The sequence below is a fragment of the Oryzias latipes genome, chromosome 5 (assembly GCF_053564925.1).
Source record: "Oryzias latipes strain Hd-rR chromosome 5, Olatipes_Hd-rR_3.1".
Lineage (NCBI taxonomy): Eukaryota > Metazoa > Chordata > Actinopteri > Beloniformes > Adrianichthyidae > Oryzias > Oryzias latipes.
In genome coordinates this window covers 953,697-1,097,875 of record NC_136241.1, presented here as the reverse complement: position 1 = coordinate 1,097,875, position 144,179 = coordinate 953,697, and the positions used below count along the sequence as shown (strand labels likewise).

General features: G+C 43.0%; 1 protein-coding gene across 8 annotated transcripts; it reads left to right on the top strand.

Annotated features, from left to right (window-relative positions):
* Window positions 1-27,178: 27,178 nt before the first annotated feature.
* On the top strand, window positions 27,179-132,431 carry cfap20dc (CFAP20 domain containing). Of its 8 annotated transcripts, none has more exons than XR_013655863.1 (16): window positions 27,179-27,341; window positions 27,442-27,531; window positions 27,927-28,020; window positions 28,130-28,202; window positions 32,148-32,262; window positions 32,363-32,510; window positions 32,713-32,859; window positions 58,195-58,305; window positions 58,428-58,571; window positions 59,879-60,159; window positions 86,982-87,323; window positions 97,865-97,951; window positions 98,757-98,904; window positions 108,905-108,966; window positions 130,070-130,164; window positions 130,997-131,179. XR_013655863.1 is itself a non-coding variant. In XM_078946732.1 (16 exons), the coding sequence occupies exons 1-16, from the start codon at window positions 27,306-27,308 to the stop codon at window positions 131,113-131,115; spliced, it is 2,190 nt and encodes a 729-aa protein (XP_078802858.1). In that variant the 5' UTR covers window positions 27,179-27,305; the 3' UTR covers window positions 131,116-132,431. The 8 variants fall into 8 exon arrangements, 7 of the variants coding, with proteins under 7 accessions (XP_078802858.1, XP_078802859.1, XP_078802860.1 ...); XM_078946732.1 differs by having other exon boundaries at window positions 98,757-99,002; window positions 130,997-132,431; XM_078946733.1 differs by lacking the exons at window positions 130,070-130,164; window positions 130,997-131,179 and adding exons at window positions 110,699-110,780; window positions 110,919-111,153.
* The last annotated feature ends 11,748 nt before the right edge of the window (window positions 132,432-144,179 follow it).

Here is a 144,179-nt window from a genome sequence, read left to right as displayed (position 1 = left end):
CTGCGAGCTGCAAGACAATGGCAAAACTATTTTTTTTTGACCAGCCTGCCTGAGCCAGTGTTTTTCTTGTGGGGATCTTTTCTGCCAGGGCTTGTCAGCTTGGTCAGTGGATGTTGCTGCAGTTGTCTCCCTTGCTGGGACAGCTGGAGTTAAACACAGCAGCTCACGGCTCTGAAGTGGACCCCGTTGCTGTCCCAGTCTGGATGGGCACTGTGGCGATGTTCCAATGGCCAGGCTGGCTCCTGGTATAAAGAGATTCCCAAATACCATTTCCTAACCGCAGAGCCAAGGATGTGTTTACATGTTTAGGTCAAAAATGTGATGGACAGCTTCATGTTGTCTAAACATGCCACCCTGTTATTAATCCAGTTGATATGGTTCTCCATCTGTGTCTAGGTGATAGAAAAGCATTTTTTTTTATATTTAGAGCTCTAAGCAAACAAACAGTTGTCTATATAAAAGAGCTTATACAATTGTGCACTTTTAGCAGGTCTCTGAGTTCATGTGACCAATGTATGGTGGCTTTTCACAGACCTTGTTTAAAACTGAAGGTGAGAGAGACTTAGAGAAATGGCTTCATTGTTCTGGAGTTCTTTGTTTCATCCACAGAAGAGTAGAATTGGTGATTGATTTTGAAAAGCTGCTGAAAAAAGTATCTTTTTCAAATTGCAATTTCTAACTTGGGTTTTACATTTTGTGTTCCATTTTTTGTGCTTTAATTGGGAAGCATTTGTTATTTGTTTGGTGTTTTTAAGGTTCTGCAAATATACACATCATTTTTTAGAGACATTTGTTATCAGTTGTGTTTGTTGATTTGTAGTTTAATTTCATTGGATGTATAGATGTCGTGTGGGGGGGAGGCTCGAGAGCAGGTAGGACCCAGGCGCAGAGACGGGAGGCAAACGGGTTCAGGGCAAGTGGGTTTATTTAACTAACAAAAAGCGCTGCAGAGCAGGATGACAAAACTAAAAACAAAAACTTACTGTGGCATGGCAAGGGACATGGACGCCAGACAAGAAGACGTGATCAACATGAGCAGAAGTTAATGGACCAGCACAGGAGGAAGGCAGAGACAAGACTTATATACAGACAGGGCAGACAAGACACAGGTGAACACGATTAGGGCAGATGGGGACCAAAGGAAGTAAAACTCAAGAAACATGACAAGACAGGAAACCTTTCAAAATAAAACAGGAAACAGAACCAAACAAGACAGAACAAGAACTAAAGCGAAAAACAAGACAACAAACTGAAACCATGACAATAGAAAGGAAAAGAAGTTCAAACATTGATTATAAAAAAGGATATAAGAGATAAAAAAAAAGAAAAAGGAAAAGAAAAAAGATAAAATATTGATTTAATTGCATTTTGAATGAATAAAAAACAATGATTAATAGAATCAGAATCAGAATCAGAAATCAGAAAAAGTTTTATTGCCAGGTTCAGTAGAGCGCACTTTACAAAACGAGGAATTTGACTTGGTGTATAGTGCAATTAAGAATAAGTTAAAAATTAAGTTAACAACAACAACACACTATATACAGTAGAGTAAGGTGAATTAAAGTGGGAGCACAGATGGGCTGGGATGGTGGGGCCTGTAAGTGGCACCGACAGTCCTTTGGTGGGCGGGGGGGGGAGGGGGGTCACCTGGGGGAGTTGGGGTTCTGTTCAGCAGGCTGGCTGCAGTGGGGAAGAAGCTGTTCTTGTGGCGCGAGGTCCTGGTCCTGATGGACCGGAGCCTCTTGCCAAAAGGGAGGGGCCGAAAGAGATTATGTCCTGGATGAGAGGGGTTGGCTACAATCCTGGCTGCCCGCCTCCAGGTCCTGGAGATGTGCAGCTCCTGGAGAGACGGGAGGTGGCAGCCGATCACCTTCTCTGCTGAGTGGATGACGCGTTGCAGCTTGGCCTTGTCTCTGGCCGTGGCCGCAGCGAACCAGACTGTGATGGAGGACGTGAGGGTGGATTCGATGATGGCGGTGTAAAAGTCTACCAGCATCTTTTCAGGGAGGTGAAACTTCTTCAGCTGCCTCAGGAAGTACATCCTCTGCTGGACCTTCTTAGTGATGGAGCTGATGTTCTGCTCCCACTTGAGGTCCTGGCTGATGATGGTTCCCAGGAAGCAGAAGGACTCCACAGAGGTCACCGGGGAGTCACAGAGGATGACAGGGGGGAGGGGGGCTGGGGCCTTCCTGAAGTCCACTGTCATCTCCACTGTCTTCAGAGCATTAAGCTCCAGGTTGTTAGCGCTGCACTATGACACCAGCCTGGCTATTTCACTCCTGTAGGCCGACTCATCTCCGTCAGAGATGAGGCCGATGAGTGTGGTGTCGTCAGCAAACTTCAGGAGTTTGACAGACAGGTGACCAGCTGTGCAGCTGTTTGTGTACAGGGAGAGTAACAGGGGTGAAAGGACACAGCCCTGGGGGGATCCGGTGCTTGTGGTCCGAGTATCTGAGACGAGCTTCCCCAGCCTCACATACTGCTGTCTGTCCGTCAGGAAGTCTGTGATCCACCTGCAGGTGGAGTCAGGCACATTCATCTTGGAGAGTTTTTAATACTAAAGATGTATGAAAGACATACCGAAAAAATATGTCTTTCAGTGTTTAACTGGCTGTCTTTGGATTATGCATGCCTGAGTAATGACCATTCTTACTCCTCATCTCTCTGTTCACTGCTTGCTAATTTACATAGCAGGGGTCCCAGCAGGAGGGGGCGGGGTTGTAACACGACTCCTTGAGCAGAGCCAGGCTGAGAGAGGCTTTGACATGTAAGATGTTAGATGTTAGAATGCCAGATGTTAGAATGACCAGTTCATTTTATATCTATGAAAATATTCAGGGAGCTATGGGACATGTTCAGCTTTAGGTCTGTGAAAATTGGTGTCGATTGTTGAAACATAAGTTACCATAAAAAAATGTTTGTTTGGAGTCTAGACAGATTTAACACAGGTTTTTGGATGAAAAGGATTTTTTATAAATCATCTGTTACACTTTTAAGTCTGAAAAAAATATGGAAGGCAGCAAACACAGATCCCTACCGTTTTTAATTTTTTTGTGCTGATATTTGAAAGATAAGTTATGCAAAAAAATAGGTGTTTGCAGTTTTGCCTAAAAAGACGTTTTCGGACCTTTTTGGATGTAACGCTCTCTAAGATGTCACCTGTAACTTCAATCATTCTGAATTTTTTTAGGAAGCAGTAGCACATAAATGCCTATGAAAGTTGAATTCTTGGTGCTGATAACCTAAACAGAATTTATGCTAAAAATCTTTGTTCAGTCCAAAATTTCATTAAAAAAATCAAGTGATGAAGTTTCTCGTAGACCCTATTGTGTTACATATCAAAGCTGGAGGTTATTAAAGGCATCTAATTCTGAAATCTCAGCTTCCTGAGACAAACGGCTGATTTATAATAAATTTCTATTATTTGGGTGCACATAATCGACCACTTCCTGTTACGCAGGCACCGTCAGGTGTACACCCATGAAACTTTACATGATGAGAGAAGACCCTTCTGAGTATCTCCAGTTTTAATTTCATGCACATCGGACAAAGCAAAGAGAAAATACAGGGCAGAATGTGCCCCATGCAATAACTAGGTGGCGCTACAGAGCTCGTCCAAGATTGTCATATCCATGGGTTCAGAATAGAAGCTTCATCATATCCATTGAATTTCAGTGAGATTGGACAAGGAATGTGCACGTGAGAGCAACTTTTGTGTGCATGGCGAGATGCCCAACTTTGCCGTTCTGTCACGACCACACCCCCGCATTGAAAGTTATGGTTTTTTGTCAGAGTAAACTTCAATGGCTTTTCAACAGGTGGACGTCATTTTCAGGTGTGTCGGCTCATCCTACTCGGAGCAGTGATGCTCCAAGTAAAACATGTCATTTCCTCTTGCCAGCAGGTGGCGCTACACTTTTTCCAGATTTTTTCACTGCAGATGTGTTCAGAGTCAGACTACAATCATGCACATCAATTTTGGATCAGATTGGATTATGCATGGCTGAGTAATGGCCATTTTTCTTTTCATGGCGTGTTTTCGAAACGACCTCCAATTTTGACGCGCCGCCATGGTCACAAACATCCATAAAAACTTAAAAGCTTTGCAATTTAACATCGGACATGTGTTTAGTTTACAAAACCAAAGTTTGGAGTCATTATTCATAAATCTCTAGGAGGAGTTCGTTCTAGAAGGAGGCCTACAAATGTCCAAAATAGAGCAAAAATGACATATTGACACCAATATAGCAGACTTCCTGTGCGACTGACAGCTTGGTACCAAGAGACTTTTTTGTAGGTTTCCATCTGATGAACATGTCCTGAAAAAAATCAAGCTTGTATGTCAAAGCATATGCGGGGGCTCGGGACAAATGTCACTGTAGGTGGCGCTGTCGAGCCGTTTTTGTGCGCCCATGCCAATCTTCTGTAAAATACGAAATTTTTCGCGACTCCTGATGTGTGTGCCAAATTTGGTGAGTTTTGGGGTATGTTAAAGGCCTCAAAAAGGCGACTCTTCCGTCGGAAGAAAAAGAATAATAATTAAAGCTACAAGTAGCATTTAGCGGGCCCGAGCACGTGCGACCGCACGGCACGAGCGACCGCCCCGTGAGCAACGCCCTGCTCGAGCCATTCTCGTCGTTTTTTCTTGTCCATTCTGGAGCTCCAAGCTATTGTTAATACGACAGCAGCCTGGGGGGGGGGGGCTGTAATCTGTTGCCTTAAGGGACAAAGACTTTTGCATATAGCATGAAAAAAATTCAAGCAATGATGATAATTGCTATCACTGTCCCTAAGGATGAGAACAATAGAACTCATTCAATTTCCACTACAATGTCTAGATGAGTGTCAGCTATGTCTGATAACTTGGCCAATTAGCTGGACCGGGATCTTGCAAAGTGCAGGTGGTTAACGTCCAGTGTGATGAGTCTGTGGACGGCAACAGTACAGCATAGCTTTTGGTTTCCACAAGAGAAGAACTCCTGACACATCTGCCCTAACAGACAACTACAAGAGGAGTTGAAATGTATAACACGGTGAAGGAGTTTTTGTGCAGAAAAAGGTACAATTAGAAAAGCTGGTAGCAGTGACTGCAGATGGGACTCCTGCTATGATCAATAGACAAACAGGTTTCATCACTCACTGTAAAGCTGACCCAGACTTTCCAAAATGTCTGCATTACTGCTGCGTCATTCACCAGCAGGCCTTATGTGCAGAAGTGATTGGCTCTGGACATATAATGACTCTTATTCTGAAAATCGTAAACAACCTCAGCTGCAAAGCAAAACAGCACAGGATTTTTAAGGTGCTATTGGAGGAGATGTCTGTTGAATATGGTGAATATGAACATTGTGAATCTGAACTTGCATTCTTGACTGACATTACTGGAAAACTAAACCACTTGATCTGCGAGCTGCAAGACAATGGCAAAACTATTTTTTTTTTTGACCAGCCTGCCTTAGCCAGTGTTTTTCTTGTGGGGATCTTTTCTGCCAGGGCTTGTCAGCTTGGTCAGTGGATGTTGCTGCAGTTGTCTCCCTTGCTGGGACAGCTGGAGTTAAACACAGCAGCTCACGGCTCTGAAGTGGACCCCGTTGCTGTCCCAGTCTGGATGGGCACTGTGGCGATGTTCCAATGGCCAGGCTGGCTCCTGGTATAAAGAGATTCCCAAATACCATTTCCTAACCGCAGAGCCAAGGATGTGTTTACATGTTTAGGTCAAAAATGTGATGGACAGCTTCATGTTGTCTAAACATGCCACCCTGTTATTAATCCAGTTGATATGGTTCTCCATCTGTGTCTAGGTGATAGAAAAGCATTTTTTTTATATTTAGAGCTCTAAGCAAACAAACAGTTGTCTATATAAAAGAGCTTTTACAATTGTGCACTTTTAGCAGGTCTCTGAGTTCATGTGACCAATGTATGGTGGATTTTCACAGACCTTGTTTAAAACTGAAGGTGAGAGAGACTTAGAGAAATGGCTTCATTGTTCTGGAGTTCTTTGTTTCATCCACAGAAGAGTAGAATTGGTGATTGATTTTGAAAAGCTGCTGAAAAAAGTATCTTTTTCAAATTGCAATTTCTAACTTGGGTTTTACATTTTGTGTTCCATTTTTTGTGCTTTAATTGGGAAGCATTTGTTATTTGTTTGGTGTTTTTAAGGTTCTGCAAATATACACATCATTTTTTAGAGACATTTGTTATCAGTTGTGTTTGTTGATTTGTAGTTTAATTTCATTGGATGTATAGATGTCGTGTGGGGGGAGGCTCGAGAGCAGGTAGGACCCAGGCGCAGAGACGGGAGGCAAACGGGTTCAGGGCAAGTGGGTTTATTTAACTAACAAAAAGTGCTGCAGAGCAGGATGACAAAACTAAAAACAAAAACTTACTGTGGCATGGCAAGGGACATGGACGCCAGACAAGAAGACGTGATCAACATGAGCAGAAGTTAATGGACCAGCACAGGAGGAAGGCAGAGACAAGACTTATATACAGACAGGGCAGACAAGACACAGGTGAACACGATTAGGGCAGATGGGGACCAAAGGAAGTAAAACTCAAGAAACATGACAAGACAGGAAACCTTTCAAAATAAAACAGGAAACAGAACCAAACAAGACAGAACAAGAACTAAAGCGAAAAAAAAAGACAACAAACTGAAACCATGACAATAGAAAGGAAAAGAAGTTCAAACATTGATTATAAAAAAGGATATAAGAGATAAAAAAAAAGGAAAAGAAAAAAGATAAAATATTGATTTAATTGCATTTTGAATGAATAAAAAACAATGATTAATAGAATCAGAAATCAGAAAAAGTTTTATTGCCAGGTTCAGTAGAGCGCACTTTACAAAACGAGGAATTTGACTTGGTGTATAGTGCAATTAAGAATAAGTTAAAAATTAAGTTAACAACAACAACACACTATATACAGTAGAGTAAGGTGAATTAAAGTGGGAGCACAGATGGGCTGGGATGGTGGGGCCTGTAAGTGGCACCGACAGTCCTTTGGTGGGCGGGGTGGGGGTGGGGGAGGGGGGGTCACCTGGGGGAGTTGGGGTACTGTTCAGCAGGCTGACTGCAGTGGGGAAGAAGCTGTTCTTGTGGCGCGAGGTCCTGGTCCTGATGGACCGGAGCCTCTTGCCAGGAGGAAGGGGCCGAAAGAGATTATGTCCTGGATGAGAGGGGTTGGCTACAATCCTGGCTGCCCGCCTCCAGGTCCTGGAGATGTGCAGCTCCTGGAGAGACGGGAGGTGGCAGCCGATCACCTTCTCTGCTGAGTGGATGACGCGTTGCAGCTTGGCCTTGTCTCTGGCCGTGGCCACAGCGAACCAGACTGTGATGGAGGACGTGAGGGTGGATTCGATGATGGCGGTGTAAAAGTCTACCAGCATCTTTTCAGGGAGGTGAAACTTCTTCAGCTGCCTCAGGAAGTACATCCTCTGCTGGACCTTCTTAGTGATGGAGCTGATGTTCTGCTCCCACTTGAGGTCCTGGCTGATGATGGTTCCCAGGAAGCAGAAGGACTCCACAGAGGTCACCGGGGAGTCACAGAGGATGACAGGGGGGAGGGGGGCTGGGGCCTTCCTGAAGTCCACTGTCATCTCCACTGTCTTCAGAGCATTAAGCTCCAGGTTGTTAGCGCTGCACTATGACACCAGCCTGGCTATTTCACTCCTGTAGGCCGACTCATCTCCGTCAGAGATGAGGCCGATGAGTGTGGTGTCGTCAGCAAACTTCAGGAGTTTGACAGACAGGTGACCAGCTGTGCAGCTGTTTGTGTACAGGGAGAGTAACAGGGGTGAAAGGACACAGCCCTGGGGGGATCCGGTGCTTGTGGTCCGAGTATCTGAGACGAGCTTCCCCAGCCTCACATACTGCTGTCTGTCCGTCAGGAAGTCTGTGATCCACCTGCAGGTGGAGTCAGGCACATTCATCTTGGAGAGTTTTTAATACTAAGTCTAGACAGATTTAACACAGGTTTTTGGATGAAAAAGGATTTTTTATAAATCATCTGTTACACTTTTAAGTCTGAAAAAAATATGGAAGGCAGCAAACACAGATCCCTACCGTTTTTAATTTTTTTGTGCTGATATTTGAAAGATAAGTTATGCAAAAAAATAGGTGTTTGCAGTTTTGCCTAAAAAGACGTTTTCGGACCTTTTTGGATCAAATGTTGTCTAAAAGTTCACCTGTAACTTCAATCATTCTGAATTTTTTTAGGAAAACTAAACCACTTCAACTGTGATCTGCAAGGCAATGGTAAAACTATATTTTTTATGGAACAGCCTGCAGTGTTTCTTGTGGGGATCTTTTCTGCCAGGGCTTGCCGGCTTGGTCGGTGGTTGTTGCTGTTACCAATCCAGTTGATATGGTTCTCCATCTGTGTCTAAGTGATATAATCAGAATCAGAATCGTTTATTGTCATTGTACATGGGGATACAATGAAATTGCAGCAGCCTTGGAGTGAAGGAGTTACTAAAAATAAAAATAGAATAGAAAAAGAAATACTGTATTTACAACTCTTAACAAAAAATGAACAATATGGACAGAAACTGTTAAATATTAAATATTTGTGAATAAAATAGAATGGAATTACATGAGTTGCTGTGAGCACAGCTTAATAAATATCAAGTTATTGCACAGTGACCCGGTTAGACAGTCAGGATATTGCACGCATTGTAGTAAAATTAGAGTGAGGTGTGGTTGGTGGACGTATGTGCATTCCGTATGATAATTGCCTGTGGAAAAAAGCTGTTTCTTAGTCTGTTTGTCCTGGTTCTGATGGACCTGTACCTCCTTCCAGAGGGCAGCAGTTCAAACAGAGGGAAAGCAGAATGGGTGGAGTTAGTGGTGATGCTAGTCACTCTGCTGAGGCAGCGAGACTGGTAAATGTCCTTCAGTGAGGGGAGGGGGCAGCCGATGATCCTCTGCGCTGTCTTTACCACTCTCTGGAGACTCTGCCGTTCTGCTTCAGTGCAGTGGGAAAACCACACTGTGATGCCATAGGACAGAATGCTCTCAATGGTTGAGCGGTAGAACGTTACCAGCAGCTCCTGGCTGACGTCGTTCCTCCTAAGTTTTCTCAGGAAGTGCAGGCGTTGCTGGGCCTTCCTGATGACAGTCATGGTGTTGTTAGACCATGTGAGGTCAGCAGAGATGGTGGTGCCCAGGAGGGTGAAGCTGTGGACCCTCTCCACACAGTTTCCATCGATGTAGAGTGGGGGTGGATCTGTTCTGTTTTTTCTGAAGTCCAGGATGATCTCCTTGGTCTTGGTGGTGTTCAGGATGAGGTTATTAGCCTGACACCACCTTGAGAGTTTCAGGACTTCGTCTCTGTAGGCCGTCTCGTCGTCCCCAGAGATCAGCCCCACCACAGTAGTGTCGTCTGCAAACTTCACCACGGTGTTGCTGGTGTGGGCTGGTCTGCAGTCTGCTGTGTACAGTGTATACAGCAGAGGACTCAGCACACATCCCTGTGTGGAGCCTGTGCTCAGCGTCCGGGTGGAGGAGAGGTGGGGGTCAAGTTTGACTGTCTGTGGTCTGTTTGTCAGGAAGTCCTTGATCCACGAGCAGGTGAGTGGGTGGAGTCCTAGTTCAGACAGATTGTTGACCAGAATGTCAGGAATGATTGTGTTAAAGGCTGAGCTATAGTCCACAAAGAGCATCCTGGCGTAGGTGTCTCTGTGTTCCAGGTGGCTCAGCGCAGTGTGGAGGGTGATGGAAATGGCATCATCCGTTGATCTGTTTGCTTTGTAAGCAAACTGGTGGGGGACGAAGATTGGAGGGAGGGAGTCTTTGATGTGTCCCAGGAGCAGCCGCTCCAGACACTTTGTGATGACAGCAGTGAGTGCAACTGGGCGGAAGTCCGTGAGGAAGGCTGTGGATGAGGACTTTTTGGGTATCGGGATGATAGTGGATGACTTCAGGCAAGCAGGGATGAAAGCCTGAGCTAGCGACAGGTTGAAGATTTTTGTGAAGACCTGGGAGAGCTGATCGGCGCAGGCCCGCAGAACCTTTCCGGGAACTCCATCAGGTCCCGCCGCTTTCCTGGGGTTTACCCTGCTGAACATCCGTGCCATCCGTGCCACGTCCATAAAGGCATTGTTTTTATATTTAGAGCTCTAAGCAACCAAACAGTTGTCTATATAAAAGAGCTTTTACAATTGTGCACTTTTAGCAGGCTGAAAAAATTATCTTTTTAAAATTGCCATTTCAAATTTGGGTTTTAAATTTTGTGTTCCATTTTTCTGTGCTTGTATTGGAAGGATTTGTTATTATTTTGTTTAAAAGTGCTACATATTGTATATACACATAATTTATTTAGAGAAATTTGCTATACGTTGTGTTTTTTGGTTTTGTAGTTTAATTTCATTGGATTTATATTAAGGAAAAGAAGTTGCAGCATTGATTAAAAAAGGATAAAAGAGACATTTACTGTCTAAGTCTTATGTTACATCTGTAGAACTGTACTGAGAGTTGGGTTTTGTTTTGGAGCACATTCATATGTTTTGTTTGTAAAAAAAAAAGATAAAATATTAGGTTAATTGCATTTTACATGACTAGAAAAGCAATGATTATTCATAAAAATCTATGAAAGACATACAAAACAAATGAAAAAGTAGTCTGCCCTCCCTCTTGTGTCTAAACTCTTGTCACCTCACTTCTGGGTTAGTTAGCATATGAACTGGCAGCTGGTGTGTGTGTGTGTGGGGGGGGGAGGGGGGGGTGAAATTTGACTCCAGCAACAGGGATGATTGAGGAGCAGGCTGCAGCATGAGGAAAAGACTTAAGCATGTAAGAGGAAATGACATCCTACAGTTGACCAGTTCATTTTATATCTGTAAAGAATATTCAAGAAGCATTTAGACATGTTCAGCTATATGCGTGTGAAACTTGGTGTGGATATTTGAAGCATAAGTAATTTTAAAACACACTTGTTTGGAGTCCAGACGGAAAAAGCACAGGTTTTGGGATGAATCAGGATTTTTTTAAAATCATCTGTTTCACCTGGACTTCTGAAAAAAATATGGAAGGCAGCAAACACAGATCCCTACATTTAAAAAAATAAATGGTGTTGATATATGATGATTAAGTTATGAAAAAAAATAGGTGTTTGTAGTTTTGCCTAAAAAGACGTTTTCGGACCTTTTTGGATGTAATGCTCTCTAAGATGTCACCTGTAACTTCAATCATTCTGAATTTTTTTAGGAAGCAGTAGCACATAAATGCCTATGAAAGTTGAATTCTTGGTGCTGATAACCTAAACAGAATTTATGCTAAAAATCTTTGTTCAGTCCAAAATTTCATTAAAAAAATCAAGTGATGAAGTTTCTCGTAGACCCTATAGTGTTACATATCAAAGCTGGAGGTTATTAAAGGCATCTAATTCTGAAATCTCAGCTTCCTGAGACAAACGGCTGATTTATAATAAATTTCTATTATTTGGGTGCACATAATCGACCACTTCCTGTTACGCAGGCACCGTCAGGTGTACACCCATGAAACTTTACATGATGAGAGAGGACCCTTCTGAGTATCTCCAGTTTTAATTTCATGCACATCGGACAAAGCAAAGAGAAAATACAGGGCAGAATGTGCCCAATGCAATAACTAGGTGGCGCTATAGAGCTCGTCCAAGATTGTCATATCCATGGGTTCAGAATAGAAGCTTCATCATATCCATTGAATTTCAGTGAGATTGGACAAGGAATGTGCACGTGAGAGCAACTTTTGTGTGCATAGCGAGATGCCCAACTTTGCCGCTCTGTCACGACCACACCCCCGCATTGAAAGTTATGGTTTTTTGTCAGAGTAAACTTCAATGGCTTTTCAACAGGTGGACGTCATTTTCAGGTGTGTCGGCTCATCCTACTCGGAGTAGTGATGCTCCAAGTAAAACATGTCATTTCCTCTTGCCAGCAGGTGGCGCTATACTTTTTCCGGATTCTTTCACTGCAGATGTGTTCAAAGTCAGACTACAATCATGCATATCAACTTTGGATCAGATTGGATTTTGCATGGCTGAGTAATGGCCATTTTTCTTTTCATGGCGTGTTTTCGAAATGACCTCCAAGTTCGACGCGCCGCCACGGTCACAAACATCCGTAATACCTTTAAAGCTTCGCAATTTAACATCGGACATGTGTTTAGTTTACAAAACCAAAGTTTGGAGTCATTATTCATAAATCTCTAGGAGGAGTTCGTTCTAGAAGGAGGCCTACAAATGTCCAAAATAGAGCAAAAATGACATATTGACACCAATATAGCAGACTTCCTGTGCGACTGACAGCTTGGTACCAAGAGACTTTTTTGTAGGTTTCCGTCTGATGAACATGTCCTGAAAAAATCAAGCTTGTATGTCAAAGCATATGCGGGGGCTCGGGACAAATGTCACTGTAGGTGGCGCTGTCGAGCCGTTTTTGTGCGCCCATGCCAATCTCCTGTAAAATACGAAATTTTTCGCGACTCCTGATGTGTGTGCCAAATTTGGTGAGTTTTGGGGTATGTTAAAGGCCTCAAAAAGGTGACTCTTCCGTCGGAAGAAAAAGAATAATAATAATAACTCTTACAGATACAATAGGGTCCTTGCACTCCGTGCTCGGGCCCTAATAATAATAACTCTTACAGATACAATAGGGTCCTTGCACTCCGTGCTCGGGCCCTAATAATAATAAACATTCGAATTACAATAGGGTCCTTGCACTCCGTGCTCGGGCCCTAATAATAAACATTCGAATTACAATAGGGTCCTTGCACTCCGTGCTCGGGCCCTAATAATAATAATAATAATTAAAGCTACAAGTAGCATTTAGCGGGCCCGAGCACGTGCGACCGCATGGCACGAGCGACCGCCCCGTGAGCAACGCCCTGCTCGAGCCATTCTCGTCGTTTTTTCTTGTCCATTCTGGAGCTCCAAGCTAATGTTAATACGACAGCAGCCTGGGGGGGGGGGGGGGGGGGGGGGGGCTGTAATCTGTTGCCTTAAGGGACAAAGACTTTTGCATATAGCATGAAAAAAATTCAAGCAATGATGATAATTGCTATCACTGTCCCTAAGGATGAGAACAATAGAACTCATTCAATTTCCACTACAATGTCTAGATGAGTGTCAGCTATGTCTGATAACTTGGCCAATTAGCTGGACCGGGATCTTGCAAAGTGCAGGTGGTTAACGTCCAGTGTGATGAGTCTGTGGACGGCAACAGTACAGCATAGCTTTTGGTTTCCACAAGAGAAGAACTCCTGACACATCTGCCCTTACAGACAACTACAAGAGGAGTTGAAATGTATAACACGGTGAAGGAGTTTTTGTGCAGAAAAAGGTACAATTAGAAAAGCTGGTAGCAGTGACTGCAGATGTAAGTTTAAACCTAATGCATTACTGCTGCGTCATTCACCAGCAGGCCTTATGTGCAGAAGTGATTGGCTCTGGACATATAATGACTCTTATTCTGAAAATCGTAAACAACCTCAGCTGCAAAGCAAAACAGCACAGGATTTTTAAGGTGCTATTGGAGGAGATGTCTGTTGAATATGGTGAATATGAACATTGTGAATCTGAACTTGCATTCTTGACTGACATTACTGGAAAACTAAACCACTTGATCTGCGAGCTGCAAGACATTGGTAAAACTATATTTTTTTATTGACCAGCCTGCCTGAGCCAGTGTTTTTCTTGTGGGGATCTTTTCTGCCAGGGCTTGCCAGCTTGGTCAGTGGATGTTGCTGCAGTTGTCTCCCTTGCTGGGACAGCTGGAGTTAAACATAGCAGCCTCACAGCTGTGAAGTGGACCCCGTTGCTGTCCCAGTCTGGATGGGCACTGTGGTGATGTTCCAATGTTCAGGCTGGCTCCTGGTATGAAGAGATTCCCAATTACCATTTCCTAACCGCAGAGCCAAGGATGTGTTTACATGTTTAGGTCAAAAATGTGATGAACAGCTTCATGTTGTCTATTGATGTAAGTTTAAACCTAAACATGTTTCCCTGTTACTAATCCAGTTGATATGGTTCTCCATCTGTGTCTAGGTGATAGAAAAGCATTTTTTTATATTTAGAGCTCTAAGCAAACAAACAGTTGTCTATATAAGAGCTTTTACAATTGTGGACTTTTAGCAGGTCTCTGAATACATGTGACCAATGTATGGTGGATTTTCACAGACTTTGTGTAAAACTGAAGGTGACAGAGACTTTGGAGAAGTGGCTACATTGCTCTGGACTTCTTTGTTTCATCCACAGAAGAGTAAAATATGTGATTGATTTTGAAAAGCTGCTGAAAAATGTATCTTTTTAAAATTGCAATTTCTAATTTGGGTTTTACATTTTGTGTTCCATTTTTTGTGATTGTATTAGAAAGATTTGTTATTTATTTGGTGTTTAAAGGTGGTACATAATGTATATACACAATCTTCTTAGAGACATTTGCTATATGTTGTGTTTGTTGTCGTTGTAGTTTAATTTCTTTGGATGTATTGAAAGGAAATGAAAAGAAGTTGCAGCATTGATTAAAAAAGCATAAAAGAGACATTTACTGTCTGATGTTACATCTGTAGGAGTGTACTGAGACTGGGTTTTGTTTTGGAGCACATTCATATATTTTGTTTGTAAAAAAAAAGATAAAATATAAAGTTAATTGTATTTTGGATGAATAAAAAAGCAATGATTAGTGCTAAGGATGTATAAAAGACAAACAAAACAAAGGAAATTGCTGTATTTTAGTGTTGAACTAGGCTTTCTAACTGTTCTACTTTCTGTCTGCCACTCCTGGCTAATTTACATGTGAGCACACAGCCGGGGGGGGGGGGGGGGGGGGGGGGGCTAACTCCACTCCTGCAGCAGGGGAGACTGATGAAAAGCTTGAGGATGTAAGATTGAATAAATAAAATCCTAGAGTTGACCAATATTTTTTATTTTGGTGCTGATAAACTAAACAGATGTTATGATAAAAATATTTACTTGAGTCAAAATGTCCAAAATTTGCTTTCAGCACAATAGGGTGATTAAGGTGGTTAAATGTTTCTCGTACGTATAGTGCTGCTTTTCAAACGTGGAGCTTTGTAAGACGCATCTAATTCTGAAATCTCAGCTTCCTGAGACAAACGGCTGATTTCCTATGAAGCTTGATTATATGATCATGCTTCATGATCATTTATGAACATATATAGCTCGTCCAAAATTGTCATATCCATGGGTTCAGAATGGAAGTTTCATCAAATCTATTTAATTTCAGTGAGATCAGACAAGGAATGTGAACGTGAGAGCAACATTTGTGCATGGCGAGATACCCAACTTCGCCGCTCTGTCACGACCACACCCCCGCGTTGAAAGATTTGTTTTTCATCAGAGTAAACTTCAGTGGTTTTTCAACAGGTGGACGTCATTTTGAGGTGTGTTTGCTCATCCTACTTGGAGCAGTGATGCTCCAAGTAAAACATGTCATTTCCTGTTGCCAACAGGTGGCGCTACACCTGTTTCGGATTTTTCCACTGCAGATGTGTTCAAAGTCAGACTACAATCATGCACAACAAATTTGGATCAGATTAGATTATTTATGGCTGAGTAATGGCCATTTTTCTTTTCATGGCGTGATTTCGAAACGACCTCAAATTTTGACGCGCCGCCACGGTCACAAACAACCGTAAAAACTTAAAAGCTTCGCAATTTAAGATCGGACATGTGTTTAGTTTACAAAACCAAAGTTTGGAGTCATTGTTCAAAAATCTCTAGGAGGAGTTCGTTATAGAACGAGGCCTGCAAAGGACCAAAATAGAGCAAAACTGACATATTGACATCAATATAGCAGACTTCCTGTGCGACTGACAGCTTGGTCCCAAGAGACTTTTTTGTAGGTTTCCATCTGATGCACATGTCCTGTAAATATCAAGCTTGTATGTTAAAGAACATGGCGGGGCTCTCAAAAACAAACATGGTAGGTGGCGCTATTGAGCCGTTTTTTGTTCACCCATGCAAGTGCTGTGTATCTAAGTTGGAGATATGTAAGAGGCCTCTCATTCTGAAATCTCAGCCTCGTGATACAAACGGCTGATTTTTTATGAATTTTTAATTATCTGACTGCAACGCAATCAACCACTTCCTGTTTGGTGGTGGCTTGCGCAGGCACCGTCAGGTGTACACCCATGAAACTTTAGACGATGAGAGAAGACCCTTATGAGTATCTCCTGTTGTAATTTTATGAATGTCGGACAAAGCACAGAGAAAAGATAGGTGAGAATGTGACATAAAATGTATTTGTCAATATCTAGGTGGCGCTATGGAGCTCGTCCAAGATTGTCATATCCATTGGTTCAGAATGGAAGCCTCATCACCTCTATTGAATTTCAGTGAGATTGGACAAGGAATGTGCACGTGAGAGCAACTTTTGTGTGCATGGCGAGACGCCCAACTTCGCCGCTCTGTCACGACCACACCCCCGCATTGAAAGTTATGGCTTTTTATCAGAGTAAACATCAATGGCTTTTCAACAGGTGGACATCATTTTGAGGTGTGTCGGCTCATCCTACTTGGAGCAGTGATGCTCCAAGTAAAACATGTCATTTCCTTTTACCAGCAGGTGGCGCTACACCTATTCCAGATTCTTCCACTGCAGATGTGTTCAAAGTCAGACTACAATCATGCATATCAACTTTGGATCATATTGGATTTTGCATGGCTGAGTAATGGCCATTTTTCTTTTCATGGCGTGTTTTCAAAATGACCTCCATTTTCGACGCGCCGCCACGGTCACAAACATCCGTAAAAACTTAAAAGCTTCGCAATTTAACATCGGACATGTGTCTAGTTTACAAAACCAAAGTTTGGAGTCATTATTCACAAATCTCTAGGAGGAGTTCGCTCTAGAGTGAGGCCTGCAAATGTCCAAAATGAAGCAAAAATGACATATTGACCTCAATATATCAGACTTCCTGTGCGAGTGACAGGTGGGTCCTTTCAGACTTTTTTGTAGGTCTCCATCTGAAGAACATGCCCTGTAAAAATCAAGCTTGTACGTTAAAGCGTATGCGGGGCGTCGGGACAAAAGTCACTGTAGGTGGCGCTGTCGAGCCATTTTTGCGCACCCATGCCAATTTCCAATAAAATACGAAATTTTTCGCGACTCCTGATGTGTGTGCCAAATTTGGTGAGTTTTGGGGTATGTTAAAGGCCTCAAAAAGGCGACTCTTCCGGTAGAATAATAATAATAATAATAATTAAAGCTACAAGTAGCATTTAGCGGGCCCGAGCACGTGCGACCGCACGGCACGAGCGACCGCCCCGTGAGCAACGCCCTGCTCGAGCCATTCTCGTCGTTTTTTCTTGTCCATTCTGGAGCTCCAAGCTATTGTTAATACGACAGCAGCCTGGGGGGGGGGGGGGGGGGGCTGTAATCTGTTGCCTTAAGGGACAAAGACTTTTGCATATAGCATGAAAAAAATTCAAGCAATGATGATAATTGCTATCACTGTCCCTAAGGATGAGAACAATAGAACTCATTCAATTTCCACTACAATGTCTAGATGAGTGTCAGCTATGTCTGATAACTTGGCCAATTAGCTGGACCGGGATCTTGCAAAGTGCAGGTGGTTAACGTCCAGTGTGATGAGTCTGTGGACGGCAACAGTACAGCATAGCTTTTGGTTTCCACAAGAGAAGAACTCCTGACACATCTGCCCTAACAGACAACTACAAGAGGAGTTGAAATGTATAACACGGTGAAGGACTTTTTGTGCAGAAAAAGGTACAATTAGAAAAGCTGGTAGCAGTGACTGCAGATGGGACTCCTGCTATGATCAATAGACAAACAGGTTTCATCACTCACTGTAAAGCTGACCCAGACTTTCCAAAATGTCTGCATTACTGCTGCGTCATTCACCAGCAGGCCTTATGTGCAGAAGTGATTGGGTCTGGACATATAATGACTCTTATTCTGAAAATCGTAAACAACCTCAGCTGCAAAGCAAAACAGCACAGGATTTTTAAGGTGCTATTGGAGGAGATGTCTGTTGAATATGGTGAATATGAACATTGTGAATCTGAACTTGCATTCTTGACTGACATTACTGGAAAACTAAACCACTTGATCTGCGAGCTGCAAGACAATGGCAAAACTATTTTTTTTTTGACCAGCCTGCCTTAGCCAGTGTTTTTCTTGTGGGGATCTTTTCTGCCAGGGCTTGTCAGCTTGGTCAGTGGATGTTGCTGCAGTTGTCTCCCTTGCTGGGACAGCTGGAGTTAAACACAGCAGCTCACGGCTCTGAAGTGGACCCCGTTGCTGTCCCAGTCTGGATGGGCACTGTGGCGATGTTCCAATGGCCAGGCTGGCTCCTGGTATAAAGAGATTCCCAAATACCATTTCCTAACCGCAGAGCCAAGGATGTGTTTACATGTTTAGGTCAAAAATGTGATGGACAGCTTCATGTTGTCTAAACATGCCACCCTGTTATTAATCCAGTTGATATGGTTCTCCATCTGTGTCTAGGTGATAGAAAAGCATTTTTTTTATATTTAGAGCTCTAAGCAAACAAACAGTTGTCTATATAAAAGAGCTTTTACAATTGTGCACTTTTAGCAGGTCTCTGAGTTCATGTGACCAATGTATGGTGGATTTTCACAGACCTTGTTTAAAACTGAAGGTGAGAGAGACTTAGAGAAATGGCTTCATTGTTCTGGAGTTCTTTGTTTCATCCACAGAAGAGTAGAATTGGTGATTGATTTTGAAAAGCTGCTGAAAAAAGTATCTTTTTCAAATTGCAATTTCTAACTTGGGTTTTACATTTTGTGTTCCATTTTTTGTGCTTTAATTGGGAAGCATTTGTTATTTGTTTGGTGTTTTTAAGGTTCTGCAAATATACACATCATTTTTTAGAGACATTTGTTATCAGTTGTGTTTGTTGATTTGTAGTTTAATTTCATTGGATGTATAGATGTCGTGTGGGGGGGAGGCTCGAGAGCAGGTAGGACCCAGGCGCAGAGACGGGAGGCAAACGGGTTCAGGGCAAGTGGGTTTATTTAACTAACAAAAAGTGCTGCAGAGCAGGATGACAAAACTAAAAACAAAAACTTACTGTGGCATGGCAAGGGACATGGACGCCAGACAAGAAGACGTGATCAACATGAGCAGAAGTTAATGGACCAGCACAGGAGGAAGGCAGAGACAAGACTTATATACAGACAGGGCAGACAAGACACAGGTGAACACGATTAGGGCAGATGGGGACCAAAGGAAGTAAAACTCAAGAAACATGACAAGACAGGAAACCTTTCAAAATAAAACAGGAAACAGAACCAAACAAGACAGAACAAGAACTAAAGCGAAAAAAAAAGACAACAAACTGAAACCATGACAATAGAAAGGAAAAGAAGTTCAAACATTGATTATAAAAAAGGATATAAGAGATAAAAAAAAAAGAAAAAGGAAAAGAAAAAAGATAAAATATTGATTTAATTGCATTTTGAATGAATAAAAAACAATGATTAATAGAATCAGAAATCAGAAAAAGTTTTATTGCCAGGTTCAGTAGAGCGCACTTTACAAAACGAGGAATTTGACTTGGTGTATAGTGCAATTAAGAATAAGTTAAAAATTAAGTTAACAACAACAACACACTATATACAGTAGAGTAAGGTGAATTAAAGTGGGAGCACAGATGGGCTGGGATGGTGGGGCCTGTAAGTGGCACCGACAGTCCTTTGGTGGGCGGGGTGGGGGTGGGGGAGGGGGGGTCACCTGGGGGAGTTGGGGTACTGTTCAGCAGGCTGACTGCAGTGGGGAAGAAGCTGTTCTTGTGGCGCGAGGTCCTGGTCCTGATGGACCGGAGCCTCTTGCCAGGAGGGAGGGGCCGAAAGAGATTATGTCCTGGATGAGAGGGGTTGGCTACAATCCTGGCTGCCCGCCTCCAGGTCCTGGAGATGTGCAGCTCCTGGAGAGACGGGAGGTGGCAGCCGATCACCTTCTCTGCTGAGTGGATGACGCGTTGCAGCTTGGCCTTGTCTCTGGCCGTGGCCGCAGCGAACCAGACTGTGATGGAGGACGTGAGGGTGGATTCGATGATGGCGGTGTAAAAGTCTACCAACATCTTTTCAGGGAGGTGAAACTTCTTCAGCTGCCTCAGGAAGTACATCCTCTGCTGGACCTTCTTAGTGATGGAGCTGATGTTCTGCTCCCACTTGAGGTCCTGGCTGATGATGGTTCCCAGGAAGCAGAAGGACTCCACAGAGGTCACCGGGGAGTCACAGAGGATGACAGGGGGGAGGGGGGCTGGGGCCTTCCTGAAGTCCACTGTCATCTCCACTGTCTTCAGAGCATTAAGCTCCAGGTTGTTAGCGCTGCACTATGACACCAGCCTGGCTATTTCACTCCTGTAGGCCGACTCATCTCCGTCAGAGATGAGGCCGATGAGTGTGGTGTCGTCAGCAAACTTCAGGAGTTTGACAGACAGGTGACCAGCTGTGCAGCTGTTTGTGTACAGGGAGAGTAACAGGGGTGAAAGGACACAGCCCTGGGGGGATCCGGTGCTTGTGGTCCGAGTATCTGAGACGAGCTTCCCCAGCCTCACATACTGCTGTCTGTCCGTCAGGAAGTCTGTGATCCACCTGCAGGTGGAGTCAGGCACATTCATCTTGGAGAGTTTTTAATACTAAGTCTAGACAGATTTAACACAGGTTTTTGGATGAAAAAGGATTTTTTATAAATCATCTGTTACACTTTTAAGTCTGAAAAAAATATGGAAGGCAGCAAACACAGATCCCTACCGTTTTTAATTTTTTTGTGCTGATATTTGAAAGATAAGTTATGCAAAAAAATAGGTGTTTGCAGTTTTGCCTAAAAAGACGTTTTCGGACCTTTTTGGATCAAATGTTGTCTAAAAGTTCACCTGTAACTTCAATCATTCTGAATTTTTTTAGGAAAACTAAACCACTTCAACTGTGATCTGCAAGGCAATGGTAAAACTATATTTTTTATGGAACAGCCTGCAGTGTTTCTTGTGGGGATCTTTTCTGCCAGGGCTTGCCGGCTTGGTCGGTGGTTGTTGCTGTTACCAATCCAGTTGATATGGTTCTCCATCTGTGTCTAAGTGATATAATCAGAATCAGAATCGTTTATTGTCATTGTACATGGGGATACAATGAAATTGCAGCAGCCTTGGAGTGAAGGAGTTACATAAAATAAAAATAAAAATAGAATAGAAAAAGAAATACTGTATTTACAACTCTTAACAAAAAATGAACAATATGGACAGAAACTGTTAAATATTAAATATTTGTGAATAAAATAGAATGGAATTACATGAGTTGCTGTGAGCACAGCTTAATAAATATCAAGTTATTGCACAGTGACCCGGTTAGACAGTCAGGATATTGCACGCATTGTAGTAAAATTAGAGTGAGGTGTGGTTGGTGGACGTATGTGCATTCCGTATGATAATTGCCTGTGGAAAAAAGCTGTTTCTTAGTCTGTTTGTCCTGGTTCTGATGGACCTGTACCTCCTTCCAGAGGGCAGCAGTTCAAACAGAGGGAAAGCAGAATGGGTGGAGTTAGTGGTGATGCTAGTCACTCTGCTGAGGCAGCGAGACTGGTAAATGTCCTTCAGTGAGGGGAGGGGGCAGCCGATGATCCTCTGCGCTGTCTTTACCACTCTCTGGAGACTCTGCCGTTCTGCTTCAGTGCAGTGGGAAAACCACACTGTGATGCCATAGGACAGAATGCTCTCAATGGTTGAGCGGTAGAACGTTACCAGCAGCTCCTGGCTGACGTCGTTCCTCCTAAGTTTTCTCAGGAAGTGCAGGCGTTGCTGGGCCTTCCTGATGACAGTCATGGTGTTGTTAGACCATGTGAGGTCAGCAGAGATGGTGGTGCCCAGGAGGGTGAAGCTGTGGACCCTCTCCACACAGTTTCCATCGATGTAGAGTGGGGGTGGATCTGTTCTGTTTTTTCTGAAGTCCAGGATGATCTCCTTGGTCTTGGTGGTGTTCAGGATGAGGTTATTAGCCTGACACCACCTTGAGAGTTTCAGGACTTCGTCTCTGTAGGCCGTCTCGTCGTCCCCAGAGATCAGCCCCACCACAGTAGTGTCGTCTGCAAACTTCACCACGGTGTTGCTGGTGTGGGCTGGTCTGCAGTCTGCTGTGTACAGTGTGTACAGCAGAGGACTCAGCACACATCCCTGTGTGGAGCCTGTGCTCAGCGTCCGGGTGGAGGAGAGGTGGGGGTCAAGTTTGACTGTCTGTGGTCTGTTTGTCAGGAAGTCCTTGATCCACGAGCAGGTGAGTGGGTGGAGTCCTAGTTCAGACAGTTTGTTGACCAGAATGTCAGGAATGATTGTGTTAAAGGCTGAGCTATAGTCCACAAAGAGCATCCTGGCGTAGGTGTCTCTGTGTTCCAGGTGGCTCAGCGCAGTGTGGAGGGTGATGGAAATGGCATCATCCGTTGATCTGTTTGCTTTGTAAGCAAACTGGTGGGGGACGAAGATTGGAGGGAGGGAGTCTTTGATGTGTCCCAGGAGCAGCCGCTCCAGACACTTTGTGATGACAGCAGTGAGTGCAACTGGGCGGAAGTCCGTGAGGAAGGCTGTGGATGAGGACTTTTTGGGTATCGGGATGATAGTGGATGACTTCAGGCAAGCAGGGATGAAAGCCTGAGCTAGCGACAGGTTGAAGATTTTTGTGAAGACCTGGGAGAGTTGATCGGCGCAGGCCCGCAGAACCTTTCCGGGAACTCCATCAGGTCCCGCCGCTTTCCTGGGGTTTACCCTGCTGAACATCCGTGCCATCCGTGCCACGTCCATAAAGGCATTGTTTTTATATTTAGAGCTCTAAGCAACCAAACAGTTGTCTATATAAAAGAGCTTTTACAATTGTGCACTTTTAGCAGGCTGAAAAAATTATCTTTTTAAAATTGCCATTTCAAATTTGGGTTTTAAATTTTGTGTTCCATTTTTCTGTGCTTGTATTGGAAGGATTTGTTATTATTTTGTTTAAAAGTGCTACATATTGTATATACACATAATTTATTTAGAGAAATTTGCTATACGTTGTGTTTTTTGGTTTTGTAGTTTAATTTCATTGGATTTATATTAAGGAAAAGAAGTTGCAGCATTGATTAAAAAAGGATAAAAGAGACATTTACTGTCTAAGTCTTATGTTACATCTGTAGAACTGTACTGAGAGTTGGGTTTTGTTTTGGAGCACATTCATATGTTTTGTTTGTAAAAAAAAAAGATAAAATATTAGGTTAATTGCATTTTACATGACTAGAAAAGCAATGATTATTCATAAAAATCTATGAAAGACATACAAAACAAATGAAAAAGCAGTCTGCCCTCCCTCTTGTGTCTAAACTCTTGTCACCTCACTTCTGGGTTAGTTAGCATATGAACTGGCAGCTGGTGTGTGTGTGTGGGGGGGTGGGGGTGGGGTGAAATTTGACTCCAGCAACAGGGATGATTGAGGAGCAGGCTGCAGCATGAGGAAAAGACTTAAGCATGTAAGAGGAAATGACATCCTACAGTTGACCAGTTCATTTTATATCTGTAAAGAATATTCAAGAAGCATTTAGACATGTTCAGCTATATGCGTGTGAAACTTGGTGTGGATATTTGAAGCATAAGTAATTTTAAAACACACTTGTTTGGAGTCCAGACGGAAAAAGCACAGGTTTTGGGATGAATCAGGATTTTTTTAAAATCATCTGTTTCACCTGGACTTCTGAAAAAAATATGGAAGGCAGCAAACACAGATCCCTACATTTAAAAAAATAAATGGTGTTGATATATGATGATTAAGTTATGAAAAAAAATAGGTGTTTGTAGTTTTGCCTAAAAAGACGTTTTCGGACCTTTTTGGATGTAATGCTCTCTAAGATGTCACCTGTAACTTCAATCATTCTGAATTTTTTTAGGAAGCAGTAGCACATAAATGCCTATGAAAGTTGAATTCTTGGTGCTGATAACCTAAACAGAATTTATGCTAAAAATCTTTGTTCAGTCCAAAATTTCATTAAAAAAATCAAGTGATGAAGTTTCTCGTAGACCCTATAGTGTTACATATCAAAGCTGGAGGTTATTAAAGGCATCTAATTCTGAAATCTCAGCTTCCTGAGACAAACGGCTGATTTATAATAAATTTCTATTATTTGGGTGCACATAATCGACCACTTCCTGTTACGCAGGCACCGTCAGGTGTACACCCATGAAACTTCAGATTATGAGAGAGGACCCTTCTGAGTATCTCCAGTTTTAATTTCATGCACATCGGACAAAGCAAAGAGAAAATACAGGGCAGAATGTGCCCAATGCAATAACTAGGTGGCGCTATAGAGCTCGTCCAAGATTGTCATATCCATGGGTTCAGAATAGAAGCTTCATCATATCCATTGAATTTCAGTGAGATTGGACAAGGAATGTGCACGTGAGAGCAACTTTTGTGTGCATGGCGAGATGCCCAACTTTGCCGCTCTGTCACGACCACACCCCCGCATTGAAAGTTATGGTTTTTTGTCAGAGTAAACTTCAATGGCTTTTCAACAGGTGGATGTCATTTTCAGGTGTGTCGGCTCATCCTACTCAGAGCAGTGATGCTCCAAGTAAAACATGTCATTTCATCTTGCCAGCAGGTGGCGCTACACTTTTTCCAGATTCTTTCACTGCAGATGTGTTCAGAGTCAGACTACAATCATGCATATCAATTTTGGATCAGATTGGAATATGCATGGCTGAGTTATGGCCATTTTTCTTTTCATGGCGTGTTTTCGAAACAACGTCAAATTTCTACGCGCCGCCACGACCACAAACTTCTGTAAAAACTTAAAAGCTTTGCAATTTAACATCGGACATGTGTTTAGTTTACAAAACCAAAGTTTGGAGTCATTATTCACAAATCTCTAGGAGGAGTTCGTTCTAGAAGGAGGCCTGCAAATGTCCAAAATACAGCAAAAATGACATATTGACCTCAATATATCAGACTTCCTGTGCGAGTGACAGGTGGGTCCTTTCAGACTTTTTTGTAGGTCTCCATCTGAAGAACATGCCCTGTAAAAATCAAGCTTGTACGTTAAAGCGTATGCGGGGCGTCGGGACAAAAGTCACTGTAGGTGGCGCTGTCGAGCCATTTTTGCGCACCCATGCCAATTTCCCATAAAATACGAAATTTTTCGCGACTCCTGATGTGTGTGCCAAATTTGGTGAGTTTTGGGGTATGTTAAAGGCCTCAAAAATGCGATTCTTCCGGCAGAAGAAAAATAATAATAATAATAATAAACCTAACAGATACAATAGGGTCCTTGCACTCCGTGCTCGGGCCCTAATAATAATAAACATTCGAATTACAATAGGGTCCTTGCACTCCGTGCTCGGGCCCTAATAATAAACATTCGAATTACAATAGGGTCCTTGCACTCCGTGCTCGGGCCCTAAAAAAGGACACTGTCTACGAAACTCAGAGATCAGGTCAGAGATGATAAAAAAGCTTTAGATGTTGAATCACAAATTGTAGCGTTTAGAATACATTGGTTAAAAGACTGTATCTCTCAGCCTCATTCTATGTGGTATCATGTCCCAAACATACTCTTTGAGAGGGTCAGGGGACTAGAATTTTTGGTGAAATATGATCTGTCAAAAATACCATTGAAACTGTCAAACTTTTACAAGCAAGCATTAGAAATTGGGAAGATCCTTTTTACCCAAAACTTCTCCCTCCACAATAATGTTTTCTGGAACAACAGAATTATAACTGTAAACAAAAAATCCTTGTTTATATCTGAGTGCTATGATAACAGTGTGTTTTGTTTATGACTTGATGCTGATGGAATGCTGTTATCATACGAGTATGGAACCAAATAATGGATTCTAGGAACTGTTAAAACAAAGTCTGTAAAGCAATTCCCATACCTTTACTTAATGTTATTCATAATATATTACAATACAATGCAATCAAACCAAACTTCCCAGAGCTGACAGTTAATGATATCTCCATAAAAGATTAAAAAAAGCAACAATAAATTAGTAACTCTAACCTTTAAAAGTTTTCCTGCAACTTTAGTACAAACAATAGATGCGACCTAGAAACCACCCTGATAGACAAACCACTTTCTACCCGCTTGCACCTAAAATGAAAAACACATTTAAAAAGAATATCAAAATTTTACCCGGTTAGAGATTTTTTACATAAAAGATATAAATTTCAATCCATTCATTTCTGTTATAGTTGCAACCAGATAGAAATATTCTGGACTGATATTCATAATTGGTTGTCACTCAAAGTTTTTAAATTAAACTAAAAGTTAAATTAAATCACACTATATGTGTGATTTAATTTGTTCTCCACATTTGACCCATCCCCTAGAGTAGCGGTGGGCTGCAGACACAGCCGCACTCAGGAAGCATTTGGTGGTTCAACCCCCCAATCCAACCCCTTAATGCTGAGTAAAGGGAGGTATTGTCTTTGGTATGACTTGGCCTGAGTTTGAACCCACGACCTTCCAGTCTCAGATATATATTAATATATATATATATTCCCCCTTTCTGTTTGCCTGATGTTCTCGTCTTTATGGAAAACCTGGAAGTTTCTGATGTCATCAATCTTGTTATAATAGGTGCAAACACTTCATTCATTTATGACCTTTGTTTAGTATCTTTTTTATTTATTTTTCTGATTATTTAAAGTGTCTTAAATGCATTTCAAACAAAAACAAGAAAACTACAGAATTGTATCAAAGTATTTCAAAACTAATGTTTTAAATTGTTGCCTTGTCCTTACCTACTTTGCATTTGATTTTTGCTTTTCTTTCTTTGTATGGACATTTTAAATGTTTGCTCACCTTAACTTGGTTTGTATGTGAATAAAAACATTTGAATAAAAATAAAATTAAGATAAGTAAGAACATGTTTTAATGATGTAGTAGAGTTTTAGTTTTGGCTCCTTGGAGCTTTCTTGGGGGGGGGGGGGGGGGGGGGCTGTCCAGTTCTAAATACATATTTTGAAAGTGTTATTAAAAAAGTCAAAAATAAATCAAAATCAAAACAATAATCAGTAATAACTACAGATTCATTGAATTATTTACTTGATAAAAGTTCAGTGTGTATCTCAGTGTTTTTGTAACCCATGAAACATGAAAGTGCAGAAGAATCTCAAAGCGGGGGGGGGGTGTAAGGGCGCGACACCTGTTCCGGTTTTGGCCTCTGGTTACTATAGCAACCACGTGACATGACTTTGTTATTCGTTTCAGAAAACAAACACGTCGCTCCGCTGCTTTGACGGTGAAACGACAATAACTAGCTCCAAAAAAAAAAAACACCAACTCGGACTGTCGACGTTTGATGACGTTTTCCCATATGTTCCGCAATAGTTATCAGGTGAGTTGAGGCCAAACAAAAAACTTTTCTGACATCAGAAAATGCCCTCGTTTTGGTCTGAACCGAGCTCCAACACCGAGGCTGAGCGTGTGTGTTGCAGGGTGGAGCCGTGTTCGAGGTCTTCAGCGGGCAGGGGAAGGACCCGGCGGCCCGGTGGAGGCTCTGCGGAGGACCGGCGGCGGTTCATAAGGTCAGTCTAACGGGACTCGACAGTCCTAACGGTTTATTTCTGTTAGCTAACCTCCAGGCAGAGGGGGACACTATCAGGCATGCAGCATCACGGACGTCATGCATCATTGAGCCTCCGATTTACACAATAACACAGCTATGGCGCCATCCCGTAGATCAGACTGTTGCTATGGTGACATCCCATAGATCACATCAGACGGTTGCTGGCTGAATTAGTGCAGACCAAGCATACTGCCAGCTAAACATGTTTCCAGCTGCAGCTGATCTGGACACAGACTTTATGGCTGAAACTGCATCTTTGTGCTTCCATAAGGAGCATTTGTCATCTGTGTGGACGTTTACGCTGCAGGGTTACCAGTCAGAGCCGTGCTTCCTCTGACTTATGTCCTCTCTTAGGAGTATAATAAAGAAGTTAAAGGGTTTGTTTACTGTCTGGACGGCAGCAGCCACACTGTCAAGATGCAAATCCCACAGGATGGAAAAATGTCTCGTAAGTCACAAATTCATTTCATCCATCTGGGCTTTTGATTTTTGGAGGGGTGAATAAATATTATTTTTTATTTACATAAAAGTATTATTATTATTTCTTTTTTCCACAGTTGGGCTCTTCCAAAGATTCCTGGTGCTTCAGGTGAATGTTCCCATTGACCGTGACTTTTCCATTGAGCTTGTGTACGTACAACAGTTAATAATTCATTCAATTGTTTTTGAGTTTGTACATGTTTACATAAATAGTCTGCCCTTTTTTTCCCAAAGTAAAAGATAAATTAATACAAAGAAAACCATCTTAGATAATACTGTAATTGCTAATTTTGCACATTTAAATGGTTTGCTTTTAGTCAGGAGCAGAATGTTGGAGATGCTCAGAACATGTATGGGAGCGTATATATAGAATGTATATATAAGGTATATAGAGCGTATGTATAGAGTGCTGAGATGTTCTATAGGTGTGACAGAGGTGGAGGTTGGACTGCACAAGGCTCAGCTTTAAGCTCCTTCCTGTTTCAGTGGTGAGGGACAGATGAGGTTAGGTAGGAATCTCTGAGGATCATGATGTTTGCAGACGACACTGTGGTCTGTATTGACAGTAGGGGGCAGATGAAGGAACATATAGATAGGCAGAGGTTTGCTCTGAAATGGAGAGGAATAAAGGTCAGCTGCAGCAGGACAGAGTATCTGTGGGTAAAAGAGAGGAACTCCAGGTAAACGGTTAGCTTACAGCAGGGGTGTCAAACTCATTTTAACCAAGGGCCACATCAGCATAGTGGTTGTCCTCAAAGGGCCAGATATAACTTATACATGTAACTAAATGTAATGAAAAATAACTGTAACTAGCCCTTAATGTTAAATAACTCATTTATTTATTGATTTATTATAGCTTTTTGAAGTGACAATTACAGTTGCATAGAAACACATGTTTGCTTGTTAGTCTAGCATAAATCCTTTTCCATTTGATTCTGTCAGGTTAGGTTATGTGGACAGTGTTTAAATCCTAATGTTTAGTTGCCAAATCCAAAAATTCAATTTCAATTCCCCCTAGATGAGAATAAATATACAACATTTTTTATCTTAAGAAATTAAAAACTTTTATGCTCTCGAGACATCTTCTCAGAATATTATATATTGCCCAGTAATAAACAGACTGCAGACACTGTCACCTTTCTGGTAGCCATGAAGCCTGACACCCATGAAGAACGTGGGGCAGGAGGCTCCGCCTTTGTTTATACAGACACGTAACGTTGCGCTGCACAAAATACTACCCAAACAAAACATGTAGTGACATTCATGTTTGGTGTTACAGAGTGACTGAGAACAGTAATAAACCCCCCCAACACAAAATCCTCCGGCAGGCGGCCGTGTTGCGCACTTAAGAACGCACACAGCTTGTAACGGAAATGAATACAAATGGAATTTAATTATGAGAACGCAGTAAATTTGTTGTATTTCCTCACGAGAGGAAACTTCTGTTGTAGAATGAGGATGTGTGCTTCTGAAAGCGCGCGCCTGTGTGTGTAAGGGAGCCGCGTGCCACGTGCAGCAGAGGCAGTGAGAGCGCGTGACGACGAGAGAGAGTGACAGGCGCGGTGGGAGAGGAGAGAACAGTCTGAAAGAAAGAAGGAAAGTCTGAACACAGGACTAGCAGAAAAAAAGAATTAGCAGCAAAGATGAACGCGTTTAATGAGTTTATTATAGTTCCAATCACGCACCATATGCTGAACTTTCAAAAAAAAAACTAAAAAAAAACAAACTGCGGTGATGAGGTCATCGTCACAGCCTTACTCGCAGGCCACATAAAATGACATGGCGGGCCACATTTCACCCGCGGACCTTGAGTTTGACACATGTGGCTTACAGCAAGCAGAGGGGAAGAAGGCTGATCACTTAAAGTGGTCCAGTGAAGATGTTGAGGGTCTTTTTGGGATGGACCGGATCAAGAAAGCCAGACTGAGATAGTTTGGCGGCATCCGGAGAAGGGTCAGTAAATATGTCTGTAGAAGGATGCTGAGGCTGGAGCTACTAGAAAAGAGGTCTACAACAGTGTTTTTCAACCGGTGTGCCGCGGCACACTAGTGTCCTGTGGAAGATGGTCATGTGTACTGTGGGAAATCACCCATTTTCACTGATCTAAAAACATTTCCCATCTCCAGGATATCAGCTCTTTGATCATCCAAAAAGGCCCTGATAAAACACTGAGTAGTTAGGAATATGAAAGATCATAAAATACTTTTTCTTTGTGTTTATTTGATTCTATTAAAGACATTTTGATTACAATGGCGGTACTGCAATTTAGCCACAGCTTCGGCATAAATAACATAAATATTATTATAGTTTTTTTGTGTAAAATCTATCAAACATGTTGTGATTATACAATTATCCAAAAATTACAGTTTCCTTTGCACCACCATTGAAATAAATATAAAAAAATAAATCACTATTTTAAAAGAATATACTGTAATTTCCAGACTATAAACTGCTACTTTTGTCACTAACTTTCAACCCTGCGGCTTATTCAATGATGCGGCCAATTTGTGCTTTTATTTAATGGTCGCCAGTAGCGATCTCGCAGTGTCAGAAGGGACCTGCCTGCATAATTCTATCTCCAACAACACGCGTGAATGCCTTGTCCCACACTCTATCAGCCAAACAGCGTAGACCTGACTTCAGTTGTTAGACACTTAAGTCATGGTGCAATAAAAGAAACACCCATGCCCAGCCGCATCCCACAATCCTTTGGTGCCATTAGACCCAACGTGTACGTGACCGCCACTGCAATGTGACGCAGCTTTCAATTTAAAAGCAATCGTTAAAAACAGTGTGAAAAAATCCACCATCACCAACAGGTTTGGAAAAGCCGGTCTGCTGTGTGACAGAAGTTTCCTTCACTGTTGTGGAAGGAAACCTTCGCGCGCGCATTCCTCGGCGCAAAGCCGCGTAGAGCACGCATAGGCGCGTGCCGCGCGCGCTTATAAGTCACCGTGTTCTCTTTTACTGGTATGTTTTTTTAACCAGCCCTGTTATTTCCACATTGCTGCTGTGTTACTGCCGGAAGGAGGGGAGAGCTGCTCTCGTGTTCCGCTGCAGCTTCCTGCTCCTTCTTAAACACGCATGCGGTTTCAGCACATATACATCCTCAAGCTACAACACAGTAGCCCCGCCTTAAACCCCTAAGACTCATGGGAAGTGGGGAATCCCGGTGTGAATTTCCACACCATAAGCGAGGGAGCTGTTAACTGAAGTGAGGTCCATGCTGTTTGGCAGATGTGGGCGTGATCAAATAAACAGACTAAACTACTATTTACTCCTCCTTGTCTGGGTCTACCGTGGTCTCAGTGACGTGCCCTCTGAATTGCCAGAACATGTGGCTTTTATACAAGTGCAGCTTGTGTATGTAAGAAGTGGTTACTCCTCATTAATTTGGGTGGGTGCGGCTTGCAATCAGGTGCGCTCTATAACCTGGCAATTATTGGATATGTTTTTTCTATGTGAGATTACATGAAATTGAATGTTAATAAACTGAAAGGAAAAACAATTACATGGTAACATTTTGAAAAATTAGTTGAAAATTATTACGGCAAACTAACTTAACTTTTATTACATCTTTTAGAAAAAAAAGCTGCAACTTCCAGCATTTTCTGCCACAATTCTCACAAAATGCATGTGAGATTGCAGAGGAACTGTACATCAATACAGACTATGAGTTTCTCCTTTATTAATTTTTGGATGCTGGTGTGCTGCAGGATTTTTGTCAAGGAGAAAGTGTGCCGTGGCTCAAAAAAGGTTGAAAAACACTGGTCTAGAGGAAGACCAAAGAGGAGGTTCATGGAAGTAGATGGTGGGAGTAAAGGAGATGCGGTTCTTCTGCACCACCGGTCCCGCTCACAACTTGGAGGCCAATTTCTAATAAACTCCTGCAATTCTGCAGAAACTAAGTCCTAAAGAGGGACACAGGTTTTTTTAGATTTGTATTCTTGTTATAATCTTTACTAAATGGAACTGCTGTAATAAAACACATATTTCAAAGCACAAACATCTGAAATGTTTGAATGTTACAGTTTTTCTCTTTATGTTATGATGTGCATGATGATGTTTGGTGTTTGTACCGTGTTTTCTTTATAGGATAACAGACTCAGACCACCAAAAAAGAAGACTTCACATATCAACGGTCCACAGACAGCTGTCTGCTTCAGTTTGGCATGCTAGGATTCCATTCATCGGACTAAAACGCAACATTGTAAGCGTGTAATTCCTCTTTAATGCATTTTGGTGATGCTTGACTTGCTTTTGTACCTTTGGAATTGTAGGTTGAAATCCCGGTTTGTGTTTTCTTACAGTGGTCTACTCTGTGCATTGACCTTCTATCAATGGCGAGGGAACTGTTCAAAGGATTTTTGACCCTGGATGGCATCACGCTGTTCGCTACCTGTAAAGTCAGGAGAATCTTCACTATGAAAGAAGAGCCTCCAGCAATGTCAACAGATGGTAACATATTTGCTTGTTTGTTAAAGCTGTCTGTTGTTCAGCACATACTACATAATGCTAAGAGCAGTTTAGAGGTCTTCACCTTGGTAGTTTTTCAAAATGTGATGTAAAATAGAGACCATTTGACCTGCTAATGGACTGGAACTAATACTGTTTGGACAGCTCTGCAACTGAGGCTCTGATGAGGTGTTTTTTTTTGTAGATATGTTTCTCAGCGGAGCTAGTCTCATGGATATCATTCCTCACCATTTGCTGTACCCAGCATCTGTCAACCAAATCACACAGGTGTTGAACAGTGAGACTTTGCAGAAGGCGGTGAAGAAGAGCGGTCCTGTTAACTCAGACAGTGGTAAGTAAGAAAATCAGCGGAGTTTTTAATCAATATACAGAAGTAAAGCTTATTTCAAGATGAAGTTAAGACATGTGTATTTATTTAAGGATAGAAACATAGTAAATGAGTAGGTTCTGTAGAACAGAAAAAAAAACCTCTTCAAACAGGTACGTTAGTCAGACTGTGGCTGGGCGAGCAAACAATAACTTAATATATAGCAATAGAACTTTTTCTAGATAGAAGAATGAGTCTACCACAATAGATTTTTATTTTGAAGGGTCCTAAATGAACACTCACCAGTTTTGAGCATTTCCTCCTCTTTGGGGAGTAAAAGTTTGAGGGTTAGACGCCACATGTTGAGTAAACGTTAGTGTGAACTTAGTCATGGTTTGGTGAAATTTGGGGAATTTCTTACGTTGTCTCCTCCTTTACCGTCTGCATGAGAGGTAAACTGTGGCATGCGAGACGCTCCACCCCCGCGGTCACTTCACCTGCGTAACGTTCAGTTTAAGGGGAAAACAGCGGAAACATGCAGCAAGTTTTACCAAGATCCAGTCAGAACGGGAGGATGAAGCTGCTAGATCTACAGCAACAGACAGATGAATAAGTGTTGATGTGGAGACGGCGCTGTTGTTAGATGCGAGTGCTATGATGCTAATGATGCTATGCTAACGGGCTGTTCGTCTGCCGCCTAAACGGAAACACGAACCGATTTAGAGTGGGACAGAATTTTCATTGGCCTAACTTTAAGACGTGGAAGATAAACAAAATAACATGAATTCATAGAATATCCATAAAAAACTGTATTTTATAAATATAACAGAATGAATCTACTTTTTTTAAGCAGCGTATTTTAACGTTACAGAGCCGGTGTTGCACCAACAACTGTGACCTGTCAGATGCTGCTTCCCTCGTGAGAGCTGCCGCTTTAATGTCAATGATTTATAATAACAATAATCCAAAACTTATTACTGTTTTCAGGTTTTTTTTTTTAACGATTTAAAATAAAATTTGATTACCTGGAAGCACAATTGGTAAATTATTGTGAATCTGTTTTTTTGTTTCGCTCAGCATGTTTGAATTAGAGCTTACAGTTAGACGACAATAAAGACGTGTTTATAACATTTAGAAATTAAATAAATCATACTATGACAGTATGGCCCTTTTGTTGTTGAACAAGAGTGTCGCCGTGTGAGAATCATTGATGTTGGTGTTTACCTTTCAGCATACTTTCAAATAGAGTGAATATCTGACCTTTAATGCATGACATATGTCTTAACCACTAAGGTTCATATAGAAATAATTTCATGCAACCAGCCGTAAGTTCCTCGTAGATTGGCTTTCTGTGCAGCAAAATAATAAGAATAATAATCAATTTCCCTGTGTGGGATCAAATAAATAAGTACAGTGACTCATGTAAATACTAGATATGATCATAATGAAATGTTTTTTTCTCCTGCATATGTTGGACCGTGTGCTTCATTGACCTTATCTGTTTTTTTGGCAGTATGATTGACAGCGGACATGTAGACAGTTTTGTCAGCAGAAGAACAAATAACTTTCATGTCTTTTGAGGATCACACTATTGACACACGCTGTACTTGCAGAGACAAAAAACAACACAATAGCAGTAAAGAATCTGATTTTTTACTGAAAATCAGTAAATAATGACTATAATAATAATGAATTTGATTCCTTTGTGTACAACTAGAATATTCAAACATTTAGTGTTCATATGAACCTAACCTGTAGTCAAGGTGTGCACTGATGTCCCAGTGTAAAGAGACATGCACCAGTAATCCTGTTCTCCTGCCTTTGTGGCCTTTTGATTAGCATGTATGTATTTGTTCTGACAGCTGTCTGAGTCAGGTGGAATCAGGAGGTAATGCCCCTCAAACAGAGTAGTGGGCACACACAAAGATGATCTTTTCATAATAGCATTCGCATTATTTGCATAACATTCCTAATGATTATAATTAAAGTGATCGCTATTAAACTAGGCATGCAGTTTTGCTGTGATGAAGTTTATTTGGTGGATGCTGCTGCTTCGCTGCCCAATCTGTCAGATACTGTTAGAAATAAGCTTCTTTTTTTTTCATCATACAGCAACAAAAATCCCGTTTATCTCACTTTTGCACCAAAGGCACTGTTGCTTTCAAAGTCAATTCATATTCATTCATCTAAATTACAACAGAAAACTGTCTAGGTGATTTTGCAATTAAATGTTTTTTTTTACCTATAATTTTTCTTTGTGGTTTTTAAAAAGCACATTATGTCTTCAGTTCTGACCTACTAGTTGTAGAACAGAGGTGGTAAACACGCGGCTCTCGGGCAATAAGCATGCAGCCCTTTTGCATGTCATCATATTTTCTATATACTGTGCCTCATTTCATCGTTTTTTCCCTCTTAAACCACACTCAAATCCATCAGAGGGTATTAAAAATAAATAATAATAAATGTAATTTGGCAGTGTGTGTGTTTTGATGCTGCTCCCACCGCCAATCATTTGCGCGGGTTACGCCCAATGCCGGAAAACATAAATAAATATTTCATGTGCGTGCAGACTGTTACTTCATGGTCAAAATAGTGAAATTCAGAGTATAAAGATGATCACAGGATGTTTCTGAAAGAATGGGAAGATTCTCACTTTTTTACAGAACAGAATGGCGTCACTATGTTTATTATTATGAGTTTTATAATAATAATAATAATTTTCAAATGTGACCCAGGCCACTTGGGGATGTGGTCCTGAATCCGATACGTATCCGATCTTTTTAAATGCGACTGCCGTCTGAACGGCCAGGCCACATGTATCCGACCCGTACGTCATTGATACGCTACAAACGTCATAATTCTGCGTTGAAGTAGGCGGGAACGAGAACATAAACATCAACCATGGTGGATGATGCTGCTGAGACCAGTCAGTGGAAGGGAAGCGAGGCCACCGATTGGATTAATATTTGGGGTGACAGCTCTATTCAGGCCAAACTCCAGGGCTCTTATAGCAACCGGGTGTTTTTTGAAAAAAATTCCAGCAAAATGGCTGAGCGTGGGTACAGACGATCCTGGCTCCAATACCAGCGAAAAATAAAAAGCCTCTGAGCCAAATACAAGAAGGTTAAAGACTGGAACAAACAAAGTGGCCGTCAATGTATCACCTGTCCATTTTACGAAGAGCTGAACCTCATTTTTGGGGATAAGCCCAGCGTTGTTGACATCCATTGTTAACGTTAGCTACTTCCGCAAACAATGAGTGACGTCGTTCACCGTTGAGTACTCTTCTGCGCATGCGGGTCATTTCTGGGTCATTTCACGTTCACACAGGAGATCACAAAAGTTCACATTTAATTGGAAATGTGAACGGCCTTGCAAAAAAAATCGAAGTTTTTCAAAAAATCGGAATTGAGCATTAAGCCCTGCAGTGTGAACGTAGACACCAGACGGATACTCTGTCCAGATGTTGGTGTATTTGTTGGTGTAAGTGTCATTAAAAGAGGAATGTTGAGATACAAAGAATTACCAGTTAAATACTTTTGGATGAATGGTGAAACATTCAGTTTTTATTATCGTAAATTCTTAATTCAGGGGAGTCAGAGCCTCACCTGCCATCAACCTCACTGCATGTCACTGAGTAGTTGTGTGTGTCAGAGAGAGGCAGATAATTAGATATTGAGAAAGAGTGTGTGTGTGTGTGTGAGTGTGTGTGTGTGAGGGGGTATCTGACCTCCAGTGTTGACTCTGTTAACTCTGTTTAAACTGCATTTGATGTGTATATTGAGGTTGGACACTTTCCTTGAAATAAACACAAGTGCAATATTTGGTGTTGTACTGTAAGGAGAGGAGTGTGTAATGGGGAATAATATGGCTTTAATTGCGCGTTTGTGTGTGTATGTCTTAGCGACTTCAGAGGAGTCAGTGCCTCACCAGCCATCAACCTCACCAACCTGAGTAATTGTGTGTCAGAGAGAGGCAGAGAAAAGAGTGCGTGCGTGCGTGCAAGATGAGAAAGAGATGCCTGTGTGTGTGGAGGGGTATTTAACCGCCAGGGTAGTCGCTGTGTTAACTCTGGCTAAGCTGCATTTGAGGGTGGATACTTTCCTTGAAATAAACACAAGTACAATACTTGCTGTTGTGTTGTAGGGAGAGGAGTGTGTTATGGAAAATAATACAGCTTTAATTGTGTGTTTGTGTGTGTACGTCTTGGCAGGTCAGTGTGTGGTGTGGCTCTTTGACTCTTACAGTGAAAAAATTCGGCTTTTGGTGTCAAACTTGTTCACCACCCCTGTTGTAGAAAATATTTTTCTCTCTCAGAACATTCAACATACTTCCCTTAAAATATACAGTTCAAGTCGCGTGGAGAGGAGACTTCTGTCTGGAACTTTGATGGGGATCAGATCAGAATCAGAATCCTTTTTAGTGTCATTTTACATGGTGATACAATGTAATTGCAGCAGCAGTACACACCGGGACGAATTGCGCGCGCGATATTCGCCGAAGTTTAACGCCTCGTGACTAAACAAAGGGCACCAATGTGAGTGTGCACACCGACGCGAAAAACGCCACGCGTAAAAGCGTCATTTTTTAAAAAACGCCTCGGGTTCGTTTTTTTGGTTTGACGCGCCGCATCAAAAACTATACGACCAATGAGAGTGGCGCTTTTGCACACGTGTCTGGAGCTTCTGAAGTAACAGTAAAACACAAGTTGGGGGCGCTCAAACACAAAACTGTCTTGCTGAGCACACATATGTCACGGCGAAGAAGATATACGCCAAGTACCGTCAACACTGCCGCGAAGAAATAATAAGAAGAAGATGAACTCACTGACGGGCATTCTAAAATATCCCCGAAAACGCTCATGATACATTTTCAGCTCTTGTACCAGTCGATAAAACTCCCCATGTTCTTCTCTTCTCGTAACTGTGGGATCAACGTCTTTTCCGGCGTCTTTCATCATTCAACAGAACAATAATTTCTTCATCACTGGAACTGGAGCTAGAGCTACTGGTGCTTGAAATATTCATGTTTTCTTTGTTTGATTCTGACAAGCGCGTAAATACTTGCTCTCTTCTTCTGAGTGAAAAGCGACTTAAAGAAGCGTAAAGTTGCGCAGCGCCACCTTGTGTATAGAAGGTATTTCTGTTTTATAATTAAGCGCCATCTAATGCCAGGGAATGAAATAGCATGTTCGCTCGGCTCATCGTCAGCGAAAATCGCCTGGGTGTGAACACAAAAAACATGGCGAAAAATGCTGGCAAATAACGGCTGGCGAATATTCATCCCGGTGTCTACGGCCCTTTAAGCAATCTTATTATGATAATGCATTGTGGAAAAAATGGAATGAAAAAGAAATATCCAAATAGTAAAATAATAATAAGTGAGACAATTTGAAAGAGTTGAGAGTGCAAACATTTTGGCTAAAGCAAGGTTTTACTTTGGGCATCACATTAGTATATTTAATTGGGATGAAGCCTCATGTCATGTTCAACGAGTATGTGGGACCAAGCAGCACCGTCTGTCCTGCTGAGTAAAAAGTAAAAAACAAAACCAAAAAAAACCATTCACACCTCAAGTAAAAGTTCATGTCAGGTGTCTTTTCTCCAAATATGTGGAACAATTTATTAATATTATTGTTTTTTTGTGGTCAAGGCACTGGTTTCCTCAGCTGTTTATTCAGATTTTAAACACGTCTCAAAGTAGCATGATGGGGATTGTTTAAAAGCTGACATGGCTTAAATAGAACAGCTTTGAAATTCAAGCTTGAAAACTTGATGCATCATTCAGGCTCATCCACTGGTTGAAAGTCAGTAAAACACCTGTATTAAAGGATTAAAAGAGTATGTCCCAGTGGAAACTTTAGAAATATAAATATGCCATTACCATGATGGATAGGACCCATTGTAAAGGTAGAAAAACAGCAGGATGGAAAAGGCATTTTAAGAAGTAAAAAGTGCTCAGATTACGTAACTCCCAATGTCAAAGTGCCTAGGATAGCTCAAGGGTTAATCAATGTTGCCTTTGCGAAGGCGTATAGGCACATTGACCAAATCAGCACTTTTTTACTCAGATTGATGCTTCTGACTTTGTGACGCAATCTCATGGTTCATTCCACTGGATGAGAAAAACTGTGGGACATAATGTTCTTCTTTAATCTTACCATAATGTAATCAAATGAATAATTTACAATAATTTACGGTTGTAAACACTAATCATAAAAACCACTGACAGATAGTTCAGTTAGGGGTATGAACGATTCTGACTTATGTTACATGATGATTACCAGACACTTGCATCAGAGACACTTTTCATCGAGAATGGAAAAAAACTCCTCTGAAATATAAATGCAGTTTTCTAATAGAAAGTCTTCAGTTGACCACTCACACTCTCGTTTAGACTATGTACTAGTCAATTCATCTCTTTTAAAAGATATTAAAGGTTCCATCCAATTAATATCAGTGATCATACATCAGTTTCTGTACATATTTTTAGGGAATTATCTACTCCCTTAGGTATAACCTGGACCAAGAATTTATTCAATTCTTTGAAAAAGAGTGGGCGACCTTCTTAGAATTCAACAATACTTCTGATATCTCACCATGTCTTCTTTGGGAAAATCTAAAAGCAGTGATGAGGGGGAAAATCATTTCTTGCACAAAAAACACAAAGAGAAAGCAGATTTATTAGAACTAGAAAATAAAATCAAAACTCTGGAGGCTGCCTATGCTGCTTCTGCACAGGAACACTTCTGGGAGATCAGAGAAAATTAAAGCTTCAGCTAAATGTCATTGTCAATAAACAAACACAATTTCAAATACAAAGACTTCGACTTGAAAGATTTGAAAACTCAAATAGATTTGGCAAAGTTTTAGCTAATCAGCTTAAAATCAATAAAGAAAAATCAACAATAACTTCTATTATGGTCCAAACAGGAAATGTCACTCATGACCCGGTCAGAATTAATAGAGTTAAAAGACTTTAAAGAAACTTAAACACATTGCCGATCAATCCATCAGAGCAAAGCATTAACTCATACTGTATATTCATAATGTAAACCTCTCATTGGCTGAAATTCATGAAGCTCTGTTACTTATGCATAATAGTAAAGCCCCAGGCCCTGACGGCTTTCCTGTTGAATTTTATAAAGAATTTTAGTAACAACTGGCATCAACGTTTCATAAAATGGTGAAATTTATCAAGGACAGCCAATCACTACCCCCTAACATGAACTCAGCCAACATAATTCTTCTTCTAAAACCAGACAAAGATCCCACAAGTCCAGGGCTCGACATAGCCATTTGTCCGCTGGCCCGGTCCAGCTCGCTCGAGCAGTACAGACCACAAGACTTTATTTTTCACTTGTCCGCTCGGGCCACTAAAATATCTAACGGTTAATATATTTTTCACCTTTTTCAATAAAGTATTCTTCTTTCTCTTTCGGCTTTTCCCATCAGGGGTCGCCACAGCGAATCATCCTTTTCCACCTCACTCTATCATGGACATCTTCTACCCTAACATTAGCCAACTTCATGTCCTCTGTTAAGACATCCATGTATCTCCTCTTTGGCCGTCCTCTTGCCCTCCTGCCAGGCAGCTCCATCTCCAACATCCTTCTACCAATATATCCACTATCCCTCCTCTGAACATGTCCAAACCATCTCAGTCTGGCTTCTCTGACTTTGTCGCTAACACAGGCAACATGAGCCGTCCCCTCTGATGTACTCGTTCCTTATCCTGTCTAACCTGGTCACTCCTAAGGAGAACCTCAACATCTTCATCTCCGCTACCTCCATCTCAGCCTCTTGTCTCTGTCTCACTGCTACCGTCTCTAACCCATAGAGCAGAGCTGGTCTCACCACTGTCTTGTACACCTTTCCTTTGAGTCTTGCTGGCACTCTTCTGTCACACAACACTCCTGACACTTTCCTCCAACCGCTCCAACCTGCCTGCACTCGCCTCTTCACCTCTTTTCCACACTCCCCATCACACTGAACTGTTGACCCCAAGTACTTAAACTCCTGCACCTTCTTCACCTCAGCCCCCTGTAACCTAACGCTTCTACCTTGATCCCTCTCGTTCAGACACATGTATTCTGTCTTACTACGACTGACCTTCATGCCTCTTCTTTCCAGAGCAAACCTCCACCTCTCTAGCTGTTCCTCCACCTGCTCTCTACTCTCACTGCAAATTACAATGTCATCCGCAAACATCATTGTCCAGGGAGATTCCTGTCTTACCTCATCTGTCAGCCTGTCCATCAGCATAGCAAACAAAAAAGGACTCAAAGCTGATCCTTGGTGTAGTCCCACCTCCACCTTGAACTCCTCTGTCTGACCTACAGCACATCTCACCACCGTCATACTTCTCTCATACATGTCCTGAACTACTCTGACATACTTCTCTGCCACTCCAGACGACCTCATACAGTACCACAGCTCCTCCCTCGGCACCCTGTCATACGCCTTCTCTAAATCTACGAACACACAATGCAGCTCCTTCTGACCTTCTCTGTACTTTTCCATCAACATTCTCAAAGCAAAAATGGCATCAGTGGTGCTCTTACGGGGCATGAAACCATACTGCTGCTCACAGATCTCCACCTTCTTCCTAAGCCTGGCTTCCACTACTCTTTCCCACAGCTTCATTGTGTGGCTCATCAACTTTATTCCTCTATAGTTGCTGCAGTTCTGCGTGTCACCCTTGTTCTTAAAGATCGGAACCAGAACGCTTCTCCTCCATTCCTCAGGCATCTTCTCACTCTCTAAAATCCTATTGAACAACCTTGTTAGAAATTCCACTGCTGCCTCTCCTAAGCACTTCCATACCTCCACAGGAACGTCATCAGGACCAACGGCCTTTCCGCTCTTCATCCTTTTCAGAGCCTTCCTAACCTCATCCTTTCCAATCTCTGCTACTTCCTGCTCCACAACAACCACATCTTCCTCCCTTCTTTCCCTGTCATTTTCCACGTTCATCAGCTCCTCAAAATACTCCTTCCATCTTTTCTGTACACTCTCCTGGGTTGTTAGCACCTTTCCATCTCTGTCCTTAATCACCCTTATCTGTTGTACGTCCTTCCCATCTCTGTCTCTCTGTCTGGCTAGCCTGTACAAGTCCTTCTCTCCTTCCTTTGTGTCTAACCTGTCATATAGCTCATCGTAAGCTTTCTGTTTGGCCTTTGCCACCTCTCTCTTCACTCTACGCTGCGCTTCCTTGTACTCCTGTCTACCTTCCTCAGTCCTTTTTCAATAAAGTATATTTTGCGAAAAAAAGGTGTAGATCAGGGGTGCTCATTACGTCGATCGTGATCGACCGGTCGATCTTCAAGGACATGAGGGTAGATCGCGGGCCAGAAAAGATAAAATAAAAAAATAAAAAGCACTTCTTAAAAATCCACCAGCCAATCAAAATCCTCACTGAGAAGTACGGGACTTGATTGACATGTGGATTGGCCAATCGGACATCCTCTGATACATATGCCACTGCACATGCGTGTTTAAAAACACTGAGCGCAACCTCTCTGTCATCAGAAAGTCCCTTTCTGCCCCGCAGCATGTCAAGTCCCTGGCAGAAGATCACTCCGGAGAAACAGTGTGATTATTGAAGCCGCCCCGTGTCTCCTCCTGCTATCGCCTCTGCAGTTCTCGCCCGATAAATACGAGCTCATTAAGGAAGCTGTTTTTTACGTGGAACGCGCTTCGTACGGAGCCAGCAGCGCCTTTGAAATGCCATGATGCTCCCCCTACTGCACGGTTAACAGAGCGTGACGTATGATAGTCGCTGCTTTCTGTCTTTGTAATAAAACGCCTCATCTGTTAATACAAAAGTATCTTTGTGTAATCTTACTGTGTAGTTTTTAATCATCAGTATATAAACAACAATGTTCCTAATAAACATGTATCTAATAAACATAACTAACAAACATTTACTAAGAGTATTTAATATATATATATATATATATATATATTATAGGTAGATCTTTAAGACATTGTCGATTCAAAAGTTGCTCACACGCCAAAAAAGTGTGAGCAGCCCTGCACTAAGCTTTAAGCTGAATGTCAAAGAATCAAAGGCAACTCCAAATACCTGAATCTCAGACTGAAATGCAGTATAATGTCAAAGTACTTCATTTTGTTTTTCTTTACAACACTGTAAGCAGTAAGTATTTCTAGTCAAAAGCTTAATGATCTTAGTAATTTAATTTTATTTAATTTTTTAATTATTTAATTTAATTAAGTAACTAAAGTAACAAAAAGTAAATGTAACTTTGCAACTTTAAATAAGTAACTGCAAATTTGAACAACATAACAGTAATTAAGGATCTAAAAAGTAAATGTAACTTTGCAACAGTAACAAAAAGAGGAACCTCAAGGCAGTCAGAGCAAAAAAGTAAATAAAACTTCTTAACTATTGATTAGGAACAAATGTGAAATAGCAGTAATTTTAGAAGCAGCATGAACACTTCTTAACCAGTGTTACCTACTACACTGCAGTGCTCTCTTCAAAACATCTGAAACAGACTAGAGCAAATTTAAGTTTGATGTGCTCTATCTTCAGTACGGTACTTTCCGGACTATAAGTCGCTACTTTTGTGATGCGCTTCCAGGCCTGCGGCTTGTTCAGTGACGCGGCTAATTTGTGGATTTATTTGGCGGCCGCCTTGAACGTTTCTTTGGTCTCAGAGCATAGGTTGAATGCGAAATCCAACTCCATGCATCAAGCCATTTATTTTTCAACACACACCTCTAAGCAGCCAAACAGCATGGACCTGACTTCAGGTCTTAGACACTTCAGTCATGGTTCAACAAAAAGAAACACGCATGCCCAGCCGCATCCCAGAATCCTTTGGTGCCATTAGACTCAACGTGCGCGTGATCGCCACTACAATATGACGCACTTTTCAAGTTAAAAGCAATCGTTAAAAGCAGCGTGAAAAATCCACCATCACCAACGGGTTTGGAAAAGCCGGTCAGCTGCGTGACAGAGAGAACAGCGCATGCTCAGGAGAGAATTTGCCTCAGTCAGAGTGACACTAGCCCATCTATTAGCAGCTCCGTAATATATGAGATGATCTTTTAAACATGCTTTTATTATTGTTATGTTATGGTTATTATGAAGTGCCTGTTCGCTCATTTTATTTTTAATCTGTGTGGTCAGTGCTTTTTTTGTGGCAGAACGAAGCCGGAAGAACGGTTAGGTGAAGGCTAACATGCGCCAACAACAACCTGGCCCTGGTCCAGCACCGCCTGCTGTTGATTGAGTGTAGGTCAGGGAGCTCGGTATGAATGATGCGCTCAGCTGAACCCACCACCCTTTGGAGAGCTCGTCTATCCCGCATGGTGCTGTTCCCGAACCAGGTTGTGATGTTTCCCGTCAGGATGCTCTCTATGGTGCAAGAGTAAAAATTCCTAAGCACCACAGAGGGCAGTCTAAAGTCTCTCAGGCGTCTAAGGTGGTAAAGACGCTGCCGGGCCTTTTTCACTACGGTGTTGATATGACAGGACCATGACAGGTCCTGCGTAATGTGGACACCGAGGTATCGGACGCTGTTCACTCTCTCCACTGGGCTGTTGTCGATGACGGGGGTCTGGTAGTTCCTCTTCTGCTTTGTGGCGAGGTCTACTATCAACTACCTTTGTCTTGCTGACGTTTAGGAGGAGATTGTTCCTCTCACACCAGTTTTCCAGATGTCCAATCTCCTTCAGGTAGGCCGACACATCATTATCAGTTATCAGGCCGACCACAACGGTGTCGTCAGCAAATTTGATGATGGTGGTGGAGTTGGTGGAGGCCACGCAGTCGTACGTGTACAGAGAGTACAGTAGAGGGCTCAGAACACAACCCTGAGGGGCTCCAGTGTTGAGAGTGATGGAAGCTGAGACATATCCGCCCATCCTTACTGCCTGTGGTCTGCCAGTTAGGAAATTGGAGATCCACTGACACAGAGATGGGTTGAGTCCCAGGTGTTCCAACTTGGTGGTGAGTATGGAGGGAATTATGGTGTTAAATGCTGAGCTGTAATCGACAAAGAGCATTTTAACATAATTTCCCCTTCTAGTGTCCAGATGAGTGAAAGAAGTATGAAGTAGATGAGAGATAGCATCATCCGTTGAGCGATTCGAACGGTAAGCAAACTGTAGTGGATCCAGTGTGTCAGGTAATGAGGAGATAATGAAGTCTTTGATCAGTCGCTCAAAGCACTTCATCACTACTGAGGTGAGGGCTACAGGTCGATAGTCGTTGAGGGAAGTAGGATGGGGTTTCTTTGGGACTGGAACAATAACAGACTCCTTAAAGCATGTAGGGATCACCGACTGAGATAAAGAAGTGTTGAATATCTCTGTGAACACAGGTGCTAGCTGGTCTGCGCAGGCTCTGAGGACTCTACCTGATATGCCATCTGGACCTGCTGCTTTCCTGGTGTTTACTCTCCTGAAGGCTCTCCTCACGTCATGCTCGGAGATGATAAACGCGTTTCTGGTACTGGTAGTGACTTCCTGTCTGCAGCCGTTAGTTCCGCTAGCATTAGCGACGTTAGCATTAGCAACGCTAGCGCCCTTGGCTGCAGCCTCGGAACGAGCATAGAAGGTGTTCAGTTCGTCTGCCAGAGTCCTGTCCGCGTTCGTCACACCGAATGTTGGTGCTCTATAGTCCGTTATTGTTCTTAGTCCCTGCCACAGGCTCCTGGAGTCACTCTGTTGGAGTTGTGACTCTAGTTTCCTCCCGTAGCGCTTCTTCGCCTCTTTCACCGCCTTCCGGACATTGTATTACGCAGCCTTATACAGGTCCATGTCCCTGGACGCGAGTCCCGCGTTATAGGCAGCGGTGCGAGATCTCAGAGCGTCACGGATGGTTTTATCCACCCACGGCTTCTGATTGGGTAACGTTCTGATCTTAGTTTTCTGTACGGTGTCATCCGCTAGTTTCCCAACAAATCCCACAACCGCTTCCGTAAACATGTTGATGTCATCGGAGCTGTTTCGAAACATGTCCCAATCAGCGCCCTCGAGTGCGTCCTGTAAGGGGGCCACCGATTGTCCTTTCCAGCGCGCGATCTCTCTCTGAACCGGAACTTCCTGTTTGAGCCTTTGTTTACATTTTGGCATGAGGAAAATGGCGGCATGGTCAGATTTCCCAAACGGTGGATGAGATTGTGCCTTGTAGCCTTCCTTAACTGTTGTGTAACAGTGGTCCAGTGTCCTTTTGCCCCTGGTCGGGCAGGTGATGTGCTGATAGAAGTTCGGCACTGCGCGTTTGAGGTTGGCACTGTTAAAGTCCCCTGCCACAATAAGCACAGCGTCCCGGTGTTGAGTCAGGTGCTGTGTGAGTGCCTCATGCAACTCACATAGGGCAGCGTCCGAGGTAAAAACGAGGTAAAATAGGTCGGAGCAGTCGCGACGGCTGCCGACCTCACCGGCGCCATTATTCACAATGCATCCGCCCCTCATACACAAAACGTACGGTATTAAGTCTGATTGCTCTGCACAGACACGGTTCGGCCCGTCCACCAGCAGCCGCGCGCAGCGACCAGCTGCCGCACTGAGGCGCGCTTTTCAGTCGCCGCTGCTTTATTTTACTGGTGTGTTTTTTTAACCAGCCCTGTTACTACCATAATGCTGCCGCGACACAAGCGGAAGGAGAGCTGCTCTCCCGTTCGCCCCTCCATCCACTGCTGCTCCTTGCTCATTCTTTAAACACTGACAACAGTGTGGCGACCCGGGGGTTAGCCCCGCCTTAAGCCTCTTAGACTCATGGGAAATGGGGAATCGCGGGTGTCAATTTCCTCATCATAACTGAGGGATGTAACGTTGATTATATGGTTACTGTTTGTAATTTTATTTATGATACCTCAATTGTCAATAAGTAAAAAAAACTAAACAAAAAAAAACATAAATGGGGAACTTGTGAACAGAAGTGAGCTGCATGCTGTTTGGCAGATGTGGGTGTATCCAAATACTTGAGCTGACGTTATGTTGACTCTTCCCACAGTGAGGTTAAAAGCTGCATCTAGTCTGGAAGTCAGGACATGCTTTGTCAGACTGGGCTCGTCGCTATGAGGTGCCGTGTAGGACATTATTCAGAATTAGCATTCATAAACACATATGAAATCTCTCACACACACTAGTGAAATGCTTGTATACATACAACTGAAAATATATTCATTCATATACACATGTGAAATCTCTCACATACACATGTGAAAATGCTCTCACACACACTACCAAAAAATCCTCTCACACACACTACCGAAATCCTCTCTCACACACTACCAAAAAATCCTCTCACACACACTACCGAAATCCTCTCAGACGTGGAAGACTCTGAAGATAGAACATTAATTATTTCATTGAGGAAATTAAATGTAATTTTTTGAATGTTTCTATTTATTTTGATGTCTTACATTTTAGTTTATGAAATATTTATGAATACTGGAAAATCTCATGTTTTTTTTTGGCCGGGTTTTTGGATTTTCATTTAAATTTTTAAAAATGAAAGAATTTTTTTTTATAAAACAAGTGATATGGTTTGACTCTGAATAAAAAATACTAAACTTTGAACTCACAAGTGTTTCATGTAATTAGACTATACGACTCATAATCCAATGTTGGAAAGAGAATGTTAAACTCTAACCTTGAGCACGATTAGCAACAAATGCTTAAGTTTAACTAAAAAAAAACCTTTAAGTTAGGGTTAGGGTTTAACTCAAGTTGTTCATGTCTGGCCAGAGCATCCAGAGGAAATCTTCTGAGATGTCTGCTTCTCCTTGCCGCCCTGTGATGCTGCATATCTGCTTGTTTTCGGTTTGATCTCACGAAAACGGTTGAATTATTGCCAACAGGACCATGGACAGATTCATATTCAAAGCCATTTTCAGTAAGGTGTAAGAAAACTGCAGAAAAAAATGCCTCCACACAAGAGCCCGTAAATCGTTCAGTGGCACAAAAATAAAAAATAAATATTGGCATGGACTAATAACTTGGGGGTTTAATTATGAACAAATACATTAAATCAACACCAATGTGTTTGTAAGTTAATTATTTATGAATCAGCCACGTTTTCCATGATCAGAACACAGCAGATTTGTAAATAGTCTTCGTAAAATGTTCATATTTATTATGTTTTTACTCTGACTAATAGGTGTCATTCTCCGCGTTAAATAGAAGTAGTTTGCCTCCAGAGCAGGTGGTGGCGGTAATGCGCCACTTTGTTTTCGTGTCAAGCGCCTTATAAACAACACCCGTAAGAAAAAAGTAGTGAGCATGGGTGTCCGCATTGCTTTCAAAACTCAGAGAACTATATAGAGAACTATATAGTGCTGCACTATATAGAGTTTTAGTAGTTAGGGATTAGGGTCGGAATAGTAGTTAACGGGGTACTATCTCCAGTTACGGTATAATCCGTATCAGTGTGATAATGTGGTAGTAAAAGATTCCAGGACGTTTTGCAACTGTAGCTGCGATTACAGGCGCATTGTTTACCTGTTTTTAAGCCTTTAGGTATGACTGTTCATTGTAAGTGTTATCTGCACATCTTTCTCAGAACATGATGGATGTGTTGGTGGAGCAGTCCGCTGAGTGACATGACGCGAAGTGGACTCTGGAAGTCGAAAATAAAAATGTATAAAAGAAAAACAAAAAAGTCACCCAGACCAGTTTTCCCTCAGGTGCAAACAATCGATTATGGTTTAAAGTTGTTACTTTGGTCCGAGTTGTTTTAGGCTGCCGATATACATTACCATAGCAACGCTTTTGACTGCCGTTAAATCTCGCGATAATCAGCCAACTTCCGTTTCTACTGAAATGCCTTCCGTTTCTATCGAAATTTTCAGTAGTATGTGTGAGAGGATTTTGATTAGTGTGTGTAAAAGGATTTTCGTTAGTGAGCGTGAGAGGATTTCAGTAGTGTGTGCGAGAGGATTTCAGTAGTGTGTGTGAGAGCATTTCGGTAGTGAGTGTGAGAGGATTTCAGTAGTGTGTGTGTGAGGATTTCAGTAGTGTGTGTGAGAGCATTTTTTGGTAGTGTGTGTGAGAGCATTTCAGTAGTGTGTGTGAGAGCATTTCGGTAGTGAGTGTGAGAGGATTTCAGTAGTGTGTGTGTGAGGATTTCAGTAGTGTGTGTGAGAGCATTTTTTGGTAGTGTGTGTGAGAGCATTTCAGTAGTGTGTGTGAGAGCATTTCGGTAGTGAGTGTGAGAGGATTTCAGTAGTGTGTGTGTGAGGATTTCAGTAGTGTGTGTGAGAGCATTTCGGTAGTGAGTGTGAGAGGATTTCAGTAGTGTGTGTGAGAGGATTTCAGTAGTGTGTGTGAGAGCATTTCGGTAGTGAGTGTGAGAGGATTTCAGTAGTGTGTGTGAGAGGAGTTCAGTAGTGTGTGTGAGAGGATTTTTTGGTAGTGTGTGTGAGAGGATTTCGGTAGTGTGTGTGAGAGCATTTCAGTAGTGTGTGTGAGAGGATTTCAGTAGTGTGTGTGAGAGCATTTCAGTAGTGTCTGTGAGAGGTTTTCAATAGTGTGTGAGAGCATTTTCGGTAGTGTGTGTGAGAGGATTTCAGTAGTGTGTGTGTGAGGATTTCAGTAGTGTGTGTGAGAGGTTTTCAGTAGTGTGTGTGAGAGCATTTCAGTAGTGTGTGTGTGAGGATTTCAGTAGTGTGTGTGAGAGGAGTTCAGTAGTGTGTGTGAGAGGAGTTCGGTAGTGTGTGTGAGAGGATTTCGGTAGTGTGTGTGAGAGGATTTTCACATGTGTATGTGAGAGATTTCACTAGTGTGTGTGAGAGATTTCACACGTGTTTATGAATGCTAATTCTGAATAATGTCCTACACGGCACCTCATACGTTGCTGTATGTTTGCGAAAATGAGTGGGTGCGGCTTGTAACCAGGTGCGCTCTATAACCAACCATGCAAAGTAATGTTTGCCACTCTGCCTGCATTACTGAGTGTTATACCCAGACCTGGGGCCTCATTTATAAAACTTTGCGTAGGATTTGCGTCAGAAGTGGCGTACGGATGAAACATAGGATGTGCGTACGCACAGAAATATTCGGAGTTATAAAACCGTGCGCACGCACATCCTACGCATCTTTCTCTTAATAAATCACAACCAATTCTAAATGCTGCGCAGCTTTTGCGGCCTCATGACACGCCTATAGTTGCCCATAAATAGTCCGTGAAACGCCCACAAATGAATATTCATTGATTGCGAAACCTTGCCAAACACGGAGAGAAAATCAAAAAAACGTAACTTCACTCAATGTGAAGTAGAAGTTATCGTTGGCGAGGTGGAAAAGAGGAGAATAATGTTGTTTGGAGGGCACAGTGTGGCCTTACTAATGCCAAAAAGGCACGTGAGTGGCAGACGGCGGCAGACGCTGTAAATGCTGCAGCCTCACAACCTCGGACCGTGGCCGAAATAAAAAAGAAAAGGTCGGACATCAAAGTCAAGGCAAAAAAACGTCTAGCGCTGAACCCCCCCCCCCCACACACACACACACACCCGTGTCTGCCACGGGTGTGTGTGTGTGGGGGGGGGGACACCGGAGCTGACCCCTCCTGATGAGAGACTGGCGGCAATAATTGGGGAATCCCTTTTAAGTGGAGTGGTGACTGAGGCGCAGGGGGACAACGACGCGCCAGATGCACCGGGTGACACACCCCCAAAAGCCCGCAGAGGAAGTCGGAACCGGCTCATAAGCCACTCGTCCTCGTTTGCCAGCAAGTCTTCTTGCTGTCTAAAGATGCGTTCACTCCGAATTCTTCCATTTGCCACATCTTCTAAGAGCGCAAGATCAGATATTGTGCGTCATTACGCATTGTGATGGGGCATTTTATTTCCCTCCATTTAATTACATCTGACAAGCTGCAGACGTCGGTAATAATCGACGTGGAAATGGGAAATTGATCAGCGCAAATGTAATTTCTTGTTGCTTTCTGAATGGTCGAGACATACGCCATACATTGTTTTATCAAAAATAAAACAAACTAAAGGCATATGCATGAATACCATAATTCTGTAGCTTATGAAGAAATGTTTTACTATGAAAACAACTTTCCCTAGTGGACAATTAATGCATCTCTCTCTATCTATCCATCTGTCTGTCTAATTGCACCTATATCTGCTCCGCCAGACGGACACATTGACGGGAATGTCAGTTTTGTACATTATTTCGTTCTGTTAAATATATTATTTATGAGGATGAATTGCACAACATGCCAATATTGCAGAACATATTTCACTTTTCTTTTTGCAAATATTTGTTCATTTGAATTTCTGTTGTGATTTTCGTTTGATTTTTTTTTGTTTGTTTCACTGCTGATCGGTCCAACGGGTGTTCGTGTAGGCTGTTAATTGTAAGACTTGCTTTGTGAAGTCCTCATGTTAATTCTGAGAGGCAGTATTGTCATTTTCACTTTCACGTGTTTCTTCCATCTGCCGACGGCGTCGCCGTTTCTCATTTCACCCGTTTTTGTGCGTACGCCTGGGTCAGAGCTTGCGTGAAGGACCGCACATTTTCCCGTCAAGTTTGCTTTTTATAAATCTCAACTATTGCGTAGAGAGTGGCGTACGCCTTCTTTTGTGCGTACGCAACGTTTATAAATGAGGCCCCTGATCTTCTGCTCTCTGACTCCTTTTGCCTGCTGCCTGCCCTGAATCTTGCCTGGATCCTGACTACTCTAGTTTCCTCTCTGATGCCCCCATCTCATTACCCACCACTGCCTGCCTGACTGACCCTGATTTAGCTTTGTGGACATGGACATGTAGCTGAGCTAATGAATCTGCTACAATTGGAACCAGCCGCCTGCCATCACATGGGTGATGAGGTAGGCAGTAGCGTTAAGGGTCTTGCCCAAGGACCCTCACTGGATTATGTTAATGGCTCATCATTGTTGAATTTATTACCCCAATAATTGCTCATTGCACCTCCTAGGAAGCGAACCCTTGTTTCCAGCGTGCCAGTCCTTGACTTGGGTCAGTAAAATGCTGAATCCTGTCTGTCAGCAAATCTTATAACTTCAATTTCAGTAAAAAAAAAAAAAGTATTTATAAAAGGTTAATAGGTAAAGCATCTTGAAGTATATGGTATATTTTTGACATCATGGGATGCACTTTACTAAAATGCTACTAAAATGTATCTTTTTAAAAAGCTACATTTAAAAGACAACAAGTGAAGTCATTTTTAGAAGTTGACACATGTTTGGATATTTTACTTCCAAAAGATGACAGAAATACAACTGCACTTTCAAAAAGGTTCTGTCAAAAAGGTTCAGTTTTCTGCATCAATTTAAAAATATTGAAATACTTTCAATTTTGTTTGTCCAGTGGTGTGTAAAACTGGTCTAGTTGGTTTACATAATGGAATGCAGGAAGAGAGTCAGAAATTGACCTATAAAGACAAACATCTTTCAGTTAGCTGTTCCCTCAAACCGTCAAAGTTCATATTGGTTCCCTCCTTTATGTTTTGTTTAGACTCAGAAACAATTTTACCTTTGCAGGGCTCGACATAGCCATTTGTCCGCTGGCCCGGCCCTTTTTTTCGAGCAGTGCGGACCACAAGACTTTACTTTTCACTTGTCCGCTCGGGCCACTAAAATATCTAACGGTTTATACATTCTTCACCTTTTTCAATAAAGTAAATTTTGCGAAAACGTGTAGATTTACCTCGTCTTCATAATTTAGTTTTTCTGCTAGTCCTGTGTTCAGACTTCAAGGGTTTCTATGGGAAACCTTTGATCACTTCTCCTTCTCTCCCGCCTGCGCGCGCGGCTTTCACTGCCGACCACCACTCGGCACGCGCTCACTACTTTTTTTTTTCAAACTTTATTGAATGTAACAATTCAATACAAAACAATGTTAAACAGCAACAACGAAGGCACAAGCCAGTGGGTTATTATTACATTTGATTATAAATCCGACACCGTCACTGAAGAGAGACTGAAGCATGTCAGAGATGTGGAAGACATGGCAGGAATAGAAAGGAATATGTTAGATGGAGTAATGGGTATAATTAGTAGTATGGACAGCAAGATATTTAATGAATGCATTGAAGATGAAACTGTATCCACTAAGCTTTAAGCTGAATGTCAAAGAATTAAAGGCAACTCAAAATACCTGAATCTCAGACTCAAATGCAGTAGAATGTTAAACTGCTTAATTTTGTTTTTCTTTACAACACTGTAAGCAGTAAGTATTTCTAGTTAGCTGAATGATCTCAGTTAGACCTGCACAATATGAGGAAAACTCGCGATATGCGATATCAGAGATTAAAATTGCAATAACGATATAATTTGCGGTATATAAACAAACAGCAAAATAACCAAATAACCATTCCCAGTTTAAAAATTATACTCCAAATGACCCACGTTCACATAGGTTACAAACATCTAACATAACAGGGCTCCATCTGATTGGTCAACAATGTGAAGGCGTCCATCCGATTGGTCAAATGCATTAAGGGATTTATTTGATTCGTTAAATGGTTCTAGCTGCCATTAGATTGTTTTAACACATTTAAGGTTTATGATTTATTGCGATATTTGCCGTTAGAAGCACCATGAAAACTTCTGAACTAGTGTTACCTACTACACTGCAGTGCTCTCTTCAAAACATCTGAAACAGACTAGAGCAGATTTAAGTTTGATATGGTCTATTTTCAGTCATTGAAAAGTGTAGAAATAAGTGATGTCACCAGAATGCACCAAATTGCACCATATTAAAAGTTTCCGGGGGGGCATGCCCCCGGACCCCCCTAAAGTTGCAAGCACCTGCGGAGCGGCGGGTCCCGCTATGCGCGGTGTCGGGCCAGTAACTTTCAGGCAGGGCCAGTAAGTTTCAAAAACTACTGGCCCCGTGGGCCAGTGCAAATTTCTGGGCTATGTCAACCCCTGCTTTGTCATAATAATTTTTAATTTTGAAGATGTGCTTTATTCCTATAGTTCTGTCTAGTGTTGACATCTGATATATTTTATAAAAAAGTTAATTTATTCATCTACTTGGGACCAAGCCGGAGTCCCCGGTGAAAACACAGGGAGAACATGGAAACTCCACACAGAAAGGTCCCCCATTGGTGTTCTGGTTCACGTCCCCCGCCCGGGACTTTTTGCTGTGAGGCAAGAGCACTGACCACTGTGCCACCGTAAAGCCCATAATAAAAAGTATCAGACCGAAAGCGCTATTGCATAGGAAAAGTAGTACAGGGGCAGCTTTGATCCGGAAATGCCTCATAAGTAGGCGGGGCTTTTGACGTCACTGCTAACGTTCTATTGGCCGAAGTGTGATATTGAACCCTATCCCCCAGGGGGTGTATTAGGATGTGTGTGGGTGTCCTTGTTGTTTGATGAAAACTTTCATGTACAAAGACAACTCAAAGGCCTAGCTGCATGTTTTAAGCAGCACAGTTCTCCCAAATGCTGAGTAACTCTTCTTTACTCATTTTTCCATACTCACTTTCAGCATCAAATGTGTGACTTAAAATGCTGTTTGTTAAATTATCTGAGCTTCTTCATCCACTAAATCATCTTCAAATGGACACGCCATGCTGCTTCACCTCTCTGAAAACAAACTAACCTTCAACTATACCTGCTCCGGAGCAGGTTATGTTCAGAGCTGAGGTTATCCACTTCCTTAGCCTCAAACTTACTGTGGGAGCTAGCAGAACCTGCTTTCTGGAATACCCCCTTGGTCTGGAGCAGGATTTGTTGAAGGTTAGTTTGTTTTCAGAGAGGTGAAGCAGCATGGCGTGTCCATTTGAAGATGATTTAGTGGATGAAGAAGCTCAGATAATACTTTTTCCACCATGAGAGGGTGATAAGACCACATATGGATGTTGGAAAGAGAAACTTTTTTACTTTGATCTAACTTAATTATTTGCTTCAGATAAAATAAATCATTTATTTGAGTTCAGTCAACTTAAAAATAACACGTAGTTATCAGACATTTATTTTACTTTCATTCAAATTAATTAAATTAAGTAGGTGTAACTTTGTTCTCCACTGTTAGATCGGCAGTGCAAGGAATTGTGGGATACCATTCCCTTTGCCTGTCTAGACGGATTTTGTTACAAGTGTAGGTTTTTGTCTAAATGTGTTTAGTTGTTGCTGTTTTACTGTGTTTTCTCGAGTTATTTTACCCTGTTATGTTTAATTCTTTTTGCACCATGAGTGAGAGGGCATGGAAGTTTTTCTGGAGCATAATTCAAAATATAAGTCAAAACCAGAAATGCTTTTTCATTTTCGAAATGAAGCTGCATTTGTTGACTCAAAATTAAAAAGAAAAAGCAAGGACACATTTTCTGCATAGTGGCTGGAGTTCATTAGAAATTCACTTCTTTGTTGTTGGTGTGTAGTAAGTCGTCCCCCATTTACCATCATCCATCTGTTTACACGCTTTCCCGCTATCTCACAACACCAACATGACATTACCAGTGCGGCAAAAATGGCGAGCAATATCAGAGGTATCCATCCGTTCAGACGTCAGCGGATTTCCACATCGTAATAGAGCAGCGCAGGGAGCTGTTGCCAACCTATTGTAGCTCCTGCATCCCTTCTGCTTCGTCGCCTGGGGTCATGGCTCCCTATCTGACTAACTGGGCATGTCATGGCCCTGGATTGGTGTCTTATCTCCTTCTTTCATGGGGTCCATTCTGCTGAGCGTTGTGCCATGTTGGGCCATTCTTTGAGGAGGGGATGCTGTCAGGTTCTGCCTCCTTATCCCCCCTCGCCTTCTTCTCTTGAAATCGAGGTCAGTACATTCTCTTGTTCCCTTACCTTAATATTCTGCTGCTCCACTGGTTCTAGCAATATTTGTTGGATTTTCCTGCCTCTCTCTGTGTTTCTCCTGTCCTAACGGTTTTTCAGAATCTGTTTTGTCTCTGACAACATTTTGGATCATCCTCTGCACCTGCCATTAACCCGCCATTAACCCGCTTATACCATGGTCACTTACAAAAGAAATAAATATTAACCAGTTTTTAGTCCTTAATTCTTGTTCTTTTCCGAATTGGATCGTTTTTTTTTCCACAAAAAGCGGACTATTTGTTACGTGATGCGGCGCCTTGTCTTGGTAACGTGACTAGGCGCCGCATCACCGCTGCAGTCAAGATTCGGCGATATAAAGCGATATATCTATGCTTGAAATATATGCTTTATATATTTACTTCATCGTCCCGATGGATTGAATAAAGCATTAGTTCAGTTCTTACCGGTTGTTTTTGTGAGGATGATGAAACTAAAGGTTGTTTTAAAGAAGCCGGCACAGTGATACAGATTTAATATAGATCACCGGAAATGCATTTTGGGGTGCGTGGTTATCACTTTTTACACTTTTTAATGCACGCACAGAATCAAGTATTCACCTGGACCATGGTATAACCATGATTATACCCTTACCTACCATAAACACTAATACACTTATTGTTAGGAAATTTTAAAAAGTCTATAATTGCAGCATCATCCTCCCATAAAAACAAGTAGTCTTTATCTTTTTTCATTTTTGCATATAGTTTCACAAAGAAGCAGTCATCAACTAGCAGCAAGTGAACCAAGACTTCTGTTTCTATCAAGGTCTTTTAAGCAGTCAGTGCCAGCTTTTACGATCACTAATCCACTAGTCTTTCAGCACGGCTGAACGCAGAATCTGGATGAATAAGATTCCTTCATTCTAGTGAGCACAATAAAAGCTGGATATGTTGGTTTTGCTATAAACTAATTCAAGACACTAAGTTACAGAGATGCTTTTATCAGTAGGAATTTCCTCTGTGCATAATCAGTGCACATATACAGGCTGGACCATAAATATTTGGACAGAGACACATTCTTTCTAATTTAGTTTCTGTACATTACCACAGTGAATTTTACATAAATGAAATAAGTGAAAACCAAATCGTCATTCCTAATATTTGGTTGAAAAGCCTTTGTTGGCAATGACAGCCTGAAGTCTTGAACTCATGGACATCAGCAGATGCTGGGTTTTCTCCTTCTGAATGCTCTGCCAGGCCTTTGCTGCAGCGGCTTTCAGTTGCTGTTTGTTTGTGGGCCTTTCTGTCTGAAGTTTAGTCTTCAACAAGTGAAATGCTGCTCAATTGGGTTAAGATCAGGTGACTGACTTGGCCATTCAAGAATATTCCACTTCTTTGCTTTAATAAACTCCTGAGTTGCTTTGGCTGGATGTTTTGGGTCGTTGTCCATCTGGATTATGAAACGCCGTCCAATCAGTTTGGCTGCATTCACCTGGATCTGTGCAGACAGTCTGTCTCTGAACACCTCAGAATTCATTGGGCTGCTTCTGTCCTGTGTTATCAATAAACACTAGTGTCCCAGTGCCACTAGCAGCCATGCAGGCCCAGACCATCACACTCCTTCCACCGTGTTCTACTGATGAGGTAGTGTGCTTTGGATCAGGAGCTTCTCCACGCCTTCTCCATATTTTTCTCTTGCCATCATTCTGGTAGAGGTTGATTTTGGTTTCTTCTGTCCAAAGAATGTTTTTCCAGAACTGTGCTTGCTTTTTTAGATGCTTTTTAGCAAAGTCCAATCTAGCCTTCCTATTCTTGAGGCTTATGAGTGGCTTGCATCTTGCAGTGTTCCCTCTGGATCTACTTTCATGCAGTCTTCTTTTGATGGTAGACTTGGATATTGATCCGCCTACCTCCTGGAGAGTGTTGTTCACTTGGTTGGCTGTTGTGAACGGGTTCCTCTTCACCATGGAAATGATTCTACCATCATCCACCACTGTTGTCTTCTGTGGACGTCCAGGTCTTTATGCGTTGCTGGGTTCACCAGAGCTTTCTTTCTTTCTTTCTCAGGATGTACCACACTGTTGATTCTGCCCCTCCTAATACTGTAGCAATTTCTGGTTTGATGTTTTTTTCTGTTTTCTCAGCTTAATGATGGCTCCTTTCACCTGCATGGAGAGCTCCTTTGACCGCATGTTGTCTGTTCACAGCAAAATCTTCCAAATGCAGCACGAGTCCTTTAATCAACTCCAGGCCTTTTATCTGCTTCACTCATAATGACATAACAAGGGAATTGCCCACACCTGCCCATGCAATAGCATGGAAGTCATTTGTCCAATTACTTACCAGCTCATGAAATGAAGGGATTGTGTTTAAAAAATGCTTTAGTTTTTCACATTTTTATGCAATCTTTTTGTTCAACCCATGGAATAAAAGCTGAAAGTCTGCACTTTATTGGCATCTGAGTTGTTTTATTTAAAATTCATTGTGGTAATGTACAGAAACTAAATTAGAAAGAATGTGTCTCTGTCCAAAGATTTATGGTCCTGACTGTATGCCTCTAGCAGGCTTCAATAGCATTGATGGTTGAATGTTTTGTTTTATAGACCTTCTCTGATGTTAACATACTTATATGTAGGGGCATCTAGCAAATTACAACCCCACACCCAGAAAAAGGGGGTTTTCACCAAAACTGGCTGTAAGAGGCTTCAGGTCCCCAGTGCCAGGAAAGAGACGCTACCTTCATCGGGTGAGCCTTATGGCGATCTTATTGAGGTTGTGTGAGCACTTGTTTTGGATTGTGGGCGACAGATAATGGTTTTGCTTTTTCTCATACATTCTGTCCAACATGATGCATTGTTTATTTTGCAGAAGCTCCTTCAGGTGAAGATTCTGGTGCCCACAGAAAGACCAAGTCCAGGATAATGAAGGAAGGCTGTGTTTTCCAGTCCAGTCAGCAAACAAGCGGGCAGGAGCCTCCAACATGGGCAGGAACGTCACTGCGTCCTGCATCAGGTGAAGCAGAAAACAAACTGCCTTCTGTTCTAAGCAGAAGAGTTTAATCACACGAGGGAAGAGGCCTTGAGGAGGAAGACATTGAGATGCAGGCAGGGTGATTTTGGTATCTGTTTTGCATATTGTGATTTTTCCTTTATGCTTGAGGTAAAACCGTCTCACCTTTTTTTATAGAATGCAAAAATGAAATGACTTAAAAATAGTGCATACATTTTAATAAACCCCAGTGCATGCAACATGTATGCTTTTGTTCCCCCTTTGGAATTTTACACACATCACAGCTACTTCCAGGACCCTCACTGGCCTGCAAACTCCTGCCCACCTCCACGTGCACGCACACTCACACACTGTCGTGCAAGAAGAGTGCATGTGTTCTGAGCGGTCAATTATGGAGGTTTCTCCACAAGCAGTAAGCGCCTTTGCTGCAGCCCTGCCCACAGATGGAAAGTAGTTAGTTCATTAATGGTAATGTGGCACATTAAATAAAAGTCAGAGGGACATCTCCGGGGCCCAGGGTTTGCCACACAGTGGGCAATTAGAAGAAGTGATTATACTGCAAGAGGTTCAAATACTCACTTATTCAGACGCGGATGCCTTAGTCTTTGAGATTCACCTTGGAAATGAAAGCCTCTTGGTTTCATGTGGGCAAATCTGAACTGATGTAACTTTCATTAAAAGCCTATAAATGGGATTAAATCAAAATGAAGGGGCATATTAGGAAGAAAAACAGCAGAGAGAATGGTCTTAATGCAATTCTTACTTAACTTTATCAATGACCCACTAAGATAGAAATGATGAATTTGGTGTTTTTAACATATTCTGGCAGCATTTTTCTGATGATGGAGGACATGTAAAAAAGAAAGCAAGCTGAAAAATAGAATTTTAAATATTGTGAACCAGCAGCAGATGAAAAAAATGCTGTTTGAAAAACGGCTTTTGTGACAGAAAATTCAAAGATGAGCAACCATCTTCCTGCTTCGCTTCATTCTGATGAATCCAGTTGTACATCATTGTACATTTGGGCTCTGGCTCAAATAATCATAATCACAATCGTAATCATCGTTTTGGAAATATCTCAAAAGATGATCGGACTCTAAAAATGCTTTAATATCTATATATATTAACATATCATTACAAATACAAATATCTTTAGTTTACAGCAAAACACTACAACAAACTGGAGATGGTATATAAAGACAGGATTTTTTATATGAATAATTATCTTTGAATGGTTACCAGATTTGCTTGTACTGTGAGGATCAAACAGAAGTTTGACTTCATCCTAACTGCGTTTGTACATTTTTCAGATAGCAACACTCCTGACAGAGAAATCTCAGGAGTCACCACCAGACCGACAGAGTCCGAACTATCCTGGATCCTTCCAGACTCGTCTGACCCGCAGGTCTGGAACAACAAGGGGAGCTATGAGGGGTTTGAACCCCAGCTCACCCTGAAAGAGGAGGATTTCATTTTCTCACCCAGATGGGGGCAAGACCGCGGTGAGCGGGAGAAGATGAGTACGGCCAGTGATCCGGTCCAGAGTAAGAGGCAGTGTCATCCAGAAGACGACTTCATCTGCAGTGATGAGGTATGTTGGAAAACCACCACACACTAGTATGAACACGTCTGTAGGACAATTTAGGAGTTACCGCTGTTTTAAATAAAAAACTATTTTAGGACTTATTAAAAAAAGACTTGAAGAAATAAAGCCGTCCCTGATAAAAAATGAGTTCACTGTAGTTCAAATGTTTTGTTTTTACATTGTGTTTTAATCGTCAGTGTCTGTTTTTTTAATTTTTGACATGGATTGAAGCGGCTAATGGAATAAAAATTCCCTTCAAAGGTCACTGGGTTATTTGCCTTTAGATCATATATTCTAAAGTAAGTGCAGTAGTCTCACATTTGCTGAAAGGGAAAATTATTCAGAGGAATTATTGTTTCAAAGAGCCATCTTCAAAGAAATGCTAATTGCTTTTACTTATTTAAAACTTTCTAATAAATATGATAATTCGTGGTTAAGAACCTTTTTGATTAGTTTGCTTTAATTATTATTTTTGAAATAAAGTTAAGCATGATATATTCTATGTAAGCAACCAGGCTCATGCCAGGACATACATGTACGAAAAAGAAAACAACAGTCAGGTGACAGCTACTGGAACATTAGAAGTGACCTTCAGGTTCTTCAAGGCTTTTCTCTTTTACTTATTTCCTTTCTAACTGTGTTTTAGTACAGTTGTGTCATTGCATCTCTTCAGCTAGGTTAATTTAATTTAAAGTATTCAGGGGTAGCTGCAGGCTTTTTCTCTGCAGCTAATTCACTTCAGGGCTCCAGACTGCGAGCAATTGGTCGCATTTTGCGACCAAAATTTGAGAGTGTGCGACTGAATTTTACATCCATTCGCACATGTGCTACCAGTAAATTTGCCTCCCCCACCCTACGTATTTTTTTATACATTAAACGTGGAAGGGGCACGTCAATGATCAATGAAATAATCAATGAGACGCAAGCCCACACGGACGCAGGCAGACACACACACTCGCGGACATACTCATGAAACGCGAGCACGTACACTCTCGCGTGATGCCTGTGTGTGAGGTGGCCACTGCGTGTGAGAAGAATAGGGAAAGCCACTGTGAGTGGCTAAAATGCGTGGAGGGGGAGGGGCCTAGAGATAATCGAGTGCGCGTAAACATCTGTGGGAAGGAAACGGAGACAAATATCACAACCTGATATGTGCGTCTGAGCTATGAGCAAGCGAACTATTGATTCGTTCTTCCGACCTGCGGCTAGTGTACCAGTGCCAGAGTGTAAAGCAGGGGTCTCAAACTCGCGGCCCGCAGGCTATTTGCGGCCCCCAAGATAATATTTTGCGGTCCCCGCCTTAATATGAAGGTTTAATGCTACTGCAGCGCGCCAGTTTGTATGAATGACACTTTCTCATTGTCATGCGCGGAGCTGACCAACTCGTGATTTTCTAAATGCATGCAGTCCGTGCTGAACTTTTCTCTGGGCCGCACAGAACCGGAGGACGATTTAGGTTTTGATTACGGTTTCGGCTGCGCATCAAACGGTTTATGCACGGCTGTTACGGCAGCTCGCCGCTCCCGTCCCACTGGTGTCGGGTCAGGTAAGGAGAATAGCCTACGTGCACGATAGAACTTCCGATTAACTTCCGTGTTTCGAGTGTGAGGCCGACAACTTCCTGTTGGTCGTGTTATTGTTGTGGGGAGTTTTGTTCAGTTGCTAGTTTTGAGTAAATAGGAGCGGATTTCGGGTAAAAGAAAGGCGTTTGTTGTTTCAACGCGTGACAAAGACATCACAACATTGTTGTGTACCCGTGTGCGAATTTGTCAAAGTACAACAGTACTAATATAAGCTTTCATAGCTTTCCAGTATATGTGTCGGTGAGAGCCGAATGGATGGTGAACACGGCGGGAGGACTTCACCCCAAGCAAGACGAGTCGTGTTTCGTATTTGCAGCAATCGGAAGGAAAATGCGTCATGTAAACACGCCGTTCGGAATACTTTGCCCCGGTCAGACTCGTTCGGATCAAAATTTCTTTCCGATCGAGATAGCTGGGTTATGCCGATCGTTGTTCATGTAAACGGTCATTCCGATCGTGTGTCACTGCTGCTCTGGTTTACGTCATGCATAGACGGTGTTTCGCTGAGAGAAAGCTAGTGAGCTCATACGGGACCGACCAGCGGCTCTGCGGACGCCCCGCGTAAAGCCCCACTCCGCTCTCGCCCCGCTGGGTCTCCCCTCTCTTTCACCCCTCACGAGGGAGATGCGGGGATGCGTGTCCACTGACGTCTGGACCCGGCATCCGAGCTCTGCGTTCGGGCTCCGGTGCCAGTGGACCGAGTGAACCTCTCTGAGCAGAGCAGCCGGATTTATTAATGTGTTTGAGGGGAGGGTGCTTTGTTACGTGTGAGTTTTGTTATGTGTGAGAATTCGGACTGCGAGCCGAACCGCCGCTCTGGGTTAGCGGCTGCCGGACTCGCGAGGACAGAGCAGAGCACACAGTGTGTGCGAGCTTTTCAGAGCAGAAATGCCGCTCAGTCCTTAGAAACTGTTCAAAAAATCACAACACATGGAATTGTGTTTCTAATTGTGCCCCGACAAATAAAGGCTGATCATTTACGTGCAGCCAGGATGCAGATTGCAGCGTTTCCCACATGGTTTGTCCTGGATTTTGTCTCCATCAAAAGGCTAATGTTGTTAGCACGTGTTGTTAGCCTATCCTAACACTGGGTTGTTCTTCAGTTCTGTTCTTCTTCCACAAAAAAAGCACTGACCACAAGGATTAAATATAAAATGATGAGCGAACAGGCACTTCATAATATTCATAAAATTAATAAAAGCACGTTTGGAAGATCGCCTCGTATATTACCGAGCTGCTGCATAAATATGTGACAGCACAGGTTTGTTTACGACGGAACACATTTCCTTTCGGTATTTTCGACACTATATATTTTCGACACGATATTTTGCCCATGTAACCACGCACTGGTCGACAATCCTGTAGATGTCGTTCACGTCGATTTCTCTGGGTCGCACAGACCCGGAGGTTACGGGGGTAACGGTTAAGCGCGCGGCGTCGCATCCCCCCAATCAAACGGTTTATGCACGGCTGTTAGGGCAGCACACCGCTCCCGCGGGAGTTGGGTCAGCTGAGGAGAATAAATGTCCCACACCTACATGTGTGACAGCTAACGGGGCTTGAACTTTAAACACGTGCGAGCAAAAACAGCATTAGTTTTAGACACACTGAAAGTACGTGGGGAAAATGCAACGATAGACGTGTTTGAGATGAACCAGCACCTCGCCTGGATCGTTGGGGAGACCAGGCGGGAGGGCTGTGAGATGAAAGCGAATCTGCAGCGAGACTGAAGGAGAACAGGAAATTGGAGTTGTCCTTAACATTCAATTTAGTTTTAATATTCTTCTCCCCCTTAGTATGATCTGTGTTATTATATATTTTATGATTATTTTAATGTTTTGTGATGTATGTAGCCTTTTTTAATGAATTGGTATTTTAAATAATTTTAATTAATCACTCCACTACAAAAGCCATCAGGACACATGTCCCATAATGCATTGTTTTGTAGTCCGTTTGGCAGCTTTCAGTCAGTTCAGTTTCCAGCTGTGTCCGGGTAGGTTTGCCCCTTGCTCCCACCCCTTTCTCGCGATATTTTTGTGATGATTGACAGTTGATGTTGGAGCAAAAACAAAAATATATGTCACACACCAGGGGCCTGTTTCAGAAAGGAGGTTCAACCAACTCTGAGGTTAAACTTGAACTCTGAGTTGGTCAAACGAGAGATTAACAACTCTGAGTTTTCTGTTTCAGAGAAGCTGATCGGAGTTAGGTCAATCAATTCTGAGTGGACTGATTCGGAGGTAAGCGTGCGCACCGCGACTACAAGAAGCCATTATCAATGGAGCGCAGATATTACGAGTCACCATGGCAACTGTGAAAAAAAGAGGTCTGCGTATTTTTCGCCAGCTGAACTTGACGTGCTGCTGCAGAGTTACAGTCAATATGAGCACATATTCCAGAAGAAAAGCAACACCGCTGCATCTGCAAAACAGAGACAGTTAGCGTGGGAAAACACAGCTGCTCAAGTTAATGCGCAAGTTTGCATTTAAATCATTGTTATAAAATATTGGCTGTAATAACTTTTTAAATAGCGTAAGGTGTGAAATAAAAATGGCGACATTTAGGTGTACTTTTGAAGTGTTATACGTGGTGTAATTGCATGAAATGCTGCATAGTGTACAGAACCAATCGGGGGGGGGAAAATGCATTTAACGTTGGTAATGTTTAGAGGACTTTTTTATTAACCTTCCCCTCTTGCAAACGTTGGTCAGTTTAATATTAATACATGCAATTGTGTTTTTAAAAGTGAACTTTTGTCTACCCTTGTATTGATCAAGTGGTATAGGTTTATATGGGATTAAGAAATTAAGCAGTGCTAGCAAATTGTGTTTCCAAAAAGTAATTGTTACATTAATCTAATTCAATGTCCCTGATTTCATTTTCATGTAGATGCAATCCTGCAGGAATTAAAAGAACATGGCAGCAGCTAAAAATGAAGTATAAAAACACAATTTAATCAGGTCAAATTTGAGCATGTCATGGATGTAGGCTTTGTTGACAATATTTGACATATGAAACATCTACATAGCAATAGATATCTAATGTTGTTTTCATTGTATATATGTAATTGATTGCAACGAAAGACGGTAACGCTCAAACAAAAACGTATGGGGAAATGACAAAAAATCGAGTCTCGGTCTCAAAATCCTCGCACGACGTAAATGTAATTCTCTACGAATTAATGCAGCCTCCTCGTCTATTGGGTCCTCCAAAAAAGGACGAGCCATTCTTGTCACTTAGACCGTCTCTGTGTGACGGAAATGTGGGCAATGAAGGTTAAAGCAAAAAATACCGCTTCGTCTTTAAATAGGGGAGGGGACCGGCAGAAACCTTGAGTTTAGGGAATAAAACCTGCTCCCGACCAGGTTAGGTTCACAGCGCAAGTAACCATGGACACTGACTCCGAGTATAAGTTACCTCTCTTTCAGAAACGGGTTTGACTTACTCTGCTTTCTCTGGTTTAACAAACCTCCCCTTCTGAAACGGAAAACCCAGGGTTTCCCTGATTTCAGGGTTAATGCACTCAGAGTTTACACTTAACCTCCTTTCTGAAACAGGCCCCAGGTGATCTGCGCAGCGTTGAGTTCACCTGGGTGATCTCAAACACACTTATTGTGCATCTTGGCTGCACCTATTTGGTGTCACAAAGATAAATTTCCATCCGTTTTCTTTACTATTTGTATTGTCATGACAGTGATGCTGCTGTCAGTTTACCTTCTTGTTGCATCTTCAAAAGTGCAGAATAAAATGTGACACTGAATTTGAAACAGCACATTGTAATTTCTGAATCTATTATTAAAGCACTTATTAGTAATACAGTGGAAATTAGTAGATTTGGTTAGAATGTTGATTTACGGGATGCGCCCCTAAATTTTCTGGTTGTGCCCCTAAAATTTTCAGTTAGGGGCCACTGTGCTCCTAGTGAAAAAAGTTAGTCAGGAGCCCTGCACTTTATAATAAAACTACATTTCCAAGAAGGAAAGTAACAGGAGCGCATATTCAAATGATGCCAATCAATAGCAGATTTACATTTATTGTCTTGTCAATAGATTGCACTTTTAAAGTGTGTTACCTGTCAAAGTCCAAAGGAAGAGAAGCAGATGTTGAAGTGTGGTAGGAAAGCAAAGTCATTTATTTCAGAGGAGCTGTTGAGAGTCCATGGTGGTCCCGGCGTCACCTGCCTCTCCTCCTGCAATTATGCTGCTTGACTATGAAAACCCTCATTTGATGCCAAAACTCTGTTCTTTTCCTGGTGATTCATGATTCTTTCTATTTGCTAAAGCTCGACGCCTGTCCAAAGTTGTGTTCATAAGCTTGACGCCCCAGCGGCGTGTGGGAGGAGCTTCCACCAAATGCTTTCAGCCTGATGGCTACATGGAGGTGTCTGTATCTCATTCCAATGATGGACGACACGGAGGATGTTTAGAGGGTGACGGTTGTAAACAGGACTCTTTCAGAGCCTCATTTCCAACCAAATGAGAGGCTAGAGGTCATTTTACAGCTGGAGAACATGATTGTAGCACCATAATATTTCAAATGATCCACAAACAAAACACTAAAAGGTAGTTTCTAACTACACTTTCATGTCTAGAGACCAAATCTACAGAAAAGAGAGTTTGAAAATAGTTTAGAAAATAATAAATCAGTCTGGAGTAGCCCTGAATGCCATTTTCCTGTTGTCCCCCTCCTAATGTCTAAATCACATTCTAAATAAAACTTTAAATTAAACTTTAAATTTTTACTTTTTGTATTGTTTCATTGAACTGTGTGAACATTTGTTTTAATAGAGAAAGATTTCAAATAATTATCCATGGAACTCGTGTCCCACAACATGAAGGTAACCCTGTTAGCATGACCATTGATTTTAGCCAGACGTTGATCCTGTTATTAATGTAAATGGAGAAAGTCAGAAAATGTACTTTTCAAAACCCACACACTCACACACACACACACACACCTGACCTGAGGTCAAACCCTGACCTGTAAATGACGTCTCCTTCTGGACAAAAATCTCAACAAAGATGAATAAAAATAAAGATCTCATCCAATAATTATGACTCATCATAAATCATTTTTAATGAGATTAGAAAGCAGTATAGTATATTTCTATGTTGATCTTTTTAAATTGCAATTTAAATTTGTCTTTGTAAAACTTTTTTTTAATTTGATATTTTAGTAATTCAAGATTTGACTTGCTGGACATGACTTATCTAAAAAATAATTGATGTATATAAATATCTGGAAACCTGTTGACTTAGCAAAACATTTATCATGTCTTTATTTACCTCTGGATGTGCACTAAAGGAAAGGCAATTCTTTGTATCTATTATGTGTTAGTGCAGCACAGTGCATTAAACTATTCTTGGAGATCAGTGGCCCATTTGAAAATCAAATCAACACTTTTTTATATATTCAATAGTTCATCCATTTACTATTTTTAGGTTTACCCAGACTCCAGACCAGGCGGGTATTCCAGAAAGCAGGTTTTGTTAGTTACCACTGGAAGTTTGAGGCTAAGGAAGTGGATAACCTCAGCTTTCGGTTCCAGAAATGGAAGTATGTTTCAGGGTATGTTTAGTTTCCATAGCAACTTATGCTCTGAACATAACCAGGGGGGTATTCCAGAAAGCAGGTTATGCTAGCTCCCACGATAAGTTTGAGGCTAAGAAAGTTGATAACCTCAGCTTTCGGTTCCAGAAATGGAGGTATGTTTCAGGGTAGGTCAAGTTACCATGGCAACTCATGCTCTGAACATAACCTGGTCTGGAGCAGGTTTAGTTGAAGCTTAGTTTGTTTACAGAGGTGAAGCATCATGGCGTGTCCATTTGAAGATGATTTAGTGGATGAAAAAGCTCAGATAATACTTTTTCCACCATGAGAGGGTGATAAGACCACATATGGATGTTGGAAAGATAAACTTTTTTACTTTGATCTAACGTAATTATTTGCTTCAGTTAAGATAAATCATTTTTTTTGTTAGAAATTTTTTTGTTAAAAATTCAATTAAGTAGGTGTAACTTTGATGCTGCTGTTAGATCGGCACCGCAAGGGATTCTGGGATATCATTCCCTTTGCCTGTCTGGACGGATTTGGGTTTAAGTGTGGGTTTTTTTACAAAATGTGTTTAGTTGTATAGCTGTTTTACTGTGTTTCACCGTGTTTGGCCGAGCTATTTTGTCCTACTATGCTTACGTCTCTGCACCATGAGTGAGAGTAAAGGATATGATGATGAGTTTATATAGCACCCCTACAGCTAAGAGCTGTTATGACAGTGACGGAAAATTCTTTAGTGAGTTTTTGCACTCGGTGCATTTTTTTTCCGTTCTTTTTATTGTTGTAAAAATGAGCATATCTGCCGGCTCAAACTTATACATATGAAAGTTCAAGAAATATAAGTAAGATGTATGGATGTCTTAACAGAGGACATGAAGTTGGCTAATGTTAGGGTAGAAGATGTCCATGATAGAGTGAAGTGGAAAACGATGATTCGCTGTGGCGACCCCTGATGGGAAAAGCCGAAAGAGAAAGAAGAAGAAGTACCGTAAATTCCGGGTTATAAAGCGCACCCGATTACAAGCCGCACCCACCTATTTTAACGTGCTCAAATATTTTTGTACATACACAAGCCGCATCAGTATACAAGCCGCTGCCTCGACAAAGCGCGTCCTGACTACCAGAGTGTGCATGGCTCATTACCACACTGTGGGCAGGTACTGGCCTTGTCTCAATCTCATGTATCTAATTACACCCACATCTGAAACAGCATGGAGCTCTATTCTGTTCACAAGTTCCTCAGTTATGGGTTATTTTATTTTATTTATTATTTTTTTTTTTTTAACTTATTGACAAACTAGGTATCATACATAAAATTACTAACAGTAACCATATAATCAACATTACATCCCTCAGTTATGATGAGGAAATTTACATCCGCGATCCCCCATTTCCCATGAGTCTTAGGGGCTAAAGGCGGGGCCAACGCCCGGCTCGCCACACTGTTGTTCGTGTTTAAGAATGAGCAAGGAGCAGCAGTGCATGGAGGGCTGAAAAGGAACAGCTCTCCTTCCACTTGTGTCGCGGCAGCATTATGGTACTAACGGGGCTGGTTAAAAAACATCAGTAAAATAGCGCGCGCCTCAGCGCGATACGCGCGCCTCAGCGCGGCGCGTTCGTCAGAAGCTTCCTTTCACAACAAACACTTGTTGCTCCCCGGACGCCTCTGCGCTCCGCGCTCGCCAAGCGGGCTCCTTGTCTCCCCTTCCTATCCGAAAAGCTCACATGGTGGCTGTGAGCTTTTCAATGCAAAATTCCGCTCAGTCAGAAACCGTAAAAACGACCAAATGGATTTGTGTTTCCAGTCCTGTCCCGACAAAATAAAGGCTGATGTTATTCACACATATTTACGTGCAGCCAGCCGAGTCACTATGGCTACGTTCACACTGCAGGCTGAAACGACCCAATTCCGAATTTTTTGCCCCTAAGCGGCCCAATTCCGATCTTTTCATGACAGTCTGAATGACACAGATCCGATCTTTTCAATTGCGACCCAGGCCCCGTGGGTTTGCCGTCCTGATTCCGAATTGTAGCCGTTCTTTTCAATTGCGACCGCCGTCTGACCGGCCAGGCGACTTGATTCCGAACTGTACGTCATCGACACGCAACAAACGTCATCATTTTGCGTTGAAGTAGGCGGGAACGAGAACGTAAACATCAACCATGGTGGACGATGCTGCTGAGACCAGACAGTGGAAGGGAAGCAGGTCACGGATTGGATTAATATTTGGGCTGATCGCTCTTTTAAGGCCAAACTCCAGGGCTCTGATCGCAACTGGGCGGTTTTTGAAAAAATTTCCAGATAAATGGCAGAGCGTGGTGTTGAACCTTTCCCGCGATAACTTTTTTTTCTTTCTCCTTTCCCACCGTGCTCAGAAGCGCGGGGGACCCAGGCGATCCTCCTCCTCCTCTCTGTTCTGATCCTTAGATTCTCCAGAACGGGTTAATAAAGAGTCCATAGCATTTATTTGGGGGGAAAACCTTCTTTTATTACCGTCCTCCGTAACACACAACATGAATGCGCGCACACACTGCCCCCCCCCCCCCCCCCCCCCCCCCCTATTCTTTATCGCGGCACCCGCTTGCACACACACACACGCGGGCGCGCGGGCCCAACACATACACATTCCTCTTCCACAACAGTGGGTACAGACGATCCCGACTCCATTGCCTTCTTAAAATGAGAAGATTGTAATTGTGCTGCTCCTTCGTGAAAATAAATTTAATATTACAAAAAGAGCTCCGCTTTTGACAACACTGTCGTTGACATCCATTGTTAACGTTGGCTCCGCAAACAACAAGTGACGTCGTTCACCGTTGAGTATTCTTCTGGCTTCTGCGCATGCGGGTCTCGTTTGGGTCGTGTCACGGTCACACTGGAGATCACAAAAGTTCGGATTTACTTGGAAATGTGAACGGTCTAGCAAACAATTCGGATTTTTTGAAAAAATCCGAATTGAGCATTAAGCCCTGCAGTGTGAACGTAGCCTATGACTCAGAGGTAAATACACTTCTGAGCATGCGCTGTTCTCTCCGTCACGCAGCTGACCGGCATTTCCATTTACTGATGGGGGATTTTTTCACGCTGCTTTTAACGATTGCTTTTAACTTGAAAGCTTTATCATATTGTAGCGGCGATCAAGTGCACGTTGGGTCTAATGGCACCAAAGGATTCTGGGATGCGGCCAGGCATGCGTGTTTCTTTTTGTTGAACCATGACTGAAGTGTCTAAGACCTGAAGTGACCTCCATGCTGTTTGGCTGCTCAGAGGTGTGTTAAAAAAAATGACTTGTGCTTGGTGGTGGATGGCGCATACAAAACCATTCACCGAGCCCGAATGTTCGTAAATGGCGGCCGCCAATCAAATCCATAAATTAGCCGCGTCACAGAATAAGCCGCAGGGCTGTGAGCGCAGGAAAAAAGTAGCGGCTTGTAGTCCGGAAATTACGGTAATTAAGATGGAAAAAAGATTAATGGAGTAATGTGACATTTAGTTAAATACGTAAATTTGAGTTGTATAAACAATTATTGAGTTTGAATAAATTTAACTAAAGTATTTAAATTATTTTTCAGCCGTGTTACTTTTTTGATGGACTTATAATTTTTAACCGCCGTCATTAAAATCTCAGACTCCGTCTCACTTCCGTCTCAAGTGTCGCGCTTTCTTTTTTTTTCTCCACGCGTTTCCATGGTGACTCCAGAAATCGGCGATCTATTGAGAATGTCTTTATGTACCGTGCGTTAACCCAGGGTTACCAAGTCGAGCGTAATTACGCCAACTCATATCCGGTCTTTTGGAACCGACATACCCAGAGTAAGCAAGTTCAGGCGGATTTCAGCCAGAGTTCAGGCTCAAAGTCAGGCTAGTTTAAACATGCTTCCTGGAATACCCCCCTGGTCTGGAGCAGGTTTAGTTGAAGGTTAGTTTGTTTTCAGAGAGGTGAAGCAGCATGACGTGTCCATTTGAAGATGATTCAGTGGATGAAGAAGCTCAGATAATACTTTTTCCACCATGAGAGGGTGATAAGACCACATATGGATGTTGGAAAGAAAAACTTTTTCACATTTATCTAACTTATTTATTAGCTTCAGTTAAGATGAATCCATTTTTTTTGTTAAGTCAGCTTAAAAATAACACACAGTTTTCAGACAGTTATTTTACTTTAATTCAAAAAAATTTTTTTTATTTTTTTAACTTGTCCTGTCCAACAGCTGGGCAAACAGATGAGAGCTGAAGGCCTCTTGTGTTGGACATATTTTACCCTAACAACAGGGGTTCTGAATTTTTTGACAAACCAGAGGTATGTCTGAATAAACCCCTTTTGGAATTGAGGCCAAACTTTATTCATTTTATCGTATTTGAAGATTTTTGTGTCGGACCGGACGGAAAAGGAAAGGAGGGAAGAAGAGAGACAGATGTGAGAGAGGGGGGGGGGGGGGGGTAGAAGGGTGATTATAGGGGGGGGGGGGTAAAACCATGAAGCAGCATGAAACAACAAGTTGCTGGATGTTTATCAATACGGTCAGGTTCAGATGTAATACAAATCTAGAAGGGGCAGGGCCTGTCCACACACACACTCAAATGTTATAAACACACCTGTTGGCTGCAAAAATGTCCACGTCAACATGTACACAAAAGAGATAGTGTTCACACATGCATACTTATGCCTTCAAACCAACTAGTGTGAAATATTTCATTCAATCACGCAAAGTGTTTGTGCGAAGGTGAGCTAACACCTGTGCTCAGGTGAGTGTTTATGCTAAAATGGATGGTGGAATGTAAAAAGAAGGAGAGAGAGTTTCCAGCCATCCCCACACCAAGACCCCCGCCGCAGCAGGTGCGGCGGGGGTCCCCCCAACGCCACTCGGCAGTAGGCAGAGAACAACCGCCCCCCACCGCGCCAGGAGGGCCCAGCGCCGGGATCCCACCCAAGAAGAGTGCCCACTGCCCCAGACGAGCACCTCATCACCACCCAGGAAGTCTGGGCATCCTCCCGCCCCACCAGGACCCCCAAGGAAAACCCGCTCCGTGCTCCAAGCAGCCACCCACTCGGCCCACGGTGGGTCCAGGAAGGAGCAAGGCAGGGACCAGTCGCCCCCGCCCAGGAGGAGGGCACACAGGAGAAAAGGGGGTCCACAAGAGATGTTGTAAACATGGCCCGACCAGGCTCACCCACAGTTGGAAATTTGACGAGGCCCGGCACTGAGGGGCAAAGACCAGAACCCACACCACAGTGACACGGACACCCCCGGCTCAGGTGTGATGCGATCCCCGGCTCTTGGCCTTGCCGGAGAGCTCAGGGATCCCTCTCCCTGCGTGGAGAGAGCACTGCCGGGCCCAGGAAACCAGCACCCAGGGGACGCAGCCACCGTTGCCAAGGGCCCAGTTCCCCCAACCAGGGATGGGGTAGGGGACAGATGGTCCAAGGTCCCACCTTCCTTGCAAAATGCGTGTGTGTTTGTAAGGGTGTGTGTGTGCATGTATGTGTGTATATGTTGGAATGTATATTTGGAGGAGTAAAGGGTGTGTGTATTAAAGGGGTGCGGTTAAAATTGGCGGATAGGGCGCTAAGAGGACATCTGCTGCTTGCTAGCAGTGATGTCCAAGCATCCCCCCCTACCAAGGGCCCTACATGTCTAAACTGCAAATAAAACTGAGAGAGGGGGGCCCATTCCATACGGTAACCATGAGAAGGGGACCACTTCCAAGTAGCTCCTCCCCCCAAGGTGCATCGCAGGCTAAACCCCCCACCGCCTCACCCTAATATGAGATTATATGAGGAAGGGGGACAACTGGTAGACTGTCCCCCCGGTGGTCAAACATCCATCCCCCAGCCCCCCCAGCATAGGGCCCAGGTCCCCCCAGCCCAGGTTTCCCATCCCCCGACGCGCCGACACCCCAGGCCCCACACCACCCACCCCACACAGAGAGAGAGGAGCCAGAAAGCGCCCCCCGCCCCCCCCCCGGAGCAAGCCCAGGCCCCGCCCCCAGGCGCCACCCCTGGGAGAGCTCTGGTCAAGCCTCGACGGGTCCGAGGCAGCCAACAAGCCGGAGCAACCGCCGATGGCCTCAGCGGAGACCCCGACCAGTCAAGCCTCCAAGGTCCCGTACCGATGGTGGGCCCTCCCCCTCCCCCAGGAAGCCCCCCCACAGGATAAGGCCAGCAAGCCCCCCCCCCCCCCCCCCCCCCCTCACCCCCTTAAGACCCCGCAGCCAGGGCAGGTGTCACCCAGAGCGACCTCGGGCCCCAAGAGGGTTGCCCCGCCCCGTCCCAGAGCCAGGGAAGGAGTGATCCCAGCCCCAGGTGTAGATGAGAAGCCCATCCAGCGCTGCCGGAACCCCCCCCCCCCCCCCGAGCAGGGCCCCCCACCAACCCCCCCCCAGCGCAGGCAAGGAGACCACCCCCCAAGGCAAGCCAGACCACCACTCAACCTCCCCCACCATACATCACCACACCCGAGCCCAGGAGACCGCGCAGCGCCCCAGCCCGCCCCACCCAGGCACCGGAGCCGACCCCCCGACCAACGGAGTCCCCACCGCCCCCCGCCAAGCACCGGAAGGCCCCAACCCCCACCCCGACCCACGGCAGAAAGGCAAGGAGCAGTGACGACAAGGCCCCCCACCCTCTAAGTCATGGAGTTAGCTATGGTAGACCAGAGAGACTGAATTCTTTCAAAGTAACTTTAACTTATGGGTTTGAGTTTGGAGAATCATTCATCAATTGGATCAAAATATTATATCACAACCCCAATGCATCAGTTAGAACTAATAAACAGACTTCCAACAGGTTTTTTCTTGGAAGAGGAACCAGACAGGGTTGCCCACTCTCTCCTTCTCTTTTTGCCATATTCATTGAGCCTCTAGCTGCAGCAATAAGACAGAATGAGAGCATTACACAGCCATCATAAAATTAGTCTCTATGCAGATGACATATTACTGTTTTTAAGTAATTTACATTCTGTAAATGAAACAGCAACAATCATTAATGAATTCTCCTCCATATCAGACTACTCCATTAATTGGAATAATTCTGTTTTATTACCACTGAACAGTAATGCGGAGCAAAGATTATCAATACCAGTTAAATCAGGAAATATCAAATATATAGGTATTTATTTTTCCCCCAAATTATCAGAACTGGTGCAGCTAAAACACATCCCATTACTGAAAAGCATACAGGACGATCTAACCCGCTGGACCAACTTGCCTCTGTCCCTTATGGGCAAGGTAGCCACGGTTAAAATGAAAATCTTATCTAAAGTTTATTATCTCTTCTCAATGATTCCCACACAACCGCCTCTAAAATGGTTCAAAACATTAGACTCATCCATATCAAGCTTTTTATGGAACAATAAACCTGCAAGAATAAGTCTAAAAACTTTAAAATCTGCAAAAAGCTGTGGAGGATTAGAATTACCTAACTTCTACAAGTACTTTCTTGCAAATAGATTACATTACATCTTAAAATGGTTAAAAAATAATCCAGAAACCAACTCGTGGTTAAACTTGGAACAGGCGTTATGTGAAAGGATCAACCTGTCAGATCTACCATTCAATAGCCAAACAGTTCAAAAACAGGATTGTTTCCAAAGTATTAATATAAAAGCCACTTTAACAGCATGGTGGGAATTTATTTCTCAAAATATCAAAATCATCAATTCAACCGTGCAAGGTCTGGCTTGGCTTGGGGGGGTGGTCCTTTTGCCTGTGCTGGGGGGGTTGGCAGGGGGCCTTGCTCGGGGGGGGGTCAGCGGCACTCAGGTCCCATCTACATCTGGGGCTGGGATCGGCCCCTCCCTGGCTCTCGGACGGGACAGGACAACCCTCTTGGGACACCCCCAGTCGCTCTGGGTGTCATCCGCTTCGTCTGCGGGGGCCGGGCTGGGGGGGGGGGGCTTGTCGGCCCTGTCCTGTGGGGGGGCGTTCTGGGGGGAGGGGGGCCCACTATTGGTACGGGACCTTGGGAGGTTGACGGGTCGGAGTCTCCGCTGAAGCATTTGGCGGTTTCCCCGGCCGGGTGGCTGCCTCTGTCCCGTCCAGGCCTGACCAGAGCTCTTCTAGGGCCAGCGCTTGGTGGTGTGGGCCTGGACTTGCTCCGGGGGGAGCGGCACTTTCTGGCTCCTCTCTCTCTGTGTGGGGTGGGTGGTGTGGGGCCTGGGGTGTCGGCGCGTCGGGGGATGGGAAACCTGGGCTGGAGGGACCTGGGCCCCTATGCTGGGGGGGGGGCTGGGGGATGGATGTTTGACCACCGGGGGGACAGTCTACCATTCTGAGACCAAGCTTGAACATCCTCTGTCCAGTGTAGTAAATTCTGTCAAGAATTGGATTGGCTGCAAGTTTGGACTTTTTGTCAGTTTAAAGGTGTTTAGACAAAGTTCTGACCAGAAGCTTTCATCTGTGCTGATGCTGTAACTTTGGTGCTGCTGTTAGATCGGCAAGGGATTGTGGGATACCATTCCCTTTGCCTGTCTGGACGGATTTGGGTTTTAGTGTGGGTTTTTGATCAAATGTATTTAGTTGTTTAGCTGTTTTACTGTGTTTTGCCGAGTTATTTTGTCCTACTATGCTTAAGTCTCTGCACCATGAGTGAGAGGGAGGAAGACGATGATGAGTTTATATAGCACCCCTACCGTCAAATGCTGTAATGATAGTGTTGGAGAATTCCTAAATGAATTTATTTTTTTCGTTCTTTTTATTGTTATACAAATGGGTATATCAGCCGGCTCAAACTTAGACATATGTGAGATCAAGAAATATACCGTAAATTCCGGACTACAAAGCGCACCCAATTACTAGTCGCACCCACCCATTTTTACGTGTTTAACTACTTTTATACATACACAAGCCGCATCGGAGTACAAGCCGCATGTATTAGGCAACATTGTCATCCTGACAAATCATGTCCTAACTCCCAGAGTGAGTGTGATTCATTAAGAAGTCAACTTTGCCTCAGGCTCATGTATTTGAGTATATCTACAGCTGCCAAACAGCATGGAACTATATTCTCTTCACAAGTTCCTCAGTTATGTTTTTTTTTTCTTTCTAGTTTTTTTTAATTATTGACAATCTAGGTATGATACATAAAATTACAAACAGTAACCATATAATCAACATTAAATCCCTCAGTTATGATGAGGAAATTTACATCCGCAATCCCCCATTTCCCACGATTCTTAGGAGATAAAGGCGGGGCCAATGTCCGGCTCACCATACTGTTGTACGTGTTTAAGAATGAGCAAGTATCAGCAGTGCATGGAGGGGTGAACGGGTAAAGCTTTCCTTCCGCTTGTGTCGCGGCAGCGTTATGGGAGTAACAGGACTGGTTAAAAAAAAAACACCGGTAAAATAAAGCAGCGGCGACTGAAAAGCGCGCAACTCCTCGCGGCGCGTGGGTCAGAAGTATCCTTCCACAACAAACACTGTTGCTCCGCGGACGCCTCTGCACTCCCGCGCGCTCCTTGTCTCCCGTTCCTATCTTCTCCGACAGCTCTGGCCAGGGCGGCTCCAAGGAGGAGCACTTAGTTCGTCCCCATTGTGCCGGTGAAAGGAGCAAATCGTGTCTGTGCAGAGCAATCGGACTTAATACTGTACGTTTTGTGTATGAGGGGCGGATGCGTTGTTACGTGTGGGAGCCTTCAGACTGCCATCGGCCCCGCAGCTCTATAAGAGCAGCAGGAGAAGATGTCTCCAGCTCACACGGAGGCTGTGAGCGTTTCAATGCAAAACTCCGCTCAGTCCTTAGAAACCCTTAAAACGACCACGTCAATTTGTGTTTCCAGTCGTGTCCCGACAAAATAAAGGCTGATGTTATTCCCACATATTTACGTGCAGCCAGCCGAGTCACTATGACTCAGAGGTAAATTCACTCCATGCGCTGTTTTCTCTGTCACGCAGCTGACCGGCTTTTCCAAACCCGTTGGTGATGGTGGATTTTTTCACGCTGCTTCTAACGATTGCTTTTAACTTGAAAGCTGCATCATATTGTAGTGGCGATCACGTGCACGTTGGGTCTAATGGCACCAAAGGATTCTGGGATGCGGCCGGGCATGCGTGTTTCGTTTTGTTGAACCATGACTGAAGTGTCTAAGACCTGAAGTGAGGTCCATGCTGTTTGGCTGCAAAGAGGTGTGTTGAAAAACAAATGACTTGTGCTTGGTGTTAGATAGAGAATTCTAACCATTCACTGTGTCCGAAAGTACGTACATGGCGGCCGCCAATTAAAACCATAAATTAGCCGCGTCACTGAATAAGCCGCAGGGCTGTAAACGCAGGAAAAAAGTGGCGGCTTATAGTCCGGAAATTACGGTAATTAATTAAGATGGAAAAAATATTAATTGAATTGGAGTAATATGACATTTAGTTAGATAAATATGTAAATTTGGGTTGTATTATCAATTATTGAGTTATAACGATGTAAGAAATTAGGTTGAATAAATTTAACTCAATTACTTGTTACCAATATAAGTAATTAATTTATGTTGGCAAAATTGGATAAGTTATATATATATATATATATATGCGTCACAAGGAAAATGGAAATAAGATCAGAAAGTTGTGGGTTTACTTTATCTGTTCTTCTACTACAAGCAGAAACTCTTTCTTTTGCTGATGATGCAGCCGTGTTACTTTTTTGACGGACGCATAATCTTCATACACAGTCATTAAAATCTCCGACTCCGTCTCACTGAAGTATAGCGCTCTCTTTTTTTTTCACCACTCGTTTCCATGGTGACTCCGGAAATCGGCGATCCATTGAGAATGTCTTTATGTACTTGACGTGGACGTGCATTAACCCAGGGTTACCAAGTCGAGCGTAATTACACTAAATCATATCTGGTATTTTGGAACCGACATACCCAGAGTAAACAAGTTCAGGCGGATTTCAGCCAGAGTTCAGGGTTAAAGTCAGGGTAGTTTAAACTTGCTTTCTGGAATACCCCCCTGACGGATACTGTGTCCAGATGTTGGTGTATTTGTTGGTGTAAGTGTGATTCAAAGAGGAATGTTGAGATACATATAATTACCAGTTAAATACTGTTGAATGAATGGTGAAATATTCCGTTTTTATCATCATAAATCTGACATCAGAGGAGTCAGTGCCTCTCCGGCATCAACCTCACTGCCCGTCACTGAGTAGTTGTGTGTGTCAGAGAGAGGCAGAGAAAAGAGAGAGAGACAGTGTGTGTGTGAGATGAGAGAGAGGTGCCTGTGTGTGTATGGAGGGGTATCTGACCTCCAGGGTAGTCTCTGTGTTAACTCTGGCTAAGCTGCATTTGATGTGTATTGAGGGTGGACACTTTCCTTGAAATAAACACAAGTACAATACTTGCTGTTGTGTTGTAGGGAGAGGAGTGTGTTATGGAAAATAATATGGCTTTAATTTTGTGTTTGTGTGTGTACGTCTTGGCATGTCAGTGTGTGGTGTGGCTCTTTGACTCTCACAGTGAAAAAATTCGTCTCTTGGTGTCAAACTTGTTCGCTACCCCTGATCTAGAGGGAAAAGCAGGCAACAGACTCAAATACTGCAGCTATGTGTCCATTTGCTTTAGTAGTGAGGCTAAATTATTATTATCTCTGTTTTTAATGTGCTATTCTTTTTATTGTTATTTTACCAATGATACGTAGGTTATGTTTTAATCAGTTTACGTATTTTATTTTTTAATTACTAACATTGTTATATCTTATTTTATTTTTTATCTTTTTCTGTTTTTATTTTTGTTATTTTATGATAACTTTTATTCTGATGTTTTTTACTCCAGTGTTTCCTCTTGGGGATCCGTAGTTCTGGGGCACCACCATCTTAACCTGTAGGGGGTGCTGTTGCTGCGGTGCCTGTTCTCGTTGGGTGGGCTGGGGTTCTGCTCTGTGGTCTAATAGCTGTAGAGTGGGCCCTGGGCTGCTCTGTGTTGGGCGGCGCTGTGGTAATGATCCGCGTGGTCTGTCTGGGCCTTGGAATGAATGGATCCCCATGATATCATTTCCTCACAGCAGAACCGAGCTTGACCATCTTTAAGCTGCAGTTCTTCGTTTCTATTCAGGGTTCTACTGGGGTAACTGGGTCGTGGGGTGTGGGTGGGGATGGGGGGTGGTGAGGGAGGGGTCCCATCTTTGTGTGATTGTCCTTTGTTTTCTGTTTTTAACAATTTTCCATTTTTATGACTATTTTATCTGCTTTATTTTAAGCGCTTTGTGTTTTTAACAGAAATGAAAGGCGCTGTATAAATAAATAAAGTTTGAGTTTAAACGTTTATTGAACTATCTCAAAACCAAAAGAAGAAGATATTCTTTACTGTGGATACTGTGAACTACATAAGGTGGTTAGCGTACTTTCTGACGTTAAGTGCAAGCACCACTGTTGCTGTAGTCCAGTATCTTTCTCAGAGTCATCTCATGCATAACCAATGTTATTTGATATGAAAACTGCCCTGAGGTGCATTCATTCTCTGGCTGTGTTAGACCCACACAGCTTACAGGGCTGCCAACTTTTGATTCCAGCTTGTTTGTTGTCTTTTCTTTGGTGCCTGTTCGTGTCCGCCCTGTCTCTTACAGAAGTGCATCACTGCTTTGCTTGGAAAATCTGTGGAGAACAAACACGAGGAACGTGCATGCATGTCATGCCTAATGCGGTAATGAGGGTTGGCTGCAATGACATGCATGACTATGAAAGTGATGGTCTGCCACCATGTCAGAATGATGGCATTATAAACACGCTAAAAACATGCCGTCTGGCTGGATTCTGATGTGGTTCTTCCTTTGAGGATAAATGTCTAGACTCATAGCTTCTCACTTGAGACGACATTCATTTTTTCCACAGCAAGGAAGAAACTGACAGAAAAGAAAAGCGAGTTTTTAGAGAGGAGTGTCAGAAAGTGACAAACTGAGAACACGCCAACTGAATCTGAAGAATTAATAGATAACTTAGTATAACAGAAAGCCGGGAAGTGCTCCAGTAATGTGAGTTGAACTTTAGTTGTGACCTTGACACATCTTGAACACACTGCGTTCTTATCTGTGCAGTGCACTGCCATTAGGTATGCTTTTATCTGTCACATCATTTTTTTATGCGCGCTGCTGTTTGTCTCTTTTCTCAGTATGTTTTGTCAGATGTCTTCTTTCTGATGTCTGATGCGTAAAGAAGTTTCTAGGTTTTTTTTAACTGGCTACTTTCACCTGCTCCTGTATACCTACTGATGCCTAAGGCAGATTCAGACTGAATGCATTTCTTGCTGGTGACCATTTTCATCACACATTCTGCTTGACAGCTATGAGGTCAAGCGTCAAGAGGGAGGCAACCTTTAAAACTAAACAGAATAGTTAGAATTGGGGGCAGTGGTTTTGTTTTTTTTCCTGACCAGTTAGTTGGAATTACTGGTTCAGTTTCCAAGAAAACGAATCCAAATCTTTGCTTTGGGGGGATGGAGGGTGGGGGGGATCTGATGGCATGTTTTTCTACTCTTACATCAGAAGCAGATGATCAGACCTGCAGATATACAGGTTGTTATAGGCCAGCATGTTGCCCTCCGTGCAGTCAAATGATCAAGTGGCCTCGCAATTAAAACTCAGCAGAACACTTCAAAAGAAACAAACAGCAGCATGTGTTCCACCATGAGTAGACCGGGACCTTGCTTTAAAGAAAAAACTAGAACACAATAGCAGGCGGTGAAGGTTTTTTCTTTGTACTGCTAGTTTTCCATCTTATTTATGCACACTTTAGTTTTCTTAGACCTGTCATATCCACCACTACAGTCAGTAGCTTGGACTCCGGGTTTCTAATTCTGCATCCTGATGGAAAACAACAGTGTTGCAAGATGTCGTCAATATTCTGCTACGTTAATGCATTTTCCTTTTTTTTTAATAGTGCTGTGATTTGGGGAAACATGGACGTTTCCACTCGGGTTAATGAACTCACCACATGTATTTATAACAAAGAAGTACCTTAAAAAAAACAGAGAATAAGAAAGCAAAGGAAAAATAATGAAATAGGGCTGAGTTAAGAAAATGTAATCTGCATTTAGTATTTTAAGTCCAATGCAACAGGGGTAGCTGATAAAACATGGACATACAGTAGGTTTTGAGAAGCACAGTTGTTCACATTAGAACTGAAGCAATGAATACTTTTCTTACAGACAGGCCATGTTGCTCATGGCCTGTAAATGCCATCAGAAATGACAAGCTCTTCATCTGCAGTACTCAGCACAGCATGCTCTAGCATGCTAAGCTAGTGTGTTACCACATTGTCAATAGTGATAAACCAAACTAACCTTTATTTAGGGCAGGTTGCTCTTTTCTGAACTTGGAGCCGAACCATCTTTCAGAGTGTTGCGTCAGCTGCACGGAATTCCCTTGAGCAGGCATTGGCTCTTAAACAGAGAGAAATATTAAAGCAGAACAAAGCAGTGAAATTTCACAACGTGAAATACGTTGAAATTTATCCGATGCAATGTGTTAAGGTGCAGCGAGTTGTATATTTCAACAGGGACAATGTTAAGATTCTGAAGAATTTTTAATTGGTGGAGCTTTATTTAGGTCTAAGAAGCTGGCAGTCATCAATAAAAAATAAATAGGAATAGAAAAATGAATGAATAGTATCATTACATTTTGCATTATTACAAATTTGGAGAATTTCTTAATTCCTAAATGGTTATAAATAAATTAATATATGCTTTTTATCACTCCTTAAATATTCTACTTCCTCTGTGGTGTTACATTTTCCAAAGACAGGCAGAGAACTGACATCCATATTTAATAATGTTTTGTGTAGCTAATTCTAGATTATTTTGTTTTGGTTTGATGATGTTTAAACAGTTATTTATATTCACCAAGTTATAGTGAAAAAATGAGTCATTTGAACGCTTAATGCTGGATAAAACTTTTAATTTGGTGCCTAGTGGAAATTGTTGTGAGCTGAAATCATCTACAGTGGGGTGAGACGTATTTCACGGTCACTGATTCTTTCAGAAACCAAGAACGGCCTCGAGCAGGAGCGTAATCTACAACACATTGTAGAAAATTTGGACAAAGTATTAGTATTAATATTAGTAGTAGTAGTAGTATCATTAGTAGTATCAGTAGTAGTATCAGTAGTGGACTGAGTTGGGCTGGGTGGCTGTTTGGGTTCTACAAGTGTCCGGATCTCGGTGAAGGCACCAGCCAGAGACGTTTGTCTGCCCCGGGTTCTGTCATTCAGCCTGTTGTTGGGGGTTTGGGCGTATAGGGTTCAGTTTTTGGCTGAATAAGGGACATAAAGGAAGGAGATGGAATCAGGTGTTTTAAGAGTGTAGCTCCTCTAATAAATTAACTCACAAAACAACTTTTGGGGAGCGTTTGTGATGCTGTACTAGAGTTGTTGGACACGCTGTACGGCATTAGTTACAGGTAGCAGTAACCACAACATAAAGATACTTAAAACAGATGATGTCTCAGTGCAGGAAAGGGAGAAAGGGATGCTAGCTACAGTATGTTCTTTTATATCAGGGCTCCAGACTGCGACCATTTGGTCGCATTTTGCGATCAAAATTTGAGAGTGTGGGACTGAATTTTACATCCAGTCGCACATGTGCGACCAGTAAATTTGCCTCCCCCACCCTCCGTATTTTTTATACATTAAACCGGGAAGGGGCATGTCAATGATCAATGAAATAATCAATGAGACGCGAGCGCACACGCACGCAAACACACACACACAAACTCACACACATACTCATGAGACGAGAGCACACACCCGCGTAAGTGGCTAAAATGCGTGTAGGGGGAGGGGCCTAGAGATAATCGAGCTCGCGTAAACATCAGTGGGAAGGAAACTGAGACAAATATCCTCACAACCTGTGCGTGCGTCTGAGCTATGAGCAAGCGAACTATTGATTCATTCTTCCGACCTGCAGCTGGTGTACCAGTGCCAGAGTGTACAGCAGGGGTCTCAAACTCGCGGCCTGCGGGTTATTTGTGGCCCCCACCTTGAAATGAAAGTTTAATTTTAATGCGTCCTGCCAGTTTGTATGAATGACACCTTTTCATTGTCGTGTGCGGAGCTGACAAACCAACCAATCACAGTGGAGTAAATGACTATTGGGGGCGTGACAATGACCGGGCTTGAAAGCAGGAAACCTGACAGCCCCCTCCCCAGACCACATGAAGGAGTTCCTTACTTTCTTTTAGAACGTATCTATTCGGTCGTAATTTTCTAAATGCATGCAGTCTGTGCTGAACTTTTCTCTGGGTCGCACAGACCCGGAGGTTACGGGGGTAACGGTTAAGCGCGCGGCGTCGCATCCCCCCAATCAAACGGTTTATGCACGGCTGTTACGGCAGCACACCGCTCCCACGGGAGTCGGGTCAGCTGAGGAGAATAAATGTCCCACACCTACATACGTGACAGCTAACGGGGCTTGAACTTTAAACACGGGGTGAAAATGCAAGGATAGAAGTGTTTGAGATGAACCAGCGGCTCGCCTGGATCATTGGGGAGACCAGGCCGGGGGGGGGGGTGATGGCGAATCTGCAGCGAGACTGAAGGAAAACAGGAAGTTGAAGTTCAATTCAGTTCAATGTAGTTTAAATATTCCTCTCCCCCTTAGTATGATCTGTGTTATTATATATTTTATATTTATTTGAATGTTTTGTAATGGATGTAGCTATTTTTAATCAATTGGTATTTTAAATTATTTCAATTTCTCAATTACAAAAACCATCAGGACACATGTCCCATAATGCATTGTTTTGTAGTCATAGGGCAGCTTTCAGTCAGTTCAGTACTAAATTTCCAGCTGCGTTCGGTAGGTTGGGGCATTGCTGCTCCCGCCCCTTTCTCTGATATTTTTGTGATGATTGACAGGTGATGTTGGAGCAAAAACAAAAATATATGTCACACACCAGGTGATCTGAACAGCGTTGCGTCCACCTGGGTGATCTCAAACACGCTTATTGTGCGTCTTGGCTGCACTTATTTGGTGTCACCAACATACATTTCCATCAGTTTTTGAGCCTCTCTCTGATCTCAGGTATCTGTATCGATTGTTCTGATCTCCAGTGAACATCGCCCGTTCTTTTACAGTTTACCTTCTTCTGTCAGTTTACCTTCTTGTTGCATCTTCAAAAGTGCAGAATAAAATGTGACACTGAATTTGAAACGGCACATTGTAATTTCTGCATCTATTATTAAAGTATTTATTCGTAATACAGTGGAAATTACTAGATTTGGTTAGAATGTTGATTTACGGTATGCGCCCCTAAATTTTCTGGTTGTGCCCCTAAAATTTTCAGTTGGGGGCCACTGTGCTCCTAGTGAAAAAAGTTAGTCTGGAGCCCTGTATATTCTTTGTTTTCTCATTTTTACGACAAATTACCATTTTTTTTCCCGTGTTAAGGAGAAAACGGAATTAAAAAAAGTGGTTTAGGTTGTGCTTCCGTAGATTCTGAAAGTTGACCCTCTGAAAAACTATGAGAGATGTCTATAATGTTGGTTGTACTTTGTGTAAAAGAGGGAATGTAAAAAAAAAGGACTACAGGTATCCTTTTGTTTTTTTATAATTATGGCCCGTAGCAGTCACTGACTGCAATATTGTTTTTGTATACAGAAAGTTTTCTGCGCCTTTCAACGAAACTTTAACCGCAGCTAAAAGCGTGCAACTTCACCAACATGTCCACACACCTGGTACCTGATGCAAAAGGAATTCTGGGCTCATCTAACAAGCCCCCCCAGAAGATGACATCACAGCGAACGAAGCCAGAAAAAAGAAGAATGAACAGAAATGGAGCAGAAAAGAGACATTTCAATCCAGGATTTCGGACCAATACTCTGCTCTGGACCCCCTGACCTACGAGTCTTGCCCCAGCATCCTTGCCCTCTGTCATTTTCCCTCCTCCACTCAGAAACCCAGAAGGAGATTCTCACTCGCCATCCTCAATGTCAGCCCACTGTTGTGCACTATCTCCACCCCACTGATCTACTTTCACGAGTCGTCACTGCCACGCGCTCCTGCTTGATTGCATGTGCCTCCTTCCTTCCAGTCTCTCCTTGTGCCTGTGCCCCCCCTGCTGACTAGAGGTTGTTACTGCTCCTTGTCGCTCCAGATTTCCTCTTCCTGCCTGAGCCAAAAAAAACCTTCAACACCCTTCCATGCTGTTCATTGGTGTCCAAATACAAATCTCTAACCCACAATGGTTTGACATCAGTGCTGGCGAAGCCCCAACACCTTGATGGTTTAGAGAGTGATTGGGAGAAGGTACTGTGGTAAGATGAGACCAAAATTGAGATGTTTGGCATCAACTGGACCTGTCGTGCTTGGGGAAGAGAAATGGTGCCATCCCTCCACCGTGGCTGGGTCTTTCAACAGGATAATGACCCAAAACACACAGCCAAGGCAACCAAGAAATGGCTGAAGAAGTAGCATATGAAAGTCATAGAGTACCTACTGTAGCTAGTCTCTGGACCTCAGTCCAATAGAAAACCTATGGAGAGAGCTGAAGCTCAGAGTTGCTAAGGAACAGCCACCTAATCTGAAAATGTAGAAGTCATTTGCAAAAAGAGTGGGCCAGAAGGATTCCTGATACAGTATGTTCAGAAACCTGAAATTACAAGAAACAACTGACTTTTGGGCTTGGTCACAGGAATTTAATCTTTCCAGCAAGAGGGTACAAATACTTATTTCCTTCAATGAACTTCACATAAGTTTACGAACATTCTTGAAAATTGATGTCCGGATTTTCTTTTTACATTTCTCTCTTTCATTGTTCCAATGAACCCGTTATTATGACAGATTTTAGAATTATATTTAAGGGATCAAATGTATCAACCACTGCCATTTTGATCCATTCTTCCTCACAGACCCTCATCTTTATAAGACGGACAGCATTCAAAATTGGTCACTGTCCAATACTTTTAGCCTCACTTCTTTTCCTCTTTACAGCAATAGATGTGTATTTTTAAACAGAAACCCTGTCTGCCTTTGCAGTATATTTGTTTGTTTTTTCACAAACATCTCTCGTGTTTTTTTGTCCACAGGGTCACAGGTCAACCATGACAGCCATTGAAGGATTCTCATAGCTGTGCTATTTTAGTCACCTACCCGCATCAGTTTATTTTAGTTTAGCTAAACTAAAATACACAACACATAATTTTTTCTTTGTTTACTCTTTTTTTGGTATCTGCTAATAGCTCCAGCATTTTTCAAAGGTATGAGAATCTGCATTATGAAGTGACCTTGGATTTGCTTTGCCTCAATCTGATCCTTGTCTTGCATTTGTTCTTTCCATGCCAAGTTTCTGAGTATTTTTTTTTAGTTTTTTGTTTATGTCCCAGTGATTTTCAAATTTTATTTGTAGTTTATTTAAATCCATTCAGGCTGCATTTGGCACCTGCCATCAGAAATTCTTTCAAGCTGGGGGTTTCAGGAGCCAGCTTTGAATATACAGATTAGGATAGATGATCACATTTTAGAAGGTATGCTGTCAGCATTTTTCAATGTGATGTTAATTTCAAGCTAAGTCATCAACATCCTGATCATTTGCTCTAGTTCTTGGCCTTTTCATTATCTCACGTCCAATATTGCTCGCATCAATCTAGTGTGGGGCACACAGCAATAAGGTTGATCAAATCATGTTTAAAACATTAAAAAAGACAAGTAATCAAACTTACAATTTGTTTTTTGTGTGATTTACTGACCTAATTGAAGATTTCCTTTTGCTTATTTTAGGAGGAAAACTCCACTTTCCAGGATCAAGGAAATACTATGTCCTTTTCTGTTACTCTGAGAACTCCCAATGAAGATCAGCATGTGTCGTTCGAGGGTCGTCAAGAATCTCCTCACTTCAGCCAAACATCTCCTCCAGGGCTGAACCTACTGAACACACTCCTGCCGTCTGAGCGTTGTGGAGGAGCTGGACCAGCTGGGATGGTGCCCTTACGCCGCTTGTCTCCTAACAGACGAGACCGTCATTTAGAGGAAATGAATCAGGTTGTCAATGAACACACCTGTGCTTCATCGTGTGACCCGCTCCTACAAGAAGTCAAGGTGGATGGCTTCATCCAGCATCAGGTTAGGCTAATAGTTTGAAGGAACATCTGCCAGTTCTACAGTAGCTTTTTGAATGGACTGTGACACTCTTTAGCTGCATGTACATGTGCAAAATTTATTTAATCTGATCAAAGGTCGGATTAGATTTAAATTGTGTATATGTGGGCCCTTTTGACATAAACAGAACTATCTAAAACACCAGTGTTCATCTTGGCTGCACGTAAATATGTGTAAATAACATCAGGCTTTATTTGTTTCTGGTCATGAGGATTTTGCATGATTGTTTGCACGGTTTCACGGGACTCCTTGGAGCGTGGACCGGACATACACCGTCCTGAAGCTGCTCCTCTGCTGGGAGACATGCTTGTCTGTAGCCAGGCAGCTCGCTCGTGCAGAGCAGCCGGCCCGACTGTGGTCCAGGCATCCTCTGTAAAAAACGCCCTCCCCTGCTTGCTGACACGAAGCTACGAAGTACGGCAGCTCGTTCCTGCTGAGCAGCCAGCCGATCCTGTTTGTGCTCTGAAGTCTCCTCTGAAGCACACCACGCCATGACGTAAAAGCCAGCACAGTAATGACAAAATCAGATTACATTGTTTTCCTGCACCAAGATCTTATCAACAATTGGCATAACCCACCCATCTCAATGGGAAGGAAATTTGGATCCGAAGAAGTCTGAATGGGTCAGAGTATTCCGAATGGTGTCTTTACACGATGCATTTTTATTCTGATAAGGCTTTTATTCCAATTACTTGTGTTCATGTTAACCAGGGTTGCCCACATATTCTTGGCATGCAAGCTCCTTTTGGGACGATTTGCTCCAACAGATATACAGTCAGGACCATAAATATTTGGACAGAGACACATTCTTTCTAATTTAGTTTCTGGACAATACCACAGTGAATTTTAAATAAAAAAACTCAGATGCCATTGAAGTGCAGACTTTCAGCTTTTATTCCATGGGTTGAACAAAAAGATTGCATCAAAATGTGAAAAACTAAAGCATTTTTTAAACACAATCTCTTCATTTCATGGGCTGGTAAGTAATTGGACAAATGAAATAAGTGAAAACTAAATGGTCATTCCTAATATTTGGTTGAAAAGCCTTTGTTGGCAATGACAGCCTGAAGTCTTGAACTCATGGACATCACCAGATGCTGGGTTTTCTCCTTCTAAATGCTCTGCCAGGCCTTTACTGCAGCGGCTTTCAGTTGCTGTTTGTTTGTGGGCCTTTCTGTCTGAAGTTTAGTCTTCAACAAGTGAAATGCTGCTCAATTGGGTTAAGATCAGGTGACTGACTTGGCCATTCAAGAATATTCCACTTCTTTGCTTTAATAAACTCCTGAGTTGCTTTGGCTGTATGTTTTGGGTCGTTGTCCATCTGGATTATGAAACGCCGTCCAATCAGTTTGGCTGCATTCACCTGGATCTGTGCAGACAGTCTGTCTCTGAACACCTCAGAATTCATTGGGCTGCTTATGTCCTGTGTCACGTCATCAATAAACACTAGTGTCCCAGTGCCACTAGCAGCCATGCAGGCCCAGACCATCACACTGCCTCCACTGTGTTCTACTGATGATGTAGTGTGCTTTGGATCAGGAGCTTCTCCACGCCTTCTCCATACTTTTCTCTTGCCATCATTCTGGTAGAGGTTGCTTTTGGTTTCATCTGTCCAAAGAATGTTTTTCCAGAACTGTGCTTGCTTTTTGAGATGCTTTTTAGCAAAGTCCAATCTAGCCTTCCTATTCTTGAGGCTTATGAGTGGCTTGCATCTTGCAGTGTACTCTCTGGATGTACTTTCATGCAGTCGTCTTTTGATGGTAGACTTGGATATTGATCCGCCTACCTTCTGGAGAGTGTTGTTCACTTGGTTGGCTGTTATGAACGGGTTCCTCTTCACCATGGAAATGATTCTGCCATCATCCACCACTGTTGTCTTCCGTGGACGTCCAGGTCTTTTTGCGTTGCTGGGTTCACCAGAGCTTTCTTTCTTTCTTTCTCAGGATGTACCACACTGTTGATTTAGCCACTCCTAATACTGTAGCCATTTCTGGCATGTTTTTTTCTGTTTTCTTAGCTTAATGATGGCTCCTTTCAGATGCATGGAGAGCTCCTTTGACCGCATGTTGTCTGTTCACAGCAAAATCTTCAAAATGCAAGCACGAATCCAGTGTTTTTCAACCTTTTCTGAGCCACAGAACACTTTAACCTTGACAAAATCCTGTGGCACACCAGCATCCAAAAATTAAAAAAAAGGAGAAACTCTCACTGTGAGTAATCAGGAGATGTCCCCTCAGTGCCCTACCCACCAATTTTAACTGCACCCCCTTAGTACACACACCCTTTACTCCTCCATAGGGAGTTACACATACATGCATACACACACCCTCTCAAACACAAATGCATTTCACAAGGAAGGTAGGACCTTGGACCATCTGTCCCCTACCCCATCCAACTGGGCCCTTGGCAACGGTGGCCGCGCCCCCTGGGTGCTGGTTTCCTGGGCCCGGCAGTGCTCTCTCCACGCAGGGAGAGGGATCCCTGAGCTCTCCGGCAAGGCCAAGAGCCGGGGATCGCATTACACCTGAGCCGGGGGTGTACGTGTCCCTGTGGTGTGGGTTTTGGTCCTGGCCCTTGAGTGCTGGGCCTCGCCAAATTTCCAACTGTGGGTGAACCTGGTCAGGCCATGTTTACAACATCTCTTGTGGACCCCTTTCTCTCCTGGGTGCCCTCCTCCTGGGCGGGGGCGGCTGGTCCCTGCCTTGCTCCGTCCTGGACCCACCATGGGCCGAGTGGGTGGCTGCCTGGAGCGCGGAGCGGGTCTCCCTTGGGGGGTCCTGACCCGTACCTGAGGTGGGGCAGGAGAATGCCCAGACCTCCTGGGTGGTGATGAGGCGCTCGTCTGGGGCTGTGGGCACTCTTCTTGGGTGGGGCCCGGCGCTGGGCCCTCCTGGCGCGGTGGGGGGGCTGCTCTCCTGGTTAGGCCGGGGCTACTCTCTCTGTCCCTCCGTGCCTCCCTGCTCTCTGGCTCTGGGGGCCTCGGGGCAGTCCTGCTGGCCCTGGCCTGGGTGGCGGATGTGATCACCCGGGGGGCGGTTGTTCTCTGCCTACTGCCGAGTGGCGTTTGGGGGGTTCTGGCTGCCGCACCTGCTGCGGCGGGGGTCTTAGTGTGGGGATGGCTGGGAACTCTCTCTCCTTCTTTTCACATTCCACCATCCATTCTAGAAGAACACAAACTCTCACCTGAGCACAGGTGTTAGCTCACCTTTGCACAAACACTTTGCTGATTGAATGAAATATTTCACACTAGTTGGTTTGAAGGCATAAGTATGCGTGTGTGAACACTATCTGTTTTGTGTACATATTGACATTTTTGCAGCCAACAGGTGTGTTTATAGCATTTGAGTGTGTGTGTGGACAGGCCCCGCCCCTTCTAGATTTGTATTACATCTGAACCTTACCGTAATGATAAACATCCAGCAACTTGTTGCTTTATGCTGCTTCATGGTTTATAATCACCCTTCTACCCCCCCCCTCTAACATCTTTCTCTCTTCTTCCCTCCTTTCCTTTTCCGTCCGGTCCGACAAAAAAAATCTTCAAATACGATTAAAATGAATAAAGTTTGGCCTCGATTACAAAAGGGGTTTATTCAGACATACCTCTGGTTTGTCAAAAAATTCAGAACCCCTGTTTTTAAAGTAAAATATGTCCAACACAAGAGGCCTTCAGCTCTCATCTGTCTGCCCAGCTGTTGGACAAGACAAGTTAAAAAAATAAAAATAAAAAAGGAGAAACTCATAGTCTGTATCGATCTACAGGCCCTCCACAATCTCACATGCATTTTTGCGATAACTGTGTCAGAAAAAGCTGGAAGCTGCAGCTGTTTTTTCTAAAAGATGTAATAAAAGTTAAGTTAGAAGATTTTAAATTTGTTTGATGTGTGTTTGTTGTGGTTTCAAGACGTTTAATGAAGACTTATTTTGTGCTGAGACGCTGTCACTTTAACCCAATGCATAATGGGAGATGTAGTGCAATAATGGCCAGAGATCACCTATCTGAGCTTCATTGTTTTGTTCACTTCTTCCACAGTCTGATACCAGATCCCGCAGAAAGCTACACCGCTAAAGACGAGCTTTAGCTGGTATTTTTGTTAGAACTGAGCGGCTTTATGAGCAGAATCAGAACAAGGAAGTGAAGACTTTAAAACTTATGATTGGTCAGTCTGATGACATATGATTAAGTCTCCAAGAATGATGGGTCAAGACAGTTAAAGGGGCGGGACTTTTCCTAAAACAGCTGAAGCTGCAGCTACCGTCATTCTTATCAAAATGTCTTTAATAGAATTTACAAAGTTTTAGGGCCACCAAAAAAAACAAAAATTACGAGATTTTATCTTGTATATTTAGGAGATAAAAAGTCGTAAATATACAAGTTTTTATCTCATAAATTTACGACTTAAAATCTCGTAAATTTGCAAGAAAAAAGTCAGAGATTAACAAGGAGAAAACAACGAAGATGTCTGTTTATCGGAGCCTAGCTTGAAGATGAAAGATGTGAAGCCTTTTGGGAAGCTTTATTTCCGGATTAGGTTTAAAACAACGAGATTCGGAACCTTTTGATGACTCAAAATCAGATTATTGTCAGTGTAGTCGGCTTTCCGGGGTTCAGTGTCTGACAAGCGGTTTTTCTTATGTAAAATAAGGAGCTCAGAGATACGTTTGGGTGTAGATGACCGCTGCAGCCTTTATTTTCCTTTTCATTCACATTCTTTTTTTTTTCATTCACATTCCCTGAAGTTCATCTGTATCATTACATCGTGAACCTGTCATCCGAACACCAATGCGGAAGTAAACAGTGTTACATACGCCCACTCCTGTAGATGAAGCATCCCGTTTATCCATAAAACAATAAAGAGGAATGAAAATAATATGTTATATTAGCATTAGAACGTTGACAATAGTCAAAAGTGCTGCTCCTCCTCAGACGGAAGCGTCACAAAGACGTAGAGATCTGGGTCCTCATTTATAAACGTTGCGTACGCACAAAAGAAGGCGTACGCCACTCTCTACGCAATAGTTGAGATTTATAAAAAGCAAACTTGACGGGAAAATGTGCGGTCCTTCACGCAAGCTCTGACCCAGGCGTACGCACAAAAACGGGTGAAATGAGAAACGGCGACGCCGTCGGCAGATGGAAGAAACACGTGAAAGTTACAGTGTGTGCCAAATCGTGCTGGCATGTGCTGTGCTACACAATGTGGCACAGCTTAAAAACGTGCCTCTACCCCCTGGCGCTGATTGCTGTGTTGGCCCCGACCCTGAACCCCATCCCCACGCATTTGAGCCATTTGCTGCTGCTGTGCGCCAGCGTTTGGAAGTGATGCGTCGCTTGTAAAGAAAAAGAGGTGTGGAAAATATTATTTATTTAAGAATTCCCTCATCGTGCAGTTTATTTCAGTCAGGGAGATCTTGATTTCGCCCAACTCCTTGGCCACCTCTCTGATTGAACTACTGACTTCCCTCTGCATTTCAAGGACTGCATCGGTGAGGACGCGCCCACTGCTGGAGGGTTGAGAGCCGCGTGCCGTGGAGACGCTGGGGCCAGACGGCTGCTCAGCTGCAGCATCGTAACCACTGGCCCCGCTGGAACACCCAGCAACTAAAATAAAATTGTTCTATATTAATAATCTGTAATTGTGTAGCCTGCATACATGTGACTTGACTGCATTCATTTTAATTATTTCTCTTAGCTGTGTCACCCTGACCCTGGCGCGTCGGCGTCCCCTCCGTCTCAGTCAGGTGACTGAGGCGGAGGAGGACGCCGATAAGGGGGACTTAATAGGGATTCCCCAATAATAGCGGCCAGTTTCTCATCAAGAGGGGTCAGCTCCGGTCCCCCCCCCCCCCACCCCCCACGTGGCGGACACACTCTGCCGATGCAGCGCTAGACGTTTTTTTGCCTCGACTTTGATGTCCGATCATTTCTTTCATTTCTTCTTTACTTCGGCCACGGTCCGAGGTTGTGAGGCTACAGCATTTACGGCGTCTGCCACCGTTTGCCGCTCACGTGCCTTTTTGGCATTAGTAATGTCCACACTGTGCCCTCCAAACAACGTTTTATCCTCTTTTCCACCTCGCCAACGATAACTTCTACTTCACCTTGAGTGAAGTTACGTTTTTTTGATTTCCTCTCTGTGTTTGCCATGATTTAGCAAGCCATGAATATTAATTTGTGGGCGTTTCACGGACTATTTATGGGCAACTATAGGCGTGTCATGTAGCCGCAAAAGCTGCGCTGCATTTAGAATCGGTTGTGATTTATAAAGGGAAAGATGCGTAGGATGTGCGTGCGCACGGTTTAATAAATCCGAATATTTCTGTGCGTACGCACGTCCTATGTTTCATCCGTACGCCACTTCTGACGCAAATCCTACGCAAAGTTTTATAAATGAGGCCCCTGGTCTTTGGTGGAGGAAGAAAGGATTGAAGTGGACAGCTGCAGGGACACCAGTGTCTTCATCAGGAGTTTTTCCTTACCGCGAAGGGGGGTCTAAGGGCAGGGATGCCAGTATAGCTTAGCCAGTATAGCTTAGTCAGTTTGTTAGTTCATTTTAGTATTTTTCTATTGAACTCTTTGTATTCGTGATCCTTTTGAGTTCATGTTTTACTTCGAAGCCCATCGAGACGACTGTTGTTGTGATTTTGGGCTATACAAATAAAATTGAATTGAATTGAATTGAATTGAATCAACGGCTGCATAGATCCTGCAAACCACCCATCACTAAATAAAACTTTAATAAATCATAAATCAAACAAATGAGCTTCCAGACATTTGGAACGTTATCAAGAAACATACAGCTTACCTGTTCGACTAAGTTTAGTCGGTCTGCTTTGTTGCTGCGCGGCATTCACCTTCTGCTCTGCATGCTCACTTCCACTTTAATCTCGTAAAAATTTTTTTTTTTTTTTTTTTGGTGGCCTTAATACTCCGTCGTAAGAATCAAATAAACACAAAGTAAAAAGTATTTTATGATTTTTCATATTCCTAACTTATTCCTAACTACTCAGTGTTTTTATCAGTGCCTGTTTGGATGAACACAGAGCTGATATCCTGGAAATGGGAAATGTTGTTAGATCAGTGAAAATGGGTGATTTCCCACGTACACCTGACCATCTCTAATCAACTCCAGGCCTTTTATCTGCTTCATTCATAATGACATAACAAGGGAATTGCCCACACCTGCCCATGCAGTAGCATGGAAGTCATTTGTCCAATTACTTACCAGCCCATGAAATGAAGGGATTGTGTTTAAAAAATGCTTTAGTTTTTCACATTTTTATGCAATCTTTTTGTTCAACCCATGGAATAAAAGCTGAAAGTCTGCACTTCAATGGCATCTGAGTTGTTTGATTTAAAATTCACTGTGGTAATGTCCAGAAACTAAATTAGAAAGAATGTGTCTCTGTCCGAATTTTTATGGTCCTGACTGTATATCTGTTGGAGCAAATCGTCCCAAAAGGAGCTTGCATGCCGGGAATATGTGGCATAAATATATGTCTTGTCTGGTGTGGTAGATCTACACCTTGGGTCTTGTCTGGTGTGGTAGATCTACACCTTGGGTCTTGTCTGGTGTGGTAGATCTACACCTTGGGTCTTGTCTGGTGTGGTAGATCTACACCTTGGGTCTTGTCTGGTGTGGTAGATCTACACCTTGGGTCTTGTCTGGTGTGGTAGATCTACACCTTGGGTCTTGTCTGGTGTGGTAGATCTACACCTTGGGTCTTGTCTGGTGTGGTAGATCTACACCTTGGGTCTTGTCTGGTGTGGTAGATCTACACCTTGGGTCTTGTCTGGTGTGGTAGATCTACACCTTGGGTCTTGTCTGGTGTGATAGATCTGAGCCTCTATTGCTCTGGTGTTCAGGGCTTGTTCCTGAGCTGCCAGGATGAGTGCTTCAGTGCTGTCCTGTAGGCCAGCCCTTTCTAGCCATTGGTAGGACTTCTTGATATCAGCCACCTCAGTTATGGTCCGGTGGTACATCCCATGCAGGGGTTTGTCCTCCCATGAGGATCTCTCCTCCAGCACTGTATCCTCTGCTCAGACATTCACTGAGCACACTGTCAGTTTGGGCCTTGAGCTTGATGTACTTATGGATCTTGGATGTTTCATCCTTGAAACTAGAATACTCCTGAACTAGAATAAGAGCCGTAGAGAAGCGTCTTTTTAGCTAAGAGAACACTTTGTCAGCCGCCTCATCTCAGAAAAAATTAACCTTAATAGAAGTGAGTGTGTGAAGAGGTGCAGCAATGCTGTAGAAGTTGGCAAACCTGAAAAAACACTGGAGTTATTTGCGGCCAGTTGGAGTAGCACTGCATGAACCTTTGTGTTGTCCTTTTGGAGACATCCAGGAGACACCACATGGTATGAAATTCACACTTTTCAGCTTTACATAACAGCTGGTTTCCCAGAAGACATTGTAGTATGGCTCTGATGTAATGCCCTTGAGTATCACGGTCTGGGGAAAAGATCAAAATGTCATTGAGATACATGAAGACAAACTTGGTCAGCCGCCCTGCTTCACTCAGCAAGATCCCACTGCTCGGCTCTCCCCCTTAAAAAACTCAGAGCATAGGCAACTTTACTCTCCTCAGTCAGGAACTCATTTATGTTGAAGTTGCACACCAAGCTGCTAACCTGTTGCAGATTCAGTCTCCCAGCATGGTGTAGGTCAACAATTTGGTTTCTGGTGTCCTTAGACAGCTCTTTGGTCTTGGCCATAGTGGAGTTTGGAGTGTGACTGTTTGAGGTGGACAGGTGTATTTATATTGATAACCAGTTCAAACAGGAGCCATTAACACAGGTAACCAGTGGAGGATAGAGGATCCTCTACAGAAATCTTGTTTGTAGGTGACCAGATACTTATTTTCAACCATAATTTACAAATAAATGCTTTAAAAATCAGACAATGTGATACTTTTTTTTATTTAATTTTGTCTATCATAATTTCGGTTTACCTATGATGAAAATGACAGGCCTCTTTCATCTTTTTAAGTGGGAGAACTTGCACAGTTGGTGGCTGACTGAATACTTTTTTTTACCCCCCTGTACTTTATCCAAAAACCTTACAGAGCAAAACATTGGATTCTATTGACTAGTATGAAGTGTTTATTTCTGTCTGTAGTGATGCAGAAAACTAGTTACAGCCAGAGTTTGCTTTGATGTGAAGCTGCAGTACTCATTATTGCAGTACTTATTATTGCAGTAACTATTACAGAAACCCCTGATATCATTCGTTCGGTCTCTTAGAGCACATGTGTCAAACTCAAATGTGGCCCTCCATGTCATTTTTTGTGGCCCGCGAGACCATAAAAGTTTTTAATTTTTTAGAATAAAAACTAAAAATTGGTGTGTATTTATTCATATCTTGGGGGAAACAGCCTTGAAATATCAGATTGGGTAACTATACATTATGATTTAAACACTGTCCATATAACCTAACCTGACAGAATCAAGTGGAAAAGGATTTATGCTAGTGTAATAAGCAAACATATGTTTTCTATGCAACTGTAATTGTCTCTTTAAAAAGTTAGAATAAATAAATAAATGAGTTATATAACATTGAGGAGTAGTTACATTTGTTTTTCATTACATTTAGTTACATGTATAAATTATATCTGGCCCTTTGTGGACAGACACTATGATGTGGCCCTCAGTGAAAATGAGTTTGACACCCCTGTTTTAGAGTGAACCAGCGTGTTCGTGTATTGCTATCTCACTGCTTTAGGACTACAACTTTTTGAGTCCTAAAAAAATTAGAGCGAATTCAGAAAGTATTATAGTGAATTATAAAATGATTATAGAAAATTCAGAAAATGTTATAGCAATGTTGACCACGCCCACAGCATACAGCAGGTCACCCACAGACTTTGCTGCTTTGTGCCTCATATTGTCATCAGGATTGACTCACAAACAAAAATCGATAAATAATAAATTGAATACTTCCCAACGTTTGTGGATAAAGTCAGGAGGAAGAACAGACGGGTGATGCCGTGACGAGCACAGAAACCAAACGGATCATGTCTGTGGCACAGACACTTTGAGGCGCTTCTACTTTTAATTGCAGCTCATCTTCAGATGAGGTCAGAGTCCAGCCTGTTTGGAATTCTTTGCTGTTTTAGTTCTTGAAAATATTAGAACCAAAATCATGGAAAACAATTGAACAAAGATACATGAAAAATACATTAAAACATTTTTTTTATTTAATAGAAATACACTTTCATAAAAAATCTAGCCTTATCACCCAAAATATTATTCTCAGTTAAAGAAGAAGAATAATTTAAATATATTTGAATTTTTAGTTTTGTTTGATGGTTCCATAAAATGTTTTGTTAATCTAATGACAAAGATCAAAAGTGAAAAGTACAGAGGCATAAAAGCAAAGGGTTATTATTAAAGCCCTGACAAAACCTTTAATCTTTTTAGAAAATGTTGTACACGCTTTATGCCCTGTAATTTTTCTTTTAGTCACAATTTGATTCTGAAGTTCTCTCCACTGTTCCTGCAGGCAGCTGTGTCCTTCAAAACGTCTTTGACAAGTCCACCTTTCTCTGTCCAGCAGCAGAGAAAAGGAAAAAATCTACATCTGGAGCAGGTTTGTCAAGCGACTCCTTTCATCTCATTATTCATTCATGCAGATCGATAAATACACCTGATTAAATTGTCATTTTAAAGCAATACTTGATGTCATTTTCCTATGTTTTAAATCCATATGAATGTTTTGCTTAAATGTAGAACAGATTGAAGGATCTAATTACAGCTTTTCACAAAGGGTATAGTATTAAATAGTCACTGTGGTGTCCACAGCCTGAGCAGAGCGCTGAACGGATCAGCTCGCGGTTTTATGAATGCAGAGCTCTGCCTCTGTCAGAGTGATGCAGAATCAGAGAAAAGCCAACCTGAGCGATGTCATGGCCTGAAACCAGGTCTGTCACACAGCTGTTGCTTTCTACATCTGCACAACTGGCTGCTGAGTGACATCACAGCATCCTTCATCAACACTCTCCTTCCTGCAGCAAACAGTGACATTCAGACTGAAAGCTTGCCAGAGAAATATGACAAGAAGTTAGTTTTTCCTCCTGTGGCTGTGGTATATTGACTACTATTGATTCTCACGCTGGCAACAGCAGGTTTTTTTGCACTTGTCAGTCAGACAAATCAAATTACCATAGGAGTCTCTTAAATCAATAGATGTGCTGTTAAAAGGCGTTTCCTTCGGGCCTCAGGGCCGATGTCCACCACTGTTCTTGCATTTTTCTGCTTTTATAGCTTTTTTTTAGGTGTTCTATATCTTTTACTCTGCAAAACCTGTTCATATATTGCATTTTTGATTCAGTATGTTCTGTGCAAAGGAATGTCACTTAGATAGTGTGCACTGATGTGATTTTTACATTTTTTAGGAAGATGGCAGTGCTAAGAAGACTGTTGATTCTTGCCATACTCCCTCACAACTGTCCGTCTGTCTAAATATTCATGAAGACGAGGATAATGATGAGGAAGAACTTCAAATGCTGGCAATCCTGAAGAGCGAGCAAGAGAGAGATGAGGGTAAAGACGTGGACCTTAGCGCATCCAAAATCCGCCAGTGTAATGTCAGCGTCAACCTGAGCAGCGTCCGCACTTCAACCAGGACCAGTATCAGCACGGTGGTACCACTCACTACCTTCTCTGTCTTTACGGTGCAACTTTTTCTGGAAAAATCTTATTGAATTTTCCTTTTTCCACCTTTTCTAATTTATTTTTTTTACATTTGGTCCTGTTTGACCTTCACTACTGCCAATATCCATTTAAAGTCATAAAGACAGTACGTACTTATCTACCTCTTTTTCCAGACCAGTCTCTGCATCATACAAGATTGAAAAGACTGAAACACTTTTATTGTCATTTTCCAGCTTTAGAGGTACGCCAGCATAATATCTCCAGCTCTCACGGTGACTCAAAATTATTTAGGTCATTTGAAATGTTCCCAGAAGGAATTCAGAGATGCAGAGTGCAGTTTGCTCTTGGCTATTGAAGTCCATTATAGCAAATTCCATTAGCTTATATGCGTGCAGATGTGAAGACCATGGGATCCCCGATGAGTACAGTCATCAGAAATCCTTCAGCTGCTGTGTTGTTACATTTCTGTTGATGCAGGTATCCGTTGTCATTCGGAGCAGATGTTGGACTGCAGGAAGCATCATCTTGTTCCTCTTTCTGACACATTGATGAGGTTCCAGATAAAAACACAAATGTTTGAGCTAATAGCAGATACAGTAGGTATCAAGTTCATGGACAGATTCACAAACATGTCAGCTGCAGTGTTCAGACCTCTAAACAATGCAGCATATGGAAACAGCACCACCAACAGTATTTAGTAGAATGAGGACCACACACAGGCACAGTAAATGTCTTTACAAGTATGAATATAGATTTCAAAAGCCTATAGAGTGAATGGTGACACTTTTGCTTTGGGCACAGATAGAAACAGAGATAAATATGAGACCTGAAGAAAGACTAGTTGCTCTCTGGCTCTGCGACTCATTGGAAAAGACAAGCCATTTCTAGCCATGACTGCTGTGACTGGAATGTTCCCCGCTGCTGTCAGTCATGCTTTTGTTGCTGTTTTCCCTTCTTCAGCAGCCAGACACAACCTGAGGCCAGGTGATTGTGTGCTGTGCTTTCGTTACTTGGCTGAATGCATAACAGTCCGCTCGTACAGTAGATTGAGCAGTTGTGTGAAATTCGATTTGCAGCATGTCTGCATTGAGGTCCTAAAACGTGAGAGCTATTCTTTGTTTAGGAGGAATCCAACATTTACTGCCGCAGAGAAGAGGCCAACAAAGAACAAGAAGGAAAGAAAATAATGAAGAAACTCCACCCACCAATGTTTTAGTGGAGAACAGACATGAAGCCTTTTCTCTCCTGACACAGAAACGCTTTCTTCCTGACAGATGTGGCGCTCTAGTTGAGGTGTCATCATTGGAATCATTAGGGCATATGTCCACATAGATATCTTCTGTTCTGCCAGAGAGGCATGTAAAGGCCCTCCATCAAACCAGTGCTCCCACACACCCCACTTTGACTAAATAGCTCACGACAAGCCTCCTGCTTGTATGATAGAAGTGCAAAATACATACATTTTTATATGCATCCAGTATGTAATGATCATTATTGTCTTCTTTATGGATGGATAAACCAGGTGGAGTGGATAACTATGCTGGCTGCATAGATTATGCATTTGCTGCATGACATTTTCTTTTGTTGGGTATCAGCTTCATATATTCTCTTTTTATTGGGATGAACTCATAAAATAATCATGTTAAAATAAAACAATCTTGTTGATACCGTACTTACTCCTATAATTGCTATTGGATATAATATTATTTATCTCTTCATTTTTAACTTTTATGTCGCATTTTGAGATCAGATGCAAAAGGCACCAACTATAACCACAATGTAAAAAAAGTTATTTATGCTGCTTTATATGATAAAGGTTGTCATCACTTCCTTTACACACATTTTCTTGTGTGTGGGTGTTACATGCTGGACCTTTTCCCAGAAAAGCACATCCTGGACAGGTTGCCAGTCTATCACAAGGCCAATGCCGCAAACAAACAAACACGGCTAATTTGCCAAACATGCTTGGCTTTGAATGACTTTATCCATTCTCAAAACGGAGGAAAAACACAGAAAACTCTCTGGCTCATAAGCATCCATACAGAATGTCCCCGTGGTGCTGTACAATAATGCACCAGTTCACAAATATGTATATAAGGTTGGTTGTATGCACATTATAGACTAAACTACTTCTTACCACTTTTATTTCAAATATTTTATATAATAAATCAAAATGCTTGTGAAATTATGTGGATTATATTTTCATGTAATCATGGAACCTAACTCAGCAGAGATCAAGTAACCTGTGTGGTTTTGCAGAGACACAGTATTAAATCAGAAATTCACCTGTGAGTTGTGGGCGGGGCTTTGCCCCCTCCCTGTTGCTGAGAGCTCGGAGCAGGGGGTGTGGTCTGCTCAGCATCAAATAAACTCTTCATTAAACAGCCTTCTCCTTCTGATTCACAATGGTTTGAATAAATACCCAGAAATGCTATTTTAATCCTACTTGTATGTTGTTCATCATCAGAAAAAAAAAACACAAGGTGGGGGCTGTTGACTTCGACTGTGGACATTGTCAGGCGGTGGACAGAATACTTCGAGGATCTCCACAATGCCACTGACGCACCCTCTTTTGAAGAAGCAGAGAATGAAGACTTTGGGGTGAGGCTGTCTATCACTGAAACTGAAGTCACTGAGGTACTCAACGAGCTCCTCAGTGACAAGGCCCCTGGAGTGGATGAGTACCTCAAGTCTCTGGATGCTGTTGGAGTGTCTTGGCTGACACGTCTCTGCAGCATTGCGTGGCAGTTGGGAACTGTACCACTGGACTGGCAGACAGGGGTGGTGGTTCCCCTCTTTAAAAGAGGGGGACCGGAGGGTGTGTTCCAACTACAGGGGAACTACACTCCTCAGCCCCCCTGGGAAAGTCTCTGCCAGGGTACTGGAGAGGAGAGTCCATCCGATAGTTGAACCTCAGATTCAGGAACAACAGTGCGGTTTCCGTCCTGGTCGTGGAACAGTGGACCACCTCTACACCCTCTATAGGGTGCTGGAGGGATCCAGTCTATAGTGTATGTGTTTTGTGGATTTGGAGAAAGCGTTCGACCGCGTCCCCCGTGGTATCCTGTGGAGGGTGCTCTGGGAGTGTGGGGTCCGGGGAGCTTTACTGAGGGCTGTCTGGTCTCTGTATGACTGGAGTAGGAGCTTGGTTCGCATAGCCAGCAGTAAGTCAGACCTGTTCCCGGTCCACGTTGGACTCCGGCAGGGCTGCCCTTCATCACAGATTCTGTTCATAATTTTTATGGACAGAATTTGTAGGCGCTGTCAGGGGCCAGAGGGGGTCTGGTTTGGGGGCCACAGGACTTCCTCTCTGCTCTTTGCAGATGATGTTGTCCTGTTGGCTTCATCAAGCCAGGACCTCTAGCGTGCATTGGGGTGGTTTGCGTCCGAGTGTGAAGCGGCTGGGATGAGGGTCAGCACCGCTAAATCTGAGGCCATGGTTCTTGACCGGAGAAAGGTAGTTTGCCATCTCTTGGTGGGTGGAGTGTCCCTGCCCCAGGTGGAGGAGTTTAAATACCTTGGGGTCTTGTTCATGAGTGAGGGAAGACCGGAGCGTGAGACTGACAGGCGGATCGGAGCGGCGTCCGTAGTTATGCGGTTGCTATCGGTCCGTTGTGGTGAAGAGAGAGCTGAGCCAAAAAACAAAGCTCTCAATTTACTGGTCGATCTTCGAACAAGGTCCCGAATACAAGCAGCTGAAATGAGCTTCCTGCGCAGGGTGGCTGAGCGCTCCCTTAGAGAAAGGGTGAGAAGCTCGGTCACCCGCGGAGAGCTCAGAGTAGAACATATTCTCCTCCACATCGAAAGGAGCCAGTTGAGGTGGCTCGGGCATCTAGTCCAGATGCCTCCTGGACACCTCCCCGGAGAGGTGTTCCAGGCATGTCCCACTGGGCGGAGGCCCAGGGGTAGACCCAGGGCACATTGGAGAGACTATGTCTGTCGGCTGACCTGGGAACGCCTTGGGGTCCCCCCAGAGGAGCTGGAGGAAGTGGCAAGGGCGAGGGAAGTCTGGGCATCTCTGCTTAGACTGCTGCCCCCGCGACCCGGTCCCGGATGAGCAGAGGAAGATGGATGGATGGTTCACAGGCTGAAACTAAAATTACGCTTTTATTTTAGAATCGAAACATGTTTATCATTTGAAGCCTGTGAGAAACTTGTCACTGCCACTTTTATGTCTGTCCTTGATTTTGGTGATGTGATTTATATGAATGCTTCAATGTATGCTTTGGATATGGTTTTTCATTGTGCATTGTCTTTGGTAACAAAACTGAGGTTGCTAACCCATCACTGTGTTCTGTATGCTAGGGTGGGTTGGCCCTCCTTGTCCCAGTGCAGAAACATTGGGTTTTGGGTCGTTCCGCCTTATCTCCAGCAGCTCCTAGACCTGAAGAGTAGCAGCAGCTACAGCCTGCGCTTTCAGGACCACTCCTGCTCTCTGGGAAAAAAGGCTTTTAGATTCGCTGCAGCAAAGTTTTGGAATAAACTCCAGAAAGAGTTTGAATAGAAAGAATTGCTTTCTCTGGGCTCTTTCAAATTACTTTTAAATGAACGTGAGACAAAGCTATCAATCTGCAAATGCTTTATATCATGAACATTTTACCTTAGATATGTACTAACCATATTTAATTTGATTTGATTTGAAATTGTTTATTTTAAGCAATCAAAGCGCAAAACAATACAATCAGCAGTACTACATTCATACAAAGACATATCAAAGTTAACTTGCCCAAGGACCCTCACTGGGTGGTGTTAATTGCTCACCATTGATATGGTAATTGCCCCAGTACTTTTGTTTATTTCCCTCCAGGAATTGAACCCTGGATTCCTGCGTGGCAGCCCTTTTTTACCCAGCCGCTTAACACTTTGTCAGAAAAATAGACAACACTGTCTCAGAAATCTTCATGTCATTTGCAGATCTAATTGAATGCTGCTATTGAAGTGGTAGACAGAGAAGATTCTTTTCACAGATCAACTAACACAGCATGCAGGATTGGAAAAGGTTCACCTTTCAAGGAAACATGCCTGTAAACCAGAGAGCCGTGTTTGGGGAATTGCACCAGCTAGAAAGGACAAGCAATCCAAATGTCAGCTGTAACAGAGGAACTTTGGGCCCCCATTTTTTGTGAGAAGCTGCACAGCAAATGGTGGCGGTAGGCCATCAGCTTTAGGCACCTGAGGCTGCTGCGTTTAACCTCCAAACTGCATTTTGCTGTCATGCAAAGAAGTGTTAGTTCAAAATAAATGCTGCTCTTTCTTCTCATTCTTTTGAACCTGAGCTCTCTCTGTGCAGCTGCAGTTCATGACAATGGAAGTGTGAGCTACTTGGGGTTTAGGGTTATTTTAAAATTGAAAAAACTGTTTTTATTTCGTAAACTTCTAGATTTTCTTGTATTCCTTCTAGAAATAAAAGACGGAATATCATCATCATTAGTCCTTGTACCTCCAGGACTCCACACGGTGTCTATTTTACAATACTTCCCGCTGAAGTGGTTATAGGGGGTAGATACACAGTCTGTCTGTCTAAACCGGAAGATTTATCCATTCTATGCAATGTTTCTGATCCATTTAGCTCTCAATGTTCACCTGCTTGTTTGCATATGTCTGTACTATTTAAATGTAATCCCTTTTAGTCATCTTTGCCGGTATGAGCAGTTTATGGTAGAAACCAGAGCTAGTCCTGACATGATCTCTGGGATTGTGGTTTGGCTAAAGTCTGAGGCAGCAGCAGAATAATGAAGTTAATGGTTAGTGTTTAACTGGACAGATGTCAGTCTATGGTTAGATTAGCTGAACGGCTTTTTATTCAAGTTTCATGCAGAATAATGGTAAAATTGTGGAGAAATGTCCATATTTTAATTTTTTTGGACAAGACCATATAATATGTGTACATTTGCAATTCAGATTAAACTGAGAAAATGTGCACAAACGTCCAGTTTTGCTTGTTTTTTTATGTTAAATAATATACATGTACATGGCTGAAGTCTCATTCTGAACACAACCAGACAACACAACAATAAGGCAAACGCACTATCCAGTTTTGTGTTTTTCACTCATGTAGATTAAAGCTAATTCTTCATAATAAAATTCTTTTAGGGACCCACTCCAATGAAAACTGTGTTTTTTTGTCTTTTTAACATGTTCTTGCGGCATTTTGCTCACGTTGTTAATCAGGAGCAAACAGAAAAATGCTGTTGGAAAACTTGTAGCAGAGACCAGTTTCATTTATAGCTGGTTTCTCCGTGCAGGGGCACAAATTTTGGTTCTAGCGATTCAGGAACCGCTGGAACCAGCTGTGAAATATTCATTAGCAGCGGGCGAGCAAACCGTCGGGCTGGCGTGCTCTTCATCACCGTTCCCCTCCTCCTCCGCATCACACCCTTCAGACGCAAAAGTCTCATACAAGAGTCTTGGGTTGTCTGAGATTTTAACCCGAACTGGAGGAGTCACACAACTGAAAAAAAATCTGCAAATACATGAAACCATGAATATTGAAACGTGGAGGAACATTGTACTCCATACAACTCAGCTGAAATATCTTACCTTTATTTATGTCATGGTGCCTCTGTCAGCCCCGCCCCCTCTGCTCTGCTCTTCTCCTGACTCCACCAGCTGTGACCTATTCACCCTCATCAACCCTGCTGTTCAAAAGGAGACCCAGCTCCACAACTCAACGCCAGTTCGTTGCCCCTTATGGTGACTATACCTGGTCTCAGTCTAGCTCATGTTACTGAATCCAAGTCTTGTCACGATTCTAATTTTATTCTCCCTGCCTCAGGATTCCAGCCTCCAATGGTCACCTGTGTGGAAGTCAGGCCAATCCCTTACGCTCTGTAAAACCGCACTGCTACCTCCAGCCACGCCTCAAGCCGCAGTCCTCATCAGACTCCTACCAAGCCACAACCATCTCTCCTGGAAGGAAAATAAAAACTCTTACTTACCTCTCACCTACCTATGTCCTCATTCTGGGTTTCATCATCTGGGTCTGTCCATCCTACAAATCATGACAATTTAACCAGGATAAAAAAAATTCATTGAGATCGTCCTGGCCAGGTGGCAGCAGCACAAAAATAACACATGTTTCTCATTTACACTCACACTCAATCTACATAAAAAAGACATCTTAAATAAAGCATTTGCAATTTGATAGCTTTGTCTCACGGTCATTTAAAAGTAATTTGAAAGTCCAGAGAAAGCTATTCTTTCTATTTAAACTCTTTCTGGAGTTTATTCCAAAACTGTGCTGCAGTGAATCTAAAAGCCTTCTTTCTATCTCCCACATGAACTGATTTAGACCCATGGGAGGAAAAGCAGTAGTTGGTATCCACCGATACCTGCAGTTTACCTTTGTAAAAGAAGCTTATCAGGAGGGAAATGTGCTTTTGAAGCATGCTTATTGGGAATTACAACTAAAGGTAACAATTTAGCTCGTCATGCAGTAAAATTGGATCTCAAATTCAAAACAGAAACATCATTACTGTACACACATTTAAGGTCTACAGCTTTTTTATTTATACCAAATATATGTCAATCAAACTACTGGCGAGCTTTTTGAAAGAATGCTATGATATAAAACTTTACAAATAAATCTCCATTATCATTTCGGATCAGCTTTTTGATGTGGATGTGTGAGGACTCTGGATGTTTGTGGGGGTGTGATCCCAAATGAAGACCCTTCTGGAGAGGACTACTACAAGTAAAAGCCTCTCATTGCACTTTGCTCACGGTTAAAGCCCACTCCCATCTGGACACGGCAGGCAGCTCCTGGGAGAATCCCGTCTGTCTGGTTCCAACAGATCCCGCTCGCCCTGCTGTTTGAGAAGCTCCACAAAACCACAGATGGACGCCTCTACAACCTTTTGGGTTGTTGACTACTTGACTGATAGAGCACAGGCTGTGAGGCTGAAGGGTCTGTGGTTATGCACTGCAGAACCTCAGAGGGACTGCCCCCTTTGCGTTTCTGTTGCAGCTCAGAGCTTTAGTAAAACTCAAAGTGTTGTCACCTTCAACTTGCATCGGTGGAACTTGAGACAAACATAACCGCGTCTTAAATGCTACAAAGACAAAAGAGAGGATAATAGGGTAGAATATAGCTCTGTTGATGATACATTTGAACAAAAATTGGTGTCATATAACTTGTGGTTGCTGACGCGATTCTTAGTCGATGTTTGTTCATTTTGAACGATCCGCTTCACTAACCCTACAGTGGATCCAGATCATCTTTCTCCAAACTTCCAGCAGTGAGACTCAGACAGAAATTCCTGCTACTGAACAGTGAAGTTTTCCAGATTCTTGGATTTCTTCCAGATCATCAAGTGGAAATGAAATCTGTGTCCAAAAAAACAAGTAAACTAGAATGAATGTCAAATCCATTCACATGTTAGTTTCCTAAAGTTCACCTCTGTTGTTTTTCCACATCCAAAGAATCCAAAGGGAACATTCTTAGAACATTCTAGACACTGGATGGTCACATGACTTTATTTAAAGTCTTTCCACACATTGGACTGATGATGTCATCACATGTGTGTTGTCCGGTCGTTTTTACCTTATAGTCACACAAACCTACCATGTCTCAATCCAAAACTGCTCGTCACTGCACCCCCATTGCATGTGTTATTGGTTAAACACAGCAGTGATGTGAGAGACGTCTTTGTCTGCACTGCAACACTGTTGGTTCCTCGTTGAATTTTAGTAATTGGCAAAGTTTGAAAATTAAAAAAACCAACCAATTCCTGAGGGAACAAGAAAAAGCCCGAACCAAACAAAATCATATGAAAGAAAAAACAAAGCATAAGAGACAAACCATAGAAGGGTCACATTTGCTCTGTGCGTGATTTGACCTCTGGTTTCACACCTGCAGTAACGTTTCAGAAAACCTATAAAGGTCTGTTCACAGCCTCACCACAGTTCTCAGAAAACATGGCTTTCTTTTTGTCATGCAGACCTCTGAATTGGTTTGACCTGGACTTTAAAGCTAATGTAGTGAAACCTACTGTGAATCTCAAAATGCAACCCTTTAATACGCTTTCTTAGCTTGTCCGGACTGCAGAGACATCCATTTAAAGATCCGGTATGAACCATGCATGATGTGGGATTTACACTTCTGTTAATGAGCCAGGCTTGCTCATATTTGGGTGCAGAGGTTTATGTGCTGTGGATTAGGATTTTTGTTTTGAATACTTTTTTCACAAACACTTTTAAACTATTTATTTTTTGTTTTTGTGTTTTTTTTAGAAATGTACCAGAATTTATTCGATTTTTATGGAAGGCGGTTTCAGACGAAAGTGAAAGATTTGGCCTCTTTGAGGAGCGATAAAAGTTTTATAATGTTCTAGGAAGATGACTGTAAACATAATGGAGAAAGAATAAGATGTTAGCTGCGTGAACGTGTTTAGAAAGGAAAAATAAATCTTTACAGATAAAGTTCTCACTGTTTTTGCCTTTAAAACATTTTGAATTTTTAAAATTTTCCCTTTTTATTATTAATATAATTGACTGCCTGAATGGATTGTACTTATGAAATACCCATAATCCCTTTTAACAAATTTGGATCGAAGTCCATTTATTTTTCAATAATTTAATAAATGGCTGTAATAACAAAAAGTGTGCCATGTCCAAAACCGTTAAACACTAGAATGAGAACGTTTCCTAACTGCTTCTGATTTATTGCCTTTGACTTGATAAAAATACAGAACAAAGAAAAGCCTCGTCTGTTTTTGGGAAGATTCGGTACAGTTTTCATGGTCACGTGTGGTGAGTGTTTAGTGCTGCTCTTCTGACCTCTGCGTGTTCAAACTCATGTTTGCATTGTAATCAATTCATCCAATGAAATGACTAAAGGTTTAGATACTTGTTTTTGTTAAATAAAGCAAAACCTGTTTTTGTCTTCCAGCCAATGAACCAGGGCCGTCACTACCAGAGGGAGATGAACCCCCTTCTGCAGTCCAATCCAAGGTAAAAGCAGGCGTCCTGCCAAAGAGATAGGTTGAGAGGTTCAAAATTTACAATGAAACACACAGCATGTGACCATCCACATTCTGGGACCAACATATTTTCATTTTATGCATTCAAGTTGTAAAAGGGTTTAATTATTTTAATGCTCAAATCCAAAAACCTGTGTCGTTTTCTAGGACATAGATTGTGCAGAGCGGCAGTAGTTCATTAGAAATTTGCCTCTGAGTTGTGAGCGAGACTGTTGGCAAAGAGCAACCCCGCCCCCTTTCCCCTACTACCTATTGCCCCCCCCCCCCCCCCCCCCTTGTGTATTTTCTGTTTTAAAGATAAGTTCTTTTTCAAACGGCATTTTTTTCGTCTGCTGCAGATTCACAACAATCCTTAAACTTGAGCTTAATTTTCTTTAAACATGTCATTTATCATCGGAAAATATGTTAAAAACACCAAAAACATGATCTTCATTGGAGTGGGTCTTTCAGAAAATCTGTCATGAGGCTAGCACTGACTGCATTATTTAGGCTAAATGTCAGCCGTCAGTCTTGGACAGGAGCTTATTTTACCCTCACATGTGGCAGTTCCCCTCTGTCTTTAACTACAGTTTTTTATTCGATAAGTATTTCAGAATGTTTGACTCAAATTACAAAAAAGGTTTTGATAAGGCTTTCACTCTGTGGAAAAGCAAGACGAAATGTCAGTCTGCATTTTCCAAAATCAGAAAAGCCTTCATTCTGATATCCAGAACTTTATTATGTAGAACAGCTGCATCATATTTCATTTATCTGCTTGTGAATCTGACATGAACTTCTCTCCATTGTATGAAGACACTGTTGAATCAGCTGCTAATGCTGAGAAAGAGAAGCATTTCTCAGGCTTTTAGCCAGTATTAATGTACGACAGCAGAGACCAGAAAACAACGAAGAGGTTTCCAATGAGAGAGAACGATTATTTTAAAAAGTCTACCATTGTTCAGACACAAATGGGAAAAAGTAAAAGACTGTTCCTGCTCATTCCAGTAGAATGAAGCTTGTTTCTGTGAGGAACACAAGCTCTGCTGGAACTTCTGTGTCAAATGTTTCCCATGCTTCTTTGAGAGACGCAACCCAGAGTCAAGCAGATCATCAAACAGGACCGTAAACCTGCTTCATACCTTAAACACCTTCAAAATAAATAATAACATAAATGACGACAAAAAAATAAGAAATAATATCTCAGAAATCCTTTCTGCTTCCATTTGTGACGTTGAACCGAGTATCCAGCCCAGCCTCTGTGCTGTGGCAGTGGATCCAGTTGTCCTTGGAGGGTTTTCAGGACATCTTGGCCATGGTGCAGCGGTAGGGATCTGATCAGAAGATTGCAGGATCGATTTCCGCCTGAGGTGTCCTTGGGCAAGACACTGAACCCTCTGGACCATTTCTTTTGGTGGAAGGTTGGCGCCAGCAGAGCAGCTGTCAGTGTGTGACTGTGAGGCGCTTTGGGCCTTCGGGGACGGTAGAAAGGCGCTTTACAAGTATACGCCACTTACACATACACATCTTAGTATTCGTCAACCTTGTGGGTGTACACAACCATGTAGTGGGTTACAAATGAAGACAAAGGGATTGCATCACAGTTCTGCCACTTGCCAACCCCCCCGACTCCTCATCATGTGATTTATTGAGAAGAACATGTGCCAACTCTCATGTGTGTACAGAACTAAATGTCATTATCAGTAATGATGGATCTCTGCGTTCAGGTCGGGTTTGACTACAATGCAGTCGTCGAATGGAATTCTTTTGGTTGTTGGTCCAAAGTTCTGATCAAGCTACAGTTTTTAAGTGAGAAAGGCCTGATTTACAAATGAAATAACTGTTTGTTTGTTTTTGTTTTTTCTGAGTACTGCATCTTAATACACCCTTTATGGTGTGTTGGATCTTACTTATTTGTTTCTTTTAACAAGGTTTTTATACCATCAGGAACAGCTTCCTGGACGAACATGCTCCCTTTGCTGAATGTTGCTCTGGCTTTTCCAGTGTTTTCACATGGGAGGGACCTTCTTCAGCTGCCTAGAGTGAAATCTAGCAGGGACATGCAGTCAGGGGAGGCAAGATATAGCTTACAAATAAAACGAATAAAAAAAAAATTATATATTTGAAAAAAATCAAATGTTATTTTTTGACAAGTCGATTCTATGATGCCTTTTTTTCTGTGTGGGTCTTCAACATGTCTTTGGTAAAAAAAAAAAGTACAGAATTCCTTTTTCTTTTTTTTTTTTTTCTTTTTTTTTTTTTCTAACTTGTCCTGTCCAACAGCTAGGCAGACAGATGAGAGCTGAGGGCCTCTTGTGTTGGACATATTTTACTTTAACAAGAGGGGTTATTCATCTTCAGACAAACCAAAGGGATGTCTGAATAAACCCCTTTTGTAATTGAGGCCAAACTTTATTAATTTCAATCATGTTTGAAAATCTTTGGTGTTGGACCGGACGGAAAAGGAAAGAGGGGAAGAAGAGAGAGGGACGTTAGAGAGAGGGGGGGGTAGGAAGGTGATAATAGGAGGGGAAGGGGGGTAAGACCATGAAGCAGCATAAAGCAACAAGTTTACTGGTTGTTAATCATTATGGTAAGGTTCAAATGTAGTACAAAAAGGGCGGGGCCTATCCACACACACACTCAAATGTTATAAACACACCTGCTAGCTGCAAAAATGTCCACCTGTCGACATGTACACAAAACAGATAGTGTTCACACGCATACTTATGCCTTAAAACCAACTAGTGTGAAATATTTCAGTCATTCAATCATGCAAACTGTTAGTGCAAGGGTGAGCTAACACCAGTGTTAAGGTGAGTGTAGATAGATAGATAGATAGATAGATAGATAGACTTTAATAATCCCGAAGGAAATTTTAAGTGGCCAGCTGCCCATTCTTAAAAGCACAATCATTCCTAAAACAGATAAAAACACAATAAATATATTAAAATATAAAAGGATAAAAAGAATAAAAGCAAGTATAAACAATTCCTAAAAACATGTCAAGTTTCCCAGAAATTCAGCTTAATCAAGACCAGAAGCAAGAATAAAAGCTCTCAACACAGAGTGTTGTGCAGTCTGATGGCTCGTGGGACAAAGGACTTTCTAAGTCTGTCTGTGGTGCAGCGTTGTGATAAAAGTCTGCTGCTGAAGCTGCTCTTCCTTTCACTGAAGGCGTCATGCAGAGGGTGTGTAACATTGTCCATAATTGTCTGAAGTCTGGACAATGTTCGTTGTTCAGCCACCTCCTCCACTGTGGCTAACTTCAGTCCCACAACAGAGGTAGCCCTCCTGATGATCTTATTTAGGCGGGTCAGGTTTCTCTTGCTTGTGCCGCACCAGCACACCACAGCGTACAGCAGAGCACTTTCAATCACCGTCTGATAAAACATACTGAGAAGCTTGGTGGAGATGTTAAAAGAGGCCAGCCTTCGCAGGAAGTACATCCTGGATTGACATTTTTTGCTGAGCAGGGTGGTGTTCTCGTTCCAGTCCAGTTTCTTGTCCAGCACCACTCCCAGGTATTTATAGGACGTGACTGTCTCCACCAGGTCACCGTCTATACATATTGGCTCGGAGAGAGGGGGTTGTCTTCTAAAGTCCAGAATCAGTTCTTTGGTTTTCCTGATGTTCAGCTGGAGCTGGTTCTTCTTGGACCAAAGAACAAAATCCTGCACCAGCTGTCTGTACTCCAGCTCCTTGTCCTCCCTAATGCAGGCCACAATGACGGTATCATCCGAGAATTTTTGGATGTGGCAAGCCTCCGTGTTGTGTTGGAAGTCGGTCGTGTAAAGAGCGAACAACATCGGGGAGAGAACTGTGCCTTGAGGTACTCCCACACTGCTGCAGAGTGTTCTGGAACGGCTGGCCCCCATTCTGACAAACTGGGGTCTGTCCTTGAGGTAGTCCATGATCCAGGATATTAAGTATGGCTCCACTGACATACTCCTGAGTTTCTCCTGCAGTATTGGGGGTTGGATTGTGTCAAATGCACTGGAGAAATCAAAGAACAACATTCTCACTGCACACCCCCCTTCATCAAGGTAAGTCAACGTGCGGTGAAGGAGATGCAGAACGGCATCCTCCACTCCCACCTTCTCCCTATATGCAAACTGCAATGGATCCTGGGCATGTTGCACCTGGGGCTTCAGCAACTGCAGCACTAACCTCTCCATGGTTTTCATTATGTGAGAGGTCAGTGCAATTGGTCTGTAGTCTTTATTGTCCCTCGGCTGCTTGACCTTGGGCAGAGGAACGATGCATGAGGTCTTCCAGAGTGTTGGTATTTTACCTAGGCGCAGGCTCAGGTTAAAGAGATGCTGGAGAGGACCTCCTAGCTCATCTGCGCATGTCTTCAGGAGCCTGGGGGACAACCCATCTGGGCCTGCTGCTTTCCTGGTCTTCAGTTTCTTCAGCTCTCTTCTTACCTGATGTTCAGTAAGAGAGGTGTAATGAGGAAGAGCTGATTCCACCGGTGCAGGTTCATTTGTAGGATGAGGAGGGAATTGGGGGGCACAGGATGAGGTAGGTGTGGGGTGTGCGGATGAATTAAACCGATTAAAATGATAATTTAGATCATTGGTTCGCTCCACACTGTCTCCTCCAGATGCAGCCCCTTTTTTACACCCTGTGATTGTTTTCATTCCATCCCACACTTCTTTTATGTTGTTTGCTCTCAGTTTCCCCTCTATCTTAGCTTTGTAGTTTTCTCTGGAGCTTCTCAGACAGCACCTCAACTCAGCTTGTACAGCTTTTTTCTTTTCCAGATTATTTTCTTTGTAGGCTCTCTTTTTCCTGTTTAAGACCTCCTTCGTCTCTCTGGTGATCCAAGGCTTGTTGTTGGCATAACAGCGCACTGCCTTTGTGGGCATCACAATATCCAAACAGAAATGGATATAGTCTGTCAAACACTGTGACGCCTGCTCGATGTCCTCACCGTGGTGGTCCAGTAGCACGCTCCAGTCTGTGCTGTCAAAACAGTCTCTAAGCTCCTCCTCCGCCTCTGGTGTCCACCTCCTTACTGTTCTGGTTGATGGAGGCTCTCTATTCACCAGGGGTGTGTACCTGGGTTGTAGAGCGATCAGTATGTGATCTGATTTGCCGAGAGGGGGAAGGGGCGTGGCTTTGTATGCTTCCTCGATGTTGGCATAGAGTAGGTCGATTGTGTTGTTGCCGCGTGTAGCACAATCCACGTATTAACACATGGATGGCAGTGATGAGTCCAGAGTGATGTGATTAAAGTCCCCCGAAATCACCACGACCGCCTGGGGATGTCGGGATTGGAGGTCCGTTACTGCTGTGACCACAGTCTCCAGCGCTGTCTCCACGTGCGCTCCTGGTGGGATGTAAACACAGAGGGCCAGGACATGCGTAAACTCCCGGGGTAGGTAATAAGGCCGGATGCTAAGAGCTAGCAGCTCACAATCTTTGGAGCAGATTGTTGTTCTTACTGTGAAGTGTCTGTGGTTGCACCACCTATTGTTTATATACAATATGAGGCCACCACCTTTGCTCTTGCCACACGCTGCAGTGTTTCTGTCCGCACGCACCGTGGAGAAGCCGGGTAAATCCACAGTGTAGTCTGGTATGTTGGCTGTTAGCCAAGTCTCCGTTAGCATGATTAGGCAGCACTCCCGGTAGATTTGTTGGCTCCTCACTAGTGCAAAAAGTTCATCAGACTTGTTGGACAGTGAATTTACGTTCCCCATAATCACAGATGGAATAGGAGGCTTGTATTTCCGCCGGCGTTCCCATTTGGCTTTAGCTCTCGCTTTTAGTTTTGCTCCGGCACGGGTGCCCCTGTACCGCTTTTTTACTTCAGGGGGAATGTTATGTTTCAATCCAGCACCGTTCTTCTTTAGAGCCAAAAGATCAGTTCTTGAATAAACCAGTCTCTGGAGGTTAGTGTTATTATTTACGTACTTCCTGCGTTCATTGCATTCATTCCATACATTCCATTCAGCAGCTGACCGGCTGCCATGCTCCTGCGTCGGCGCCATGCATGTGTCAGAGAGACAGTGAGTGTTTATGTTCTTCTAAAATGGATGGTGGAACGTGACAAGAAGGAGGGAGAGTGCCCAGCCATCCCCACCCCAAGACCCCCACCGCAGCAGCAGCGGCAGCCGGAATCCCCCCAACGCCACACGGGAACCGGCAGGGAACAACCGCCGCCCAGGCGACCAAGCCCGCCACCCAGGCCAGGGCCAGCAGGACCGCCGCAAGGCCCCCAGAGCCAGAGAGCACGGAGGCACGGAGGGAAAAAGAGCGCCGCCCCAGCTCAACCAGGAGAGCAGCCCCCCCGCCGCGCCGGGAGCGCCCAACGCAGGGCCCCACCGGAGAAGGACGCCCACAGCCCCAGACGAGCACCCCACCACCACCCAGGAGTTCCGGGCATCCCCCCGCCCCCACCCCAGGTACGAGCCAGGACCCCCCAAGGGAGACCCGCTCCGCACTCCAGGCAGCCATCCGCCCGGCCCACGGTTGGTCCAGGGAGGAGCAAGGCAGGGGCCCGCCGCCCCCGCCCAGGAGGGGGAACCCCGGGGAAAAAAGAGAGCCCACAAGGGGTGTTGTAAATATGGCCCGACCAGGCTCGGCCACAGTTGGAAATTTGGCGGGGCCCAGCGCTCAGGAGCAGGGACCAGAACCCACCCCCCAGGGACACGAACACCCCCGGCTCAGATGTAATGTGAACCCCCCCACCCCGCGGAGAGAGCACCGCCGGGCCCAGGAAGCCGGCAACCCGGGGACACGGCCGCCTTTGCAAAGGGGCCCGTACCCCCCACCAGGGAAGAGGTTGGGGACAGCTGGTAGACTGTCCCCCGGTGGTCAAACAGCTGTCCCCCGCTCCCCCCCCAGCAAGGGGGCCAGGCCCACCCAGCCCAGGACCCCCACCCCCGGAGGCGCCGACACCCCAGGCCCAGCACCACCCAACCCACACAGAGAGAGAGGAGCCAGAAAGCGCCCCCCCCCCCCCCGGAGCAAGCCCAGGCCCCCACCCCCAAACGCCGGCCCTAGAAGAGCTCTGGTCAGGCCTCGACGGGACCGAGGCAGCCAACCGGCCGGGGAAACCGCCGATGGCCTCAGCGGAGACCCCGACCCGTCAACCCCCCCTGCCACGTACCAATAGTGCCCCCCCCCTCCCCCAGAATGCCCCCCCCCACAGGACAGGGCCGACAAGACCCCACCCCCCCACCCCACCCCAGACCCCGCAGCCGAAGCGGATGACACCCAGAGCGACCGGGGGCCCCAAGAGGGCCGTCCCGTCCCGCCCCAGAGCCAGGGAAGGGCCGATCCCAGCCCCAGGTGTAGATGGACAGCCCATCCGGCGCCGCTGGGCCCCCCCCGAGCAGGGCCCAACCGCCAACCCCCCCAGCACAGGCAAAGGGACCACCCCCCCAAGCCAAGCCAGACCACCACCCCACCCCCCCACCACGCACCCCCACACCCAAGCCCAGAGGACCACGCAGCACCCCAGCCCGCCCCACCCAGGCGCCGGACCCGACCCCCCGGCCAACAGAGCCCCCACCACCCCCCGCCAGGCACCGGAGACCCCGACCCCCACCCCGGCCCACGGCAGAAGGGCAAGGAGAAACGACGACCAGGCCCCCCCACCCCCTAAGTCATGGAGTTAGCTATGGGAGACCAGAGAGACCGAATTCTTTCAAAGTTACTTGAACCTTGGGCTGACATTTTTCCAAGCTGATATGATCAAGCAGCAGATTTCTGTGTTGACTTATATTTATATTTTTCTTGCTTTTCCAATTTATTAAAATAGTTTTTTTAGCAATGCAAAGAGTAATGAAAATGATAGAGCCTAATCCTCCTTCTACATCGAGGGCACTCATGTCACCAAGCACACAAAGTGACGGTGAAGCTGTGATTGAAACCTTAAGCCAGACTGATAGATCGGCACATACCTGCTGCCAGAGAGCCTGGACAGGCGTGCAGAACCATAGTGCATAGTGCAATTCCAAGAGAGAAATTACGGCTTCCGGTTGAGTGAACACTGGCGCGTTTTGGCTGCCGCTGCTCCCTGGACTCTATGCCACTTTAAGGCTCTACTTGCCCCTGTGGACTATGTCTTTTGCTATTAATGTGACTTTTCCTCACTCATCACCTTCTCGCAGCTATCTGCAGTTTGTCACCTGGATCAGTGTACGTTAACGTTTGAGCTCTGATCACCATACACGCAGTGTGTGAGAGCTAGCTTACCTGCTGCTCACTCCCAAGGCTGCCGCAATGTGGATCAACTGTGTTTGGATTCTAGTCGCCTGGATCATCCTGTCATTTCTCACGCATCCACTGACAGCCCTGCTCCAATACTCTGTCGCTGACTTTGCCAAGCTTCGCTCTTCTCCACTCGATTCACCTCCACCAGCGCTGCTCCAGCACCCGGACATCCTATTCCAGCCTCGTCGGAGATACATTCACCGCGGCTCGCGTCGGATGATCCGTGATGAGAACTCCAACTCCAACACCATCAGATCATTTTGGTCCGCCAGTCGCTGTCCGCCGAGAAACTTTGGTCGTCGCGCTAATCAAAGCATCCTGACTCGTCTGCCTCGGTCACCTAACGATCCGGCCGCCAAACTCTCCGCCAACTTTGGTCTTCTGAACATCCGCTCTCTCACCAGCAAGGGTCATCTCATCCAAGATCTCCTACTCGACCACAAGTTGGATTTTATGTGCCTAACAGAAACATGGCAGCAGCAAAATGACTTTACCTCACTGAATGATGCTACCCCTCCGGGGTTTGTTTACATCGCGCAACCACGTGGCTCCGGCCGCGGAGGGGGGCTCGCGATGATCTATCGCGAGAGTTGGAGGATAACGCCTGTGACTGTCCCTGCCTATGAGACATTTGAGGCAAGTGTATGTCAACTCTCTGGCCCTGTTCCAACTATTGTCGCTGCATTTTACAGACCCCCAAGATCAGTCAAAAATTTTATTACTGACTTTTCTGCTCTTTTAACTCTCCTTTCCACTCTTTCACCGAGAATAATAATTTTAGGGGATTTTAATATTCACATGGACAGTGACACCAACTCCCTCACCAAAGACTTTGTTTCCTGTCTGGACAGCTTCGGTCTCAATCAACATGTTAACTTTCCCACCCATATTAAGGGTCATGTATTGGACCTCGTTTGCTGCTCGGGTGTTACACCTGCGGACTGTAAACCAGACCCCCTCCCGTATTCTGATCATATGCTGTTATCTTTTCATGTCAACCTCTCTGTTTCTAAATCCAATCTTCCACGCACCATTAGCTTTCGTAAAATTACGGACATTAACCTGGACAATTTATCCTCACTCATCCATAGCATGCCCAGTCCTGATAGTGCCTCCCCTCCCGAGGAACTTATCTCCCACTACAATTATAACCTCCATCATTTTCTAGACATTCTCGCCCCGCTCAAAACAAGGTCTATCTCATTCAACGTCTCTGCACCCTGGTTTACTCCAATCCTCAGACAACTCAAAGCTAAAGGTCGCCAACTAGAACGACTCTACAAGAAAACTGGGCTCACTATTCATAAAGACATGTATTATAACCATATCATCCAATACAAAGACTCCATCTCCAAGACCAAAACAGAATATTTCTCTGGTTTGATAAATTCCGCTAATGGCAACTCAAAGGTCCTATTTTCTATCCTCTCACGTACAACCACCTGCCAAAATTCACTTCCTCCTCATTTGTACTCCTCTGATTTCTGTAACACCCTAGCGTCTTATTTCTCTTCAAAAATCCATGACATTCACCAGCAACTTCAATCCAACTCAAGTCAAAATGTAACGGCACCAGCTCTTCTCTCCCCACATCAGCCATTCTCATCATTTAATCTTCCATCAGTTGAGCAAATCACCGAACTCATTAAAAAATCCAAAACCACCTCCTGCCAACTTGACCCAATTCCCACTGCTTTGGTCAAGGCTACTCTCCCCTCTTTATCGCCCCTCATTACTAGCATCATTCACGCCTCCCTTAAGACTGGAACTGTTCCTCCTGTTCTCAAAACCGCAGCTGTCACCCCTATACTGAAAAAAACAGGTTCTGATCCCACCAATCTCAATAACTACCGCCCAATCTCTAATGCTCCACTCATTGCAAAAATCCTTGAAAAAACTGTCACCTCTCAACTTCAAACCCACCTCTCTTCCAATAATTTATATGAACAACTCCAGTCTGGCTTCCGTCAATTTCACAGTACAGAAACAGCCCTCCTTAAAATTACTAATGACCTTCTACTCGCCGCTGACTCTGGTTTAGCCTCCATCCTCCTTCTACTTGATCTGACTGCTGCTTTTGATACAATCTCACACCCCATCCTTCTGGAAAGACTTTCAACCATTGGCATCACTGACCTACCCCTCAGCTGGTTCCAGTCCTACCTTTCAGGCCGCACGCAATTCATACAATTAAAGTCATTCACCTCTCCCACAGTTCCAGTTACCACAGGTGTGCCCCAAGGTTCTGTCCTAGGGCCCCTGCTATTCATCATTTACCTTCTTCCCCTTGGTTATATTTTCCGTAAACACAACATCCACTTTCACTGTTATGCAGATGATACCCAGCTCTACCTCTCCTTCAAGCCTGACTCCACTCTTCCACCTGCCTCCCTCTCCAAATGCCTTCTTGAAATAAAATCCTGGTTCACTGCAAACTTCCTTAAATTAAATAGTAACAAAACTGAACTCCTCATCGTAGGAACAAAGACCACCCTAAATAAACTCCCTAACTTCTCCATTTCCTTCGATAACTGCTCCATCCTTCCCTCCCCACAAGTTAAGAGTCTGGGTGTCATCCTTGACAGCACTCTCTCCTTTACTGCCCACATAAATAGCATCACCCGGACGGCCTATTTCCACCTCCGAAACATCCGCCGTCTCCGCCCCTCTCTCAGTCCTCACTCCACGGCCATTCTAGTCCACAGTCTCATCACCTCTCGTCTGGACTACTGCAACTCCCTCTTATCCGGATTCCCTTACAAAACCATTCACAAACTACAACTGCTACAAAATTCTGCTGCCCGGATCATAACACAAACCCCCTCAACTATGCATATCACACCTGTTCTACAAAAACTTCACTGGCTACCAGTGCCATTCCGGATTCATTATAAAATCCTTATCTTGACCTTCAAAGCCCTCCATAACCTCGCCCCCCCCTATCTGTCTGACCTTATCCATGTTGCCATTCCCACCCGCTCCCTTAGGTCTGCCTCTTCACTCCAGCTTGCTACACCCACCGCTCGGCTCATCACTATGGGGGGCAGAGCATTCAGCCGCTCTGCCCCCCAGCTCTGGAACTCACTGCCCCCAGGTCTGCGGAACATGAATTCACTCACACAGTTTGCTAAAAATCTGAAAACCCACCTCTTCAGAAAAGCATACCCACCCTAGTTAATTTTATGATTCCATTGTTTTGTATGTTTTTAACTAATGTGTCTTTCTTTTAACTGTATTTTATTGTTTCTATCTGTAAGGCGACCTTGGGTGCCTAGAAAGGCGCCATATAAATAAAATTCATTTTTATTATTATTATTATGTAATTGTCGGGTAGATTACCGTCACAGTGCTGACAAATGTCTGAGTTGCTGAGACCCATCTTGAACATCCTCTGTCCAGTGTAGTAAATTCTGTGTAGAGTTTTGAAATGGATTAGCTGCAGATTTGGAATTTTGTCAGTTTAAAGGTGTTTAGACAAAGTTCTGACCAAAAGCTTTCATCTGTGCTGATGCTCAAATCCGCATCCCATTTTGTTGTCGGAAGTGAAATATTATTATCTAAATTACATAAAAGTTTGTATATTTTGGAGAGAGTTTTATTCATTGAGAAATTGATCAGAGTGGTAACTACATCTGGTAGCTTTAAATCGTTGTCTCTGTATTTAAACTTTTTAGTAATAATTGATTTAAGTTGCTGATATTCCAAGAAGTTATTTATTCCATGTTTGTCTTGAAGTTCCTGGGGAGTTATGAATCTTCTATCAATAATTATGTGCTCTAGTTGTTTTATGCCCCCTGCTTGCCAAGCTGGGAAGTGGATAATTTTTTTGTTTATGAGGATGTCTGGGTTGTTCCAGATGGGTGTCATTTTGCACGGTTGAATTGATGATTTTGATATTTTGAGAAATTCCCACCAGGCTGTTAAAGTGGCATTTATATTAATACTTTGGAAACAATCCTGTTTTTTAACTGTTTGGCTAATAAATGGAAGATCTGATAGGTTGATCTTTCCACATAACGCCTGTTCCAAGTCTAACCATGAGTTGGTTTCTGGATTATTTTTTAACCATTTTAAGATGTATTGTAATCTATTTGCAAGAAAGTAATTGTAGAAGTTAGGTAATTCTAATCCTCCACAGCTTTTTGCAGATTTTAAAGTTTTTATACTAATTCTTGCAGGTTTATTGTTCCATAAAAAGCTTGATATGGATGAGTCTAATGTTTGGAACCATTTTAGTGGCGGTTGTGTGGGAATCATCGAGAAGAGATAATTAACTTTAGGTAAGATTTTCATTTTTACCGTGGCTACCTTGCCCATAAGGGACAGAGGCAGGTTGGTCCAGCGTGTTAGATCGTCCTGTATGTTTTTCAGTAATGGGGTGTAGTTTAGCTGCACCAGTTCTGATAGTTTGGGGGAAAAATTGATACCTAGATATTTGATATTTCCTGATTTAACTGTTATTGTGAGTCTTTGCTCCGCATTATTGTTCAGTGGTAATAAAACAGACTTATTCCAATTAATGGAATAGTATGATATAGAGGAGAATTCATTAATGATTGTTGCCATTTCATTTACTGAATGTAAATTACTTAAAAACAGTAATATGTCATCTGCATAGAGACTAATTTTATGATGGCTGTGTTTGGTTTAATTCCTTTAATGCTCTCATTCTGTCTTATTGCTGCAGCTAGAGGCTCAATAAATATAGCAAAAAGAGAAGGAGAGAGTGGGCAACCCTGTCTGGTTCCTCTTCCAAGAAAAAACCTGTTGGAAGTCTGTTTATTAGTTCTAACTGATGCATTGGGGTTGTGGTATAATATTTTGATCCAATTGATGAATGATTCTCCAAACCCAAACTTATGGAGGGCAGCAATAAGGAACTTCCAATTTACTCTATCAAAGGCTTTTTCAGCATCCAGTGATAGTATAGTCATTTCCTGGTTTTTGATGGTGGCAAAGTCTATTATGTTAACGAGTCTGCGGACATTATCATCCGAGTGTCTGCCTTTGATGAATCCAGTTTGATCAAAGTCAATTATGTGAGGAGTGACTTTTTCTATTCTCTGTGCTAGTGCTTTGCAGATAATTTTTACATCTGCATTAATTAAAGAAATGGGGCGATAGCTTGAAGGACTTGTGGGGTCTTTGTCTGGTTTTAGAAGAAGGATAATGTTGGCGGAGTTCATGTTAGGTGGTAGAGATTGGCTTTCATTGATAAATTTTACCGTTTTATAAAATGTTGGTGCCAGTTGTTCCCAGAATTCCTTATAAAACTCTGCAGGAAAGCCGTCAGGCCCTGGTGCTTTACCATTAGGCATAAGTAACAGAGCTTCATGAAGCTCAGACAACGAGAGCGGAGAGTCGAAATTTGTGATTAGATCTTCGTATAACCTGGGCAGGTTTACATTGTTGAGAAATGAGTTGATGCTTTGTTCTGATGGATTGATCTGTGGAGTGTATAAGTTTTGATAAAAGTCTTTAAACGCATTATTAATTTTTACCGGGTCATGGGTGACATTCCCTGTTTGGTCCATAATAGAAGTGATTGTTGATTTTTCTTTATTAATTTTAAGCTGATTAGCTAGAAATTTGCCAGATTTATTTGAGTTTTCATATCTTTCCAGTCAAAGTTTTTGTATCTGGAATTGTGTTTGTTTATTGATGATGTCATTTAACTGCAGCTTTAAATTTTTCAGGTCGCCCAGTATGTGTTCCTGTGCAGAAGCAGCATAAGCAGTCTCCAGAGACTTTCAATCTCTTTGGCCCAGAACCAAGTCCACGCACATTCCAGCTAACGATGTTAAGACTGTTCATAGCTGTTCTAACCGGGAGAGTGCAAGGCTAAATAGTGCGTGTGCCCGTCCGTGTGCGCGTGCACGCTGTGCGTTCCTGCTACACTGACAAGCGCTGTGCGTTGTGGGTGAACGTGTCAGAATTCCTTTTTCAAATACATGAGAAAGCGACAGGTGAGGCCCCGCCCACTTGCGCCTCCCCTGCAGCCTGCGTGCACCGCACACACCAACTGAGCTGCAGCCTACGCTTTACTGTTTCGATCTTTCTGTCATCATAAAAGATACTTTATTTTTAATTACTTCATTTGTAAATTCACAACTGGTTCCATTGAAGCCACTTTGTGACACATTGAGCCTCTTGATCCACTAAAATGCGCATTAGAAAACAACAGGTGAGGCATGCAGTACATGTCCCTCAAAACAGAGGGCGCTGGTGACCCCATAGACTGTGACACCGTGGCTAAACAATAATTTCCAGAGCAGCCATCCAATTTTCTGTAATATTGCTATTACATGTCTAAACCCCTAAACTCAGGCACTCCATTTATATGTAAAACTCAGTTGATAATCACAATTCTGGTGCCTTTTTTTCTATGCTATAGATTTTAAATCTCCTTAGTGATTATTAAAGACCTATTAAAAAAAAGAAAAGGCAGAAAAAGGTTGAATTACATTTTAAACAAAACACTTGAACTGTTGCCATCAAACAGTGAATAAGCTGCTCTGTTAGCAAAGCTGACTAATGACTGGTGCCTCAGCAGCTTTGAGCCTCACGGCACTGAAATCTAGTATTTGACATGTGGAAACTTTGTCTGACTGTGCCTGGCAGGCCAAATGTGAGCCTGCAAATAAAACTGTCCAAGAGTCTGAGTGGATCATAAAAAAAGAACTGTTCTCACAGAAAACGTGGCGTCAACCTTGCTGTAGGCCACATGTGCCAAAGTCAAGGCCACATCCGGCCTGTGAGATCATTTTATTTTAGAAACAGTTTATATCAAGCAATTGAATAAGAGTAATGTACAAAACAATACAATCAGCAGTTATACATTTATACAAAGATGTATCAAACTCAGGATAATTAGTCTTAAAATCAAAGATTGCTTGAAAGGGAGTGGAAGGAAGCAAACTTCTGTAATCCCAACCCTGTTCTACCTTAACCATTTTATGACATGATTTATCACTATTTGGTTCATAACTTCCAGCTGCCCGGTGAAATGTAGCGCTGGTAACATACCAACTACAAATCCCATAATGAAGTGCTTCAGCTGCCCTGGTAAACGCTAGACTTCACAATGCTGAAGAGAAAATGTTGATTCTGAAAAACAGAGCCTGAAAAACCGAATGTTTCTGACATTTTATCTGCGTGTCTCATTAGTGGAGTGAATGTGGCCGTAATGAAAGAATAGAATCTAAGGCACAGCTATGAGACAAACAAATAGAGCAGGGGTCAGCAACCTGTACCACCCAAAGAGCCCTTTGGATCCGTTTCCAACAGAAAGGAAAACACAGGAAAACAGCCTTTGGAAAACCCAGAGTTTCCAGTGAACAGCATCATTTCACTGCTTTTAAAGTTCCTGAAGAGATGTTCATTTTTTTGTATCCTCTGTCATTTAATGGGTTCTGATAAGAACTATCTCCACAAAACTAGCAAATATGTTGTAATAAACTAACAGTTAATCCACTTCAGTTAATCCTGTAGATTTTTGTCAACAAACAACTGTTTTTCTGATGTTTTCAGTTCATACAGCACCATTCCTTATTTGCTAAGGACAGTGTCGTAACCCCCCCAACATTTAAAAACACATTTAAACAATTATAAAAATAATATCTTTCACAAGAGGCTAGTGTGGCAATGCCCAGTACGTGGGTGACCTTCATAAATGCCTGAAGGCGACTTTTGCCTTTGCTCACAAGCACAAAGTCTGTTACTACCTCTCTGTCCACCCAACCGGACAGACCACCTGGTTGGACAGCACTGCATGTCATCACTGACGAGCTTCCTGCTGTACTATACCAGATCAAGATGAGTCAAGGTCAAAGGAACCCATCCTGAAATAAATCCACCACAACCACATGAAGTTGCACAAAAACCCTTTAATCAAATGAAACCAAGACGAGTTCCCCTTTGTGGTGTATCCATTCACTGCCTACTGATCACTGCCTTCAAGACCCTGTAGAGCCAGATCTCACAACGTTCATGCTGATCCGTAGCATCTGGGAGCTACAATATCTAGCTTCACCAGTGAAATCTGTGTTTGCAAACCCATTTGGTCTGTTATTGTTGCTCTTTGTGATCAGTTTTCTTGTCTCTTCAAGCCTTTAGATTAGTTTTCACGCACCTTTTTGTTCTAATCGAATTCTTTCTTCTTTTTTTCAACATTTTTGGTCTCCAGTTTATTTCATAGACCGTCTCTAACATTTTTACATTTTTGATGTATTTATTTTAAAGCAGATTTTTTTTTCTCACATGTGACCATTTGGCCCGCCCCTCTGTGCAACTTATACATTTTATAAAATAAACAATAAACAAATCCAGAATAAGGAAATTACTCTACCACCCCAGAAGACAGGTGACCTAACGGATCAAATCAGCAGGTTCATATTCATCCCTTTCTCATGATATGTTTTTATGGTGTCCCTTGTGAGGCAGAGTCCGTTTCCTTATCAAATTTGACCCCCTGCACACTACAGAGGGTTTTGTTAACCACACCCACGTAGTTAATATGTTCATATCGTATGCTAATGATTCACCGCCTTTTTACAATATTCCAGTAAAAACTGTACGAGTAACAGGAGAACACCACGGTGGCCGACAGGACTCACACTACGTACAAAACAACGCAACGGCATAACTGCAGCATTAGCGTTAACCTGAGCACAACGGAAATGAGGACTTTTCTTTTCCTACCGGCGGAAAAAAAACAATTCAGTTTCAAACTATTCTGCGCTCCAGAGAGCTACGTGATATTTGGACAAGATTAGGGTGTTTTCTTACTAGATAACGTAATTTCTTACAAATATACGTTTGTCTAAAAATATAAATTTACCCAGCTCTCCACATAGTGACATCTGCATCTAACGCTCTTTGTCTTTTTTTTAAATTACAACTTTTAAGTCGTAAATTTATGAGAAAAAAACTCGTAAATTTACAAGTTTTTATCTAATAAATTTACGACTTAAAATCTCGTAAATGTACGAGAAAAAAGTCATAGACTAACGAGGAAAAAACACCAAAGTTTACGGTTTAGCGGAGCCTAGCTTTAAGATGAAATATGCGGAGCTTTTGTGAAGCTTTTTTTCCGGATAGTTTTAAAAAACAAGGAGATTCAGAACCTTTTGGCGACTCAAAATCAGATTATTTTCAGTGTAGCCGTCTTTCCGGGTTTTGGTGTCGGTAAAGCGGAGTTTCATCTGTAAAATAAGGAGCTCAGAGAGACGTTTGGGTGTAGAGGACCGCTGCTGCCTTTATTCTCCTTTTCATTCACGTAACCTGAAGTTCATTTGTCACCTGACGTCATGAACCTGTCATCCCAACACCAATGCGGGAGTAAACGGTGTTACATAAGCCCCCTCCCCAAGATGAAACGTCCCGTTTCAACATAAAACAATAAAGAGGAATGAAAATAGTCTGTTATATTAGAAATAAGAACGCTGACAATAGTCAAACAGTGCTGCTCCTCCTCAGACAGAAGCATCACAAAGACTTCAAGATCTGGGGCCTCATTTATAAAACTTTGCGTAGGATTTGCGTCAGAAGTGGCGTACGGATGAAACATAGGACGTGCGTACGCACAGAAATATTCGGATTTATTAAACCGTGCGCACGCACATCCTACGCATCTTTCCCTTTATAAATCACAACCGATTCTAAATGCAGCGCAGCTTTAGCGGCTACATGACACGCCTATAGTTGCCCATAAATAGTCCGTGAAACGCCCACAAATGAATATTCATGGCTTGCTAAATCATGGCAAACACAGAGAGGAAATCAAAAAAACGTAACTTCACTCAAGGTGAAGTAGAAGTTATCGTTGGCGAGGTGGAAAAGAGGATAAAACGTTGTTTGGAGGGCACAGTGTGGGCATTACTAATGCCAAAAAGGCACGTGAGCGGCAAACGGTGGCAGACGCCGTAAATGCTGTAGCCTCACAACCTCGGACCGTGGCCGAAATAAAAAAGAAATGAAAGAAATGATCGGACATCAAAGTCGAGGCAAAAAAACGTCTAGCGCTGCATCGGCAGAGTGTGTCCGCCACGTGGGGGGTGGGGGGGGACCGGAGCTGACCCCTCTTGATGAGAAACTGGCCGCTATTATTGGGGAATCCCTATTAAGTCCCCCTTATCGGCGTCCTCCTCCGCCTCAGTCACCTGACTGAGACGGAGGGGACGCCGACGCGCCAGGGTCAGGGTGACACAGCTAAGAGAAATAATTAAAATGAATGCAGTCAAGTCACATGTATGCAGGCTACACAATTACAGATTATTAATATAGAACAATTTTATTTTAGTTGCTGGGTGTTCCAGCGGGGCCAGTGGTTACGATGCTGCAGCTGAGCAGCCGTCTGGCCCCAGCGTCTCCACGGCACGCGGCTCTCAACCCTCCAGCAGTGGACGTTTCCTCACCGATGCAGTCCTTGAAATGCAGAGGGAAGTCAGTAGTTCAATCAGAGAGGTGGCCAAGGAGTTGGGCGAAATCAAGATCTCCCTGACTGAAATAAACTGCACGATGAGGGAATTCTTAAATAAATAATATTTTCCACACCTCTTTTTCTTTACAAGCGACGCATCACTACCAAACGCTGGCGCACAGCAGCAGCAAATGGCTCAAATGCGTGGGGATGGGGTTCAGGGTCGGGGCCAACACAGCAATCAGCGCCAGGGGGTAGAGGCACGTTTTTAAGCTATGCCACATTGTGTAGCACAGCACATGCCAGCACGATTTGGCACACACTGTAACTTTCACGTGTTTCTTCCATCTGCCGACGGTGTCGCCATTTCTCATTTCACCCGTTTTTGTGCGAACGCATGGGTCAGAGCTTGCGTGGAGGACCGCACATTTTCCCGTCAAGTTTGCTTTTTATAAATCTCAACTATTGCGTAGAGAGTGGCGTACGCCTTCTTTTGTGCGTACGCAACGTTTATAAACATTTGGAACGGTATCAACAAGCATTCAGCTCATCTGTTCAGCTACGTTTAGTGGGTCTGCTCTGCTGCTGCACGGCGTTCACTAGCTGCTCTGTAAGATCACCTCCACTTTAATCTCGTAAAATTACGACTTTTTTCTTGTAAATCTACGGTTTAAAATCTCGTAATTTTACTTTTAAAACTCAGTCGTACCAATTAGTTTGAAACTGAATTCTTTTTTTTTCCACCGGTAGGGAAAGCAAAAAAAGTCCTCTTTTCCGTTGTGCTGAGGTTTATGCTGTTGCACCACTTTTGGCCCAACATGTTTTCCCCAGGTAGCTTTTCAATGTACTACAGGTGATTCTTCTTTAGAAAGTCCCCATAGAGGCCTTTTCCTAGAGTCAAAGGTCAGCAAAACTTCAGTTGTGGTTGTAGACTTAAGGTGGGGGCATGTGTGAAATTTCATGAAGATTGCTCTAACAAAAGGTTTTTTTCCCATGTTGCTCCTGTGGCCATCTCATAATAATTTAAAAGCTTTCTTTGGAGATCCCCGACATGTGTTTTGTTTGGAGATTCTGATTTGTTTTTTTCTGAGCCCCATCAGAGATTTTGGCCCCATTCATTTTTCTGGATGCTCTCTCCTGCTGTGATGTCATCGTTTCTAGGTGCGTGCAAATTTTGGCAAATTTTTAAGTAAGCGGCGGCGGCGGCAAAATCTCTGCTCAAAGGCAGAGCTAGAAACAAGAATTGCAAAAACAAAACGATTCCTGCAGTCTAGGACTGCTGTGGGCCATAAATATCATTTTCACAAAGCTCCACTTACCATTTATCAGTCAGATATACGCATTAGAATCCGTTTTCTTGTCCTTGAAAATTGCTTCAATTAACTTTTTGACAGTGTTCTTGTCTATCAAACGTCAGACGAGTGTTGGAGTGAGGGAAATGCTGTTTTTAGACGGTTAAAGATAATTCAGTCTCCTTTGTGGCTTCGTCCAAAAAGTAAAAAACAAAGAAAAGTTCAATCAGATTAAAGAACGAATCCTCCTGTGTTAACGGTCTCATCCTCCTCTGTTCTCACCCCTCTCTGGTTTTGATTTTAGATTCAGAACTGAATCCTCTCCCACTTCTCCACAAAGAAAACTTCTGACAAATGTTTTTCAAAAAGTTTTTCAAATGAAATGATCGTGATGAGGGCATTTTAAAGATACCTAATTAAAATGTTGGGAACCCAAGAGGAAAGCTGCCATTTGGAAATATAGAAAAAGTGTTGTGTGCTCAGTGTCCCCACCAGGATGTTGTGGAGAGGAGCAGCATACGACCCATGTTACAGTTTCAAGAAAAACTGGCTTAAATCTTTGCTCTTCTTAATGGTTAGACAAACCAACCAAAGGCAAACATTCAAATCTTCTGCTTTCAACTTGATTTTGTGTGTAAACTATGCTTTGATTTCCTCTTTTCCAGAGGCGGAAGACTTGATTGGGTGGTTAAACAAATGATGTACAGCCAGGGCCAATGCCAAATGCTGCCAAACAGAAAATAATGATGTATTTCTTCTAGAAAAATAATAAAGTGAAATGGTTTTCTCTCTGGCTGACTGTAGTCAGTAACTCTGCTCACTGCAAAGTGACGGTTGAATATGCTGCAGACATCACTGACAGGAGGATACGGGCATCTGGAGTCGTGCTCTCACATAAAGCAGCAAGGTTAAGACCCCTACTCTGAGCCAGAATATGGATGCTTGGAAGTCACAGCTGGAGTCAAAATTTAATAAGTGATCCTTTGGGTGAATCAGTGCGGCTGCTGCAGAAGTGGCTCAAGGACAATGGAATCTGAGATGGGCTTCTGAGAGTGCATGATGATGGGACTTCATTGTTAAAATGTCATAGGGTAGGATGGTGAGTGTAATGGTATGTGTTGTCATGACTATCTGGCTTTATGGTCTTTCCCTAGAGAGTGGATGGACGTGCTTAGCCCTCCTATTATGCCTCCTAGCCTGCAGAGAAGGTCAAGCAACACATGGAACAATCTGAAAAGTCTAGTCAGAGGTAAGCTAACCTTCACTTTAGCCCCTTTAACCCTGGACAGCATTTTATGTCCTTATAAGTCAGGAAGATGGCAAACAATCTAATGCTTTAATGCTAATGACACAAAAGCCAGCAGCTAATGGAAGCAGTCATCGGTGTCAGGGCTGGCAGAAATGTTACCTTTTTATCAGAGACTGTGCACAGCATGGCGGGACAGAAACGGAAAGTGTATCTAATTAGAGGTAGAAACCCATGAGAGTGGAGCTCTGTGTCCTCCTCATAACACAGTAGGTCAGAGGAGACAGACTCATTACAGCTCTGAACCCTGTGGACACATTGACAAGTTGAAGTTATGAAACCTCTCCAGCTTACTATCACTTTCAAACCGCCTGCACAATTAGTTTTCATTCATGTTGCCCAATTTCTGCTAAGATAAAGTGCTTTGTCCCATTCATTCCTTAACCTTCTTCATGCATTGAACTGCCTGTCAAGTTCCTAACTAAATTCCTGTGTTTGAAAGTAACAGGAATTACAGGGAATCTAGTTACAGTTGTATCACATCGTGGCGCCTTTGCTCTTGATTGATGAGGGAACAAATGGCTGCGGCAGAAAACTTTTAAATGCACCTGAGTCTGAAGGTCATTCCACCATCCTGGTTTTTAATTCTATTTAATAGAACAGTTGACAGAGTAGACATTTGCTCATATCTGGCATGCCTAAGATCTAAAATATAATAATCAATTTTAGATAAATACAGCTTTTCAAACTTTACTGCAATTATTTTTTCACATTCCATTATGCATGTGGAGACTGCAAATGTTTCAGATGTCTTCTTTTCTTGTCTTTGATGCAGGAGAGGATGTGTTGGTGAAAGAAGAGAAGACTGAGGAGGAATATTTGAGCCTGTTGTATGATCCTTGTCTAAACTGCTATTTTGATCCAGAAACAGGAAAGTACTACGAACTGGCTTAACCTGAAATGTAGTCGGAACTGACGTTGATGAGTAATACTTTTAGTAAACAAAATCCATCAAATATATGACCTTTTTCTTTTTGGCCTTTTATATTAATTATGGGTCTATTTCTCATTTTTCTGGTAGTTTTGCATCAATATATAAAACACTGGAATTTCATCAAATACATACATTTCTCATAAATCTGTTAGTTTTCTTATTGGTTTGATTTTATTTCAATTCCCTATATCTCAGGCCTGTCTGAAAAACTAAAACCGATTTTCAGACAAGATAACATCCCAGTTCATCTCAAACCAATTAATACTCTCAGTCCAAAACTGGTTCTTCCAAAGGACAAAATTCCCAGCTACAAACAGAGTAATGTTGTGTACTCTATCCACTGCAAAGAGAACTGCAATGAACAGTATATAGGAGAAACCAAACAACCTCTACACAAGCAGCTTTACCAACATCACAGAGCCAACCCAAGTGGACCTGAGTCTGCAGTGCATCTCCACCTGAAGGTCACAAACCACTCGTTCGAGGACAGTGAAGTCCGAATTCTAGCCAGAGAGAAAGGATGGTTTGAGCGAGGAGTGAAAGAAGCCATCTTTGTCAAGAAGGATAAACCTTCTCTTAATAAGAATAGTGGTCTCAGATTTATTCTTCCATCCATCTACGGCAGTGTTCTGAAACCTAAACAACCCAAACCAGTTCCACCTGAGTCGTTAACCGCTGAAAGAGAGGACCAATTTGGAGAGTGAGTCACTGGCTCCCCAACCCCCAGCTGAGGACAAAGGACTATGAACGTCCCGAAACCATGTAGACTAAGTGGACAATACCATCCAGTTTCAGGTCTGACTCCTCCCCCATGAGCAAATATAAACCAGCTCTTTTACCGGCTACAGACCATCTGTACTGACTTCATTAAATTTTCTTTTGGAAATGACTTTGTTTCTGTTACAGGTGTTTATGTTTTGGTAGTTTTACATTTGTTCAAATAACAAAAGTTCAGGAGAAACTATTAGAGATAGTTAAACTAGATGTTTCGCTTCAGTCAGCAAGACTTCTGCAGTTCTTTTCTGTAATATAAACATCATCTGCAAAATTACAGGTGAGAAATAAGTTATCTCTTATTTAAAACATAAAACAGGACTGTGAAAAATAGCACAAAATAAAGAAGGTAATTTTGAATCATTCAGATTGTATTGAAATAAAATCTCCCTTAAAGACCAGGTCAAATGAAAACAATGTTTTTGTTGTTAAAATATGTTCTTGTGGCATTTCAGTGATGATAGAGGACATGAATAAAGAATATTCATGGATAATCTTAAAATGGTTCTTCTGAGTATTTCTTTTTTCAGTGTTGTGATAGAGCTGCCAGGTAACAATGTTCTCTTTCATTATGCATTCTTTTAACCCTTGTACTATCCTATGACCCCCCCTTCCATTGATGTGTTCTCCCTACCATGACAAAGGTGGATAAAGGTGGAAAGATTTCATGTAATCCATGGACACCAGTGAAGATCACAAATCATTGAAGAAAAAAGGTTCAGAGCACTGTCTAGTGGGTCTAGATGACCCAACTCCCAATGTTAAAGTGCCTAGGATAGCACAATGGTTACATAAAAGTCAAAACGTGCCATGAGAAATCCTGAAGATCAGTAATGTGTCGTTTAATGTTCTCCAGCTGCCAAAAAGAAAGACTGTCGTGCAAATTGTCCTGAAGATGAGTCTGAAAGAGAGATTGAGTGTTACATAAGCAGCTGTCATAAATTAACCACCAATCATGCATTTTTAACAGTATTTGAATGTTTTATAACATAATGCATGACTGACTGGATATGTCCAGGGATCACTAGTGAAATGGGATTTTTTGATTTAAGTCAATTTGGGACTCTGGGCAACAAACCTAAAAGTGTTTGGAAGACGTGATCAAAGGACTTGGAGGATGAAGCAGTGCAGCGGCTTTTCATGGAACTGAAACTGTGGACCCAATGAGAGGCTTCAGAATCATCCTGGTTCCTCAGGCTGTTGGTTCTGTCAGGAAAACGATGCCATCCAAGCAGAGGAAAGGACATGAGGCTGAGGTCAACTCTGACACTGACTTTTCTACACTATCTTCACCATGTATTCATTATTTTCAATCATCTTCTGTTTCTTTTCTGAAGAAGGAAAACTGAAGTTCACCGACCTGTTCACCCACACACACACACACACACACACACATTCACATACTGATGGAAGCTCCACAGCCGAACACTGGGGCCAACCTGTAGCCACCAGAACCAATGTGGAGGTCAGAGTCTTGCCCAAAGACACTTTGACACAAGGCCGGAACCAGACCTGCGGTTTTTCAACCAGAGTTTAGCCCCCAAATAAATGTAGTTTTTCGAGGCAAAGAGTGACTGTTTGGTATTTTTCCAAAACACCATTAGTAGTACTATTAGGTTAGGGATTGGTTGTTTTTCAGCCGTGGTTCTTGGGAAATCATTCTGTTTACTCTATGGTAACTGGATCTGGAATGCAGCCACTGCAAAAGGACTTTGGACTCTACTCCTACATGTTTGGGTAATACAACACACACTGAATTAAGCTTTTTTTATTTGCCATAACAACAAAGATTAATCAAATCTAAAGAGGAAACAAAACAGGAAGAAAAACCTAGTGAGCAACTGCTCTATGAGGACTCATGTTCCCATGTCCCTCCAGAGCTCTGAGTATTTCAACAACGAGGGATTTAAGAAGCAGGTTTTGATTTTTTGTGATAAGGAAAAATGTGCAAGCTATAAATCCATAATCTCTGGCGGTTCGGCTCCGGGCCACTGATGCTTGGGATGAACTTGGATCATAGCGGGATAAACCCCAGACCTAGATGCTGGTTGTGGTGAGGGATCAGGCCATGCCAAAGTGGTTCACTCCAGGTGGAGAAGGGCCAGTGAACCATCTAGAAGATTGCACGGGAACGGAGGGGTCACTCAGTCCAGTTCTTATCACTGGACTGAGTGACCCCTCTCCCTCACATTCCATGGTACTCCAGGAAGTACCCGCTGGCTCTAAGAAACCACAATCCCATAGATTGAGAAATAAACCAACATGGCAGATTGAATACTGCCAAACAAAGTTTTGTTGTGAGCCATTTTCTATGGGTGATGCCACACTCGCTCAGTCCAGTTCTCATATACAGTCCTGGGGCAAAGTGAAGGGCTAATTGATAGTGGTGTACCTGTTAGCTAAGTCAGTTTCTCCCAACACTGGTCCTCGGGGCACAGTGTCCATGTTGTCCTGCTTATGCACGCCTGATTCAGCTCATCATCGGTTCTGCAGAACCACAATCGCATTGTAAATTGAAATATGTAAACAATATACATGTACACTCAAACTATTTAGCATTGCATATGTTACAATTAATTGAAAAAGTGAAAATCTCTTTTAATCTCAATAAAAGTGTTATTATAAAGAAGACTCCCCACAAACATGACAAACTTCTTGGAAGCTGCTGGCTGTATGTCTGTGTTGTGTCCACAGTTGTCTTTTGGACTGCTGTCTGGTTTCAGCTTTCTTTGCAGCAGACCCCTCCCTGTAATGGTAACCAGCGGTAACGTTCAAGCTGCTCAGGTGACACTGGTGCCTTTAGCTTGTAGGATTGAAGACTGTTAAAAAATCTCCACAGAAATCAGAGAAAACTCTGGCAGCAGGGAGTTTAATGATGTCTCTACTTGAACCTGCTGCACACTGATAGGACAACACTGAACCAAACGGTTTGGCCCAAATTTTGAGACCAGCAGATGAAGCTTCTGCAACCCACAGAGCAATTTGCAAATCCCTATTTGGGGACGTATGTGTTATCGTTTTTCGCCACTGGAAAGGAGACGAGAAAGGAGACGAAAATTCAGAAACTATTTCTAATAATTTGGCTGTTTTGAATCTTTAAAAACAAAACTATGATTTATACCTAAGCGCAAAACTATGCTGGTGCCAGAGGAATGCCAGACAGACCTACAACAATATGCCTTGTATAGTGTGCACTTCACACCGCTCCTCTGTTTGCCCTTCTGCTTTGCACACAATCATCTCGTAGGTGTGTTCTGGGGATGTTCCCTGCAAATGAGTAATTCTTTGTGTCAGAGTCAAAATTTTAAAACAAAATCAAAAGTAAAAATAAGAAAAACGTTCTTGATACCTGTGTTCCAGGAAGATGCGAAGTCTGTGATGAGCTCTTGCAGGACAAGAATCAGAACCCATTGTACTCAAAATTTTACAAAAAATGATTGCAGAAAGCTCTTTCAGCACTGATAGGGGCGGAGGGAAAATCGATTCAGCGATCTATAGCGAAATTCATTTGGCAATACTTGTATCTATTGAAATTGCTGTCAGGACAATATTTATACACTTTGAGCAGCTCTACACCACAAAACATCAAGATCTCAGTGAAGCAGCTTGTTCTGTTGTTCTGAGACAAGAACTACTTAGTTTCTACTCAGGATGGTACCGAACAGATACTCTGTGCCATGTTCCTGTCAGTATCATATAAAAATGTGGATTGTGGTTCTTTGTAGTTCAGATCAGAACCAGTGAAGCTCTGCAGCTGCACAGCGGCTAATGCACGGAGCCAAAATGCTGTTGGCAAAGCGGGCCAAAGTTCTGCTGAACCTCCCAGCAATAGACTCTAGTTCAGAGACCTGATGGATCAGAGTGATGTGTCCAAGCTCTGGAAAGAGGCCATCGCCGTGGCGATGTGGTGCTCTGGTATCCACTGGTATGCAGGACCGTGTAACCCCCTTCCCAGTCTACAAGATACTGAATGCCCCAACCGACTCTTCTGGAGGAGCTTACAGACGGTGTGGGCAATTCAATTCAATTTTATTTGTATAGCCCAAATTCACAACAACAGTCGTCTTGATGGGCTTCGGATCAGTAATTGAAAAAGTTAAACATGAAATCAAAAGGATCATGAATACATTGAATTCTATAGGAAAATACTAAAATGAACTAGCAAACTGACTAAACTAAACTGGACATCCCTGCCCTTAGACCCTCCTTCGCGGTAAGGAAAAACTGCTAAAAAAAAACACGGATTCAAGAAAAAACTGGGCACTCTCCCTCCTTCTTGTCACGTTCCACCATCCATTTTAGAAGAACATAAACACTCACCTGAGCACTGGTGTTAGCTCACCTTTGCACTAACAGTTTGCATGATTGAATGAATGAAAGATTTCACACTAGTTGGTTTTAAGGCATAAGTATGCGTGTGAACACTATCTGTTTTGTGTACATGTCGACAGGTGGACATTTTTGCAGCTAACAGGTGTGTTTATAACATTTGAGTGTGTGTGTGGATAGGCCCCGCCCTTTTTGTACTACATTTGAACCTTACCATAATGATTAACAACCAGTCAACTTGTTGCTTTATGCTGCTTCATGGTCTTATCCCCCTTCCCCTCCTATTATCACCCCCTACCCCCCTCTCTCTAACGTCCCTCTCTCTTCTTCCCCTCTTTCCTTTTCCGTCCGGTCCAACACCAAAGATTTTCAAACATGATTGAAATTAATAAAGTTTGGCCTCAATTACAAAAGGGGTTTATCCAGACATACCTTTGGTTTGTCTTAAGATTAATAACCCCTCTTGTTAAAGTAAAATACGTCCAACACAAGAGGCCCTCAGCTCTCATCTGTCTGCCCAGCTGTTGGACAGGACAAGTTAGAAAGAAAAAAAAAGAAAAAACGAAGAAAACCTCATGGGTGTCCACATGAAGGAGGGATCTTCCCCCAGGACGGACAGGCAAGAGGCAGGATCCACAACCAGGTGTAGAAGCAGTAGTAGAGGCGAGCCAGAAACGACGTACAAGGTCAGGCAGGACCAGCATCGACGAAACGGAGCTGAAGGAAATACTGAGCTGGTTGGAGGAGACAGTCTTTCCCAGGCTTCCGCTTGCTCACGTGGACCAGGACTGGGTGGACTCAGAGGCTGCGGGGAAGATCTAGCTCGACTGCCAAAGGGTTGATAATTTTGACAAAAAAACACAGTCCAATGTAGCGAGGCATCAATTTTCTCAAACCCCCTTTCAGCAGCACATCTGTGGTGGAAAGCCGTACTCTTATCTCCCACCTTGTACTCAGGAGCGGCAGTGTTCCGGGGGTTGGTGACAGCGGTAAACCCCTCCTGGTTTCCTAGCAACCAGAGTCAAAAACCCTGCCAGATATGCCGGCAACGCCTCACAAATGCCGCAGGACCAGAAACTGTGGCTGTGACGGTTGATAACCATGTGTCAACTAAAAGGGTGAAAAACTGGGGGAGTTGATCAGGGAGTTGTGGGAGTGATCTGCCAAGGGAAGATGAGATAACCGGGTACTGGAGATCCTGGTACACATGGCCCTTGGGTTGGTCTCCAGATCTTGGTGGAATCTTTCCACCTGGCCATTGGTTTGAGGATGGAAACTGGAGCTCAGACTGATCTTGATTCCTAACAGCTTGTTGAATTCTTTCCAGAAGGAGGCTAGAAACTGAGACCGTCGATCCAACTCTATGATCTGAGTTGGCATTAGCGTAAATTAGAAAAATAAAAATCTACCTTCATAATTAAACAAGTAGCATTTCATGAAGTAACCTTTGTCTAACTTTGTTGTAAGAGAGAAACGACGCACGACTAGTTTACTATTGTCCATGCAATTTTGGGGAGGCAGCTTCAGAGAATTTCGTGAAATCCATCTTTCCGACAACCGGTAGTGATTTTACACAGTCTGGGGGAAAGATGGCGATTGTGTAACATCACAGAAAAAGGGTCACTTCAATTCCAGGGCCACAACAACAAACTTCAATAGAATAACAGTGCAGGGAAATGTCCAGAACCTTTACATGACGTTAAAAAAAAGAATAATAAATGATTCCCTCAAATTAATCATTTGTGGCCTTAAATTTGGCAGTAGGAATTGAAGATAATGAAATGCTAATCTAGAAATTGTGGCCACAAAATGCTTATTTGAGTGCACAAAAAGCTAATACATTTCTCATTTTTGGCCACGAAATGCTAATCTGAGCCCACAAAATATTAATATCTGCCCATAAAATGTTCATTTGTGGCCATAAAATACTAATAAGTGTCCACAAAATGCAAAGTCGTGGCTACAGATGATTACTTTGAGGGAACACGTTGTTGTTGTTTTGTCCAGAGCTCTGCAGAAATGTGGTGATACCAACAGCAGCCGCCACTTTGAGGGAAATCTGCTTGTTAATGAGGAAGTCCTCACTGTGTTTTATTCAGTAACTATTGATTAGCTGATATGGAAAAATGAGGAGCTAATTAAAATCATCTTAATAACTGATGAAGTGCTAAAAATAAGCCCCCTGTGAATGTGTTGAGTAGATAAAAAGCAGTTCCTGGAGAGCAGAGCAGGAAGTGCTGTTTGTAATCATTACTTATCTACAAAACTTTTTTAATTAGATTAGAGCATCCTGATTAACCGAGCAGCACTTAACTAACGATGACTCATTAATGAATAATTACTTGGACTTTATAGCTGCTGTTATGCGTGCCTCAGTACCAATAGGCTCTCATCACTCCTCCGGTTACTAAGTCATGTATTTTGTCCACTCGAGGAAACTTCATGAGTTCTGCTGCTGTTAATTTGTTGCTGACGTTCTGAGTTACCACTTGTCCTTCATCATTGCTTAATAACCCCCCAATGGTGATTGGTTACCATTTTGGTATCACTGACAGAACTCAGACCCTGTGATCCATCAAGATGGGGTTCTGGAGAACTTTGGAGATGGATTACATCTGTGAGGCTGGAGCCCTGACGAGACTAGAGGGGAACCGGAGACACGAATCAGACACTTTAAATTTTTGAATGTAAAAGATGAATTATTCTAGAAAAATGTATTCTCTTTTTTTATAGAAAGTCTGCAGTGGATTTTTGTAGGATGTCTTGACAGTAGGGCCTGCCATAGCTCGGGGATAAATTGATATGATTGATTAATTCCTATTTGCTGCTTTATTAGGTAAAAGCTTCCCTTTGGGAAAATCTGGATTGTTTTTCCCAGCAACTACCTCTTTGGGCTTCCGCTGTTTGGAAGCTAAAGAGTTCGCCCATACCATATTTGGCAATAAACACGTTAAGATAGCATAGAGGAGCTTGTTCCCCAAATAGGAACAATTTCTTCAGTTAAATGGAACTGCTTCAGTTTTGCAACATAAGACTCGGAGCAACAAATTGCAAAATCTGTTCAAAGGCTGTTGCTTGCAAAAGTGGGAGTTGGACAGATTAGTTTGAATAGAGAATACAAAAAATTCTCCAGCTGTCATGTCTGCTGCAGCACTCACCTGGTTTGGCCAGGCTTCCGGTGGAGCAATCACGCTCTATGACAGAAACCTGGTCATGCCCCTTCATGAGTCCACTCCTGTGCTGCACTCTTTGCCGGAATGTCAGTTTCACTGGTTTATTCCAGCCGTCCAGCTAGACTTTCAATGCTTTTGCATGGATCGTTTAGTTCTCATCATGTCACTGCCTCGCCATTGCCTCGGTCCAGCTTCATCATCCTTCTGGATTCTAAGCCCCCCTCTCAATGGCTTCAAGACTCCCTCCCCCTCCCAGCTCTGTTTGCTGACTTCCTCTCACGGCTGTGAGACTACCAAGTCCTGCTTTCTCTACTGGCGGGAGGTTTCCACGCTCATTCAGATCTGCAAACTTCAGACCAGGACAATAAACACAATTATTTATCCTTCACTCTTGGGTTTGCTTTTTGGTTGTCCTCGACAAAACGTGACACCAGCTAATGACAAAACATCTGCCACATTGTTTTATGGTAGCTTTGAATCAGGAGCAGAGCAAAAAAATGGTGTTTGAAAAGCTTGTAGCTGTAACTGAGACGCTACGATTAGTAGACCACAAGCTTCCTGCTCCGATCCGATATATTTACTAGCAGTCAAATACATTCATGAACGCATTTGTTTTCCTTTCTGGGCTAGAATCTGGATCCAAGCTACAGTAATGTTAGCTTGGGGGTTACGGTAATGTGTGGTAATGTTAGCTTTGGGGTGTGAGGAGCTGTAAGCTAGCGGTTGAGAGTGTAAACAAAGGGATGACGGAGGCAGGCTTTCTTCGTGCCAAAGGCCCCGCCCACAACTCGGAGGCGATTTTCTAATGAACTCCTGCTGCTCTGCAAAAACTATAAAGGACCAATATCTGCAAAATCGACTTTTTTGAAAACAAAATAAACAACCATCCCCTCTTCTCTAGTTCTGTCAGGGCTCCAGCCTCACAGATGTAATCCATCTCCAAAGTTCTCTAAAACCTGATCTGGATGGGTCACAGGGTCTGAGTTCTGTCAGTGACGCCAAAATGGTAACCAATCACCACTGGGGGGTTATTAAGCAATGATGAAGGACATGTGGTAACTCAGAATGTCAGCACGGGCAAAGAAACAGCCGAACCAACCAAAAACGGTATTTTGATCCTTTACACAATTGTGAAGATTCCTTTAAACCCTGCGTTCAGCCCTCCCAAACTACAAAAATGAGTGGGTTTTCACATTTTGACGTACATAAGTGAGGAACTGCCCCTTCCAGGAAGAGTCTGCTCTGCCAGCCCCACCCCCTACACTTACGCCGCTGAGCTAGCGGTGATCGGCTAAATGCTTTTCAAAGACTCCAAAATATGTTCATCCATCTCTGCAAAACTTCAGATATTTGTTTGTTTGTTGGTTTTCGTGAGCAAAACACGGACACGCTGCCAGGGGGGGCAGGCTTTCTCTGCGCCAAAGGCTCTAGGTTAACATCATGAAAAATGGGCAACACCAACAGGGAGCAAAAGGCGGGGCTATAGAGATCAAGCCATCTTGCTTCTGGGTATTAAAATTAGCTGCAAAAGAACTGATATTTCATTAAAAAAATGTTCAAGTACAAGTTGTTTGAATCTTAAGTTTATTTATTCATTTCAGTGATAAATACACATTTTATGTTCATTTGCTATTAAACAGTCCTTGAATTTATTATCAGAGTGGTAGTAAGCGATTTATCAGTTAATGGAACTTTAAGTTGATTTTTGTTTCCGTCAGGACTGTAATTAATGTAACATGCTAAAGACAGAGCGTATGGCCCACGGAGAAAGTGTCAAGTGTTTAACTTTATTTCTTTTACATGGAACAAGACTTGTGTCAGTAATAGAGTTGCTCCCTTTGTAGTATAGCGGCCAATGAGGTATGACAGTTTAGGTTAATTAGTTTATTGTCGAGCTTTTTCTCTAACGTGTTAACCTTACTCAAGTGTCATATTATTTTATAGCATGTGTGCGATGTATGTTGAAATAAGTTGTTCTCTGTGAGAATGTTTTGATTTATATTTATTTATATATTCATACAGTTCTCACGGCATGTTTGATGTCACATGTGTGCAATAAACACAGAACCAACACAGAACGCCTTGTGTCCGTGATGTATCCAGAGGGGAGTTAGACTAGGAACTGCAGTATAAAAAGTGTGTCATTGTGTTATTAATAGTATTGTGTAATTTAGCTGTTAGAATCTGGAGTGATCAAGTTCACCCAAGTTAACAGCCGTCTTTCTACAAAACATTTCTTGATTCTAGCTAGATTTATCCATGTCTGTCTCATTGTACGGAGACAGACTGGCAACCTGTCCAGGGTGTAACCCGCCTCTACCCAAACAGTAGCCGCAACAGACGCCGTCATCCCCGTGAGCCCCAAAGGAATTTGAGCGGGTAAAGAAAATGAAACTGATGGCTGTCTTCCGTGGCAGTACTTTTCTTACTTCATAGAACATTAGTTTTGCAAAACGCTTCAAGCTTGAAAAACGTATATATGAAATTATGACATTTTACATACTTCAAATTCTCACTATTGGTGACATTAATATTTTCAAATGTTTTTTTTTAAGGAATATATTACTACAACATGTTCAGAACATATTCTACAGTTAATTCACAGTTTCATTCTCACTCAACTCATCTTCAGAATTTTATCTTCTTACATTTCTAACTCAGCAAAGTCAGTTTCAATAAGATTTATGGAAGGATTTTCATCTCTGTAAAAGGTTTCAAAATATTCCTGAAATAAAATGTAACCTCTGCCTTGTAAAGTGTAATCCAAATGTATTTTGTCCATTTGAAATTCTTTTATTTTTTCTGATACATTTGGGGATGTCACCGGCTGGCCTTTGAGCAGTGGGAGTGTAGGAAGTTCTCAGAGGCCAGGTTAAATTAGTAAAGATCTTTATTCTTCCATAGGTATTTTCCTCTCACTTGGCACCAACTCATTCACAAACCAAAGAGGCCCTCGCCACTAAAATTACGAGTGATTTAAATACTAATTAAGCATACCATCTCCTTTCTGGAGGGAGGTTTACTTTTCCTGAAATCTACAATTCATATAAAAAGGCTAAATTCTTTATTCTAAATTCCTTAAATAAATTCTAAAATCAAATTTATCTTTATTACTCTAATTTAAAATAACAAGTAGAAACATTAAAACAACAAATATCGCCCAAATACAACGACTTCCCCCCTCAGGCCTCTGAATAGATTCTCCCGGAACCTTAAATTTAGCTCTGTTCCTTGGGGAAGGGTTTTCCTGGAGCACCCTGGGGAAGACAAACACAGGTGAGTACATCTTGCAGTCACACCTTATCTATTTATAATGAAGACAAACATTCCTTTCTTCCAGGTAGCTGCCAATTGATCTACACACCACAAAGGAAAAATAAAACCATGGAAACCCCAATAAACCCTTATTCCAACCTATAAAATGTGCCATTTATTCCTGTTTTAAATGTTACTTTTTAAAATGTTGTGTGCCCACGTACCATACCTATAACTTTAATAAAGTAGCAAAGGAGCTCTTCGTTACATTTCCTTCCCCTTCTCCCAAAAGAGTGCACCTCTCAGTCCATCATTCTTGACAAGCAGTCCACCACCACGTTTGATCTTCCTGGCTTGTAGTGGACCGTGAAGTTGTATGGCTGCAAAGCCAGGTACCATCCTGAAATCCGCCCATTCGCGTCCTTCGTCCGGTTCAGCCACTGCAACGCCCAATGATCCGTCTCCAAAATGAAGTGACCTCCCAACAAGTAATATTTAAGGGTCTCAATAGCCCACTTCATCGCCAGGCACTCCTTCTCCACTGTTGAGTACCTCGTCTCCAGGTCCAGTAGCCTTCGGCTTAGGAACACCACCGGTCGTCTCTCCTCATCCACCTCCTGGAGAAGCACTGCTCCAAGGCCCACCCCTGATGCATCTGTCTGCACTATAAATGGTTCATCAAAGTCTGGAGTATGTAACAGTGAATGTGCGCAAACCGCTTCCTTTAGTTCCTTAAATGCTCTGTCCCACTCCTCTGTCCAGCGCACTTTGTTGGGAGCAGAACTCTTTAAGTCATTCAACACTGCTGCCCTGTCTGAGAAATGGGGAACAAACTTTCTGTACCAGCCCACCAGTCCAAGGAAGCTCACCTTCCTCTTTGTTGCAGGAATTGGGTAAGAATGGATGGCCTCCACTTCGTCTATTTGGGGTTTAATTTTCCCAAACCGATGACAAAGCCCAAATACTCCACTTCTTTTTGCGCCACAGCACACTTCCTTGGGTTGATTGTGAGTCTAGCTAACTTGAGTCATTCCAACACCGCTTGAAGATGAGTTACATGGTCTTCCCATGAATGACTGTACACCACCACGTCATCCAGATACGCTACAGAAAACTCAGACACATCTCTCAGAATATAGTTCATGAGTCTTTGGAACGTTGCTGGCGCCCCCTGCAGACCAAAGGGCATGACTTTAAATTGGTACATACCAAAAGGTGTTCTAAAGGCTGTCAGCTCCTTTGCCTCCGGTGCTAGAGCGACCTGCCAATAGCCTCTACTCAGGTCCACTGTCGTGATGTACGTTGCTGCACCCACTTTCTCCAGCAGGTCATCCACTCTAGGCATTGGGTAAGGGATCAACATTGGACACAGAGTTTAGGTATCTGAAGTCTATACAAAATCTCAATGAGCCGTCCCTCTTTGGCACCAAAACCACAGGGCTACACCACTCTGTGCTTGAAACTTCAATGATCCCCGGTGACAACATAAGATC

What these genes read in the sequence shown, in the direction of transcription:
- cfap20dc (XM_078946732.1), top strand. Translation starts at nt 27,306, where the DNA reads ATGACGTTTTCCCATATGTTCCGCAATAGTTATCAG. An exon ending in ACTTCATCTGCAGTGATGAG is followed by an intron (nt 60,160 to 86,981) that starts GTATGTTGGAAA and finishes TGCTTATTTTAG; the next exon opens with GAGGAAAACTCCACTTTCCA. An exon ending in ATGGCTTCATCCAGCATCAG is followed by an intron (nt 87,324 to 97,864) that starts GTTAGGCTAATA and finishes CTGTTCCTGCAG; the next exon opens with GCAGCTGTGTCCTTCAAAAC.